The 144,179-nt window shown below is 39.7% G+C and overlaps 1 protein-coding gene across 1 annotated transcript; it reads left to right on the forward strand.

The window, feature by feature from the left end:
* Positions 1 to 24,163: 24,163 nt before the first annotated feature.
* STAC (SH3 and cysteine rich domain) lies at positions 24,164 to 96,341 on the forward strand. Its single transcript, XM_027891776.1, has 11 exons — positions 24,164 to 24,613; positions 46,820 to 47,096; positions 67,683 to 67,783; positions 69,967 to 70,048; positions 71,788 to 71,903; positions 76,281 to 76,362; positions 80,702 to 80,766; positions 81,674 to 81,762; positions 84,800 to 84,851; positions 84,977 to 85,114; positions 93,270 to 96,341. The coding sequence occupies exons 1-11, from the start codon at positions 24,497 to 24,499 to the stop codon at positions 93,366 to 93,368; spliced, it is 1,218 nt and encodes a 405-aa protein (XP_027747577.1). The 5' UTR covers positions 24,164 to 24,496; the 3' UTR covers positions 93,369 to 96,341.
* The last annotated feature ends 47,838 nt before the right edge of the window (positions 96,342 to 144,179 follow it).

A 144,179-nucleotide genomic window follows, 5' to 3' on the forward strand; every position in this document is an offset into this window, starting at 1 on the left:
GCTAGGATATTTGGCCATTTCCAAAAATAACCTCTTGTAAATGTCCCTGAGTTTTTAAATGAATCATTTCGAACTATGAATCAGTGAGATGTGCTACTAGGGGAAAACAATAGCCCCAGTCACGGTTAAATTTATGACTAAAAAGCTATAAACCCAAGGCTTTTAGAAACAGAATTCTAATTTGGTGAAATACTCCAAACTCAAAATGGAGAGTGAGGACAAGAGCTGCCTCTGAGCAGCTTCTCATCAAGCTGTTGTCTGTGGTTTGGGGTGTGGAGCTGCAAAGTTATCCTGGGCTGTTCTTAGGAAATGCAAATCTTCAGCCTTCTCTCCCACATGGTGTTTAGCAGAGCAAAGATGAGAGACTCACCTCTCCTGGTAAGCATTCAGATCTTGATTATTTCCTCGCAGAAGCAACCAGTCCTGACACTGATGGCCACAGCTTGGGTATGTTTTTCAGGCATGGTCTTGTGTCTTCTTCTAGCATTGCTTGCCATATCCGTAGCATGTAATTTGCCATAAGTAAGGCCAATGAGAAATTGCCTCTCCAAAACAAGATTCTTTTGTGCTACCTCCACGAGTTGGTAACAACCTAGTAGTGTCAGTTTTATTGAGATTGTTGACCGCTTCAAATGGACAAGTAAAATAAAATAGATTTCTTGGCTACAGAAATTGCCATGAATTATGTCATGGAAGCTCTATAGGCTCCAAAGCTGTGGCAGACCATGTGAATTTCTGCTATGCATCGCTGTCCTCCAGTTTCATCAGTGACTTGCAGGTAAAGACAGGGAAGGTAATCCTATTTAATTATGGGTTTATACGTGTATGTGTTTTTCTCAGGAAAAACATATTATGGTGTACTTGCCATACAGCATACAGCCAAGACATGAAGTTTTATAATCCTTTTCCTCCACCCTTCTTTAGGACACAAAAAAAAAAAAAAAAAAAGCTTATATTTGTTGTCTATTTTATCTCTCTAATGGTTTTGCATCCCCTCCCAGCCACAGTGGAGCTATCTACCCTGTTCCTAATTCTTTTATTAACCAGCTATATTTTTGTTCATTTTTACACACAAGTTGTTTTCCAGTCTTTTCCAGCACCGAAATTCTGTAGAAGCAGTAGACTTTCTTTAAATGTCCCTAAACAACATCATCACATTTTTTAAGTGTACAGAATGCTAAGTGTGAACGCTTGTCTGTAAGCTTATTTTATAAATACGTAACTGTGAATGGAGGAATGTCTTTTTCTTTCATGATTACACATTTTTCATATATGATTTCATATTATGTTTAGAGGAGGCCCACTGTGTTAATGACTGGTAGTGGGTGCTAGTAAATTCTAGGGAATGTACAATCAGAAAAGGCCAAAGCTTTTAATAAACTTCATATAAATGTGTGGTTACTGAAATACATATGATTTAGTTGAATGTGCAACTACTGCTTGATTGAATGGCATATCTGATTTTATCTGCCTTTAAGTAAATGTTAAGAAATCTGGAAAGTAACTTAAGAAATTAGGTTAGGATCACTGAACTGTTTTAGACAAAACTGGATGGAATGTTAGATTAAGCAAAAGTTTTCAGTCACATTGTTTACTAGCTGGAAAATCAATTTTTGAATGACCTAAGCAATCTCCCAGTGGGGAAACTAAGTTCAGAAAAACTTTCCTCAGGAAAATTGAGGACCTTATAATATTCTTTTTCATATTTCATGCAGCATTTTCAAAGTGAAAATATTTTCTCTTTTCAAAACCACATTTTTGATCATGATAAAGAAAATTAAAATTTAAGAAAGAGATACCCAGCGCCAACAGAAAAGCATAGCTTTAAATTCTAAAAAAAGGTTTTTACATTTTCTTTAATCTAGTGATGAACTGGAGAAGAAAATAGTGTAGTTCAGAGCATTTTGTCCATGCTAGGGTTTTATTTGTTGTTGGCTGGTTTATAGTTTCAGTCACTTCCTCCAAACAATCAATTATTTCTGCAGTTCCATCTTTCCAAGTGCTGTGATGAAAAATAGCTTAATATTTTTGATATTTTCATTAATTATTCCCACAACTCTGGACTTCTGCGTTCATACATAACTTGTAAAACAGCAGAAGGAAAGCTGACTGTCTTGCTTTTATGCATGGAACTAGAAGGATGAGTCTGGGAAACTCATGGGATGGCCTATTTTTATTAGGTTGAGAGAACTTGTCAAAGCTGCAAGACCTTTAGAGGAGTATTCAAAAGGCCTCATATTGCTCTGACTGATTCCTGAGCTTCCCACCTATTACGACTCTGCCGACCTTTGATGAACATCTTTCATTTAAGCAAAATTAATCTCCTCCCCTCTACCTCTCCTAAAAGGAATTAGCTGTAGTGAAGAATATAAATTGTTAGGTTAACTTTGGGGTTTTTTTGCAGGGAGTTCAGAATAATTATTCCGTGTGTTTTATCACACTCCTCAGGAACAGAAATGCCATTTTAGAAAAGTGTTCTTGATTCTGACATTATTTTAAAAATTGTTATAACAAGAAGTCTGTTTCTAAAATCTTCTTTTTGTGTTTTTTTGTCCTACTAGATATACTATTTTGCCCACCTGAAAGAAAAGGGAGAGAAAAATCAACAGCAGGAGTTTGTCATACAGTTTCCTTGTCAACCTATTTAGAAATTAGCTGTTAGCTTAAAAACAAACAAAGCAAAACCAAAAAAAAGCCAACAAAAAATACCCCCAACCAACCAAAACCAACATGCATTCATGCTAGCACAAAAAATATGCAAAAACACTATCAGGGACTTTGCTGTTTATATCCTTATGGCTGTGAACCTGTAGAAGTGAAAAGCATTTTAACATTTCATGGTAGTGACTGTGTCTACATAGTCCTGTAAAGACATCCCCAGCTCCACATGAATGGAGCACTGTCCATGTTCCTTGTGAAACCTTGGGCTGTACCACTCTGTGCCTTACTGGGCAACCCTGGGGCTGCAGTGACACCAGGATTTCGGCTAGAACCGTGCCTTTTGCAAGCACCTTTCCTGCTGCCCTCACCATAGAACAAACGTGTCCCACCCACATGTAGCTCCTGAACTTGTTTTGCAGCTACTGCCCCTCAGAGGCAATCTACCCTGAAGAGCTCACTGCTTGCACCATGCTCTTGAAGAGCACACTTCTGAAGGCCTATTTTTTTCTATGTACACTGCCTTTGCACAGAGGTCAGGTTTTCTCAGAGATCAAAATCTTGGTGTGTGATCCCAGGGTTACATAGGCCACCCCCGTGCCTTTTTGCAGGTGTGCCCATGCACTTTATATTATCTTCGGCCTGTTCAGCCTCTTTGCATGGCCATGACTGCTGTCATCTCAGTCTTGCCTCTCTGACTTCTCATCCTCATCAGCAGACCCCAAACCAGATAGCCTTTATAGTTTCAAATAGTTTTGCTTCTGGCAAAGAGCTACAGAACCATGATGGTCTTCCCTGAAATGTGAGCAGTTCCTCTTTGTTTAAACTGACAGATTGTTTTTGGTTTTCCTTGTAGGGTTTAATGACATGTTATGATTTAATTGTTTGAAAACAATGGTTTTAAAGTGCCTGTATCTCTAGTCTGCTTTTGTCAGTGGTTGTTGGGCTGTTTATCTTTTTGAATCTAATCTGAGCACAAGCTAGATGGTCCTCGTATTTTGGGCCAGATTCTGCAAATTGGTTTAACTCACAGAAAGTATTTAGGCACGAGGATAAGAGGATGGATTTTCAAAGAGCTCAAGAATTTGGGCTGCGTAGATGTTTAAAATTCCACCACCAATGCTGCAGCAGCAATGTCACGGTTTGGTGTGACAAGGAAAGGAGCAGTCCAGCTCCAGGGTTCGTTGCTCTTCAGTGAGATGGTTAAGCAAAGAAGCAACCGGCTAGCCTCAGCTCACACACACTCGCTTACTCACACAGCTCAACAGTGAGAGGCAAGGAGACAAGATAAGTGTGGACCAAAGGACAGCACAAGGCTGAACTGACTTTATTAACAAAATGGAGGGTTCTTATATGGTCTAGGAGGGGAGGTTTGGGAACAGGGTAGGAGCATGCAAATCCTCTCACACGCATTGGGTGCAGGGACATGAATAAACATAGGAGGGAGGAACTGGGTGGTAACAAAGGTGTGGCCAAAGGCAAAAGCCCGCCAAACACACTGATTGGTTGGTACCTCCTGGTATCTCAGCCAATGGGGTAAATGTTGCTGCCCGGGAAGGCAGAAAAGTCCATGAAGAAGGGAACTCAAAATGGAGGACAAATCTACATATAGATTCATCTCTCAACATAAACTTGCACTGCACAGTCTCAAGTGGCGGTTTCTTTTCCTCTCAAGTTCTTCTCTCCGAGCTCCCCAATGTATCTAGCTCTCCACTCCTGGTACGACACCACATCACTGCATTCCACTGATCCTGTAGAAACTGTGTTAACCCCAACACAGCAAGATGTTGAGAGTTCTTCAGTTTTCAAAACAACACACAAACAAAAAATAAGTTATTTGTCTTGGTAAGGGAAGAAAGAATTTGAAAAATCATCCTATATTTGCAGATACTAGTTCCTGGGAATGGTACTGCAGATACTCTTTGATTGATTGTCCAATATATTCAGTCAAAATTCAGTTTTCTTCCTATCATGAATAGAGAATTGCAAGTCTTGTATATTCTGCTAACAGAGAAAATTTATATGTCTTTGTTGGCAAATTTTATGTTTTTTATTTTTTAGAATCTGAGTAAAACTTCTTTTGCAACCCCAAAAAAATTATTCAGGCCACTTCTAGATTAATTGGAGGGCATTGTGTCTGGTTAGCTTTGTTTGATGGGTTTTTTCAATTTCTTATTGTTACAGTGGTTTGTGATGTATTTTCCTTGTAAGCAAAGACATAATCATCATACCAGCTTTTTTCCAGGACTTGTAATTCTACTATAAAGCTACCATGTCATAAAGGTGTCAGTGTCTATTGGTAATGAGCAGCAATCAGTACTGATTGCTGGAAAATTGTGTAGTAAGATCACCTTCTTCTTCTTCCTATCTTTTTATTTTTTCTTCAAAGTCCCCTTCTCTCTCCAAATATTCTGCTTGGGCTGAACAGTTGCTGGGGCTCAGTGAATACCAGAAATAGTGAGGCTGGCCTGCAAGGATCTCTAATTGATCCCTGGGAGGGCAAGGCTTTAGCATAAGCTACCTCCAAGGTAGAGGGTTAGGTTTACACTTGAGTTCATTGGCCAAAAGGGTCCTGATGGTGGGCTACACGATTAAGGAAAAGCTGTGCAAGTATTGATGCAGCCTGGAAAGGATGACTCACTTCTTTCCAAGAATGATGTGCCACAGTCTAATATTGTTTGCAGCATTTCCTGAGAGACCCCTTGATCTCAGATTTAATTTATAGACTTGTGGGTATTATGCCAACCTTGAAATAAAAATTGAGAGAATGGTTCTTCAATTCCACTTACAGAGGGGAAAGTTTCAGTTTTGTGTTGAGGAAATGTATTCTATCCACAAAGTGGTAGCATTAAGAAAAAGTCTCCAACAAGCAACTAAAATGTCCTGTATGCATCTGGGAAGGAATGATAACTGAGGGAATGGAGAGAAAATGTAGGCAATTGAATCAGAAGACTGTAAGACCAGAACTGAGCACCACATTTTGTCCCTTTATGTTAATTTAAGGAGATAATCTTGAAATCCCTGATTCCTTTCCATCTTTCCCCCATTCCCCTTAAGGAGAATCAGTTCTCACATGTCCTGTTAGAGTCTTTGTCATGTTTCTTTGTAGTCTCTGACACATTCAGGACCTCTGCCTTTCATTCTTATAGCTGATATTAACAGCCATTTTTCAGGAATCTCTCTGTAGAGAGATCCTCTGTAGAGACATCCTCACAGAAACACTCCAAGAAGTCTGCTGCTCAGGAGAGAATTATCAAGTAGCAAAAACAGCACAGAAGGAAAGCATTTCAAAATGGAGTCAAAGCTGTAGTTAAACATTTGCCTCAAGCAAAAGTAAGTCAGTCAGGTAGACTAGAACTAAAACAATCACAGGGGTGCAGACACATGCTGAAAAGATGCGGCATTGCTATTGCATCATAAAATCTTCTACACTTCCAAGTGTAATGTAGAAGAAACTATGAGCTACTCAACACTACCATTCCCTACTCTCCCATGGCAGATTAACACCATGTGCTGGTCCAGGACTCCCCTGGTGTCATCCATGTGCACATACACAGAAAACCACTCAGAGTGAACCCAATGCTTACTGGATTTATCAAATATATGAAGATGATTCCACAGTGAATGCATCTGTATTTCTATCATAATTTAGTCTGACAGACATTTAGGTTATATACAGTTGTCCTGGGGCAAGCCTCTCTCACCCAGAGCATCCAGGCTCTGTATATGTGTGATGTGCATGTGGCTGATGCCTGCAGAAGAGTTGTCCAGACCTCTGGATTTTGGGGGAGTCCACTCAGACTTAGTGCTCCAAGGGAGAACAAAATCCCAGGGGAGTAGCTAAATATCTCACCTCTTCCTGAACTGAATGTGTGAGGGACAAGAGGTCACAGCAGGAAAATGCAGAAACGTAGTAACTTTATACTGGGAGAAAGAGGCTCACCATTTAATTAACCCACATTTGATATATTCAGTATCATTCTGATTTAAGAGAGATTTTTGAAGTCTTTACTTGGTTGGGTTTTTTTCATATTTTTAAGTTCCACTGCTGCCTTCCGTCCCCTATTTGTTTTTAACCAAAACTATTGCTATAAGAATTCTGTGCAGAGTGCCCAGCAAGGTAGGACAGTGAATCATGCTAAGCTTCAGCTGCAATTAGTAAGAGGGCTTTTCACAGCAACAGAAATCCTTGCATGTTTGTGCAGCTCCACTTAGGAGGCTGTGAACTGGATGGTGGCTTTTAAGACAGAGCCCTGGTGTCTAATTCCTCACAGGCAGTGGAAGGCCAATATTTTTATCTCCATTAGAAGTGCTGTCCTCTTTCTGATTGTGGACCTGTTGTGTGGGTGTTGAGAAGGGAAGAAAGTCCTGTTGCTTCTCCAGACTTCCTTAAGCATCCTGCTTTCCCTTTATGGGAGTAAGAGTGAAAGAGTAGTTTCTAAATGACCTAAAATTCAGTGACTGCTCTTGTCTGACCTGCTCAACTGGCTGCTTGCAGGGAGGAAAAGTGTGAAACTGAGAGATGTCAGAAGGGTGGATGAGGTGGTTTTTCTTTTTTTAGGTGGCAGTTCAAAAGCATAATAGCATTTGCTCATATATCTTTCTGAATGATCTTTAAAAATATCATCACCAGTTAGCCCTGGAGAAAAAGACTTGTACAGTTTTACTGAAATGTATATATACAATGTTTTAATTGTGCAGCAAAGGAGTGAAAAGTATATATAAAAGGAGATACTAGCATTTGAGAGCAATTGAGCTTATGCTGGGCATACTCAAAATATACAACAGTAGTAGTTGTTTCAAAGGTTTCCATTCTTAAATGTTCCAGCAGTACTTGAAATGACTCAAAATTCAGTGTAAATGTTATGTGCTGGCTGCTCTATGTTGATATTAGTCTGGCATATTTTCCAGCAGCAAAGTAAATAATTAGCACATGGGAAGTAGTTATTTTGTTGGTAAACAGCGTACAGTGCCAATTTGTCCAATGTAAAACTGTTGGATTTGTATATCTAGGCAGCACATATACTCCATGGGGTCATGGCCTCATAAATTCTAATAATACAGCTAGGGTAAGGGTGGTTTCAAGTGGCTGGAAATCTGGAACAATGCAGGAAGGGACGTGTTTCCATCTCACGCTCGCCAGTGATCAAATTAGCTGTAGGGGACATGCTGCCAGATTAATAACATTGAAAACAAAGGCTCAGATGAACAACAGGCATACCATAGTCTCATGCACTTTGTCATGAGAGTGGAGTTTCCTATCCATCCTAGTAAGGATAATTGACTGGAGGAAGAACTTGAGACAGGCATTACAAACTGAACATGATATACTGAATCTGTCTGTGTAAATTGGTGCAGACCAACTTGTCACATAAGAAAGAGTAGTTTAGTTTAGCAGCATCCTTAGAAAAATTTTCCTAGCAAACCCTGTAGTACAGCTGGATTTGGCTGAACAGCTGGTCTCTAAACTTCCTCCAGCCCCTTGAAAAGTGAGGATCTGGAATTTCATAAAGATATATGAATACCTGAGAGGAGGAGATGGAGCCAACTGCCTGGCAAGTTCACTCAGTGAGTGCAGTCAAGTGCACTCTGTGAATGCAAGGAAGGAAACCTGACTATTGAGAGTAGGATGATGAACCCTGTTAAATTAATTCACTGTGTTCCAGATAACATTAAGAGAGGTGTTTCAGCCCCTGAACGTCTTGCTACTTAATGCCAAAAGGATCAAAACACCAGCAAATTTGAAGAGCAGCCAGAGTCCAAAGAGTCACTCGAACTGAGTTGACATTTGCCCAAATATGAGACATAAGGACAGAGGAAGGGTATAATGGGATAGCAGTGAGGTTCAAAAGAAATACATCAATTAAGATATCTCCTTTCCTAATAGGACTAGTGGGGGTGAATTTCCTTTTTCTTGAAGATGTGGCTTTCCAGAATATGTGACACACTCTTAGCAGTTGGACTGGATGATCGTAGAAGTCCTATCCAACTTAGACAATTCTATGATTCTTAGGCTATGACTTTTTAGGGCTGTTTCTTTTTCCTTCCATCTGTCATGCAGGCATTAGATGCAAGTGTAGTTGCTGTGAGCTCAAAAGTGAAGATTCCTTTACCTTAAAAGTACTATTTCTCACTGCCCTTTGCCACTTTTTGAATCACTGCAACACACAAAACTGCTAACCTTAACTCTCCTCCTCCTAATTAGGTAACAGCATTAAAACTCTTTATTAATGCCACTCCTCCCAGGTGGCTGCAGATATATATACTTTCACAGAGTAATTGCTTTCTGGTCCTCATTTTAATTGGAGTCCATGGGGGGCCTGTGGAATTCCGCTGCCTTCATCTCCCACTGGCTCATTGTGCCCATGACACAAATTTAGACACAGGGAACTACTTTCTGGATCTGCATCTGAAATAAAAATCTCAGTGAGGGGAAAAAAAACCCAACAATATTGCTGAGATATGAGAGGAATTAGACTGGAAGAAAACTAAGTCTTTCACTTTGGTTCCTTGTTTTACTGGGAGAAAAAAACACAAACCAAACTAACAAAAAAGCTTTCCAGCGTTTCTGTTGTCTGGTTTGTAACTAGGTTAACCAGATCCTGAAGGAACTCAGACACCATTTAGGGCCAGGCTTAAATAACTCCTATATTTTGCAGAAATGACAGTTTCATGGGTCCTTAGAGTCTCAGACAAGGAGTGTAACCCAAATATGAAAGGAACTGCATCTCTCAATTCAGATTTTGACAACTTTAGCCTCAGAAAAAATGTTTTAGTTTTATAGAAACTTCCTAATTAGTTGTAAATGGACCCTTTTAAAGGAGCCAAAAGAGACCATTTGCCAGAAGAAAACATTTCAGTCAGATGAACTCCAACAAACCAACAGGTTGGAAGAAGAATATCTGTTCAAGCTTGATTACACAGAATATAGTTAGGAGCATTTTATGCTTAGAGAGAATGCTTGGTTTTATGCTTAGAGCTTTTAAGATATGTGCTTTAGCTAGATATTTCAAATTAAATGAATAGAAGTAAAATGATAATAGTATTATTTTTATATGCCTTCAGAGTTAATATATGCTGTGGTGGATGAACTAATTCATATGCATCCAAGCTATTGTTTCAAGTAGTAACTGCAGACACTTCTACTTTGTATAGAGTTCCAATTAATATTTTCTGAATTGTAGTCATAATCATAAGGACTGGAAACAGTAATTTTTTCAGAAAAGTGTGCAGATACAAAAACATGAAAAGAAATTCTGTCCCATTTCTACATTTTAAAATAAGTTGTATTCAATTATTTTTGTATTGAACCAGAAATAACTTCATAAAATTGCAGGTATATAATTGCCTCCTATGGAGCTTTTTTTCAACATCTCACAGTTTTGACAGTTTTCAATTAATTCCTCTAGAACTTAATATCCATCTTTAATTTTCCTTTTTTTTTTTTTTTTTTTTGGTTAATCTAGATACTGGAGCAGAGTTTCACTGGAACTAAAAGTTCCCCAGTGCTGTACACACACAGACAGACAAGGCTTTGCCCCAGAGTGTCAGTCTGTGGTAATTGTGGTCCTAATGTTTTGCGTTGTCTCAGACAAAAGGCTGATTACTGTTGCCAGCTCTGTGCACAGTTGGGTATTTCTAGAGAGGACAGTAGCTCCTCATCACATCTGTCTAATTAGGCTGATTAGTTCACAGCGATGAGACAACTGTATTGAGAGGTGTACCTGGCTCAGTGTCCTTATTTCTAACTGCTTTTGCTTTGTGTTAAATGAGCCTTTGCTGAGGCCCTTTGTGAGCCACTCTTCCAGCTAGAAGCAAAGATGCATGACCAATGTAATGCTGAAGAAGTAAAACCTGTCTTGCTGACATGCTGCGGGTAAGCTATTCCACAAATATACTGAGGTCTTAGTGTTATATTGTTGCTGCATTGAGAGAAGAAATGGCCATGGAGTTCACAGATTAGGGTTTGGACAGACCTTCACATAATAGTGATCAAACCATGGAGATTAGTGAAGGTTGATTGAACTCATTTTACATTTAAAGGTAGTTTGGCCATCCCAGATAGCTTCAAATCTGTATTGTAGAAGGTACATAAAAATAAAAGCACAACTTGTTTCAGAGGCTATCAGCCTACAGCAGATGTAGTTTAGGCCCCAGTTCTTGCAGCCCTTTTGTAACTCAGTGAACCCATTCAATTCTCCTCCAGGGACTGAGACATCTGCTTACGACCACTGACCTCAGAAATGCAGCATCCAGTGTTGCATAAAAACAGATTTTTATAGTAGAAGCAGCATGAAAACACAAGGACAGTGATGATGAGTTACACTGGAGCAGCAAGAAGTATAAGACAGAGTTGTGCCTGGAACAAGTTGTCTGGATTCTGGGTTAAAAGATCAAGAGGAAAACAGGGGAGAGAAGGAGGTTGCCTGGTGTGAAGCAAAATTCAGATGCTGGTTGGTCTTATACATCTGAAACTTAGAGATGTTTAGATGTGTGAAATTTATTTACTCCATAGTGGTGGCTCAGGGGCTAATTCTGTGCTGGCTGTAATTTTTGTAATCAAAATAATTATTTCAGTGCACCGTGCCTAGAAAAGCATTTGCAACATTCATATATATCCACATGTGTGTGTGTGCATATTTGTATATATGTAAAATTGAATTCTGAACTCTCTGTTAAATGAGCAGTTGCTCTATTCTGAAAGAAACCGTAACTTTTACATTACAGCCTTCAAATTATCCATTGAATTTGACAGTGTGACAGTAGTCACAGGAATGCTGCGATATTTAATATAAGCTGTGAATTTAATATGGGTTGTGAATTTAATATGGGCAAATGCTTGTTTTTTGTTGACCCTTGTAAGGAAAATGTCTCTAAGTGTCTGGAAACCTCAAACTATCAGGTGCTCTACTGGGTTCAATTTCTGTTACAGTTCAGTAATGGTTAATGTCAAGTGCATCGAAATCTGCAGAAATCATGTTCCTCTAAAACAGATAAACCACCTGACAGATTTACATCAAAATCACAGACACTTTTTGCAGTTTCATTTGATTGCATAGGAGAGTGTCTCATAATCTGATGTTCTGCTGTGCAAATTTAGAGTTGCTGCCATTAGCTTTGAAAGCACTGCAGTAAATCCACCAGCCATGTATCTGACCCAGCAAAACTAAACCTCACATTCCTTGTAAAGATCTGAGTTCTTAATATTCTGCTTTTTTACCTTTCTTTATTCATAAGGGATAAAATAAATAAAAATCAAATTGTTTCATTTTGAAAGACAAGGAAGATGTTCCAGCTGCAGCACTGTGCAACATTTAATCTATTTTCCATTTCAAATATGCATCGGTATGTATGACATTCACAAAGAACTTTGCATTCAGCATTAAAAGCTCACTTGAACACAGTATACTCAGCACATTCCCTATAGAAAGACCATTGCTTATGAGTAGTTGTCTAGAAAAAGTCTTACTTGAGACACAATAGATACAAAAGCAAAGCATTTCCACAAGCACACTCCTTCCTCCTTTCATGTATGCTCGTGGCTGGATCAAGCTGTAGTGACTCACGGGTTTGAAAGGCTTTGTCCACATCAGAAATGATAAACACTAGAGAGATTTGTCTGAAGAGATGAGGTAGATTGTGCACAACTATTGCAGTCAAAGGCCAAGGTAGAGTGTGGGTGGGAAAGGGTGGTTTGCACTTATCTAAGAGAGAGGGAGTTAGATGTTTCATGTTTCAATGAGTAATACAGGTATTAGTCTGCAGAGTTTATTACCTAATGTCTTCATGCCTACATGACTTAAGGCATTACAACTGTAAAGCTGGGCTTAGAAAAGGCTCAACAGTCTTTTATAAGATACTTTACATTGTTGAGTTAGAATTTCAAGGAGTAAAAAGCCACTTGTTTCTCTTCAGTTTGAATAACAGACCTTCATGCCAAAACAGCCAAGGAGTCTATGGTGGTGTTCATTTCTAATAAACAGTAAGCAGTTTTTCCTCTCACCTCCACCAATTATTCACTGGCCAAACCCCAGCTTTCTCCTAAACAAGTTCTGAAATCAAGTAGATTTCATTCCTGAGTCCCCATGGTGTGAACACAGGCACACAGGTTTTGTGTAGACGAATCACCCTAAAACTCTATGCTCTTTCCTTCCCCACTTGGGGAAGAAAGGAAGATCCTCTGGCCATAGCTCAAAGGAGCACGTTCACATACGTTCAGAACCTGTCCCCCAAGAAGCCTTACTGTTGATGGCTCTCTTCCAGGTCTGCAATGAGTCTTTAATAAAGGCCAAGGCACAAGCAACACTCTCGCTGAGCAGCACCTCCACCTTGGGAAAACTTATCCAGCTGGTTACAATACTACCTAAGCTGGCAACTATGCTTATTTACATCTGCCAATAAATCCCAATAGAGATTATAACGTTGTGGTATAATCTGAGTGAAAAAATATTAAGTTAAATTAGTTAAAGAGTCCTGAAAAACCATTTGTTAGATAAGGCGCCCAATATCAAAGCTACTCTTATGTGAGAATATATAAATCGTTTACATGTTCAGGACTGATAGTGGAATAAGAACTGATAACTAAGGTGACAAATTGAATCAGAAAATCCTTGTTTCCTGAATTAACATATAACATTTGAAGAAAATTAATAGGAACCCCTGAGGCTGAAATAGGGACATGGCTTTTAAACTGTGCTGAAATACATTGGAATAGTTACAGTTCTTTAGGAGATAGACTATACAGAAAAATACAGAAAATAGGAATGTGTGCGCTAAAAACAGGGACTGTCCTTTGTGAGTCGGAATGTCTGACAGCTAAGATGAAATGGTTCAGCTTTGTCGTTTAAAATAGTGACTGATATTTTGTCAAGATGTTCCCTCCTGGGTAGATTCTTACAAAATGAGAGCGATGATTCCATTAATTTGTGTCTCCTCTGTGGTCCCAGGTGATGTAGTTAATATAGTTTCTGTAATGTCAAGTTAATACTTGTTCCTCCTTTTGGGGAAAAACTTGCCCTCAGCTTGTATTATACCCTCTGGTAGCAGAGAAGTTGAAGGTTGGGAAAAGAGACTTTAGGCTTGATCAAAAGAACAGTTATAAGATGGACAAAATGAGATTTCCACATGTGCCTTCAGATGTAACTTGGGTTATGGCTCATCTGCTTTCCAGTGGGGGGCAACCCAGTACCTGGACATTTCACTGAATTTTCCCTCTTCTTCCATTCACATTTGTTTACACCTTTTGTGTGGAGAGCAGAGTCCCATAGCATCTCAGCTCAAGAGGATGACAAGTTATTTCAACTGTAAACAGTGGATTAAAGTTGCCAAATGCAAATGTGCTGTTGACTTGGATAGTGCTTCCCAAGAGACCTGGTCCTCAGTCCGAGGAACATCTAGGTGGAAGATGGAAAGAAGCCTTGTAATATTGCTCATCAGAATTTCTTGAATTAGATGAAAAAAGCGGGACACGAATGCAGAGAAAACGTATTTTCAGGAAGAAATTTCACCTAAAATTTAATTCCTGTTTTAAATATTAATCACAATTGATAAGCTTAACTAGTCAACAGAGAAGTTATTCATGTTCTTTCATGCCTTATGGAATTTATGAGTTGTCTTCTCAGAGTTAAAGTGAACACTGGTGTAAAACTTTCTTTCACAAAATAATTTTGTATGTTTCCAGTGATGCTTCTCTCAAAGTGACTAAAAGAAAAAATAATCAGGCTAATTTGGTACAGTGAGATGGTGCAAAAAAGCGCTGGAAAAAGATAAAAACTTGAAAGTAATAAATCCAAAGATTATATTTTTTCTAATTTTTTATTCCACTTGGAAAAAATCCCAAAACAGTATCGTCAAAACACAATTAGAACTGATGCTTATGTCTCCACCTAACATTTCAATGAGTGAAAACTTCAGGGAACTTTGGCTGTATTCCAGGGTTTTTTTCAGTTCTGTGCTCTTTTAGGAATTTTAATTTTTTCTTAGATAATTAGATCTCTGACATTAGATGCACATAATTAACAGGGAAAATGGCTTGCATGCTGACTATAATAGCACTGTCTGATCTGTTTGCCAGATAACTGCTATGACCTGGATTTTTGGAATCACTTTATGCCCACAGATAGCAGCCTAACTGGTTTGCAGGGATGAAATTCTGTGACTTTTTACTGATTTCAGTGGTCCCAGGATTTTGCATGCATCCTCAAAATTTCCCTTTAAGATAATCCACTTTCAAAATATTTATTCTTTTGATAGTTGAATGTGAATAATTCTACCTTGTCAGTGGAATAACAGGACCAAATCTTCATGTGCAAAGCTGTATTGTTCAGAGAAACATTTCTTAGAATTGGCACAGAAGCTTTTACTGTAATTTTCAAAATGTGCCTCTCAAGGTCGGAGAGAGATGTGTTACCTTTAAACTAAAATATTAGCTTTATCTGTCTGTAGTTAACCAAAGTTCAGTACTTGGGTGTCGTTCATGTCTTTTGGAAAATTGTCCCCAAGTCTTTTTTAATCGCCTGTTTACCAGCTGCTAAGCAAACACCACCTGACAGTAAAGGACCAGAAACAATTGTTTGCAGCTGCTTGCTACCATGACGTTATGCTACTCACAACTAACTTTTTGCATTTAGATCTCAGATAATATTTTGGTTCACTAAAATAAAGCTTTCAATCCTGATTTTTTAAGGAGTAAGAAATATGTACATGAGGTAACTGAAGCTAGAACCATATTACTTCTTATTTTGTTTCTGAGTATAGGGTCCAGAAGTAATTTTTAGGTGCCTAATCATAATACAAAAATAACATAATAAAATAATAATAATTTTTTAAAAAAGGAAAATAGAAATAAACTGTTTTGGACTGAAATGGTGTTAGTATTTTCAGATAAGTGCTTGATTTTTGTCCAAGTTTTTGGTCCAGGTCAAAGGAAGGCAGCTTTCACATCTGTGGCATCAGAGAAAGGTCCATTAAGCATTTCTGAAAAATCTCATGATGATCTGAGAACAGTGTATTACTTTTCATGGAGTAAAGGCTTTTAAGACATATTGCAAGCATCCTTATGATTTCACTGGGTGCAATGGATTAAAAACAAAGAACTGAAAGAAGCCAAAACCTTTACCAACTATCCACAGTTAAACCATTTCATCCACAGCTCTCCACATTCTTTCCTTTTCTGTGTGGAAGGTAAAAAGAGATTTTCTACACAGAGCTCACATTACACAGTCACTCAGATACACAGCAGACATTTTTATCTAAATCGGAACATTCTCTATACTACTACTTTTGATGCATGAAGTCCTTACTGCAGTGATTTTCCTCCTGTCTTTTCTGAGAGTTACTCCCTATCCTTGTCTGTCATTCAACATGGCTATGATACGTGAAGCCATTACTGTTCTACATATGCCACATATGAAGGTGTGTGTACGTGCAGGTATACATAACTACTGTTTAGATTCCACCTTTTTATTTCAGTGTCTTTGCTTTGGCTTTAAGTGTTGAAAACTACTATGTGACCCTACCACTGTGCCTTTAAAAAAAAAAAAAAAAAAGTTTTATTCTTCTTCCTCCAGTTTCCAGTAATCAGTGAAGAACAGCATTACATTTATCACAACGCAATGATAGGAGAGGAGCAGCAAAGGGAAAACTTCAATGGTAAAATTTTTGAGCACAGTCAAATACTGCATGCATTAGATTTACAGTGCCACTGGGACTGAGTAGACACATATTCACTGTTTAAAATGATTGTTTATTTTACTGTAATGCCTAAGACCAGACAAAATCCCAACCTCCTAAAAGCTGTACAAACTCAAAATAGAAAAACAATACCTACCTTGAAGAGCTCACAATTTGCATACAAATTTTCTTTGTTTGCAGGAGTTTATATCAGAGGGCTGATCACACCCCTTTGTGAAGACAATGTCCTCTGTATCCCAGATTGATTACTAGTGGTTTTCTTTTCATATTTTCCTGTGAATCAGTCTTTTTCTGACAGAAGTTTTCTTTTCCTAATATCTCATCTCTTGAATGTTGAATGATTGTGTGGACTGAAGAGTCTGATGGATTTCCTTGTGTTTGGCCTTCCAGATGAATGCTCTAGTTGGAAAGAATCCATTGTTTTAGGAGAAGATGGCTATACCTTCTGCTATAAACTTCTGCTGTCTTTAATTGTTGGTCTGTTGAGTTTACATATGGCCAACAACCTGTGCTCGGTTCCATTAGTTTTGTTTTCAGCTAAATTTCAACCATTGTGATGCTCATTGCTCAGTAGTCTTTTCTTTCCTCATGGGCCACTTAAAGAGGTTAATAAGATACAGAGCTATTATGGACTACAAAATGAAAACAGAATTTTGAAATTATAGAGAGATATATTATCTAAATCATCATTCATGTAACTTTAAGTATCTCAGTTATTTTATCAATATCAATGGGTTTGCATAAATCTACAACATACTTCACTACTCTGCTTATTCAAAGTCTGAAATCATAGAGCTCAGTTGTTAGGTATGTGAATTTGAGATAACCCTTTCCATGGAAACAGCAGGAGAGATCCAGCTCTTATTGGGTCTGGTGTGCAATCCCATTCTTCCTGAACACTTCAGGCAGTCTGAGACATCAGAATGACAATTATTGAGTGGTATTACAGCAGGTGGTATGACTAACAAACGTAAGAAACCCTTGAGTGATTTTTTTTCCTGATTCCAATGAAGAACATAAATAGTTATGAATGTGGAAGGTAAAGGCACTCATACTTTGGACAATTTCTCCCTCATTCTGCTTTTATTTCTCCTCTTTTCTGACATTTGTACTTCTAAAATCTTGACTATCTTTGCTAGTGAAATAATTTGTTCTTGCAGCTGAGCTTGACTCCTTTGAATAATAGAAGGATGTGATATGTAACTATCAAAAGAAGCAGTGACTCCAGGATGCTCTGGATTGAGATTTCAAATGGATGTAAGTGATCAAATTCTCTCCTACTGCTTTAAGTGGTGAGATAAAACAACTGTATGCAATGGAGCACATAAAAAGTAGGTGTTATTTCTCTGAGGAAATAGGTTTTCAAAGTTATCAACTCCAATGCTTAGTGGTTTAAACACTGCTTGTAGAATTAATAGTAAGAACTCACTTTTTTGTGTAAATTGACCTAAATACTATAAAAATGGTATATTTCATAGGCTCATGGGACAGTGATAGTCGTCTTTACCAAGAAGACAAATTTATCTTCGTATTATCATTTTGCACTGAACCCTAAGACTTTTTATTGCTTTAAATAAAGCAATACAAATCATTATAGATAACTTCTTGAAGTGTTTTTACAGTTTATTTTTTGCTCAATTAAACCTTTATTTCCATTTCTATTTTGAATTGGTAACTGTGTAGAGAGCTAACAATCCAGATACCATCAGTATCTTTCAAATTTTGCATCTTATCAATATTTAAGGAACAAAGCCAATATATTTGATCTGCAAGATATTCACTTTCTCATCAGATTTATAACAGGCTGAATATTTACTTTCTTTATTCTTGTTTGAGAGCAGTGATAGATCATTATATTAAGTTACATAATTGGGGGCAACCCTCATCATACACATTTCTATTCCAGTTGACACATGCACTAATCTGATAGAGCGAAATCTTATCTTGATAATAATAATTTCTGCTATTTCTACAAAGCCTTTCATCCTAGAGCGTCCAAAGGCATTCAAAAGTTTTGTTGTACACTAATGAATTTTACCAAACTCTGCAGAAAAGCCCCCTTTCCTGACCAAGGTCATTAGTACACTAAGAAATCCTTTTGTCTTCCAACGCAAAATATGTTAGTGTAACAGTTGCAGGTTTGCAGTTGACAGTGAGGTTCATTTTGCATTCAGCATGCATGTTTGTACCAAAATATTACAGTGACAAGCATGCTGTAACTACCTAAGACAGGAAATACTGTGCATGCACAGCCTTTTAAAAATTAGTGCATACTTATAGGATATCTGCAGCAAAAAACCCCACAACACCTATATATATATACATATATATATTTATATATACATATCTGCTTGTGTTCACCACCAGCTATGGTGGGAATGTTTGCCAGATCTTATTTTGGATTCTATTTACAGTCTAAGCAAAACATTTCTCTCAATGCATTTTCACTGACATTAGTTAAGAAATAGCTCATGATGACGGTATTCAATACCAGAGTAAATGGAAAAAACAGGAACCTGAAACAAATCCAATAAAGCTCTGCAAGCTGTAATAACAGCTCACGAAAAGCTAACAACCAGACAAAGGAATTTAAGGGGCAATTCAGGTCAAGGAAGGTCTAGGGAAGAAAGAAGTGATTGAAGCCCCCTTCTATCAAAAACCTTTCAGAAAAAGAAAAAAAAAAAGAAATAAGCCCAACATCCAGCGTTTTCTAGCCTGTGGGGGACTCTTCCCACCAAATCCTGGAAAATGGTGAGGATAGACCTGATTAAGATGGTATGATTATATGAGACCCTTCTGAGTGGTACTAAGAGCCACAAGGAAGACTCTTAACAACTATCCAAGGAAACAGAAATGAGTAAAGCAGAGTCTAGAAAGAGTAGAGGAGATTATGTTAATTATCATAACTATATTATCTCTTTAAATATTTGCTGATCCCTGAAAGGATTTAGTGCATGGCTAAATCACCACTCCAGCAATCCATTGAACTAATTCTGGTCATTCCTGTTACAGTTATATTGGACCAAATCAGTAGTTGGCTATTAAAAGGCAGGAATTTCTAGGAGCATCTGTGAGCAGCAGGAAATGGTGCTTCTGGTTCTATGGGCCTCTTCTTTTTATATCGCATTCCTATAAAAAGTGAGAAGGAATCTTATTGCCAGCAGAGATGTAAAATCAGGTCAGGACTGTCACTGGTTATTTAAAGGTATTGCAATGCTTTTTGTAAGACTGAACATATTACATGCTCTATCTTGGCTAAATTCCATGTTTTATAATTACATCCTCTTCTCCCCTTCCCAAACATTTCTTGCTGTCACAAGAGGATGCAGCATTCTTCTTTTTTCTAGTCTAGATGTCTGTGTAGCAGTGTTTCAATCTCATCATGATCTCTCTGAAAGACAGATTCAAGTTGCCCAAGATGCAGCGTGATCTCTGCATCACTCCCTGTGGCATTGCTGTCGATGGAAGGAAAGACAGTTTTGCAATTAATACTCAGAGATTCCGGTTTTTTCCCCACTTAAGTACAAGCACAAATCTGATGGTTTGGCTCCCTCCATGGTTACTCATTTGCTACACTCCCTGAAGCAGTGGGAGGCCTAATACTTTAACTCTAAAAAGTACTTCAAGATAATTTTAGTCAAAATGCAAACCACCAGTATTCCCTTAGTACTGAGAATGCTTTCAAAGCTTGTGCTTCCAACTTGACGCTTGATGAGCTGATGACTGTAGCCCTTAGATGGCATTTAGATAAGCAGAATCCACAGGGGTTTGTTAGTGTGTTAACTGCTCAATGGACTGCCAAGATTGTACTGAAAGCAAACAAGGGATGTGTGACTATAAACAAAAAAACCCAACCACCTGATACTATTTTAATATAATTTTCTCTGTTGGTACAATGTTTGCTGGAGAGAAGAGCTCACATGCGTGTCACTTGGAAACACAGAAGAGTACTCCACTAGAGCAATAATCCTTATAGTCTAGTAGCAAGCTGTGAGTGAAGCAGATATTTGAGAGAAAACCCCAATTAAAACATCCACCAGTACATCTGGCAAAATGCACCATACCAAAAGTGAAAGTCCCATCACAGATGACACTAAGTACATATCCTACTGCCAGTTTGCACAATGGCAAAATCTAATCAACAAAGAAATTCTCACCTGGAACACTCACAAATTGGGCTGAGAGACTTGGGGTGAGGGTGATCAAGTTTCACTGCAAGTGGCAGAACTGCAACCTTTTCTCCATGTCTAATAGTTTTCTATGGCTCTCAGTCTTCATCCTCTTGGAAGTTGGACTCTTGGTAGACTTAATCCCTCTTTCCTTCAGGATTCTGCTTTGAAGGCAACCAGGCTGCAGCAACCAGACTGATTCCTCACCACTTTGTACATTTCTAGAGAGTGGTACAATAGTAATTTAAACCAATGTCATCTCACAGCAGTATCACCTCTATATGTGCCCCTATACCCTCTTTGCTCAAGAGCATGCTCACATGAACCAAGCAGTGAATGGTGATACCTATATGTCTTCCTTTTTCCTTTTGGCTTGTTATTTTTGCTGTAGTAAATATGTGGGAGCCTAAACAGGAGTAACATATTTTATAAGTACTGATTTCATATCCTTCCTTTAGTGAAATCCAGCCCTATGCATGTACATCTTTGGCAGAAAGGTGATCAAATATTTCAGAGGAATGCCAAAAAAAAAAAAAAAAAAAAGGTAAGTAAAAAACATGGCATGGGTCAGATCCCCTACATCAGCTTAATCTTGCCACTGTGGAGCTCTACAGCAGTACAGCAAGTGGGTATTTATATATTTCTGTTGTCAGGAGCATCTGGGATGCTCTAATGATGCTGGCTTCAGCCAGAGTTCAGGAACTACTGCTGGAACCCCAGCAGAGAGGGCTGCTCTATACCACACACCATCACCTTTGTGTGTGGGACCAGAGAATGGGAGGGAACGAGGGTGAACAAGGCGTGGAACCTGTGCAGTCAGCATCAGATCACCCGGCAGTGGAGTGCTTGGCAGTGACTCCAAGCAACATGCAAGTGCCTTTACAGAGTGAAACAATTTCAGCTGGGGGCTGAGAATTGGCATTCATGTTTTATTCATCTAAACTGCTTTTCCCCACTCCAGAAATCTACACTCATCTCTACACTACATAAGCTGTTCAATTTCCTCTTGTTTAGCCCTGTGCTGGAGTGCTCACAGTTCCCCCTAGTACCTTCACTTAGAGACTGATCAGCAGTAATCACAAGTCCAACTTCTCAGGAGTGAAGCGTGGGAGAGAGATGTAGGTTCATCTAATTTGATCAGTCTGTTTTGTTATACTGAATATTTGATCTTCAACAGCCAGCTCCTGTGGAAGGAAATAAAAATATGAGAAATTCAGTTTCTTTTTCTTTTTGCTTTTTTGGTAAAATTTTAGGTTTGAGTCATCTTTCCCAGGCTAATTGTCGAGCAACTGACAGATCCGTCGTGGTTGACAAGTGAGTAATTGGGAGAAGAGAGGGAGTGCAGCAGGTGTCAGTACTAATTTGGTAAAACAACTTAAAAAAATGAGTAAAGAGTGGCATTATAGTCACACAGTCATGACGTTACAAGCTCTTCGTACACAATGTGTGCAGGATTTTACAACACTTTGAGCATTAACTGTTCACCGGCCACTCCACGTTCCATTTCAAAGGTAACCCACAAGTTCACCGTAAGAAGATGTTTTTGAGCTTCTTAATGGGAAAGACAGGTTCAAAACACTGCTGGGGGACCAAACAGAATGCAGTTTCATGATTCTCATCTGTCAGATTGCTGGGAACACAGAACAGTCCTTACAGGGGGCAGACCCCATGTCCTGGCCATGGCTTGGCTCTTCTAGGCTGGACCATCAGGGAACAATACCCCTGACAGAGGTGGAGCATTCAGTTGTTGTTGCCCTGCCAAGATCTCCATTGCCCACAGCTGCCCTAATTCTGCCAAACTATGACTCTGACCAATCCCTGCAAATTGTTAAGGAGATGATTTTATAGCAAAGCCCAAATCTCACTGGCTGAGTGGAAGAAATGAGCTTTGTTCCAGGAGAATTCCTCTGACTCTGAGGAGAACACTCTAAGACTTCTGTATTTTAGAAAGCAAACCCTTGGAAATATATTCTTTTACTTACCTGCCAAATCTGCCCCTCTGAGCTCTGTATTTCCTTGCTTCAATCTCAGTTGTCACTGCCACTGCCTCAATAAGCAAGTAGTGTTCTCATTTTGATCCCTGTAACGCTGTTAGTGACTCCAGGCCAAATAATAGGTTCTGCTGGCAGACCCCTAGGACACTCTTTTGCTCTGAAGTAGCTGTACAAATAGCATTGCAGAATTTCATCTTTATTGTTTGCTAAAGAATTTGGTATCTTATATGCTCTGTTTCAGAAACATAAAGATTTTTCCACATCTAAGTATCAGTCCTGAAAATTTACTGGGTATTCAAAGAAAAGCTGAATTATTTTTTTTCCTGGCTTCTGCATAGTTATTAAGAATACAGAGGCTGCAGGGCAATTTCTGCTCTGGCTTTCATCTGTATAGCCCCTACTATCTTGCAAACTTGCCTTCACTTTCACACACATTATTTGAGTTGGAGGGGATCTACAAGACAGGTCAAAGTAGCAGTTGTTTTTCTAAGGGATGGTTCTGGATGGGAATCTGGTATCCTTCCCAGAGCTACAAGGCACTAAAGCTCATTTCTGACTCAGATCTCAGCAAATGACCTCACAACACCTGTATAGATTAACGAAGCAATTATCTTTTATTTCCCACTTTCCAGGATAAGAGTATTGCTATTAGAAACATATTTGTGTTGATTTTTTCTGTTTTCTTTAAAGGAAGGAGTCATCTCCACCAACCATATGGAATGTCTCCTGCTCAGCAAAGCATATTTAGTGGAAAGCAGATCCTCTCAACCTTTCACAATACAGACCTCAATTCAGCAAGGAAGAGAGCTGACAGGCACCTTTGCAGCAGATTTAAATCAGAGGCAAAACCTCACGCAACGTAAGCAATCTGAGCCAGCCAGCAAAGTCACGCTGACCTTCTGCTGGTAGTACCACAGACCTAACCATGACTTCGGGTGCTGCATCCTCGGGAATTACAGCACTGGGGGAAGCCTACAGGCTCTTCCCAATGGCTGCCTTTGCTCTGTTGCTGCCTGATGGAGTATTATCACTATGACAACCTACAGGTATAGGATGCGTGAGATAGTGGGAGCTCCAGATGACCCAGATTGCATGTGCGTGGCTCAGAGCTGGGCTTCCCTGCCTGGGAGAGGAGCAAGGAACACGTGCATCCACAGGCAACTCTGTCCTGACTCTGTCCTGTCGTTTGCTAGCAAGTTTGGGATGTAAGGCAAGGTTAGAGCTTTAGAGGCAATGGTTAGCTAGAATTTTAAATAAGCTTCCCTGGGACAAGGAAAAGGAAGATTCATTTTCGTCCTCTGTTTCTAGACCCCTTCTTCAGGGCATCTTTTTCTTCAGGAAAAGGTTTGTAAGAATATAACAGTCCCCTTCAACTCTGTCTTCTCCAGCCTGTTAAAAGGTAAAATGCTTCAAAACCTCATATACACTGCCTGCTTGTGTGTGTGTGTTTGTGTGTGTTTGTGTGTCTGTGTGTGTGTGTGCATGCACGCATTACTTTCTTTCACTACTATGACAGCACATGCTCCTCCAAAGCTATTCACAGCATTAGAAATACAACTCCTCCCTCCAGTGCCCCGTGTGTGTGTGTATGTGTGTGTGTGTGTGCGTGGCTTGGGCTTTCTGCTTCAATTCACTCCCTTCTGATTGTGGGGCTGACGGTCACGACTCTGCTCCACACCTCCAGGCTTCCTACGGAGGGGAGGAGTATCGGGGAAAAGCAGGCACACAACTGACCTACAGAGCCATCGATAACTTACTCCCTCACAGCAGAATTACATAGGAAAGGGGAGGGAGGAAGGAGGGGGAGGAGGAGGAAAAAAAAAAAGAAAATCCAGAGAATTCTAGTCTTGCAAATATAGTGAAACCGAGCAGTCGGAGTTCATTTGCTCTAGAAGAGCTAAGAAGGAAGAGGGCGTTAAATGAAAAACAGCAAGAACAGTCTGTAGCTTTTTTTCCTTACAGTGACAGTGTTTGAGAGGTAAAATGATTCCTCCGAGCAGCATGACTGAAGACAGCGTGGACAGTGGGGAGAAAGAGAATGAAGTGGAGAGCCCAGAGCAACCCCCCTCTCCAGCATCCACTACCAGCCAGGAATCAAAGGTACTCAGAGTATGAGATTTTTTTTTCCCCCATTCTTTCTTTGTTTTGAAAAGAGATGTGTTGCTTTGATTTTTTTATTTGGAGCCAGCCCTGCCCAGCGGTAGAGTGCTAAGAGCCACCTCTGACTGCGATGCCTGCTCTGACACTCCTACTTCTGAATTCCCCCTGTCACCTCAGGAGTCTGAACTGGGAAAATACCTGCCTTTTCAGATGTTTGGGTTTGGGGACTTCTGCTTGTGTTTCCTACTCCATATTTCAGATGTTTGGGTTTGGGGACTTCTGCTTGTGTTTCCTACTCCATATTACAGTAAGGTCCTGGAGTAATGATGGGGCTCAGGGAGGTGATCACTGCCGATGGATGTTGTTAGCTATTTTCACACCAAGCATCAGATCTCTTACAGGGTTTGGTTGGAAAAATTGATTTTTCTTAAAGGTTCAGAGAAGAGAATTCTGTATGGGGGCTTGGGGTGTTTCACCTGACTTACCTTCTCTGGCAGACTCATCAATGAACTTTCACTGTTTAATAAGGCAGCAGTTGAAACAGGATGTGACAGTTTTATCACAATGAACCTTATATGCACTACCCAGAAAAGGATTTTTTTTTCCACAGCCTTTCTTTGGTTTATGAATTTTTTTACTGTGGTTCAATTTACCTTACTGAAAACCAACTTTCAGTTCAAATGGCATAGCCTCTGAATTTTTAATTGAGTTTTATATTGTAAGTTTTTCTGACTGCCAGCATATTACTTGGAAGAGAGAGAGGTAAAGGATAAAGTAGTAACATTACATAATGAAAGTTCTTTGCAGCTTACTTGGATGATGTGCTTTTACTGATCCTCTATTACTGACTTACAATTGATACCATGGTAGCACCTCACAGATCTTTCTGTGAACTTCACAGTGATGCTGTGTGCTATGTACACATGTAAAAATAGGGAGGTCCTTGTCACTAGCAGCTTATAGGTGGGTAGAGCCTTAGAAGGTACTGTGAGAGCAAAACAGCTGCTTCACAGGGAAGGTTTGTGCTGGTCAGAATTTAAAAGCAGTGACTGACTGGGTCTAACATAGAAAGATTGGTACATTATTCTGTAATTATAGCTAGATTTCTGGAGAGTGAATCAAAATTATCTGTCTGTGTGGGTAGAGTTCTGACGTGGGCTTTGGATTTTTTTTGAATATATTTATTTAGATGCTATTCTTCAAGGAAAGAACTGAGGTATTCCCTATGTAACACAACCTCTTCAGTAGAAAAGAGCTCTTCCAGTAGCAATAGCATACAATATTCACTATACAATTCAGCACTACTGGGACAATGTCAGAGTCTTCCTGGTTAATGGGAAATGAAAATTAAATGGGTAATTGGTTTAACCACAGGCTCCAAAAGGATATGGTTGATGGGTACATAAATCCCACCCCCTGAGATCACTTCTCTGGAATTGCTGAATTGTTATTTGGACAGTGGGAAGTTCAGCCCCCAGTGAGGTCCCAAAAGTAACTGCAGCTTTCAGAGCACTGCCAGCACCAGCTCCCCAAGTGCGCTGGGCTGTGCACAGAGTCTGGTGGGCTGTGCGCTCTGTGTGTTACCAGCTATAGTCCTCTCTCAGTGCCTGAATGGTTAAGGAGCTCCATGTGCCACTTGATAACAATGATGCCAGAGGGACTTGCCCACTAGATCACAGAATTTTGTTCCCAAAACAAACTGACTGGCGTGGATCCAAAACTGAGAGAAAGTGAAGAGCTGCACTGAGGTTTCCTTCTTGCTTTTTGCACACCTATGTGTTTCCAAGGATGACAACAGGATTAAGGCACATCTGGCCAGTGAACAAATAGGCTACAAAATAGTTTATACTCAAACATAATTATTATTATTATTATTATTTTCAGTCTTGTAAGCATTTGAAGTGGTACACTGGAATAGACAAAAGCTATGACCGTGCAGTTGATGCCATTACTTGCATACAGATACTTTTAGTAAGCAAATAATCTGTGTATTCACATTTTAGAGCTGCAGATATGATCAGATAACATGCTGTATTGTCATTTTAGTAGATGGAGTCAAAAGAATCTTCTGATTACTGAGGTAATAAGGTTTCTTCTTTTGGTCCAACTAAAGAGCAGGATAGAAAAATTCTGTGATTTTATTTTTTATTTTTTAAGAGAATTTATATACTTCAAAAACTAGAGACTGATAGAGGCATAAGTCAGTGCTTTTATTCTGTGGTGTCCCCTGCTGAGGGAGCTATCCTGTCGTTCACAGAAAACTAAGCTTTTTTCAGGTACTCTCTGCTACCTAGGTTAACAAGTTCAGGCCTGCTGCATTTATTGCAGAACAGTTTGTGCAGTATTTAATTACCCCACAATGACTTGTTTCTGTAGCACAACACTATTATGCCTCCAAATATGGGAACAGAAACAACATGGATAATAACAACCTTCAAAATGCATTTTGAAAACACTTCAGCAGAAAAGCAATTTTGAAAAAATGATGTAGAACTAATAGCAGCAAGCTTGCTTCCAGTCCAATGTAATCACAGACAACTGTGGCAGATAGTCTCTTGTAGTACCAAACTCCCGAAAAGAGTTTCATCTAGCACCCTCTAGACTGTACTCAGAAGATGACAGGAAGGAGATACCCCAATTTCTGACTGGTGTGAGTTTGAGACACAGAACTTCTGGCTACTATCAAGTAGCTGAAATTTGGAAGGGTGACTCTCATATGTTAGTCACACACCTCTGTCATAGAAAAGCAGCTCACTCTTAAACACGTACTAAAGCCTCTCACCACCTTCTCCTATGGATTAAGAAATTGTTGCAGGTGAGCACACCTGCTGCTGACTGTGCTCTCCTGCATATCCTCCTCCTGATGAGCACTGTAACACCTGAACAACTGCTTAGAATGGGGAAATTCAAATATACTTTCCTGGGTCATAAGAGCAAACCCATTTGCATATTCTAAGTACATGTTTACCTTATAGTATAGACACTGCTACATAACATGACTGAGTCTTTTGGACTGTGTGCCCTCAGGTACTTTACATATAATACCTCCAGTGTACTCGCTCACTGTTCAAAAAGGTGTCTGAAGACTAGCAGACATGCTGTACTGAGCCATCCTGTAGCACTATATATGCTGTTACTGTGCTAAAAACCCTACAGCTTGAATAGCTAAGGATGTTTCAAAACTAATATTTAATTTATTAAATTAATTTATTGACTCTTAAAAACATTTACTTCACACTTAAGTGTGACTTGAGTGGATACTTAAAGCTTAGTAGGAGAATAAATTTAGGGGGTACTATTCAAATACATATAATTGCTAATTTTATTACATTCATATGTTTGTAGTTATGGCTCCCACCTGTTTGGGTCCTTTACAGCTTGTTTCCAATAAGGTAAATTATCAGTTTGCCAAAGACCTTTGTAGATTTATAGCTCAGCAAGGGAGGCAGTCATTAGCTTCTAATTCCTGATGGAAACTTTCTTCATTGTGGTACCAGTTAAAGACACACCGAACACTTGTTCAACCACTCACTTAGCAATATAAGCAGAAATCTAGTGGCACCAATCAGAGATCATATTTCTGATGTCCCTTATGTAAATCTATCTTGGAACTTGGTAAAGAAAACTAAAATTTGTGTCTAAATCTAAAATATGTGTCTAAAGAAGAGTCCTACACATGGGATTATTTCTTTATGTTTTAACAGAGTTGGCACATAACTGTTAACTTTACCCTTCTTTTATTTAATTGACATTACTATATGAAGAGGAAAAAGCCCATATGTTGGTTTCTTTAGGTGTGAGTCAAGTCTTTATTGCTCCACTGTGAATAGTGGCTGGGGTTATTCATAGCCAATAGAGTATATCTGAAAATTCCCTTACCATTTCTAAGTTTTAGGGGAGGCCTGAGCACCTACTATGTTTGAACTACGACCAGTAGGGTTTATTAGCACTGCTGATCTTCAAGATATTAATGCTCCATGTCAAGTATGTTAAACATTTTTCAGGTTTTCTCATATACCTCGAAAGGGCTATCAAGTCCTGCCCCTGCCATTGCAGGCAATCTGTCATGTTAAAAGTTACTTTTTTATGGATAGCAGTAGATTTCTGTGAAAACCAATTTTTTTGCATAGCTTTGCCCATGTCCATCTATTTTATTTTATAAAATCCCACCATAATTGTGAGGTACTGCAGTCATGCATCTTTGCAGTGATTCAGAATTTTTCTCTGAACCACAAACTCATGGGCTTGATAAATTGTTTACAGCAAGGTGGGTTAGGTAAGCTGAATAGCTAAAAAATCAGGGGAAAAAAGATAAATTGGATTTCCAAACAAATATGGCATCTAGACTAGGTGTTTCACAAAATAAATGAGTTAGTCTCTGACCCTTCCATACACTGACTATCTAGTGGTTGATGTTCAGGAAAATGCAGACCATTGTCTTCAAATTTAGGTATAACAACTCAAGATATGTAGCACGATTGTTCAAATATGAGATAATCTGGTAAGCAGCACATAAAATGGAAGTTGCTGAAGAGTAGAAAGCCAACAAAAGCATTAAGCATTAACGCTCAAGATGTAGACTTCATTTATGAATATTCCTGCATCAATCAAGAAGCTTGAACTTACATTTCTGTCCTGCTGGACCAATAGAGCAATACTGTTTCCATGAGGTTTCAAAACCTGATGTTAACATTAGATATTTAACTAATGCAAACACCTTGAAACTCTTTGGATTTTAACAGGATTGTGTGGGATTTAAATCACGTAGGATTTGTGCTGTGCTGTTAAGCAGAGATCTTCTCCACTTAAAGAGTTAATACTTTATGAGGCTCCATAGATGGTTACTAATCAATTAATATTTTAAAAGGGCAGGGACTACGGTGTAGAGTTAGTGTTTCACCCTCCACACCAGTGATAAATATCCAGTACGTAAACTACTGCTGTAGTCTTCAAAGGAATACCAAACAGCTTAAAAACATCCTGTGAAAGGGGAAGAGAAAACCAGTTCTCATTCTTAATCTTACTTCCATGCCCCTGTGTGAAATGGTGAGTACATGCCATGAAGGTAAGACTAAGGGAAAGAAATTAGACTAAGTATTTTTATGTGCTTTGATTAAGTGTTGTAACAAAGTATATACAGGAAGATTTTATTAAAGCAGGAAAGTAATACTCTACCCTATCAATAATTTCTTCTACAGACTTATTCTTGTGCTTACATTTATTTTGACTTTTCTCTTTTCTTACTCTTGTTCTGATTAAAACATTCTGGTATTGTTTTCACTTTGATATATATGTCAGATCAGTTCCTGGGCACATCAAGATATCTAAGGCTAAATAGAAATGTGACCAGTTCATTCTCTTCTATCCACACTTTCAACAGTGTCAAAATGAAGAAATCATCTGTTATCTTTCAGCAACTAAAGATGACTTGACTGAACTCTGGTGTGGTAAAAAAATGGATTTACTAAAAAGTACAAATTTTCACTGAAGAAAAACAAGTTGTTATAACAGCTGGAAGAGAGTCCAGTCATACCATCCCTGTCTCTTATGCTGTATTCTTTTTCATAAAGTAATTCTGTTGAATTCAGGTTTTACCACTACTTTTAAAAAACTCTTCCAACATCTATATGCTCTAATGGCTAAGAGATGCTCTCTACCCTTCACTTTCTTGTGATTTCAGTGGAAGTTTCGTTTTTGGCAGCTTGTTTAGTATTGTAATTTTGATAATGTTTCTTAAGCTTAGACATCTCTTTTCCATTTTTGGTGCCTGTTTCCATAATGTAAGAATAGACTTTTATGTTTATTACCAGCCTTTTATTTTCTGTGCTAAGTAATCCTGACTGACATAAGATAAACTCTCCATTCTTCACTTCATTCTACTAGCAGATCCATGAATCTGCTTTAGTATCGAATAATCTTTCTTGAAAAAGAGCGACTGAATTTTTTCATGGTATTTTATATGAGATCTCATACAGTATCACTACTGCTTTACTAACTTACCCAGAAACCTTGGTTCTGGTGTTTGTGTCTCCTTGTCAGCCCTTGGTGAAACAGAGGTCTCCATTTTATTATTCTGTAATTTCCTGTGGATCCAGGACACATTTGTCTGTCCTCACCTAGAGTGCTTTGAGTCAGGTCTCAGGCACACAAGCTTGCATTTCCACAGCTGAACTTCATCACATTTCCCTAACTCCATCCCTCAAGGTCCAGGCCTCTTCATACATGGCAGTGCCTCCCACAGAAAACTGTTAAAGAAGTTTTCTTGTCTGACCATCCAGAAGCCACTCTGGCTGTTACTCTCGCTCCACCTGAGCTGGGGCAGAGGCCCCTTTACAGCTGTACACACCACACTCACGCAGTCAGACTGGCTTTCCTTACCGGCTCGACCTCAGGTTTCCCATAGCAGAGTCTCAGGTGTCTTGATCCTTAAATCAGTTTAATCATGGTACAATAACAAAATAACATCTAGAGCTGGGTGCCTCCGAGGAGGGACCACAAAGAAAGGAAACTCTGGGATTTTATACCCTCACAGTCTAAGGGTGTAAAAGTGTGGAGTGCTCGGCTCCTGCTGCATCTCTGAGTGTCTGGTTGCCTGGCTAGACCAGAGGTCCTTGTGCCCTTTTTTGTGCAAAGCATCTGCAGTTCATAGCCTCTTGCCCGGTGTCCCACCACCCAGAGCTCAATATGTAGCTGCACACCCTGCACACCAAGCTGTCTGCACTAAATGTATGTCAAAAATGCCTTGTGACATGCACAGTCTTGGCATCAAATCCAGTAATAAAAGTAAAGAGAACAATATTGACCCTAATACTAGGTCAGTGTTGTTCTTTGATGAACTCCACCAACAACCAACCCTCAACCTTTCCTTTCAGTAGTAACTATTTCCTGTTGAACTTTCCATAAAATTTGTTTAGAACTTTCCTTCTTTTCTGTCTTGGCTAATAAATTCCCTTTCAGTAACATATTCAATAATTTTAACAAAATCCAAATAGATACAATCTACCTTTGACCCTAAAACATTTTCTGTGTCTAGCAAATTGTTCATCATTACAACTGCTCCAAGAGGATTTAACTTTTTTTAGTTTTGTTTTGGTTTTGTCAGATTCTCTTGAGGTCAGATCTACACATCTGTATTTGCTGGGATCATATTTCCTGCTTGATGACAGAGACCTCTATTTCACTTTGTGTCATTTCTGTCTTGATAAAGCTTGTTAAGAAAATTTGTTTCTAGACTTTCAAAGTAAAATTTTATAGTAGAGTTTACTGCTTTTTTTCCTCCCTTTTACCTCAACAGACACATTAATCTGATTTTTTAATGTAATACCCGAAATTTCTGCAACTGCTTTCCTTTTATTCCTATTATTTTTCCCCAGGTTCATGGTTCTGTACAGAAAGTAAGCTGAAGTATTTGCTGAATTTCTGAATCAGCCTTTTATCCCATCCTTACTGTACCACAGCCTTTTTCTTTCCCTAGCCTGAATCAATCCATTGACATTTCCTTAAATACTTTTTGGAAGGACTCATTCAGCTTTTCTTGCAATTAATGTCCTTAGACCTAATAATAGTGCTTGAAAGATCCAATTTTATTTGCATACCACTTTTTTTTCTTTTTTTTTCCTTCTCTTGTTCCCCTCCCCACCATTCAGTGTGGACTCTGCTTATTCCAAATTTCCTTTTTGAAGTAACTATTTTCATGCAGTTACCAGGAACACACATTCACAGAATCTTTCAATTTATCTTTGTTTCACAGTTTTAGTGTTAGTATTACCAGCTTTGAAGAAGTTATATGGCTCTTACACATCCAAGCGTGTTCAAGTCTCTGACTGTTTCTGATCAGTCATGTTTATCAATGAAGTTTGTCTCTAACTGATACCTTAAGTCTACAAAGGCCAAGGCTGCTCCATAACAAGTGGCCATCTGGGTTCATCAGCACTCAGTACTTGCTGAGAACCAGCACTTGTTATCAGGCTCAATGACCTGTTTACACAGCTCTGCTGCTTTCCAGACCACTGCTAAAACATTCATACCTTCATAAAGATAATAGTCCTTCTGTGTCACACTCCAAAGCATTATGTGGTCTAAAATATATCCCCAGGTATCTGAGGGTGCCAAAGGCTTGAAATTTCTTCAAGGGAACGGAACACATCAAAGGCTATGTTTTGAAATCCAAAATATGACTTGGAGGTTCTTTTTTCTCATGCACCTTATTTAATTTAAATGAAAGTAAATCATAAACACGTGATAGAAAACTATAATTCCTTTTATGACAAGCATTTCTCCTATCGCCTATCCAGTCCACTGCTGTATACTCCTGATGGGTAGAAGATTGCATATTTGATAAATTTGTGCTCATGTTTGCCAGGTAGAGGACTAGTCTGTCAGATGTGAGCGCAAGTTGAGTATTCTTAACACAGTACTCAGTCCTGCATGACTTCCAATTGCATAGGCAAGTAGTCATTCTATCTTAAATGAGCACTGTCTGTCTCAGGTAAGTGCAAACTTTGCATGTTCATTAACAAAGAGGACCAACTGTGAAAATGAGAAGTCTATGTGTGAATGACTGAACTAATTTGACTTTATTTTCCTTCCACATATGCCTCTACTTGAGGAAACGCCCTTGGTTCAGTAGATCAAATGATGCAATAAATGCTTCCTGCCAGGGAGTTTAACTTAGGGACCCTGCAAAACATATCTACAATAGATCTCTTAAAAGCAGACTTCTTGTATCTTTGACATCAGCAGTTAAAGATGACATATGGCTTGCATATCTTCTTATTTATTAAAGCAAAATTTAGTTTCATGTCTGTAGTCTCACATAAATGTGCTAGAGGCTCATGTAGTTTTCTCATTAATAGTTCAGCATTTCTTAGCTGACTTGTTTTTAAGTGATGAGAGTAGTTTGCTAAGCACTGTCAAATGGTAGTCTTACAGTTTTAGGGGCTGCAGTGGTGTTAAAAATACCACAGCATGAATAATTGCGACAGAGGTATTTCCCAGCCACAGGAGGCTGCAAGTTCAGTATGAAATTGCAGTCCTCTATATGAGTAACAGTGAAAACTTCAATGTTTTTCTTTTCTGTAGACATAATATGCTCCATTTCTGAGTGCCATTTAAAAGCTTGATTAAAATGCCACACATGCTATGCTTTATTAATAAAGATCATTTTAACAGTCTAGTGTTCTGAATAGAAAGGGAAAATACAGCTGACCTATAGCAACTGATGATTAGGCTTAACTAAGAAAGGAGCAAAATACTATAAACTGGTATTCACAAAGCTAATAAAATCTGCAGTTAGAATAATTTTTTTTTAGCTTATTCATCAGAGTAAGACAAAGAAATGTCTGCTTTGGAGGCACACCTCAGGTGAGAGAATGAATTCAGCCTGACAGGATGTTATAGCAAATACTGTTGAATATTATCTTAGAAACAGACTTGCATCAGACTTGCATCACCATCATCCCAGTATCTAAATCTAACTTCTTTTAACTTCTTTTTTTTTTTTTTTTACAAGAATTTCTCGTACATAGTGAAGGAAGACAGCAGCTTTTGTTGGCCAAGGGTCCGTTTTCTGGCATGATGCAAAAAAGTCACTTCCTAAAACATCACTAATAGAGGTGTACTGTTCACCTTTATTTACCGGTGTTTTCCCTGCCAGTTTAAATGCTGTGGTAGTGATTCTCAAAATCAAAATATCTTGGGGTTGAAATGAGAGGCTAAAAACCTTGTCCCAGCCTCAATTGCCTTTGTACATACTCAGTGATAAATGGTCTTGGACTAGGCATCTCTATCCTCACAAGTAAACAAAACATTCTAGGTAAAATTCAACATGGTAACCTTCTCAGACTGTCCCTGACTTCTGCACAGCTAAACTGAGAATCCAGTTGTTAAAATGTTTCAGGTTTATATGGGTCTTTAAAATGCACCTACTCTTAAATTATCAACGAGTATCAGTCAACCCAAAGATCCAGCATATACAATTTTTGTTGTACGTCTTAGTGTACTTACTTATATTATTTATAAGTGAGATTAGTTCATTTCTTATGTATGTTCACAAATCCTCTTTTAGTTTAAATCATGTAATTAAGGAGTTATTTAAAAATAAAACATAAGGTGACTTTTAATAACCTGCCAGACATTTCTGGTAATGAGCTTTCCAGTGAAATGTGTGCTTGTTGAATGCTTTTTTTCACTGATTTTTCAGTGTCAAAGCATCTGTTTTCGAGGAATTGATTGTGTAAACTTTTGTCAGGGAGATTTCCTTGGTTGCAGGTGAAATTTACAGTCAAAAGAGGGAAAAAATGCATCCTAGGTTACATCATACAGCCCCGCCTGTGATTAGAGAGCAACTGTAGGCAGATAAGTTAGTTGTTCAGATTCCTTGTGTTATAAAATGGAACACAGACTTAAGCCTGTTTTATCAAACATTTATTTAGAGGAAAAGCCTACTTTATGTGGTCTAAATTAGCTTCTCTGGGAGAAATATCTTTCCATTGACCATAGTAGGCAGCTACAGCTGAGCTAAAAGCTCAAATTTAAGTCAGGTGATCACTACTTTGATTCTGTCAAGGTGAGGTCTTGAATCTTGCCTACAAAGACTGGTCAGCATCTGTTCCCCTGGCTGGCTAGTCCATCTGATTTTCCCCTCTTCTGCCCTCAGCTCTCTCAAAGACATTCTGAGAAGCTGCAGTTGTTTTTTATACCAAGGTGGAACAAAATCATTCTAACTTTGAAAATTTTTGCTAAGTGGAATTGCTGTTTTCCAACCGGTCCTATAATGGAAAGTTATGCACCTATGACAAAAAGAGAGTGAAATGTGAGACTATCCAGGCTTCAAAATGTGAAGTGCTGCTATTAAACTGCAGCCACAAGATGAATCATGTACCAGTTTCATGAAGTATGGGCACATAGGAGTCTTTGGCAGGTTCACAGCAGTTAGACCTGTCTCCTGTAGTTAGTCATAATGACAAATGGACTTCATCCTCCTCACCGTTAAAGATCCAGGCAAACAGTTAACTTTTTTGCTAGCTTACCCACTCGCTCTCTGCCTTTCAATGTTGCTCTCTTTCTTTCCTCTCTGTTCCTCTTCTCGCACAAATGCTTTAATCCATGACCAGGCTCTCTGATACAATGAGTCTTTGCAGGAAAGATTTTCATGTTTCCAAGCTTAGCCAAGTTTAAAGATTCCTGTTAAGAAAATGGATGGTGATTCTTCTGTTAGGGGGAGGGACCTTTTATAAACACTGTGCGGATGCTGCTGCTCATGCCATAAGTACACTTGAAAAAAAGCAAACCCCACAGTTTGCACTTTCCCTTTCACCTATACCCAAGCCATACCTGCTTTATTAACAAATAAATTACTTAAGTTTCACTTAATTTCCTCACACTGTCTGGTTTTACATAGTCTGTTCCTTGCGTGTGAATGCCTATTTATCTCTTGATATAACCTTATAGTGTCTTTATATGTATATGCAGAAAACTATACATAAATTTAAAACCTAGGCAGTGAAGTAATAGAAAACATTCTTTATGGAAAGGTAACAAAGCAGACTTCCTAGTCTCCCCATCTTGTCCTCTCCTTTCTGGGTAGATAGCTGAAGGCCAATGCAACTCAGAAGATTCCTTTTCAACTGCACTGCCTATGGAGGGGTTTTTAGCTCCTGCCTCCCCCAGCAGCTTAAGCTCCCACAGACTTCCCCAGGCTGCAATTCTGTGTTTCAACAGCACTGGCTTTTTTAGCAGTTCCTGCCTGGCATCCAAGAAAAATGCTCTGAACATCTTCCTTAGAGATTATCAAAGCTAAAATGAATGCCAACAGCTGTAATAGATCTACTTGAATCCTGCTAGAATGTAGACAAATTAAAAGCTTTTTACAAAGGTAAAAAACAAAACAAAACAAAACAAAACAACCAAAAACCAACAGTCAAACCTTATACTACAAATCTTAACAAAGTGGTTTTCCTCTGAGGAGAATGCAGCTATAAGTAGATGCTGGCCATTAGAACTAACTGCTCAGTCTGGTAAAAAAAAATCAGTTCTTTTTTAAATAAGATGAGAAAGCTAGCCTACTTTTTTTCTGGCACTATAGGAAATACACTGTAATAAATACAATATTCCCACAGTAGCAATTGAGGTAATGTCATTTGGTCTTTAGTACCAGCTGCCCTCTCCTTTCCTTAAGTTAACATCCCTCCAGTACAGTCACACTCATTGTGACTGCTTCATATAAAAAAACCCCAACTGATGGGAGAAAATTGATACATATCTCAGAAGTTAACACTGTGTTTGCTCTTTAGTACAGCAGTACACAGCAGCTCTGTGTCTGCTATAACATTTCACATGCCTTCTAGGCCAGCACTACTTGGCTGATATCAAGACTTGCACCTACTCTGACAGTGGAACAGACTAGACAAAGTGAAGCTCTTCATGGAAATCCCCCCTCTTACACAGGATTCATATTCATATTCTTTACAACTCTCTCTGTTCTAACTTGACTTTCCTTTCCTCTTCCTTCTATTTCTCTGCTTTCCTGTCTGCCTGAATCTCTCATGCAGCCCCATGCAATATGCTGTTCCTGTTGAAATCACTGATATTATTTTTGTCAGACAAGGCTTCACAGTTTCACTGGTTCAAGATCCCTGACTTTCCTACCAAATCAGTAACTCCTATTAAATCTTTTGGTAACTTATGTCAATGCCAACAGCTCTTTTCTCTCTCAACACCAAAATTATGAAGCTTCATTTATTAGGTGAGCATAACATCATGACAGTATTATAGGCTTTTTTTCAAAATCATTATTACTATTATTAGATGTTCACGTACAGGATTTCATTAGCAACAGTTTAACTTCTCAGAGAGAATTCTCAGAGAGAATTCTGAGGAACTTAAATTCTTAACATTCAGAAAAAAATTGTAGTTCTTCTATTTGTGGTATTATGTATAAACTATCTTTTTACACAGAACCAACTTTCTCAGTATCAAACCATATTTTTGCAGTTCAAACAGTCATTATAATCCTGAAATTTTATAGTGGTAATTTGAGAAGGAAAATTGTGCAGCTGGTGAGCGTAAAAATAAAATGTTTTTATTTTGCAGGGTTGATCTTGGAACAATAGCTGGCTAAAGATATGTTTAGAGGCTTGGAGGTTTAGGAAAAATATAAAAGAAATGGACTACCAGAGGCAAAAGGGGTCAAAGAAATATGATAAATCTCATGCGTAACAATTCTTGTTAATTAATATCTCCAAATATATGTACTTACATTTTCAAGTTCTAGAAGCAATGTTTAGTCTTTCAAACACCTCCATAAAGTGCCAAGTAACTGTGTGCCATATGTATGACAATATCATCATCAAGTGAAACAGATTTTCCGTGTGGAGAGTTGGCCTATCCTTTATGAAGGACATTGAATGAGTTTTTGCTGGGCATGACTAACTTGTAATAATAAGAAGACAAAAGACAGACTGAGATAGAAACTTTCTGTACTACTAACAAATTCCTTGGAAATTGTATTACAAGGATGATTTTCCCAAAAATTTTTGGAAATACTTTTTGAAACTTAGAAAGCTACTAGGGTAGATGTGTTGAAAAGGATAAATGTATGTCATAACTTATACTTTGAGAAGAGATTTAACGGAAAATGTACCAGATCTGGACTGGATCTGGAAATAAACTGGATGCGCAACAAATAACTGGATGCACAACAGATAACTGGATGCACAACAAATAACAAAGAAGACGTTATCAAGGTAGGAAAAAATTTTAATTGGCACAGCATTTGTTTTGTACCTGGCAGATGCTATAGGACTTTAGAACTGGAAATACGACATGAAGGATACTCTGTGGATACCCAGGTGAAGCCTTGAGAAGCCCAGAGGATTTAACTGGCCTTGCTCTACCTGTGCTGTCAGCTCTTCCCCCAGATCAAGGGCTTCATGCCAGAGTGGTGCCAGGGCAGCGATGTGCATCAGGACCATATGGGTCCTGTTAGACTTGAGGTGTCAGAACAGAGGACTGTACATGCCCTGGCCTCCAGAGTAGCTGGCAAGAAGCAGCGTTCACATGGTGGGACAGTGTTAGCCTTCAGGAAGGATAAAAGGAAGATGGAAGGCAGCAAATTTGCTCCCAGATTGCAAAAATATGCACAAGAAGAGGAAGGGAACCATGAAAAAGAAAAACTGGAAGGGAACCAACAAATGCTTCTTATTTTCTGTAAGGCATAAGCTTGTATGCCATCTCCCACTAAGAATTATTTGAAATGGAAACATGGAAACAAGCTGTAAAATTCGGATCTAAATCTCTGTTTGTGGACAGGCAGCAAAAAAGAGAGTGCAGAAACCTGTGGAATCAAGTAAGACAAAATACTGGGGTGGGAGGGAGGGGCTCTTCTTTTAAGCCAATCGGCCATACAACACCCAAATTCTGGCATTATGTTCTCATTTTCTCTTTGATTGAAAAGTAAAGTAATATCATCTCAAAGCACAGTAGCTAAGCAAGAATTGGACAGAATTAATTCACACAAAGTATGAGTTGAAACAAGTGTCTAGGAAAGACAAAAGAAGCAGAAGCATATGTGTCCCCTGGATCTATCTATATTTGGTTGTAGAGGAGCAGAGATTGACAAAGATGGCTTAAAAACAAGAGGAGGGAATTGAAAAGTTGAATAAAGTTAGCCACATAACAGAATATCAAATGTGGCCAGGTGCTTTTTCATACTGTATTCAGAAATCCTTTGTTTTTAATGCACAGTGTAAAATATTTTAAAAAATTAATTTGAAAACAGACAAACAAAAAAACCCATCAACCCAGCCAAACTTTGAGCTTCACTCTGAAAACATGCTCTCTGAAGTCAGCAGGAGTTAGCAGTAAGCAAAGACCTTAGGATTTGGCCCAATGACAACAACTTTGTTTTAGAGCTGAGCACTTCCATGTTTTCATTGTAAAGCAATTTTAACAGTGTAAGTTTTGAACACAGAAGTAAGAGTGGAAACACTGTCAGAATATTAACTGTAACAACTCCCAAGAGATCTCAGTCTTCCTTTTTGTTTTAAGATGATACAATTGTGATAATACAGTATGTGGGTGGGTTGTGAGGTTCATGTTAATTTGCCCTTAGTATCAGACTCCTTGCCAGATGTATTTTCATATTTGCTTCAAAGACTTAATACCATTTAAAGTATTAAAAAACAGCTAAGAAAAAAAAAAAGGAAAAAAGGAAAAAAATAAGGATAGAAAAACAAATGGGTAAAATAAATTAGTAGAAACTATTGCTATAGGTAGCCCAGCATTTTTAAGCAGAACACTGTTGTGTTTGGTTTTTTTTTTAAAGGTCAAATGTTTCATATTAAGCCATAAGATCAACAGGGGAGATGCACACTTCATAGATGGACAGACATGAGATACAGTCAAGGATAATTAATCTTACAATCACATTCTCTCTAGATTATTCATGAGAAGTAAAAGAAGCAAAACTCAGGTCCTATTATCATTCTCAAAGACTCTTGTAAGTATGCACCAATGTAGCTTCTTTCACCTCATTAGGACTTCCTGGACTTATATCACTAGTAGAGTATTTCAACTATTTACTATTTAGAAAGAAGAATGTAGAAAAGGAATCAGCTTTGCTTACAAAATTTATCATGGGTGCTTTGGCAATAAACAATACCAATCCCTTAAGTATTAAAAATATCCTTTCATCTTATTAATGCTATAAGACATAGTACTTCTCTCATCAGCAGGCAAATACACATATTGTTTATGAAATTGCATACTGCCTCTAGGTATGTTATAATCTTATTTTTGCCCATTAAAATGCCAAGGCAGTGGATTTTCAAATCAAATCCAGTAAAAAACCCCACTCTTGTCTGTCCTCACAAATCACTTACTTTCGTATTCCTCAATTTTAAGAAGAAAATCATTAGCCTTCATGTTCACAAGAAGTAAGCACTCCTATCTGAGCTTGTTCCTTGTCTGCTGTGAATCAGCAGGGCTAGCTGAAGCCCAGCAATGCCGCCAGGCCAGCTTACACCCTGGTAACATCCAGTCCTTCAACAAAGCAAGTAAACAACTGAAGTATATTCTGAGAGTTACTAATACAAATTGAATGTTCCTTGACCCAGAAAATGCACTGTACTCAGTAGAGGAGATACCACTCATCAAGACTTTTTTTCTCTTCCTTATTTGAAAGGCTTTTGGTCTGCATCCATTTTGCTAACATCCCACATACCTGACATGCTCTCTAGCAAATCTACACAACGTCATCTGAGCTTTATGTGTTGAAGTCCTTCTTTTACAGCAATGTGAGAGTCAAATAATCATAGAATCATAGAATAGATTGGGTTGGAAAAGACCTCCAAGATCATCAAGTCCAACCCCTGATCCAACTCCAATTACTATAGCATGGCACTAAGGGCCACATCCAATCTCTGCTTAAAAACCTCCAGGGATGGTGAATCCACCACCTCTCTGGGTAGGCCGTTCCAATGCCTGATTACCCTCTCTCTAAAGAATTTCTTCCTAACATCTAACCTAAACCTCCCCTGGCAGAGCTTGAGCCCATGTCCCCTTGTCCTATTGTTGGTTGCCTGGGAGAAGAGACCAACCCCTACCTGGCTATAACCTCCCTTCAGGTAGTTGAAGAGAGTGATGAGGTCAACTCTAAGCCTTCTCTTCTCCAGGCTAAACAACCCCAGCTCCCTCAGCCTCTCCTCGTAGGACTTGTGCTCAAGTCCCTTTACCAGCCTCGTTGCTCTTCTCTGGACCCGCTCCAGCACCTCAATGTCCTTCCTGAACTGAGGGGCCCAGAGCTGAACACAATACTCAAGGTGTGGCCTCACCAACGCAGAGTACAGGGGAAGGATCACTGCCCTGCTCCTGCTGGCCACACTGTTCTTGATGCAGGCCAGGATGCCATTGGCCTTCTTGGCCACCTGGGCCCACTGCTGGCTCATGTTCAGCCTCCTGTCGATCAGCACCCCCAGGTCCCTTTCTTCCTGGCTGCTCTCCAGCCACTCTGTGCCCAGCCTGTAGCGCTGCAGGGGGTTGTTGTGGCCAAAGTGCAAATTTGCTTTAAGAAACTGCAGTGAAGAAGTGGTTCCTTACAGAAGGTGGATGTTTATCTCATAGCAGAGTGAAATCTGCTGACAGAGCATTTTTAGTCTGCATACTAAACAAAATAGCTATGTTTTATAAGAATTTCAGGATTCAAACTGGCTTGATGGTTCATTCCAACTCTGCTAATACCCTGTATTACTTTTTATGGATCTAATGATATTGTAAAGAAATGTAATGATAGTGTAAAGAAAGTGATAGAGAAGAGCACACAATATTTTTTGTTTCTTGCTAGCACAGCAACCATATAGCAGACAACTGTTGTCTGAAAACGAGGGCTTGGTTGTATATTAGGTCAGTAAAGTTCAGTTGATGTGTTCATTTCTCCTGGAAGATAGTTAACAGTAGAAATGTATAAAAATAATCTCCCCATTGGCTCCACTCTGCACAGGAGCCTCTGCTGCTGGCAGGGTTGTTAGCAGTGACTGAGAAGGCAACAAGACCAGGCATGTTGGGAAATAAGCTGATGTGGGCAGATTCCACAAGGGTTGCCCTGAATGCTAAAGCTCATGGCCCAAGCAAACAAAATAATATAATATAAAGTAATGCAATATACACTTTGACCCCCTAGTAACCACCATTCACTGAGATCACTAAGGATTGAGCTTCAGGAAGGGGAATGAAGCATTTGTGTGTAGGATGTGGTGGAAGTGATGCTTTCTCCGAGTTTTGAATGGTGAGAAGGTGAGATGAAGAAATTGTGTTGAGAAATGGTGAAGGAATAAGGGAAACCCATCATAGTGTTTTAGTTCATTTTGGGAGTGTGTTTTCAAAGTAAATCTCCCAGTTTGAGATTGCTGCTACTCACCTCACTTTGGTCCGTGTGCTCTAGGCACAGGCTGCATCACCTGAGGGTTTGCTTGTGCTCCAGGTGAGCACCTAATGCATGCCAGTACTGATGGGCTGGTATGGTTCAGAGCAAAGCACTCTGTGTCCCGAAATGCATACAATGGGCATGCTGGGTCCTCAACAGTCCCTGTTTCTTTCTCCAATCTGCTTCTACGGAGCCACACTGACTGCTAATGTAAACAAGCTGGAGGATAAAGGGAAAATGAGTTTCTAGATATCAGAGAGCAGTTAGGAGTCTGAAAAAAAGTACTCTGCAGGGTGGACAAATATCTTTGTAACTACAAAGCTAGGAATTATAAAACAGCTCAAATCACTGATATCTTTCCAACTTCAGTGGGAATTACTTAAATGAAAATTGTAGAGAAGCGTTGGATGCTTCTGTTACATAAAATGAAGTCTCAGTGAGCTCAAGTGCAATGTCCATTCACAGCAAAAGCGGTGGCACCTAGCTAATACTAGGAGTGAGTTTGAATAGCTGTTCTTTTGCTGCCTTCTGTTTTCTGCTTATAACAGCTAAAGCGTTGTAGTATAGGGGCATTAGGAACAGAGGAGGTGCTGATAAGCTGTGGTTTGTCAGAGCTTCCTGATTCCTTGAAGCTTGAACATTCAGGGACTCAGAAAAAAATTGAGATTTTGCTGCGAGATACAGAAAAAAAAAAGCTTAATCAAGCGCTGAGGTTGAGCCGTTGCACTTATCTCTATCTCGCCTGTGGGGTTAGTATGTGCAGTCACCGAGCGTCTGTGTGACTGATAAAAAGCTTTTAACCAGAGACAAACTTTTTTTCCTTTACTCAAATTTCAAACCACAGGAACATCCTGGATTTAATAGCAAGGGTTCATGTTTCTGAACTCTCAAAGTTGTGAAGTCTTCTGATGTTACCCCAAGTCTAGAAAAAGTCCTGTGCTTCTGGGAATTTTATTTTTATTTAAATGAAAGCTAATTTGTAGCCTTGCTTGCAGAGGGGAAAATGGGAAAGGATTAGGAGATTTATTTCAAATACATTTCTTAGAGCTGTTTTGTGCTTGGTTTAAGGTTTTATTTAATTCTCAGTCCATGATTTTTCACTGAAGTGTTGAAGTAAGTAGAGTGTAGAACAACCCTAGCTGCAGGTTTTTTCAAAAGTTTAGTAGTGATTCTTCTTAAGATTTGACTTTGAACTCATTCACTCCACAGAAAGAAAATAAAAATATTAAAATTTGCATACTCTCTACTGAGAGTATTGCTCTCTACTGAAAGATTTGATTCCTGCCTCAGGTGAACACTATAGCAGCTCTATTAGAAGCCAGTGGCATTACAAGTGCTTTAAATCAGTTTACAGTAGACAAAAATCAGGCATATATTACATGCCCATATTTAATTACTTTTGAAATCTTGCAATAAAAGAACAGCAAATTTCAAAATAAGGAGATGGTGATGTTTAAGTAAGGGAAGCAATGTCCACTTGGCTGTGGCCTAATAATCACTTAAGCTTTTATGGTTTTATAGTTTATTCTAACTGTATAACAACCTGCACTTGCCCTTGCTTCAGCCAACTTTTCCTGAGTAAACAATCACATACCAGTACCCTATTTCAAATTCTCTCATGGGCCTAATATGAGAAAGGAAAATTGGATCTAATTTTAAAACCTGATGCCAATTTTCTATTGCCCTGTATACTCTCACTTATACATGAGGGTTATAAAACACACTGATCTGAGGGGTACTTTTTAACAGTACTGATGAAAGTGTATAATTAGGTGTTGAAAATGCTAAACATTGCCAATATTCTGCATTCTTGCATAGTCCTTCTGTACACATATAACCTATTTGGGATATAATAGTCCCAGACTTCCACTGGTGTTTTAGATAGGCAATGTAAGCCAAACATGTATATGTCTTCCAGTCTGAATGCAAATGAGAATAAAATCTGTATTTGGCTAATGACAAGGATGCTTATCTTGTCTGGGAATTATTTAAGCACATGAACACAAGACAGTACTCAGGGAATCTCAGAGAGGACTATTAGCTTGTGCAGAGATATCTGCCAAATCTGTGAAGGTAACTTGGTCAACTCATTCTTGACTATGTGTCCTCTGAACATTCTGGATGGGGATGCATATGGAGTATGCACAGTTTCATGCTCACCTTAGTGTGTTTGTATCTGTTTGGGTATGCATAGACTGAATACAGGACTATGCTTCTTTGGAAAATTGTTGACTTTTCTGCCTGGGGGAGGAAAGGCCATTGCTACATCCCTTGACTGGCAAATGGCTGTGCACAACAGAATGGAATAAGGATAGTAAATGCAGAGCTTCTTCAAATATACTGCTTACATTGTCCAAACTAGCAGGATAGTTGTTTCAATATAAAACCAATACTGTATTGCACAGCTTAGTTTTCTTTCTCTGGCAGAAGCAGTGTTTTGAAATTTAATTAGCTTCATGTGGCACTGTAGAAATGGATGGCAAATCAATAATGGATGCCATCTCAGTCACCTTGTGGTGTTGTAATTCTCTGTTTTTTGCTACACTAATTAGGTCTGACTTCAGTGAGAAGTGTTTCAGGAGCAAGGGGGTGAATTACTGCTGAGTTCCTGGCTGTCACTGGGGAGATGAAGTAATCTCAGAACAGAATAACCTCAGTGATTTCAAGAGCTGGTAACTCAACATCCAAGAAGAAGAGGGAAGATCTCATATTCTGATAGTGCAGTTGTACAGTGATTTTTGGGCTTAGTAAGTCCATGGCTTAGGCTTCAGCTGAAAAAGCTTCAGAAACCATAAACTGCATTTGCCTCATCATTGGCATCTAATGACTTAATTGCTCTTATTTTCACATTCCCCTAGAGACTGAGAGTTCCTTGCAAATAGGTATTTCCTTCGTTTGAATCCAGGGCTCCTCCTCTGAAACCTGAGTGAGTTGGGGGCGAGAGTGATACATGTGAGAGCGTCCCCAGGCTCTGACTCCTCCCTACTCCGAAAGCCACTGTGGAGGAACAGTTCAGCAAGCAGAATGCAGTTTGGTTCCCTGCAGCAAACACAAACACTATTAACTGGAGACAATGGCAGCTCCTTCTCCATTCATTTGACTCAGGGAGTTTATTGAGACACACTAGGGAAAAAAGCTGGTCTCTCCCTCTCCAGGAACAAGCTGCTTCTGAAGGTGGAAGAGAGGCATCCCCCGCAAGCTGTCTTGCCTCTCCTCTCCAACAGCATACTTTCAGCTGCGTCATAAAGAAAATGGGTAGATCAGGAATAAAATTTAGGGAGAGCAAGTGCTCTGAGGCCAGTAAGTCAGTGTGACAGACCAGTGCCATGCTTTTTTGGGAAAGCATGTGAACTCCTTCCCTTTATATTAGTGTGAATTACAGTCCCCAATCATCATTGCTTCTAACATAAACAGTTTCTAATATAAACCATTCCTGCTGCTCACCACAGACAGCCTGAGAGGCATGGAAAATTTCAGTTGTTACATCACAGTCACCCAGAGAATAGCAGCAGTGGTTGAAATTATTTTGCAGTGGTTAGAATAATGTTGAGTGAAATGTGATACAGGGTTATTGCACTTTGGAGAAGGTAAATATGAAGTAGATGCAGAGCTTCTTTTCCTTTTACCTGGCCCCTAATTTGTGGACCCGCAAATTTGCGTGGCTGATATCCTGATAGCTTCTGTGCCTCACCTAGTGCCCTTATGAGCCTCATATAAAATTGGGAAATGGAGGGGAGGCTTGAAGGATGAAAGGATTGCTGATATGGCACAAGACAGCAGTCAAAACTGCATATAAACTCTTTTTCTGCCAAATTCAAGAAATTTAAATATATTAAATATATTTACTGAGTTCACTCGTCTTGCACTGCCATTTAACAGCTCTTCCTGTAATGGCTTTATAGGCTGCTTAAATACTATTAGAGGATTAATAATACTTTAAGTTCCCTCATGCTGGAATATAAAGGATATATTCTCCAATGCATACAACTTTCAGCAGCACCTCTATACTGTCATATCTGAAAGTGAAGATCAATAAAAGCATTCATTAGGGTTATCAAGTTTATTGTCAGAAAGCATCTGTAGTGTAGTTTGTTTTCTGGTTGGGATCTGCTTTCTTTGCTCAAAAACTACCATTTAAATTCTAAAGTCAGCTTTATTGTTCAGGTGGTTCAAGGTCTACCAGTGGCTTCAAGGTTCACTTGGCAACAGCACACCCCAAAACCAGGAGCCTTGCATTGGTTTTTAAGTAGAAAAAGTAGTAATTATAACTGGCTTATTTATTGCAGCTGCAGAAACTGAAGCGATCACTCTCCTTCAAGACGAAAAGCTTGCGGAGTAAAAGTGCAGACAATTTCTTCCAGAGGACTAATAGCGATGTGAAACTGCAGGTAGACTTGATGCCTGAGGTGAGCACAAGCACTGGACAGCTCCCCAACTCAGAAAGCCAGGCATCTTCTCCCACCAGAACCCAGCAGCTGCCAGAAAACAACAAGACTCACATCTTCCAGGAGCACATCTTCAAAAAACCCACCTTCTGCGATGTCTGCAACCATATGATTGTTGGTAAGAAAAAGTATTTTAAATCTGTGTGGGTGTCCATGCTAGAACTTGCAGGATGACCTTTCTATAACTTCTGTGAACCTAGATGTTAACTTGAGAATATTCATGCATAGAGACTTATGTCACATCTGCCACAGGTTAGCACGAGTTCTATATTTGTTGACAGATGTCTTGCCTAGTAGATGCATACTGTTGTCACAAATTGCAGGTGAGGAATTCAACTGCAGTCAAATTCCTCTGTCATTCAGGTTATACTGAGTACCAAGCACAAGTTCTCTTGTATGATGCACTAGAAGAAGTAGAAATCCATCTTGCAAATTTGTGTCTGGTATCCTCACTCTTTTCCACAGCAGTAATTCTAACTCTCCTGCTCCTTGTGTCTGCTGCATTGCTCCCAGTTCCATTTCACTGTGGTGACCATATCTACCTCCTCCAGCTGTCTCACTGTCACCTAATTGACAAGAAGTAGCATCTGCTGGGTGAGAGGCTCTGATCTACTTGTGTGTGTGTGTGTGTGTTGGCTATCTAGGACACATGTTTTGGGAGACCAGGTCAACAGAACAACTATAACAGTTAAACTTACACTGCAGACTTTCTTGGTATCCTTCTGCCTGATCCCTGTTGTGCACAAAACCCCACACTAACTTTATACCTCTGAAAGATAGGCCAGTCTGCTCTCTGAAACTGTCCATGAGAATGTAAGTTCCTGGAAGGGACTGACTGACTGACACAGAGGAGCTAATTTTATTATTCTCTCTAGTATGCAGAGAAAAACTCCATAAGGTAATGTATAAGGTAATTTTCAGTGCAGTGTGAATACCTAAAAAGCCGTCTTCATTCAGTTCATCTGTGGGGCTGTGCAAGGACAGATCAGGAAAGAAATGCAAGTGGCTGAAGATGTAGAACATGAACGGTTGCCACTGTAAGAAGCTGCAGGAGTTGCTAATCAGAAATCTGATCCTAGAAATTCACATCCTTGTGGCTAGGGCGTTGTGCATGATTTGGTTTTCTTGCCTATGTATCATATAGTTGTCCCAGAACAGTAGATCAGGAATTAATTCAGCGGCAGTTTACCCATGTGAAAGTGAGGGACACGATTTCCAAGTTTTAAGGCAGGACAAGAAGTTAAAAATTGGTATAGCTTCATGTAGAGGTAGTATAGGTCTTTGAGTACAAAATATTGTCAGTAATTTGTCTAGCTTACTGTAAGAAATTTGTGCCCCTTGGCATGGAAGTCACTGCCTTTCAGCTAACAGTATGGTAAGTTCTTGAAAGATGCTGATGGGATTGCTCAACATTTTTCAGATGAGGGTGCTCAGTGTTCCCCACTTGAATGAGGAACTCATGTTCTTTGGAAAAGGCAGCTGTCTAAAGAACATTAAATCTGATGCAAGACAATCCTGCCTCCATAAATTAAATCACATCCTCTCTGCACCACCGCTGTACTGAATCCAAGGAAACTGAGGAATTTTAACCCTAAATTTTTGGTGTTATTTTCCAGTCTTTTAAATTTTTTTCTACTTGAAGTGGTAAAATAAATGAAAGAGAGGAGGAGTAAAGCATCAGTATCAGGGAAGTTCACAGTCCAGAGACTGAAAAGAAGTCTGGAAGATTAGTTACTTGAAATAACTTTTTAAATGGAAACAGGCCCAGAACTTGTCTCCTGTTGTAATGTGGATGGATGTTCTACCAAAGCTTGGTTTCACAAATATATACTGCAAATATAAGTTCTTTGCATTTCTGGCAGCTTCTTGTGAAGTTGTGTGGAGATTAGTATCATCACAAATCTGCACAACTCAGCAATAGTGTTTCAAAATACTTGTGCTCAAGATGGATTATTACTGGCAGCAAACTTTGCAGGGAGTAAATCCAGTTCATAAACACCCATGGCCTTCTCCTTTGCTGGGCAATCTGTGTCCGCCTGGAATAGGAAAGTCCTGAAGCATAGTTCCAGGCTTCAAAACATCAGCTTTAACCCCACCTGCCTTCTGGACTTTTTCTTCTATCCTTTGAGCGTTTTGGATTTTTGTTCTGTGTCTCAGCCACTTCATTAGCTAGAGAAGCCTTTTATAATTGCTGAAGAAGCTAACGCGACCTATTTTGTCTAGTGGTAGTCTGAGTCAGGTGAATTGTTCTGACCTCCTCCAGCTCATCTTTTCTTGGAGGTAAGGCAGGAAAGATGCTAAGTGTTTTACCTTATAATACCCTAAAGTCTAGATGCCCTAATTCTCGTAGACAAACAACTTCTCTATTCCTGTAATCTTTTCTCTTTGATCCTTACTGCAGTCATGCCTGGTTTTGCTGTATTGCATTTTAAACAGCATGGGAGATCTAGATGTTACTGTTTGCAGTTCAATTAATCTGTATATGTTATGCAACTGTTGCTTATGGGAATGGTGAAGCAAAGCAGGCAGCTTTTCAGGAAACCCTTTCAAAGCAGGCTCCCAAAGGCAGACTGAAAAAACTTCACTTCTGTTCAGGGACTCTGAATTTGCATTTTTCATGGGCACTGACATTTAAGAGTAATGAGCCTATGGCTTTAAATTCCTTATTGGTGAGAATAAAGGCAAAGACGGACACATGTTTTGAAGACTGGAGGAAAGAGTCCAGGAAAATCCTGTTTTGACTTTAGATGGTTTTAATTTTGCCACCAAGAATGATTCCAGGTTAACCTTAAATGGCTCTCTGATCTATGAACCAAGCAGCTCTGGTACAGGGCAGCACGATGAACTGTGCATAGCATGAGCTTGTAGTGCACGCTTCAATCTCACTTGTGTGGCAGAATCTGTCTGTAGCTTCAGAGTGAACAGGACACTTGGAGCAGAGGCAGCAGGCTCCCTGTGCTGCTCTTTTCACGGTGAAATTGAAGCTTGCGAAGCTTTATCTTCCTAAAAAAAAATATGTTGATCATCTCTCCTTGACTGTTGGGCAGCATGAGCAAAATATTGCCTTTGGGATGCAGCCCGTGTGCCTGTTTGTTCATTTGGCAGAAGTACAGTTAGAAGATAAAGACCAAATAGATGTAATTGGTTTCAACATTCAGAGGACAATGTTTACTACTATCATTATAACGCAAACTTACTCTTTCAAATGTTTTTTATGCACCCCGGGGAGTGCAGTGCAACGTATTCAAAAGAAACCCTGTTTATTGATTTGATTTGGAAAAAGAAAAAACCAGTATTAATAATGTGCTTTATACCTCACGTTGAAGGCAGGAGTCAAAGTGTAACTGCTGTCTGTACTAGACTGGGAATCAATTTCCACCTCAATAAACAGAAGAAAAATTTGATAGAGAAGCAATAATTTTCTCTCAAATGAAATAAAGGAGGAAACTTCAGATTCAAGGGAGGTTTGAGGAGTGCACAGAGGATCCATTTTAGGATAATGGTGGCTTCTTACAGTGTCAAATACTCCAATAAAATCATCAGTTCTAATTAATAATTCAACAGTAATAGTTTATGTAATTTCAGAGCAAATCAATAGTGTCTTGGAGCAGATCTGTACTCATTTCTCACACCCACAGTTTTGCTGCTGTGAGTGCCTAGTGTTCATTAGTTTAGGACTGAGGTTTCAGCTCCATGGTAGATTACATATTTTCCTAAACATATCCACGCTTGAATATCCTCTCACATTATTTTTCTTAGAAAAATATTAATTTGCTGTTCTTAGTAGTAGTATTTATTACTATGTTAGTATCTAACCTCAGCAAGGAAAAATTTTGAAAATCAAAGTATCTTATTGAATGTATAACTAGATCATCATTTAGAAGGCATTGGGTTTTGGGGTTTTTTTATTTTACATCACAGTGAAAAGAAAATCAAGTGAGAATACGGCTGAGTTGATTCATGTTATCTGCCATTTTCTGTGTTTAGCAAGAATGTGGTAAGCTTTGGCAATGGCAAATAAAGGGAGGCAAAACTGCCTAGCACTAGCAAAGATGGATATTGTAAAATTAATGTTGCATCAGATTACAGTCTAAAACTATGCTGATCAGAAGTAAGTTCTTGCTTTTCTTCAGTCTCTGATGTGTCATCAATCATCTCTGTGATACTTCACTCCTGAAAAAAATATGATGTCAGTACTCTACAGTTGAAAAACATTGTGTATTTTCTTAAAAAAAACCTCCATCTGTAGACTTCTCAACATTTTACTCATTTGCAGATCATTTCCTGTGCTGATTCACATGGAAAAAATGTTATTTTCCACACATTCCAAGCATATGACATGAAATTAATGTATTCCCATCTAAGTCAAATATAAGTAATGCAGAAAAAAAGTAAGGCATTTTGCTTTTGAAAATAGATTACTTTAAAGTCAATCCTTTAAAGCTGTGTTTTAAAGAAATAGCTGCTCGTTTATCACAACATCATTGAATGTTTATTTGTGTTTCCTAAGTGTACCTAGCTATTTCATTTCATTCTTAACCTTAGCTCTGGCACAGGATTTTAACCAAACACCTGTTTTATTAACACCTGTCAGAGTATGTTTGCCTGGAAAAACATGCTAGGTGGCCACAAACTTTCTGAAAGACCAGACAAAACTATGGTCTGCAGTGTCCAATAATTGTCAAAGCCACGTCCTTCTGGATCATGCCATCACTGGCTTAGGTAACTGAGATATATGCACTTACAGATGTTCTCAGGAAAACCAATTTTCTGGTTTGGATACAGATTCTCCAGACCTTTGCAGCTTTGGAGGTAAATAGCTCAGTAGCTGTCTCCTCAAGTAACTAACCAGGTTAGTTAGAGAAACCTGTAGAAAATAAACAAGTAAGTAAAAAAATAAACCCAAAATATAACTCTAGCATAGACTTTCAGTCTATTAATCAATAGACTTAAACAGTGAAATTGTGCTATCCCTTTAGCATTGACTCACTCCTACCACTGTCTGTTCTGGTTTAGCCAGTCATTCTGGAATTTCAAACAGCCAAAGCAGTACCATGAATTACTGTTTCTCAGCACACCTTTTAAAAGCAGCCTGTATTTCTTTATTTCACTGTGCAGTTGTGGCTACTAGAACTTTTAACTACTTTAACCCCCAAAGCTGTACTGTAACATCCTCCGTAAAGTTAAGCTCAAGGTTGATAAATTGGCCCAGTTTTTCAAATGCTGAAATAAAGGAAAGAAAAAGGTCTGGATTGGAGCCTTGGTCCCCCTTTTTTATTAGCTGCTGCATCTGAACCTTTCCTCTAAGACTATCAGTAAGTGCTACTAATAAGTACTGGAAAAACTCCATGGTTTGAGGAAGTGTTTATATAACTGTAATTTATGTGGATGTTTATTAAATATAGCAAAATTTCACAGGAACTATGACACAGTACTTTCTGCCTCCAGTCTGATCAGCTCCCTCATAAAGAATATGCTTGACAAAAATAATGTTATTCATTTAGTCTTCACTCTGCTCTCCACTCTCCCCAGTCTCTCTAGCATGTTCCAACCCAGATGACCTTGGGGAAAGAGATCTGTGTTGCCACTGCATCATTATGGGAGTTTTCCCCTCTAGAGCATGGTAAAGAGCTGCCAGTGAGGAGGAGATACCTCTGGAGCACCTTGTGACAGCAGCTTCATGTCCATCTCTCCAACAGGCTTGTGCAGTCACAGCTGAGCCTTCCCACATCTATTTTGCAGATGATACCCTGTTACTATTATGGTATAAAATTGTAAGTCTGAATGTTCTTTATTATTAAGAGTTTCTCTATGAAGAGAAGTTTTCAAAAGCAGCTGAATCCAGCCTCCTTTTGTTTTGATTGTCATGAAATCATGCCCAAACAATCTAAAAGCCTTCTACCCTGGCTGAGTAGGTGAGGGGAGAGCAGTGAATGTTTTCTGTCTTGACTTCATCAAGGCTTTTGACACTGTCTTCTAAAACATTCTCATAGGCAAACTCAGGAAGTGTGGGTTAGATGAGTGGATGCTGACATGGATTGAGAGCTGGCTGAATAGCAGGTCTCAGAGGGTTGTGATCAGTGACACAGGGTCTATTTGGAGGCACATAGCTAGCAGTGTTCTCCAGAGATGGGTACTGGCTCCAGTCTTGTGCAACTTATTCACCAATGACCTGGATGAAGGGACAGAATGCATCCTCAGCAAGATAGCTGACAATACAGACCTGGGAGGAGTGGCTGATACCCCAGAGTGCTGTGCTGCCATCCAGAGACCTGGACAGGCTGGAGACTTGTGCGGAGGGGAGGCTCACGAAATTGAACAAAGACAAGTGCAGGGAAAGAATAACTCCATGCACCAGTACAGACTGGGGGCTGATCTGCTGCAAAGCAGTTCTATGGAGAAGGACCTGGGAGTCCTGGGGGACAACAAACTGTCTGTGAGCCAAAAGTGTGCCTTTGTGGCCAAGAAGGCCAAGGACATCCTGGGGTGCATTAGGAAGAGCACTGCCAGCAGGCTGAGGGATATGATCCTACCTCTCTATTCAGACCTGATGAGGCCTCACCTGGAGTACCATGTCCAGTTCTGGGCCACTCAGAACAAGAGAGACATGGAGCTCCTGGAGCGGTCCCAGCAGAGGGCAAAAAGGTGATTGAGGGACTGTAGCATTTCCTTTGCAAGGAAAGGCAGAGAGAGCTGGGCCTGATAAGCCTGGAGAAGAGATGACAGAGGACATAACATCAGTCTGTGGGAGTATCTGGGGTGGAGTTTTCAAGAAGATGAAGCCAGACCCAGTGAAAGGACAAGGGCCAATGGGCATAAACTGAAATACGAAAAGATCTGTGTGCAGATGAGAGAGAACTTCTTTACTGTGAGGTTGACAGCACTGGAAAAGTTGCCCAGAGAAGATGTGGCGTTTCCTTTTATGAAGATACTCAAAGCCCATCTGGCCATAATCCTGTGCAACCTGCTCTAGGTGAACCTACTTTACCAGGGGATTGGACTAGATTATTTCCAGATGTTCCTGCCAGTCCCAATCATTCTGTAATTCTTTGAAAAAGGGCTGTTGTGTAAACTTTTCAATGACAGGTACCAGGTGCCATCACATATGTTACTAAGCTATCCATAGTCTCTGTCTCTCCCTCCTCCTTTCCTTCACTAAATTTACTCCTGGATTTAAGAGACTTAGGTTCTTACTCCAGTTGATGATGACAAATGGCTCTGGGCACCTAAATTTTCTAGAACTTTTGAGAATTAATGTAAAAATTGTTTAAGACATCACATTACATTTTGTTAACAAACATCTTCAAAAAATTGGTGCAAAATAGTAATTTTACCCTATTAGCTTGAAATTGAACTTGGCTTCTCCTATAATATCTTTCCTGAGTTTAAAAGTCTCCCTAAGTGTAGACCTTCCCACTTCTGAGGGGAGCCCTGTAAGAAGGTAGCAAAAGCCTTCTGGAAATATGAATTTAAGTTCTATGTTAACCAAACTGTACAGTGTGCAGTTAACCATTAGTTATAGACTAGTCAGGTACAGGTAATGTCATCTGGACTCTCCAAAATTTCCAAACAGATGAACAGATGGAAAGAGGTAGAAACATATATGGTATACATAGTATAGGTGTGCTCCATCTACTGATACTACTATTTTTGATAAACATGACAAAAAGTATCCAATTCATACAGCCCCACATTTGTAGACAACCTACAGAGTGCCACACATTATTCTTGCATTAAATTATTATTTTTCTTCATTAACAAAGAGTTAAACATACTTTAAAGCAAATATTGAAAAGTAAATGTCTCATTTGTTTACCCTCTGGGAGGGCTTCCTCCTCTGAGATGAGGCAAGAATGTTATCAGTAAATTGGATAATCAGGAACTGCTTAGCTGAGAAAAGAGGATGGAAATATATTTGAAATTCCAATTTGTCCTTGAACAGCATCAAACATGTTTCACACTTGTTACTAGATAATTTTCAAGCTTACTGTAATTTTGGGGAAATTGCTATTAATATGATACTGCAATTAATCCTCAGTCAAAAGAGACTTTAGAAATGTTGAACAACATTTACTGTTTAATTAGATGAGAAACAATAAAAAATTTCCAGCATATCTACAATCAGTATTTTAATGTGAGGTTAGCCATGATGATTTTTAACCAAAAACTACATGAAAACCCACAAAATACCCTAGTCAGTAGCAGTCATCACTCCTGAAAACAGCCCTAGTGAAGAACATAAGGGTAAGCTTAAGGGTTTTTTAAAGGCCTCTAGATGAAGCAAGGGGTTTTTTAGGTCCTTCTATATACTTTTCCTGAGCTCATATGGGACATCAGGTGTTTACAGAAAAGCACATTAAATGCATCTTCTTTAAAGCTGACCTTCTTGTAAAAACATTGTTTTTCTATTTAGAGTCTTTGTCTACCAGAGTGCCACTGTTATGTGCATAATTATGGTGCCGCATAGTGAACAAAAGCATTAACTGGAAGCAAAATTATTAGAAGCTTCACCTTACCGTGAGTTGCAGAAGCCTTCAAATGAGGCAATTAGCAGAAATGCTTTTGCAAGAAATGGAGCACTGCCATCACATAGAGTAAAATGCCTACCCACAGTTGCTTGTTGCTGTCCTTAATATAGAAGGATGTTTCAGAGAGCAGTGATCCTGGTGGCTCACATGGAGCAATCGCGTGTTTTTGTGCTTTGGTGATAGGAATGTAACTGCAACTTCACCAATTACCTTCTCTAAACGGACGAATTTTTAGTTTTCCAGGTATGAGCAATCTATAACTGTTTTGCTCTTCGACATAAGTTTATCTTATATGCTGAAGGATGCTGTAGACACCTGGATCCTGACTTCTAATTTTGAAGACATGCTAAGTTGAAAATTACATGCAGTTGAAAATTGTGATTACATTGCAGTTTCCTTTATAACATGGAGAGAGTGATCTTGAATATTTTGAAATATTTTGTTTTGAGCACTAGATAATTTCCTGTTTAATAGAAGGGATGGAAGCAAGGAAGAAAGCAGAGGGGAAAAGAAAAAAAAAAAAAGAAAAGAAAAAAAGTAGTAGCTATGTCTTCCCTCCACTCACTGCAACAATTTCATTTTCACAGCCAGGAGAGGAAGGGGCATAAGGCTGGTATAATCACTGAGCCAATATGAACTACAACGTCATAGTCAGTATGTTTCTGTTTGGCTTCCTGGAAATCACAAAATAGGCTATAGGTTTAATGCACACAGGACCATCCCTCCAAATAAGGATTGGGTGTATTGATGAGGGGACTTTTATTTGCAGTGCTAATATTGCCTTTTTTTCTAGCTGCACCTCTCAGAAGTGTAGCAATCTTTCATATCCCAAGATCTGTGCCCTGTGCCATATCAAACTCTCCAGGTCTTTTTTTTTTTTGGGGGGGGGGAAGCATGGGGAAGAATTCTTAACGTTGCTGATTGCTTAGAGAGCTCTGTCATCAGTGAGCTTGACTAGACTGCTTAAGGGTGTTCTCCAAGGGCAACAAACTCTTTGTTAGCTGAAAAAACACTTAAGATGTTGACGAGATTTGAGTGTGTCTATTACAGATGCTCTTTCAAAATGCCCCATCTGAAAATTTAGACTGATTCTTAATCAAAGAATCAAAAATTATGTTAAAATCTTGCCAAGGGAGAGACAGCATAAATTCCAGTGTGGAGAGGATCTGGATACCAGGTTTTATTGAAGAAACAATGACGCTACAGATTTTATCCTATTTCATTTTTCTCACACTCCTTCCCTCCCTCCCTCCCCACCAGCATTTCATTCCCAAAGTCTCCTCTTCCCTGCAGAGGGGTCACTACTAGCCTGTGCAGCTTGGGCAGGAGGGCATTGTTCCTGCTGTGATGCTCCTTCCAGTCACTCATCTCAAGTGCCACTGGCCAGAGTCCTTGGCTTTGATGTCCACAGTTTCCTTATCTCCAGGGTCTTCCCCTGTTTCCCAGACCTTGCCCCAGGGCAGGATCTTCAACTTCTTTCTGGGCCCCTTTCTGCTTTCTGACACTACTTCTTCCTTTCAAGAACTCATATCTTGGCATTAGATCTTCTTTCTGGAAACCGTGTTCCCAGTTCCTAAAGTCTAAATAATATGTGTGCATAAAAACAGCACATGGCCAGCCTTTTAACTAGTGGGTTGTTCTCCTGTCTCTTTATTAATTGGAGGCTTGGGGATGCATCACTTGTGTTTAGTCAAAGTGTTATCTACATTTCCAAGCAGCCAATAGTGGTTGCAGCTTGCAAGTAGTAGTCTCCTGTCTGAGAGTTCGGGAGTTCAATTTCACACATTCACCCCTGCATTGACACACAGTTATCTGCTGCCTGTTTGTGTTCACAATTTCAGCTCTTTTTTGCCTATGACAGCTCCTAAATCTTAGTATCTGTTAGTAACATCCAGCTGCGTGCCAGTACCTTCTGATACATTGATCTGCTTTTTTTTTTCTCTTCTCTCCCCTCCAAATTGTGCCTTTACACATCCCACCAACAGCTCCTCTAGCATTGGAAGCCATTTTGCTAAAAGCAGGGTTGTCTCATGGATTTTGCTGGACTTTTTTGTATGTTATATTATTATGCACATTAAACAGCAGATAGATATAGCTGCCAAGCCTATTGCTACCCCTTATGGGTTTACTTATCTCTGGCAGTGGTAGCACATTTATGGTTGATGTTAATTAAGCTTTTTGGACAGCAAAAAACATAGTCGTGCTGGTGCAAACCACATGTGTAGATGAGAAAAGCTATGGCTTGAGCTGGCTTTGCTTGTTCCTACTAGAATCGAGGGTGAATTCAGATTATGCAAATACTTTCTAACCATGAACAGTTTATGTATGATGCATGGAATTATTTCTGTGGATAGACTAAATCTTAGAAAGCAATTTTTTTCATGGGTTTGATTTAAAGATTTAAATATTTAAAAATAAATATTTCAGCTTAATGTCTGTATTTTTTCACTCCCAGATTGATCCTGAGGCAGGTAATGTTATTTTTGCTTTGCTGAACTACATAAACTTCTGTACAATGATTTGCAGAAATTTTTATATTCATTTCAACAATAATTGATGCCCCATGGAAGTGTATCTCTAGGTGCTCTCTAAGCTGCTATGTGTCAAATAATAAATTCTCCCAGGCTGTAACACTGAGGGCTGAGATTGCCTCTTTGAGTAGATGACAGTAGTAAATAAAGTGATTTTACTGCCCAACCTCTGTGATTTCACTGAGGGCAAAAAAAAAATTAAAACAAACCAACAACCAAAAAGAAACATACCTACATTTGGTGGGAAAGGTTTAATTTGAATATTTTTCCACTGGTTGGACATTGGAAGGAATTTGTTCACAGAAACAGTGATTTGATACTGGAATGGGCTGACCAGAGAGGTGGTGAGTGGAGTCACCATGCCTGAAGGTGTTTAAGGAAAGACTGGTTGTGGCACTTAGTGCCATGGTCAAGTTGACAAAGGGGTGTTTGGTCTTGGGTTGAACTCAACGTTCTCAGAGGTTCTTTCCAACCTAACTGATTCTATGATTCCATATTTCCCATGTGGAAAAGGAACTGAAACACACTTTGTTATAAAATGAAATTGCAAAATTCTGAAAGGAAAAAAACACATTGTGACTTAATGTAGAAATAAATTTTCCAAAAACTGATCCCACCAAACTGTTATAACTACCCAGTTACTTATAGTGATGCCCTGAATTATTTCTAGTCCAAGCAAATCATGTTGTCAATTACACTGTAGCTTCTGATGAAAACCACCTCAGCTATGTGTGATCCAAGGGAAGAAATGGCTTTGGAGCAGAAACCTCTGTGTGTGGCCAGATCCTGGCCAGCCATTAGATTTAGGTGGAAGCTCCAGTTCCCATCTCCATCACTAGTTACTGGGAAATGGGCAAGAGAGGGAGGGAGAGGAATTGTGGTCATGGTAAGTCACACTTCAGCATCTCCTGTGCAAGGCCCATCGCCACAGGCACTGCCAGTCAGTCTGTGCTAACACAGACTGAGAACAACACTGAGGCATTGCCCTGATGAGGGAGTATTTTTGCTGCAGGAAGGAAGAGCCAAAACCCTCAGCAAGCTTGAAACAGCAAAAGCCAGAGAGCAGCTGCTATTTACAAATCAGGGGGTGCTTTTTTTTTCCGTAGAGTTTGTTTGTTTGTTTTAACTAAACCTTTTTTAGTTCTAATTGATTGTCCTGATCTTCTGGCAAATAGAAGCCTCTCATTTCAAGTTCACTGATGATGATGAAGCTACATAAGCAATAGGCAATGTTTAAAATCCATTAAGAGACCAGTGAGGTTATTCAATCCCTTTGTTTAGGACAGACTGTTCTTTTGTTTGTTGTGTAATTCTTTTTCCACATTTTCAGCAAGCTCATAGCCCTGCTCTTCATTTCGCATCACAATTTTTGTTCAGATATTCAGTTTGTATTTTCCAGCTCCTCTATAATGGTACAAGGCCCTTGAAAGACAAAAGTTTTGGTATATAAAAGTGGCCCTACAAAATTCAACTGCTTTTTCAAACCATTTCAAAACACAGAAGAAAAAGGTTGCACCTGGATGACTTTTCATTTCAACACATGTAAGAACACAAGTGCAAATAACCTAAGCCTGCCAACAGAGATCGTTTGAAATCTGACTTTCATCATCTTCATCTCAAGAAGAGTTTACTGATATTACTGAGACCAAATAATATTGGTCTGGTTTACTAATATTACTGACACCAAGCCACTGATCTCTGCTTGTCCTTTACTGGGACAACACACCAAGTTTAATTTCTCCGTGCTCCCTTGTCCTGTTCAGCTCTGCTACCATCATCAGTTCTGAAGCCGTTCAGCATCACCTCCTATAGGCAAGTCTATGCCCAAGTGTTCTGAGCTGTTTTCCTTCTCAGCAAAGCAGCCCAGTGCAAAGACCTACAAGCACAGGCTCATCAGTCTAGAAAATTGTCTAGAAAAGTAGGCATTGATGTATCAGTGCCAGTTTGTTCAGAGCAAAGAAGATTAGGTAAAATTGATTGTGTTTAGTGTCTAAAGAACTGGGACTTTTTCTTTCAGTAATAGCTGATAGTTTATTTACCATGGCGTTCCAGCATCTTTATTAACATTTAAACGATCAAAACCCTGAGATGATATTTTAAGAAGTACGGAGGTGGATATTTCCTTTCAGGGACAGACTTTTATAGCAAAGCTGCTGAATATGTGAAAAATGCTTTGCAAAGAAAAAACCTCTTGTGGCCAAATTTTTAAAAACTTTATTTTAGCAGGGACATTTTTCATCTCTATAACAGTCTTGCAGAAAAAACCTACCTATTACTGCCTCATTTTTTTCTCAGCATATCATTTCTAAAGAAAACTATGTCACTAGGAAGTCAGTTCTAATTTTATGCACTGTTTTGTTGCCTGCCTATATGCAAGGCAACTTTTCTTGCTATTTAAACATTGGATATAGTTATGGAGAAACTGGGGTAGGCACTCAAATGGACCCATACCCTCAGTGACATATGATCTAAAGTTCATTAATTTGAAAGGATAGGCACCATAATTGGATATCGTCCTATTCTACAGAACATAAATATGTAAGTTCCAGCTTCTCTCCATATCCCATTTGGTTTAGACTGACGTGAGGTGGAGTCAGGGAAACAGGACACTTCAGTCAGTCAAAGTGTCAGGTTCAGACCTGGAAGCTTGGTCCCAAATGCAGGGGTTCTTCCTCTAGTTCCAGCGTGTTGTTGGACATCCCTGTACAGTATACTCCCATCCCAAGAAACTATCGATTTAACCCACCCAAAACTCTGTACATTTTAAACTGGCACATTTAACTGTAAAAAAAAACCCAAGCCCACAACCTAGTTAAAAAAAAAAAAATCCATTACTAAAGAATAAAACCTTTGAAGTCAATCCCACGCTGCTATCATTTGTGAAAAATTGCCTAAGTAAGATTTTTGCCTAGTTTTCGCTTTGTTTTTTAAACTTTTTTGTTCTATACATCTGTTATTCATGCATAAAAGTGCCTTTGCCATAGTGTTCAAATGAATGAAGACTATCTAGTCAGGTCAAAAGAGAAGGGTACTCCTGAAGTTCAATTTCATCTTCTTACAAAAAGAAAATGAATACTTTTGGATAATCAAAATGACAATGCCAAGAACTGCCATTATATGTTTTCTGTGGTTCAGTTAGGAATGATATGCAGCAGACCACAAAATTATTATGTCCTCTTTTTGTTTGTTTGGTTGGTTTGGTTTTGGTTTGGTTTTTTTTTTAATAATCCATCTAGTCCTGTATTTAACAGTGAAAAGTGCAATAGTAGGCTTGTTAATAGTACTGGTAATTTTATGTGAGGTGAATATTTGTGTATAAGTCAATGTATCTGGCAACTCTGTGCCCATCAATTTGAGTTATCAGTTTGGCATCAGAGAGCAGTGACTTCCAGTGCTCAGCCATCCAGGGAGGCTGGGGAAATCTGGGTTCAGGCTTTGGTCTATAGCTCACCTGATGACTAGATGAGGATCTGTGCCTCTGTCCTCTCCACAATGTCATCTGGGGCAAGTGATGGGGTAGCATCAGTTAAGAAAAAGAAACAGAAGGGTGCCAGGTATTAGAACAGAGAAAAGAGATAGTTCTCAAGGTGGCAGGAGGCATTCAGGGAGGCTAAAGGAAGAAAAGTATTTCCCTGCTCATCCTTACAAACCTAATGATTTGGGGGAATTAAGCTCAAGATTTTTAACTGTAGAGATGTGGGTGTCCTGTGTAGAAAGTGCCATTCTCTGATCTACTCAAATCTACTTTCTCTCTTGATTGAGATAGAACAGGAGAAGGAGGAGGGCAAGCGTTTGTCCAGCAGCAGACACCCACAGGGGCAGGAAGTAGCCATAGAGGAATTTTTGAAAACAGTAATCTCTTTCAGCATCAGAGCTTTTACACAAAACCAATTAATTAAAAGTGGAGAAGGCGGCATGAGAGAAGGGTGCACAAAGGCTTAGAGAAGACCACAGGGGCACCAGTGCCATTTCAGGGATTTCTTCCTTCTAAGGTGACATTCTAAACCCTTCACTGCTACAAGACTGGCTCACCTTGCTTAAAATTCTCCATTTCCAATAGATTTTGGCATGGATGCAGGTTCCTGGTGACAACTGTAAATGCATTTGGGGAGAAAGGAGCAAGGCACTCATTATTTTTATCGTCCTCCCACAGCAGAAGTTGAAGTGTTATGGAAAAGACATAATTTTAAATTTATTTATTTGTGCAAGTTTTAAATAAAAATAATTTTTGACTGGCATGTTCCTCTCAGCTGAAATTATTAAAAAGCTGGGTCACAGCTGGATTAGCTGGAGGTGACAGTCTCTTTGTGTCCCTTTCCCTTCCTCTTTCTTTTATAGACCTGTATCTTTTTATGCTCTCTTTTTTTTTTTTTTGTTCTACACTTTAACATAAGTGCCTAGCATAGTTATCTTTATGCAGTCAGTGCAACATCATGTTGTTACCAATATATGCAGTTTTCTTTGAAATTTCTCAAGACTGTAGGGCTTGTTCTCCCTCTCTAGCTATTAATCCTATGTTGAGTCTTGGAACAAAGGGCAAAAATTAGCCACCAGTGCTTTGGCCATACCTGTGCTGGCCAAGAGGATAATACAGGTTCCCTTCAAATGTGCATGACAAGCAAATTCTCATTTGCATTCCTTAGAATAAATGTCACTTTCCTGAAATGCACAGTAGTTACTAAATTGCTTTTATAGGACATACAAAAAGTTGGAATCAAATTCTGCCCTGTTTCCTCTGCCTGTCTTTGCCTCCCAGATATTTCCATTCACCTATATTGAGGTGTTCTGTTTCCATTTAGGCTGCCTCCAAAAAAGGCTTAGATTTACAAAAGTGATGCAGTGTGTCCTTTTAGTTTTATTTAAGGTCATATTATCAGAACAGTTTAAGATTCAGTTTTCCCTGACTGTTCTGGAAAACCTAGCCACTGGTTTAGCTATTCAAATGGGAGCTGACCCAGTCATAGAGTATTTCTATCAAGGTGTTATTAAACATGACCTGCTTCTGAAAACACATTCTCAAAGTGTATCCTTCCAGTGCTAGGTGCCTGGATACATTAGTTGGTATGCAAGGAAAATGACTCATTTGTAAGTTTATTTAAGAGCTACTCAGGTATTCTGACATGAAATGTCCTCATTTGTTTTCCATGAAATATAGTTTCTTTTGTCAGTTTTGGCTTTTTTGTTTGCAAAAGGGGTACCAGCCTTTACAGACTATGAGATAATTGATATATTGAATATTAATGAATAGGACACAGAAGACATTTGTGCAAATGTTTTTGTATTTTTTCTCCTATATTACTTTCATGACTACATTTACAGTTATGTTCATGAAAACCATAAACCAGCTAAACATATCTAGTACTTTCCATTCTAAACCCTGTGTTTTAGAGTCTGCAATTTTTACAACTTAAACACCATCATCTGGACCAAAATAGTATTATTGAAACCTCTGACAGTTTTACTCCTTAGTCTCCCAAATGAGACTCCCCATGGGCAAGAGACAAAGACAGTGAGCCCATTGGAAAGCTCATGAGGCTAATAATCACTTTGTATTTGGAACAAGGCTAGTGTGGTACTCAGGAGATGTTTCTTATGGACACACACTGACCAAGGAAAATAAAATAGAAATATTGAATAGAGTTGCCTATTCATCAAGCATTGTCTGCCCTGTTCAGTGAATGAAGTAGTGTGCTTTGAATAAAAATAGTGACTATCACATCCCTAGATTGCAATCAAAAAGTGACTGAGCAGAACTTTGTTCTAGCCTGCTCCATATTTAACAACTGGCTTAGGTAACCTCAGTAAAGGTCTTTGGAGAAGGGGGTAGGAGGGATGATTACTTTTTGAAGGTAATAGCAAAGAATCCATCAAAGCTCTTAGTCTACTTCCCCTTTGAATGAAAACCATAGAAAAAGTATCTAGGTTGCTCCAAATTTATTTAATTGCTAAGCCTTCGCTTCCTGTATTTCTGAATTACCACAAACTAAAATTATTCCAGGTGGGCTAAGACATATCAGTGAGTACTATACCAGAAGCTTCCAGCTTTGCTTTAACATTGGCATAGAGGAATATCTGCTGCTTGGAATGAAAAATAGGCTACAATCAAGCTGTCAGCTTTTTAGGGGGGCAGGAATCAAACTAGAGGGTGATGGTCAGGCTTGCAGGTCATCAGAGCTTGTTCAACCGAAGTCCCTGAGGAGAGTTTTTTAGTGTCCTAGACTTCACTAAATGGAACACTGCACCTTCCAGACACTGCTGTAGCCACCTCAAATGTGAACTCTTTCCTTATGCTTCCCCTTCCCCATGCTTCAGTCTAGAGAAAGATTAAACCAGTGGGAATAAGCACACTGCAGAGAGGTTTTCAACTGGTACCCTATGGCAGTGCAGTAAAATAATACAAATTCTCCTTAAATAGTCTACCCTATTGTGTTGCTGTTGTTATTGCTATAATTATTACTATTACTATCTTTGTCAGTGTCGATTTTTTTTTTGCTTTTTTTAGTCTTAAATACCAGTTATTTTCAACTATTTAATGTATGTTCAGGCTAAATTCCTAACTTTCTTGTTCTCTCTGGGGGAATTTATTGGCAAATAATGTTTCAACATATTGCTATATCCTATGCCACTACTTTAGGGTATAATGAAATAACTCTCTTATGCTTGTGCATGACCGTAGAACTCTCACTGTACTCACTCAGCTTTAAATAACTTCCTTGCAAAATCCATGTTCTGCCTGCTTTTTCACTATTTCAAACTACCAGGATGCCTTCCAAAATCAGCCCCATTCAGGCTTCTGCAAAGCCAACAAGCTTGCTTAAATGGGATGCCAGTAATTGATGCAACAGATCAAACCCTGGTCTCGTCTGCACCTATACCAAATATGATCTCTTCTCCTTGATGTGAACTGTGATTGTGCCTCAGTTCTGAATCTCAGGAACTTTTGGGTCAGATACACTGCTAATATGTAGTTGTCTAATCCCTGGCGTGCAGTTTTGAAATAGCTGAGCCATTGTTCTCTTATGTGGTTTGATTTAGTGTAATGGGGATAAAACTGAAGAAGAAAGAATTATCATGTGGAAAAAAGAAGATGTGTCTTGTAAAAATGCCATTTTCAGAGCTTGAGATATGGTGGTTAAGTGTAAGTACAGCATAAATGACTCTTCTCTAAGCCCCTTAGTTATTCCTCAGTGGGAGGCAGAGAGATACATGAAAATTCTTTTCCAAGCTAGTCCCATAGCAAACCAAGTTAGAAATAAGAAGAAGCTGAAGATCAAAACTTTTGGTAGCTATAGGGAATTTCATTTTGATTTACAAAGACTTCTTGTAGACTTAGGTGGATGACCAAAATGCTTTTCCTCTCTTTGAAGTCACTACTTAGCTACCCACATGTAAAATATGGCAGGTTCTTTTGTAATGGTCTTACAGAGTTTCATGTGATCACAAATTTCTGTTCTGGAAAATGTTGGGGTTTGAATTTTGAAAGCACCACAGATACTTTACATTCATTTTGCACATCATTTGGGCAAACAATTTTATTGACAAGTGCGTAACTTCTGTGATCACATTGTTATAACGTGTAAGGACCAATATCCTCCTGGTAACGTTAACACTAAAATGGCTGGAAGAGCATAAGAGAGCCAGCAGAAAGAACTGTGAGACTGTCTGACTTTTCACAGCTGAATCTTATGAGTAACTTGGTAGAACAGGTAAGAGTTATGTTAGTATAGACCAGCGTGAGAGGAGAATTAGATCCAGTGTAACCATTGATGTGTTGCTAGGCAAGCACGATGTCATTTTTCTTTTTTCATTCTCCCCTATAAATATAATAAAAAATTGTGGAGGAAGTACTGTTTCCTCAATGCCAATTGTTGATCATCAGGAAGGGTGATTCAGCATTTCATCATCAGTAATATAAGCACAAAGCTGCTGGAGTCAATATTGGTTTGCGCATCTGAAATTGAGAAGAAACTATAACTGAAAACGTCCCCCCAGCGCACTGATCCAAGTGCAACCACACAGGAAAAAGAAACAAAACAAACAGGGATGTGTTCTAGTAAAGTCTGTCTAGTAAATTCTGCTTACTGAGAGAGGGCTGAAAGTGGTGAGGTAGGCAAGAAGCAGTAAGCAGTCACTGACCCCACTCCATGGAAGTACCTGGGGCACACCCTATTCAACCCCATTCACTCTCCATCTCTCCAGCAGTCTCAATGGGAAGGCAGGGAAGTTCCCTATCCTACAAGAAGCACACAAGTGAAACATCTGAGCCTGGCTCACCACAACCACCCACAGCTACTTCAGCCTGCCTTATCTGGCTTGGAAGTGCTTCAGGCACCTCTTCCCCTGAAAGTGGTCTTGTCAAACCTGGGATTTTGGCACCAACTTGATGAAACCTTCCCTGAAGTGCTTCTTTCAGACATAGTGTTTCACCGGATGAATCCAGCAGCATGTACACGGTGTTGACTACTCAAATAACCAAGAGCTACATGAGTACTTTCAGATGTAGGATCCTTCTGACTAATATTCCTATCATGTCTGACTAATGAAGGCTGGTTAAAATGTCAAGAGTTTTTTAGGGGATTTTTTACTACCTTGTTTCTTACTCACTCCCACAGTAGATGATAATGAACTGACGTGTTGTTTACTCATTTCATTTATCCAGTCCTATGGGGATAAAAGAGTTGCTGCAGCATGACTGCTTCTGCATGGTTGAGGAAGTGTTACGGTTGTATGAATAAGAGTGACTGTTCCTGCCTGGAAGCAAACAGACTTGGGTCTGTCATTTAAGAGTGGGTCCACACTGAAGATAATGCAGAAATACTGTTGGCCAAGTAGGGCAAGTCTGCTTTTGTAAGACAAAATTTCTCCTATAGCTCCCCTAGCTGTAACACAGAACTTTTCCACTGCCAGTGAAGGAGAGCAAGGTCAGACTCGTGGCATCCTCACTGCTCCACTCAGGGACACACAAGGAGCCCTTTCAGCACTCCCTGAGCACTGGCCCAGGATGGTGAGAGCAGCAATCCCTGAGCACAGAAGTCAATATTGGTTTGAGCATCTGTAATTGAAAAGAAACTGTAACCAAAAAAATTCTCATAGTGCACTAATCCAAGTGCAACCACGCAGGAAAAAGAAACCAAACAAAGAGGGTTGTGTTTGCCCATGGGTGGATGATGGCAAAGGAGCTGGTCTAGCCCTTGTTGCCCTCAGAGCTACTTCTCACCCGTGAAACCAGGCCTCCACTGATGGCCAGACTCTCCAGGACAGCTCTGGAGCCTGGGTGCTCCTTCACAGGAGCACAGCCTTGCACAGCTCTCATATCAAGCCTTTCAAATTAGCAAAGGTATTTTGCTTGATGTTCATAAGGCAGAGACATCGCTGATAAGACTATCATATAGCAGAGCATGATCCAATATATATGTCTAAAGGCAGTAATAGCCTGGGAAAGAGCCTGGGGGAGAAATGCCTAAAATGAAGTGGCTGTAAACAAAATGTGTGTATAAATGGGCATTTTAAAAAGCAGGTAAGGCAAAGAAAGCTGTCAATATTTGCTCCATGGCAACTGACCCCATCAGTTCTTTCAGGTCATTTGTTTAAATGCATGGAAACTATTGATTTCATCTAATTAAATCATTTCCATGCATTTCACAGGGACAAATGCTAAGCACGGATTGCGCTGTAAGGCTTGTAAGATGAGCATCCATCACAAGTGTGCAGACAGTATCGGACAGCAACGCTGCATGGGCAAACTGGTAAGTGAGCAGCTCAAGGCAGAAAGAGAAGTGGGAGGCACCAGCTTGTACTTTGTGTGTCTGCCCCCCAGCTGTCATTTAGCTGGTGCATTAACAGAACTGACAGCAGATCACTTTACTGAGGTGGGAAATGTAAAGTCAGGTAGTGCCCTTTTATCAATTTGGTCAATTGCTACTACTTGAGGACCCAAAGAAAACCAAAACACAAATCTGGTCTGTTTTTGTGGATGTGAAAATGCAGTTGCAGAATCCAAATTCAGATAAATAACAGAATTGATTACCTTGATTTAAACTGTGCTTGCTGAAGTGTAAATCTCTCAAGGAATACTATAAATTAATCAAAACATTTCAATTGAGTTTAACAAATGAAAAATCCTTCAAATTATTTTTATTGGTTTTTCCACTGTTAGGGCTTGAAGAAAAAATATAATTCATCTTAAAAAGTAAACCAAAGGATATTTCAGTATGACAACAAAGAGTTTGAAGCAATCTTGAAGCTGGGGGCTGGGAAGAGCAGAAGCCTGCCTCTGTATAGACATAACACCTTAGCTGTTAGACAGTTTTAACCCACATAATTGACTTTTATGGGAATATGGTTCTTCTGGTCACTTTTGGAAAAAAAGACCATTTGGAATATGAAAACTGAATACTTATATTCATGTTTCCGGTATTCTCAGATTTGTTGCAACTTGAAGGCACTTGGACAAATATGAGCTAAAACCAAATAGTTTTACTGTGTTAAATGACAGGAAAAATTCAAGTATTGACTTGAAAAGGGCTACAAAACCCACCTTTCACTGGAAGCATCTTTTCTCTCCAAGAGTGTTCAGTGAAAGCTATTGTTGTTTACATCCTTGAGGCAAGTCTTTATGTACTTAAACCATAATCATAGTTCTCGTGTGAGGCATTCTGGTACAGGAAGCTGGTCTGTGAAGAGCTGAATGACCTCACTGCAAGCCTCGGACAAGCCAAATATTGCATCAAGGTAACTGATTCACGCATTTCTTGATTCCAGCCTCAGCTCTTGTGGTCACTAGTTTACAGAAACAGAATAATAGACACCAAATTTACATCAGGAAGTTGTCAGCAAAATCATAGGAGTTTTGTGAGCTCATGCTGCATCTGAATCTAGCTTGGAGGTAAACCGAGGCTGAAGAATCTGGAACATATTCCTCTAGGAAACCAAGGTTATCAGTCCACTCGCTCCTGAGCCTATACTGCAGCTCTTTAGCTGAAGAACTAGTTGTATGTCTGGTTTTGATGTATACTGAACATAGGATATGGAAAATATGCATATTTCTGTGAATCTTTTCCACTTTTCGCTGTGACTAGAAGTTCTCATGGCCTGGAGACATTAGAAATCTAAGAGACCATTTATGAATCTCTAATGCCTTAAAAGGCATTTACAAAGATTCCAGCACCTTTATTTTGAGTACTAATCAAATGATTAGTACTGAGTTCAGATATTAAATAGTCAACAGGAAATGTTCAACCTTCTAAAAATGTTTTTTAGAGTTGTATAGGTAACCATTGTTTGCTGTATGGTGGTATTCTTTAATGGTACAGCTTGAATTTTTATAGTACATTTCTCAACAAGTGTACACTGAGGGGATATCTGCTGATAACTTAGAGAGCTTTTTGAACCTACAAGACAAAAAAAAAAAAAAAAAAAAAAAAAAAAAAAAAAGCAGTGAAAGCTGCAGACAGCAGCAAAATTAGGAAAAAAACGATAGAAAGGCTCTAAATTTCTTGGGTTTCACAAGCTTATATGTGGGAATATGAGGATTTGGAGGTAGGGTGGGGAAGGGTAGTCAGATGTATAACAAGTGCAAAACAATGTCAGTTCATGTTATATAAGAAGGTAGGGAGAAGGAAACTTCCTAGAACCTCTGATGATTCAGCACTTGTGCTGCAATTAATTAGTGCTGCTTTTGTGAAAGACAAAAGAAAAAGGGGAGCTAAAAATGAGCCCCTCCTTCCACAAAAATACAGGAAATTGGTTTTTTTCCAGGAGAAGAACCAAATAAACCCCTATCTCTAAACCCCACAGTGACTGAACAGCAGGAGGCGAATTTCCAGACTCACAACACTGTTACACCTTTAACCAAAATGATGAGGCTATTTCTATGACATCAGTCAAGGCAGCAATACCCTTCACTTGTTTTTGCTTTTTCTCCCTCCAGCCAAAGGGATTTCGACGGTACTACAGCTCACCACTACTCATTCATGAACAGTTTGGCTGCATCAAAGAAGTGATGCCGATTGGTAGGTTTTGATTGCTTTTCCATTCAGTCTTCCTTTGGCAGTGCTCTGCAACAGCAGCGGCAGATTTCCAACCAGGGTATTTACCCTCAGCAGCCTTCCAGCTCCTTTCAGTGACTGCATGTCCTTCTGCCATCTCAGGAAAGGACCACTTCAAAGATACAAAGCTGAAAGAGGAAAGGGTGTGTTTATTATGTGTTTCACTCAAAACCCCATATACATACTTCTTAGTAATTACTCTGTTTATAATAGTAACTACCTGAGATCAAGGCAGGAACTTAGAAGTGAAGAAACACTCGAATACAGAGGTGAAGGTCTGAGCTGGGAAGAAATAAAGAAAACACAGAGAGATCAAAACAGCAGGAGGCATTCAAATTACTGGTCTGGCTTTTGAAGGATGTCACTAGGTTACTGTCCTTTTTCATGCACACTTCTTACTTTCCTCATATTTTTCCTTATTGATCATGTCTACAGATTTTCAAAGTATTTAAAAGACCATTGTCTGCTCACTGTAATATCATATTCCTGAAAAAGAAAAAAACATTTTGAAATTGAGAAGTTAAATTTATTCAGGAAAATATTTTTCCCTGCTGCTACCCTAACCGGGCAAATCTGGAAGTGCAACAAAATGAAAACCAAACCTAGGCAGTCAGTTTAAAATAACTTGTCTGAGGACATTTGCATTGTTGTTTTCAGCAGTTAAAAAAAAAATGAGTTACAAGGATTTCATTAAAGCTTCTCTTTCCAAAAAGTATTCATTATTTTTATCAGAAGAAACATTTTGAACAAATTCTGGCTAACAAATAAGAAGTGCTTTGCTCTACTCAAAATCCATAATATCTTGTATTTTCTGAGTACTTTGGCTAAAATTCCCCTTCTACATAATGCTTCAAATGTACTGTATTTTACATGTCTACTACCTTGTATTTCAAGGGATGTTGAGACCTAATAATGCAGTATGTAAAACAGAGTCTGGACTGAGATTGCTTGTGCCCATTGAAGACATCCATTTTTTTCCATGGGAGATGGCTTTTGTGGCTAGCTATGAGGAAGAATGCGAGTGAGAACTGAACAGACATATGCCAGTGGGGTGATGGCCTTTCTGGTAACCCCTAGTCTGAGCTGAAAAAGCTAGAGCACATCCCCAAAATCAGATATCTACTCACGCCTGCCCCCAGAGTCCATAAAGCCCCAGTGGGGATGTCAGTACCTTTCAGGGAAGGTCCAGGCCATCCTGTTTATATGCAATATCCAAGGAGGAGCACTGTGAGGGTAGATGGATCAAAACAACAACCCACCCATATGGCAAGGATGCTCAGGTACAATGCAGACCTTTTTCCTTAGAGTGTCTACTGGTGAGAGCAACCCAAGAGGTCAGTGGTAGAAACAGACATGGACTAAAACCTCCTGGTATTTTGTCTTCCTTACCTCAGCATAGGCAGCAGCAGTGGTGGCAAGAGAAGGAGACTGGCAGGTGAAAAGAGACAAGACAGTGGCCAAGAACTGAAGAGCCTGTATGAGGGGAGAATAATCTTTATGGGAGTAGAGAGGCAGCAGAATATTGCTAGGAAAGAGCAGTTCCATTAAGTTTATCAGACACTTTTTATCAGGATAGTCTCTCAACTTGTGTCTGAGCATATACCCCAACATATCGGTACAGGCAGGTGTTCCTCCAAGTGAAGAGGAACATGACCAGAAATATCTTCAAGGTACTGATGCATGTTTTCCTCCTTTTGCTGCAGCCTGTGGAAATAAGGTTGACCCTGTGTATGAAACTCTCCGCTTTGGGACTTCTTTAGCCCAGAAAACCAAAAAGGGAAGTTCTGGGAGTGGATCTGAGTCTCCCAACAGAAACTCTGTAAGTATACCACATCTTTCTTCTATTACCTTTCTAGAGGAGCAACAGATATTCATTCACATGAGTTTGTATCAGAGCTCCCAAAACTTTCAGAGTTTCAATATTTCAAACTGAACTAAAAATACTGGAAAAAAAAATTAAAAAATCTTGTTCTCAGCTTCCAAATTGAGACCAGAAAATACATTATTTTTGCAAATTGAAGTTTTAAGTATCTCTTAGATGACTCTTTAGAGAAAGAGAAAAATGCTAATTAAATGAATAAACTATTTTTCTTGGACTGGAAAAGGAAATAGGATTCTTTTTGTTTTGCATATCCATGTAGATGTGTAACAGACATATTTAACTGTCATGTTGGAGTAAATGCATACTTCCTTTTGCTGGTGGTGGGCATTTACTCTTCAGACAAGCAATAGCGATGGGTTGAAGTCCTCAGAACATAGATTTAGACGTGCAAGATCCACAGCACAAGTTTTTCCCAGACAAAATTAAGCTACTGCTACTGCAACAAGACAGTGGACTGGCACCCTCACCCAGTCCAGAATAGAATCATGGGAGGGAAGCATTACAGATTTGGGTTCTCTCTCCAAAACCCAAATATAGGCAAGTGTGCTCAGGTTGTTGTATCCAGACAGAGAGCTTTTTTGCCTTTATGTTAATGTTTGTCATTCACACTCTCCCATCATAAAAGTCACTTTCTTCAGGGCTGTGGCAGAAGAAGTGGAGAAGGACAAGGGAAACATTAGTTCCCTTAGCCCTGCTTTTGCTGTATCCAAAAGTGATAGTTATCAATTTCTTCCACACAGAAATGGCTATTTCAACAGTGTTGGGATCCATGAGATCAGGAGCTCTTTTATGTTGCTGTAAGAACATTTCATACACTCTCATCCTCTCATAAACAGGCACTTAAACGTATGTGTGAGGTTCTCTTTCTTTCCAAAAAGATCCTCCCAACTCCACATCACTCAAAACAAACAAACAAACAAACAAACAAACCCCAAACAAACCATACCTGAATACACTGAAGGCTAAAGCTGATTGTCATGTCTAAAAATCAGACCCACATTACCTGACAATCTCTTCTGCACTCACCTAAGAATAAAAATCACCAGGCACAAAGACATGATAAGACTTCATCTCCAGGCCTTAAAACATACTCATATGTTTAATTCCAAGTTGTGCTAATATCTGTGTATGTTAGGTACAACATTTCCCTGCATTTAAATGTAGGCTCACTTATGTGGCTGAACTGTAAGGTGGTAAAAGTGGACTCTAAACATACCTCAATTCATGTAAGATGGGAAAGAAGACAAACAAATTTAAGCAAGAACTAAGTGAAGTCTGCAAGGGATGTATTAAGGGACATGTCCTCTATCTACTTCTGTTTAAGCCTCAAAAGAAATTTGGTAATTTCCGTTCATTTTTAAAACCCAAAGTGACTCTACCACCTGTCGCATTGTGATTACATTTCTTTCATTTATTTAATTTACTTTGAAACAGAAGTTCTACAAATGTAATTATTGCTTTCTAAATCAATAAGCATTATGTTAAATTATAAATGACAACTCAAGCATAGAAATCACGAATGCTGTGTCAGCTTACCCGAGGGAGCTGATCATAACTAGGTGGGGTGTGGGTGTAGAATGAGAAACGCAAGTTCGTTACAGGAATTTCCCCAGGGTATTGAAGCTGAGAAGAGAATATAACGTGTCAGCATACAGGAGACAGAGAACATTAGAGAATTGAATAAACAGACTTTGGAAACCATAAATTTTGCCAGTGCCAGCCTGTGAATTGAGACAAGGACAAAACCAGGGCAGACACAACCCTGAAACAAATCATGGGACAATGGAGCTTTAAACCTGATGGTGACCGGGGAATAGACACTGACTAGTGACCAGAACAGGGACAAGACAAAGGGCCCTTAGAAGCACATGTGTAGTTAATAGTGCACAGTGATTAGGATCTTTCACAAGTGATCCTCACTTCTGTGCTGCTCTGCTCCTCTCAGCTGTGAAGCTCACAGCAACAACAGGGCTCTGCAGCTGTGCCATGTCCCAGCCCTGAGAGCTGGAATGTGCTTCAGGGTTCTGCAGCATCACCAAATTAGGGATACCAGGGTTGTGGCGATACTTAGGATACTACTTTGCCTCACAGGTGATGTCCAAGCTGCCAAAGGCCAAGCTCTGAGTCAGTATAGCATACCTGCTGCTGCTGCTGAAGGTAGTTAAAAGCAAAGGTGATTAGCCAGGGATCTGTGCCTTGCCCCTACAGCCATCAAGATTCCAGACTGCATGGAATTCATGTCTCTGCAGAAAATAGAGATAACCATCTTCCTCTGAATTAGCCAAGGTATTTTTAACATGACTGAGCAGTGTGGATGTACGCACTGTGATTTTTCAGCCCGGATTCTGCATTTCCCATAAAAGAAAGGGGCCATATGCTCCAGATTTACTACCTACTGCTTGCATTAAAACTGTGCTTCTGCAACCCACATTTATACAGAAAGGCATTTGAGGTGATGTAAATGTGAATCCAGTTCTTGTTATTTTTTTGTACATCAGCTCCTATCAAAAGCAGCTTCGTAGCTCTACCATTTCTATTAGATTATTTGTCATATAACTCTTGACTGAAAAATAATTAAAAGTAATGAGGTTATTTCAGAAAGTTTTGGATGAGGCATATCCTGAAGAAACAGTAACTACACATCCCATATGCAGTAGTACCCAACAAAATATGAAGTTAATCAGCAGTTATGAAGATAGTCTATGAAGACTGAGGAATATGTTATAGCAAGGAGCTGAAAAATATCTGGGATTTACTATTTCAAGAAAGCCAGTCTTTCTTTTCTCCATCCAGCAACTAGAAATCCATAGATATGCTTTACACTGACTCTGTGCTAACATTGCTATAGCAGTACCTTCTCATCCTGGGATGACCCTTTTGTGCAAGACATAAGGTAAGGCTGACCTGCTGCAAAAGGCTGAATCTAAAAAAAAAAGGAGCAACAGAGCAGTAAAGTAGAAGGCTCTTAATACAGCAAGTGGAACAGGATAGCCACAAGACACCTGAGGCACAAGTCTACTTTCAACCTTTTTGTTCATTAGTTTCCTTGAATGGAGAAGTAGCTAGCAAAATACTAGATAGGAGAAATAAAGTAGTGAAATTACCTTCTAAAAAAAGCTTTGTTGTCAACACTAGTAAAAGCAAAAAAATCCAACATATAAAATCTATAATGCAATTCAGATTGGGCTCCCTGAATGAAAGCAGTGAATGTTCCTCATCCTGCTTTTTTTTCTGTGATGCAGGAAAAGGTCTCCAAAGCAATAGAGAGAGCTATGTGTATAGTACAAATGTCATGGAATAATGAAGTTAGATCCTTCATGTGTCTTAAAATACTGTTAACAAGAAATAAATAAAGCTTAGGAGCATGTCAGAATTTATAGTTATTCAGATTAGAGCAAGCACCTGACTCAAGTTCAATGTTTGGGTTTTTTATGGTTACCAAAGATGTAGAGAGTTCAGTAACTGAAGTTTTGTTAAGGTCAGATTCGGGTAGAGCTGTTTGGAGCAGCTCTTGGCTCCTGTTGGGCTGTACAAGGAGAAGCTGACTACCCAACCAAGGAATCTGGTGCCTTGTGCAGAGTATACTTCTGAGGCTTAAGATTATGTCATCCCACGTTTTTCTACACTCTAGAACACTGGGTCCCTAATCATGATTGACATTAATGTGGTACAAGTAAGAAATCATAGTAATTCTAACAACAACATTTGGGTTTCATTTTTCCCTAATCATACCAGCCAGATGACTGTTTAAAAAGAAAGTGAGGGCAGATATTGAAAGGCTGACTTCATCAGCTCCATGGCACCCCAGCTCTTTCTTTTACAGGATTTTAACAGAATTAAAACAACCCTTATATTACAGTTATTTTACTGGATAATATATTCAAGGCTAATATATTAATATTCAATAGTTTCAACTAATGTCCACTCTCCTTGGTAGGTAACCATTTAGTATACCTTCAGAATCTGCAAATTCCCTCAAGCTTTTTCTATTTGGTACAGAGAACCGCATTGCTTAACATAATCCTTTGTTCCTTAACTTTCACTTCATTTTATACTGCAGAAATCTTTTGTACTCCAGATTGCAAACTTGGTCTGGAGTATTTTTTTCCAGGCTTTTACTGCTCCCTGTGAAGTAGATATGTGTTGTGCATCACTAGACCCAATGTTTTCTGCGATCCCATTAGGCTGACTTGCTCTGCTCTGATAGCAGCCAAGTACTGCATTTCCCAAGGACTCTTTACTGTGATTTTATTTCACTTCATTGGTCACTTTTTCTGGCTCATCCTCTCTCATTTACTCTTTCTGTTCCTGCAGACAGCTGACCTAGTAGAAGTTCCGGAGGAAGGCAATAGCTCTGCAGGCACCCTTGACATAAGCAGGAAACGCAGCAACAGTGGTGAGTGCAACCAGACCAGGACAACATCTTCTGGTTTATAGGCCTTTGTACAAACTATTTCAGATGGGAGGCTGTGGCATGTCCATGTTTTAGCAGCATTCCGGTTTTCAAAGCAGGAGCTGAGTTGTGCAAGTATTTGGGGAATGTTTTTTGCCACTGAGATGAAATTCAAGTCCCAGTTTTCTCAGTTTGGTGTGTCCAGAGGTGAAACTGAACAAGGTTCAATCTCTGTCTACTATCTTTACTTCATGAACATGACTGTAGACTAACCACTTAATGTGCTTCAGTTCCACAGTGGCACAGTGGAATAAAAATAATATTTTCTTTCTTTTCCATATGTTTGCTTTTTCTGCATTATTTTGTATACCATAATCTCTTTGGGACAGAAAATGAATCATAAAATATCCATATGTCCATATGTTGTAAAATATGCAACACAATGAATTTTGATTATAATTGCAACTTCTCAGTACAACTATAGTGTGCCCCCAGTAATATTAATGGCCCAATACCTTTGTTTGATTTGAAGTGCAGAAGTGATGTTTTTACAGCCTTAGTATGATGACATTTAAAGACCATCACAGCAATCGAGAGCTTAGTAATGAAATCTGAGCCACCAAAAGTTGGGGTTTGTGATCCCGTTCTTGAATTGGGTCATGGTGAGGGAAGTCATAAACGCAAAGGGTTATTGCTAAGTAAAACCTCAGGCCCAAACCATCAGAGTAACTTCTGTAGCAGCACCTGAAGTCTGTTTTGCTGAATCTCACAATATGTACACTACAGAAAAAAATCATAGTGAGTACAGCTTTTTCTTCATAGCACCCCCAGTGCTACTTATGTGAAGCTACCAGTTGATGTAGGTGAAATGCCAGGTTCATCTGTCCATTCCTATATTATGCTATCTTTTTGTTCCTTTCCTCCCTTCTTGGTCCTATCACCTTTCCTCACTCTGTTCGGTTCTTTTTCCTCTCATTTCGTGAACATCTCCTCTATGTTATCTGATTTCTCCTGACAATTTTTCTAGGTTTTCTCTCTTACAACTTCAAGTTGACCCGACCTGTTTAAAGATATAGAATTCAGCATCCATCACATTGTTTAATCCTGCCCACCTGAGATTAAATTGACCCTGTCTGAGTTTTTTGATAACTTTTTATTTCTCTGTTAGTCAGTAGTTTCATTTCTGAAACCCAAAGAAAATTTTTTTCTCTGAGATCAGTATTCACTGAATGCACTGAAAGGCATTCAAGGAACTTACTTAAAGAGATTAGTTTAAAAACTCAGCATGTGTCAAACCTCCAAATAACTTCCGCGGCACATTAACGATTCCTTTGATCAGCACTGGCTTTTTTACAATCCATCCTTCAGAGGCTCAGGGTGTAAATTATGCATCAGTCACTCCAAAAATTTCCTCTTGGTAGATTTTTAATAAACTGCCTGCACTGTTTGCACAGGCTATGAAAATGGTAAAATCCTTTTCAGAGTATAAAAAATCCTGGGTTTTTTCTTTTTTTGTCTACTGCTGCTAGGGCAAACAAATATGAAAATATATGGATTTCTGTTGTGTGGAGATATGAACTACATACCTCTGTGGTTTTCAGATTCAAGTGCCTCTTAATAATATCCAGAAATCATGACCTAAACATAGATTAAAAATTTAACAGACTAAATTCAAAATGCTGTTACAGGATGATTCATGACTCCTTTTCCCTCAGTTGTCCACTGCCTCTTTATCAGGCAGTGCCACATTAATGTCTTGATGACTCAGGTCCATTCCAGTTGGGTTGTTTTGTGTTGGGTTTTTTTTGTCATCTCTCCCCCCCCCCCGCTAAAATACTCTCTTCTGTAAATAAGTAAATAAGTATTTAGAAAAGGTACCTTTGATACTCTTTGGTAAAGGGAAACGGCAGCAAAGACACAGCCTGCAGAAGGGTGAAAGGACCCAGTACATCTATGGCCACGTAATTGCTCCCGTAGACTCCTATGACAACAACTTCAAGGGCAGATTCTTTCATTTGGGACCTAGCATACATCCTATGAAGCAAAGCTTCCCAGTTTACAACTGTGAGATGGCATACCCTGATTTCTAGCCCTTCAGCCTCCTCTAAGCCAGTTACACTCTTTCACTGCCATGAATTGCCATCTGTAACAAAAGCCCCACAAGCCAAAATGTATTTTAGGTGACATGTATGAGCCTGTGATCTACAGGGATTTAAGCACTTTCCCCTTGAGTCAAATATGGGATGCCCCCCCTGCAAACACAGGTTTGGTGAGCACTTCTCAGCAAACACAAGGATACAGTTCAGTTCCTTCCCCACCTGCTGGGTCAGCTCCACAGTTCACAGGGCTGTACGTGAATAACTTGGCTTTATTTTCACCAAGCAGAAATTACTCCAATTACACCCAATTACAAAGCTGTGATACTTCTACTTTGTCTGGTAAATTACATTCTGCCAGTCCTGCTGCTAGCTACCCAACTCAGTATTCACCAGAACACCTTTAATTTGCCTCCCTAACTCCCTTTCCTTTGGATGTGATAAACAAAGCATAGTAATTTGAGAAGGATTTAAACGCTGCCAAATTGTAATGGAAGCAGTTTACATCCCTTCACACAGAGGTCAGACATACATGTACCCCTATATTAAAGATACAGGAAATTAGGTTTGTTTGTAAGGTTTTTCTCCGGTATTTGTGATAGTCTGCAGGCTCAGGAGTGCCTTTGCTGCAGGACTTGGTGAGAAGCATATTTGTTCTATTTGTTACAAGATAGAACAGACATTCTATCTTGGTTTTCAATGTTAAAGTACAACTCTCTACTGTCAAAGAACCCTACTACTTCCCACATAAAGCTTCTTCACAGAATCTCCGTTAGGTTGTCATTTATAATAATGGCCAGTCTTCGCGAACGAAGAACCGGGGAGGGCCTTTACACCTTCCAGCCTGCGCATTGGATTTTTTAGGTGAGACACAGTGTGCGCGGAACTGAGCCCACCCTTTAATCCTGAGGTTCATCTGCCGGGGCCAAGCAAACTTGGACGGTGGCAACGAGGTCCTCAGGACGTAGATGGATTGCCTTACAGGGCTAACGAGCTCCATCTGCCCGGGGAGGGGCCCTGACCGGGAATCGAACCCGGGCCTCGGCGGTGACAGCACCGCGTCCTTAACCACTAGACTGCCAGGGGCTCCCTATAGGTTGTCATTTACAGTGTAGAATAGTCACAGAAATAAGTGTTAATGGAAGAAAGGGTGAGCAACTGAAAGAGCAGAGGAGAAGAATTTGGTGGTTTGGTGTTCTGTGGAGCTTCTTTCCCCTGAATGCATATAATTGTATGACAGAGAAACAAAAAGAAAATGTGCTCAGTCAGCCTGATACTTATCACCACTTTGGTTATTTTTTCTGAATTGCTGGAGACTACAAAATCCAGCACCTGCCCGAAATACCTGCAGACATACATGGTGGGAGAAGACACTGATGGTTCTAGATGCTCAAAAACTCCAGCTAGTAAAGTCATATTCAGACTTTATCCAGAAGCAAGAAACTCCAGGCAGTTCTTAAAATATGAAGGGGGAATTCAGTCAACACGATAAAGCCACTGTGGTTTTTCTAGTGAGATAACTCAGCACAACTCATGAATCAGTTACAATAGAGAGTAACCAATTAGATATGAGATGGGTTAGGTGCTGTGACTCCTATCTTATTCTAAGAGATTCTGATTTAGAAACTTAGAAGAAAATTTTCACATATACAGGTGAAAATGTGCCTCAGTTTACTCTTCCTGGTCTGAAAACAAATCAGATACCTCCTGTAAAATTAGAGAGAGGCAGCATATCCAGTGCAGCCCAGGCATGGACTGCTGGAGAGAGGGATCAAAGAAGGCTATCAAACATTTAGAGATAGAGGACGAAGAGGGGAAAGAAGGAGTCTGGCATGCAAACCTACTTTAATATTGCTCATATATTGTCATCGGGTTTCGCAGGTGCTTTTAAATAGAAATACTGGTTATCTGATAATGGAAACACAGTATTCAATGTGAGAAAAAGGCTGCTGGACTTTAAATAGTAATGCACTTAGAGTACCTAGGTTCTGTTCCTAGTGATGTACTTGTGTATGATCATCTGATCAAAATTATTTATTTTTACAATTATAAATTATTGAGGGTATTGTGTCATATGCCAGCAGGATACGTGGTTTTGTTAGGAGTGTAGAAGGGTTCAGAGGAGAGCACAAGGAATTAAAGAAAATAAGGGAGAAAGCAAAGAGATCAAAAAAAATCTAGGTGATACTGTTGAGGTGCAAAGTCTGAAACTACTCCTAATATGCCACGTGTTTGCTTTATTTCAGTGTTTACATACTCTGAAAATGGCACAGAACACTTTGGAGAAGAACCAAAAAGTATACATTCCCCGGTATGAGCATAAATTTTGTGCAAATGCAATGGGAATGGGAAGTCACACAAAAGTTTTGTTTTTATAGCTGTCTGAGGACCTTGAGTAGGTCTGCTGGGGCACTGATATCTGACTGTCGTGTTCTAACACCATTTATGGGCCACTGGCCACAGATGGAAGCAATACACAGTACTGAATGGCTTTTTGGTTTACCCTTTTTGGTCATTTTTATGTTTTTCTGTTTATTGCAAGTTGATGTTGTGAATACAAAAGATCCAGTGTGGAGGCCATGTAATTACAATAGAACTTCTGTAACATAAAAAACCACAGATTTGATTTTGAAAATTATTTGATATTTATTTTAGCTGCCTTTTTTTTTTTCTTTTTCCACCAGATTAATAGTGGAAAAAGTGAGCAGAAAGAGTAGCTTATCTTCTCTGTGGAAAGCCCAGGACAGAAAGCTTTTACACATTAAAATCACTTCAAGAAAGTGATTTTTGTACCCCAGCTTTTGGATCCGTGCACTGTATGATTCTATCTCCATCCTTAATGAGAATGTATAATAGACACCTTATATAATGCCAATAATACACTACTGGGCTCATAAGAGCCATAGACTGCAGAGAGCAAAAGGCAAAGTTGTTTTTAAGATTTCACCCTGAAGGCCAGCTTGTGCAGATTTCTGCTTATGTTCTTTGGAAGCCTGGAGTTTGATCTTGGGGTATAAATAATCTTATTTCTAAATGAAGATTTTTACTGCCTTAATGGCCCGCAATGTACCTGGGCTATAGTCCTCCACCCTGTGAAACAAGTGAGATGGTTCTGGCTAATTTATTGTAAGATCCTGGTTCCTCCATGTCTAACAAAGTGAATCAAATTCCTGTACAGATCAGATATTTAAATTTTCTCTTTCTCTTTTTTCTTGAAGGGACCATTTTATAAAAGCACGTTACAAATGAACACCTATGTTGCCTTGTACAAATTTGTACCACAAGAAAATGAAGACTTGGAGATGAGGTAAACCCCAAAATATTTGTTAGTTGATTTGACCCATGCAAACTCATGGTCATACAGTTACATATGACTTTGGGGAAGGAAGGCTTTGCTCTGACGTTTTTAATAAACATTTTTTATAGAGGTATCCACTTGTAGATACAAAGATATTCTTACAGTTAAAAAAACTGTTCTGGCAAGGACTTAAAACACTTATGTCACTTCAGGAGCAAGATGACTTTCAGATGTAAAATGCTCTGGTTTCAGTTGCTTTTTTTTTCAATCAGAAGTTTTCAAATAGGAATTCATCACCAGCTCTCATGCTAATGCTGAACATTTTACCAGTCCTGTTTGATCCTCCCTCATATTCAGGTTATGTCTGAGAAAAGGGAATGATGTCCAGCTGCTGAATGGCAGTGTTTTCACACAAGAAAGACATATCCTGAGCTTAGCAAAATATTTTATTTTTATTTTTATTTTTAGTACTTAATTTCTCAGTTCTGCATCAGTTGCTAGCATTACAAGGTCTAATCCAAGCCCACTGAAGGGAAAGGACATCTTTTTTTTTTTTTTTTCAGTGAGATTAATTTGCTCATGCTACTCACATTTTGCATGGTCTTACTAGAGTTCTTGTCATGAAGCATGTCAACTCTCTTCAATGCATCCCCTATATCAAAATAATCATGTACATACCACAGGATTTAGGGAACTGGCAGATAAATGCCCCTGTCGTCAGCATCTCCTTCACTGAAAGCCTTTTTCCTGTTTCCAGCTCTGCCTTCTAATCTCTCTAGAACTAAAGTGTGGGATGTAAGGAAGAAATTACAAGCTTTCATATTATTCTGCTTTGCTGGCATTTCCTGCTTGTTAATTTAGGAATGTCAGCTCTTCAAGAAATAACCACAGTGTACGGTAACCTTTAGTGCAACTTGACAGCTATTCTGCTTGAGGGATTCCACTTTGCATCCTGCTCCTCTAGGAGCGTATTCTAACTTGCAAGTTTTTTTCCATTAAGCAGAACACACTCAGACAAGCCTGCACTGGACTACCATCCTCATCCAGACATGGAATGGAATGGAATGGAATGGAATGGAATGGAATGGAATAGAATAGAATAGAATAGAATAGAATAGAATAGAATAGAATAGAATAGAATAGAATAGAATAGAATAGAATAGAATAGAATAGAATAGAATAGAATAGAATAGAATAGAATAGAATAGAATAGAATAGAATAGAATAGAATAGAATAGAAGGAGCCTACATGACAGCCTATCTTACCACCTCCTGAAATCTTCATCACTGAGGTAGAGCAGATAACTTATTCAGGATTGTAATTTACAGAAGAAAAAGATGGGACCTCAGAGTGATTTCAACCAGTAGTAAGCATCAAGCAGGTCGCCCCCTCTTTCAGAGACTAGCAGACTAAATCTAGGCAGCAAAAGCAATATAGGTCCAGCAAGGATTTCTATTTTGAATCCTTTCTTGGAGTTTATAGCCATCTATATTAGTTCAGTGCGGAAAAAAAAAAATGGAAAGCAAAATCAGCAGGTCTTAAATGTAAAAATCTCAGTGCTCAGACCAGGGACATGGAAAGACTTTAGGTTCAGTTGCCATCTTTCTCTGACAGTCAAATACCTTTATATTTTCTAGGTTATCTTTCTAACAACCAGGCTGCAGAGTACTGGGTGGATGGGGCTCTCTAAATCTTAAAAGTGTTCTTCCTTGCAGTGTAAGAGCTTCAGTTATGTTACAGTCTATTCACTTTGAAGTCATGGGTTCCCTTAAAACCTCTTTGAGTGTTTTATGTTAAATATTAACTGTAATAGAGGTCTCATGTCCTTTCCCGTGGAAAAAAAAAAAAACCAAACTCACCACTGGTATACTAAGTTATTCATTTTCTCTAGCTTCCTTTCTCACCTCAGCAATATTTTATTCTTCCAAACACATTGAAAGAGGTTCTTGAGGAGGGCTTGAGGAAAATCTTCAAGCATCTTTTGGTGAAAGCTGAAAAACTCTTTCAGATTGCATGGTGTTAGATGACTAAATGTCCACTTCTCCAGTTATAGCAGCAATGATAACCCCTTGGGAGGTGGACCAAAGAGATCCACCACTGACCCCACCTCCAGCTGCATCCTGGACAGATCCACATTTTTTACGCATGCTCTGAAATAACCTGTTAAATTGGACCTGTTATCCATAATATGCTCCAGATGTGTTTGCAGGCTCTTGTGCTGATGCCTCAACAATACAGTGAGCCTAAGAGGGAATGCAAGGAAGGCTGAATAATTAGGGCTCAGCCATTAATTTTATTAAAATCAAAGAAGTTATCAAGCAGACAGAGTGTTCTGAGGTTAATCCATTTGGAAAAGAGCTGCCACTTACTCTCTACAACACATCGCTATAATAATTACATAATAATGGTGGAGTTCCATCAATGGGGGGAAAGAGGTCAAACAACCGTTCAGCTACGTGCACAAAATCAGCCCAGCACATTTTGCTATCACCGTTTCCAGTCAAATTATTCTTCTAGATCTGCTTTGGAACTAGCCAGCTGGATGCTGATACATAGCAATTACAACCCAGCACCACACATTAGAAAGGTAAATATATCCCATTCGAATCCAGAAGACATTCTTGGGCAGAATTATATCCCTGCTGACTAATTGCCTTTGTCAGCTAAATAGAACTCTTTTCCTGCTGCCTTCCTTCTGCAATCACAGCTTGAAAACACAGATGATGAAGTAGTGTGTCCCAACAAATGTCTTCAAGTAAAAAGATAATGCCTGTAAAAAATAGGGACAGTTTCTTATTAAACAGGAAGCAAAACTTCCTGTTCACAGTTGTTGTCTCAAAACAGATCTAGCCTCAATATACAGAGACTTTCATTCTACATTTACATGTATGACTGAAGAAAACCTTGCCACCTCATTAAGTCTACCTGCAATGAATGCTCAGAAAAAAATAACCATTAAAGAAACACCTTCTTATTAGAAGGGAATTATGAAATATTTTCATCATGGCGATTAAGAGTCAACTACTATTCCTCTTCTAATTACAGGCCAGGGGACATGATCACTCTTCTGGAAGACTCTAATGAAGACTGGTGGAAGGTATGTGCTAATTATTTTATATCTGTTTTCTTTCCACAGGGAAAAATGTCTTCTTTTCAATTGTGAACTTGCATTAAAGCTTCTGGTGTTAACTATTCTCTTCTATTAATACATTTTCTCCATAGGGAAGAATTGATGACAGAACTGGATTTTTTCCTGCTAACTTTGTTCAAAGAGTGGAACAAAATGAGAAGATTTACAGGTGTATCAGGACATTCATTGGCTGCAAGGAACAGGGACAGATAACTCTGAAAGAAAACCAGGTAAGATCCCCTGTGCTGGATCCTCAGCGGACCAGAGCATCCAGCAGTCTTATCAATGACTGGAGGAAAAATTGTGCAAGATGAGGACAGGCAGATTCTTTTCGCTGCAGTTTTACTGGAAGAGTTATTATTTGCATGGCAATTGTGTCTAGTAGCCAGTTAAGAGCAGTGTTTGCCTTGTGCAACACTCCGTACTGTGAGGGCTACTATGGGGAAATAAATTCTGGCTCAGCCTGACCCACCACACTAATATAGCCAAACTTTTCAGTCTCACAAACGTTCATAATGACCCTTTGTATATTATGCACTCTCTTACTACCCCTCAGAGCGACAGTTTAACAAACACACAGTCTTAGTGGAAGGCCTTGTGTGCCTGAAAATGTTCTGCTTTTCTCCCCATTATTAGAGCTGATCTAATAAAAGACAGGGGCTCCCTCCCCAAACTTTAACTTACCTAAAAATCTAAACACAGGTCATGGGTTTGGCTTCAGCAGGAACAGAATTAAGACAAGATCACACCAACTTGTGAATCTTAAATCTAACTCTTGTTCACCAGCTGCAAACTGTATTTAATCATTAATTTTTTTGTGTCACCACTTGCATACCCTCTCTACAGGCTATAATATATTCTAAACTATAAGTGCTGCTATGAGCTACACCACATACAGTGAGGTCTTGCGGGGTCCATTCACCCTGGTGTATTTTCAGCAGCTCCTTCTGTTTTGTGTCCTTCAGGCGCGTTCACTAGGCAAAGGCCACAACCCAAAATCTGCATTAAGCTCATGTAAATAGGAGGATGGCTGACTAAGGATGACACACAGCTTGAGTTCTTTGACACCTGGATGTAATAAAAAGCTAGATTTTTATCAATGCACCCTGTGAAACCTGATGTTCTTCCACCTGTTTGGATCTTTCTTTTCCTTTGGCAACTGATGTGTCCTCACCGGTAATTGTTTGCCTGTTTTTAATAAAGTAGAACATGAGTCAGAATCAGTGTGGACTTCAGGGCCATAGATTTTGCATGCAGAACTTCTGTACTACTTCACTGCACTGTCAGATAAGATTAACTTATATCTTTGCTGCTGCTGTCTTGGGCATAGCAAAACATACAGGTGCTAACAATCCTTGGGTTTACACAGGTTTTTAAGGAAGGTACAGCAATGCAGTGACCAGACTATATTTTGACTGCCCCTATATGCATAGTACTTTGGGCAGCCCTAAAGTTGCTAGAAAGAGAGAAGGTTCTTAAACTCTTTTTACCCAACACCTCTTTTGATGTGTATATATATATAAATTTATATATCTATATATCTCAGAACCCAAATATTACCATATCAGAACAAGGGCTTCTGCAGGCTTTGTGTTCTAGAATAAGCATTACAGAAGGGCAAAGCTTAGGGAAATGGTAGTGTTGGAATATGGCATGTCAACATGAGGAAATGGTCAAAATCTGGGTCCCTTCTCATTAGCGGGCACACCAGATCATCTCTGTTAGTGTGGCTGCTGCTGCAAGCAGCGAGAGCCCAGTTTCTTTCCTCAGTTGTCACAAAGCCACAGTTTCCAAGTAGGCAAGTCTGGCAGCTTCATCTAAACACAAGGACCTTCCTATTGTCCCTATTTCATAACAGGCTCACAAGGGAGCTTGAGGTCAGGGGTGCCTCATCATCTCCGGCATGGCAGGAGGTAAAGAAAGGGATGAATGCATCTTGTCTGCCTACTACCTCCTCATTTGTTGTAAACTTTTTCAGCTCTATTGCAAGCCCACACAAATTCTGAGGTTGAATGTGAATACTGTCAGGTGCTCTTTCCACATGAGAGAAGTTTCAGAGGAAGAAAGAAATAAATATTTGTTGTGAAACAGAGGGCAGAGATCAGACTGCACAAACACGTGATTGCAGGGACATGAGGGGAAAGGAGTGCAGCGAACTGATTGCTCCCCACTCTCACACAAGTTACGCGAAAGGGATACATTTAAGTAGCTTAAAGGCCATTTTGAGTAATTTCCAGATGGGATAGTCACAACGAGGCCATGGGCTCTCATCTACTTCCTACTGTCCCTCGACACAGTATAAGATTTTTGTCTTTTTTTTTTTTTAATGGAGCAATTCTGCCTTCACTTTGGAAAAACTCTTATTGTGAAAAACATTTTGTAATTGTTACTGGGAATTCATGACTTTAAAAATGTATGTTATATTTCCAAAGTCAAATTTCCTTTCTTCTTTTTAAGTAATTTATTTTATATTCTGTCCTTTATTTCTCCATATGAAACAGAGATAAAAGTGCAATAGGGAAAGGTATATAAAAAAAAGAAGTCATCTGAATGGGACTTGTGAGAAAACTTTGGAAGAATTTTTTTTGTTTGTTTTTGTTCTACTGGGAATTTCTGTGGGATGTCATTAGCCATTTTACCTGTCTCTGGGCAGAGTCCAGAGTGCTGTGAATGCAATGTATCTGCTACGTGCAAAGCACTGACTTCTTCCAGATTAGCAAAAAGGGGAGATTTATTCATTGCTACCAATTCCTGTCAAGTCTCACTTTACCTGGAAAAACTCATTAGCTGGTCTAATAAATTCTTGTGACTAGAGTACAGCAAATCGACCCAATTTTATTGTTAATTCATTGAGTCAATTTCCGTGTGGTCTGACAAGAGTCTAGAGCCATTCTGACAACAAAGGCAAGGAGGATATTTGACCAGAAAAAATTATCCAGTGAAAATAACATGGTTTTTCTTTATATTGCTTGTTACCATCCATGGTTTATACTGCAGGTCTCTATTCCCTTTGTGCCTTATATGAATGTTCCCAGATACACAGTCTATTCTTGTAAGGTTAAAGCAATATATTCACGTCAACAAAGACACATGACTACCTTAAGAAAAGCTATTTTAGGCAAGCAGAGATTTTTTCAAAGTTTGAGGCACAGTAAGTGAGACTTTCTCTACAATCACTTGGCAGTTTCCTGCCTTGGAAATAAAATTTTGAATTTCAGCTTCATACAAACCTTTCTGGCAAAGCCAATACTCAACAAAGGACTGAAGAAAAAACACAATTTTCTCACCCATCTTGAGCAATATGCACAAGCTAGTCTTCACAAAGGATCCCTTGAAAATTTCACTATGAAATATGAGAAAGAGTGTACTGCTTCAGAGACTCCAAGACAGATTTGTGAGTTCTAAAACCTATTCAGAAGATTGGGGCACCACAGGGCTCAATCAGGAATCTGTGGGAGGGAGGCAGACATAGCTCCTGACATCATTAAAGCAAGACTATTGACAGGGAAACCAAATCCAGCCAATTTCTGTGGCTTTCCACTGTTTTAGACTGTCTCACAAGCCCAATATCCAGTATATCATCAATACTTGGAAAAACACCTTGTAAAATGTTTTTAACATTTTGGTCATCCTCATTTGTAACGAAGTCACAATAATCCACTGTTTGAATGTCTGTTTTTACTTCTCTTATCCTACTTAAAGAAAGGAAATAATCTTTCAAAAAAACCTACTCACACCTTTTTCTGGCTGCCTCTGACATCTACAGTCACACTCATACAAACAACTTTAGAGTTGGGCTTTTTGTGATTAAATAACACAATTGATTTTTATTTGCACAAGTGATGATCTTGTGCAATAGAAATTACCCCAAACTGTAGCATTTGTACCAAGGCTGAGAATCAGAAGCTCTTTGCCTCATCCAGATGTGCACTGTGAGTTTATATAAAAGTCAGTGCAACAGATCCATTTTGTGATGGATATTTATTAATGTCACTGATGTAAACTAGCCCTACTGGTGAAAGCATCTCCTAACCAGTTTCTGCAGTGACACCAAACAGTCTACTACTCTTGTGATGGCTACGATCTCCAAACCAGACCTGTCAGCCTTGCTGTCCCCTTGGCACACAGTTCAGGGGACAAGCTTCCCTCTTACCCCAACACCCCAACACAGGAATTTCAGAAAGTGTTTTTATGTGCAGATATGATCCAGCCACCAGGAGAGCTTGGGAATGAGCTTAAACATATCCACAAGGCTAGGCTTAACAAGGCAGGATTGCAAGCTGGGTCTACAGACCTGGGAAAAAAGTCTGGATGCTTTCTTGCTACCTGGCTTTTCACCTCATTGTCTAGGAGGTACTTTATGTACCCATATTCTTGGATATTCTAAAAGAAGCTGAACTTCTAAGAGCAAGAGTCAGCTGCCTCTGAAAATCAGTTTCATCACAGTGACTTATGCCTTAGGATTAAATTACCTAAACTCAGCATTGAAATTGATGTTGCAGTTCTTCGTCAGCTCCCCAGCTGTAACTGCTGCACTTCACAGCTAGGCTAAAAGGGAACAGTGTCTTTTTCCAGCTACCTCTGATTTCCATTGACGTCAGTATTGCTGGGCAGAGATGGGTGTCCCCACTCATTCGGAGATACTGAGTGGCACACAAAATTTACAATAGTTCACACAAGGGACACAGGACATTATGCATCACGTTTAGTCCAGGTCTTCTTTAAAAACAAAGTCTACTGAAACATGTCATATGAAGTCTAATGAAATCTGTCATCATCATTTGCATTAGGACTGAATGGGTATGAAAACTGAACTGCTTATCATTTCTATCCACAAAGCTCACATAGGCAAGAACTTCAGTGCACTGGCAGCAGTAGATGTAGAAACTCACAGTGTCCCTGTGCTGTCATTCTTACAAAAAGACTTTAACTTACAGACCTCTTGACCTGGCACTGTTTGCAGACCGCAGGACAGCTCTTGAAACTGTACTGTCCTCATAACCAAGTTCCTACTTCACCAGAACCATTCTATGGCTGATAGATGGCTTAAGTATATGGAAGAAAGAAGAGAAGGCAGCTGTAGAAAATTAGGGCAAATTCAAAATTACCCCCAGGCAAAGAGAATTGGCCACTTGACCCCAAATTCAAAGAACAGGAAAGTACTAATGACCATGCAACTTAAAGGATCATTTCTTAATTGTTTATGTGCCACACCTGCTCAGGGCTTTTTTATCACCTGATAAAAAATTCTCAGGACAGATGTTGACAAGTTCAGACAACAGTCATGATCTGAACAGTTGTTTGGTTTGTTTTGAGTGTTTTAGGTATTTTTTAAACAAAATGAGATGAAAAAATGGGGAACTGACTTTATAATATTAGATCCCACTTTCAAATAGTTCCAAAGATCACTTACTGAGTGAGAAATAGGCCAAGCTGTTGTTTCTTACCCCATGGCTTTTTTCATTACTAATCTCTTGAGCCAGAGTGCAGAGGGGAAAAACCCAACAATTTGTCTCCATTTGTGTTCAAATTCACTGGAGAGTGGTTGTTCTGGCTCACTTTTCTTGTCAGGCCAACAGCTTTCCTCCCAGAACATATCAGCCTGAGTAGGTGCCATTTGAACTTTCCAATTTTATGCAGAAAACCATTATCACCTGATGGTAGCTGTGGTACCTTATGCCTTCATAACCATCATCTTTGCCACCTGTCATCAGCGCTAATCCTCAACAACAGCTGCTTCATCAGGTGGAGTCCAAAACTCTGGATGCTACCAGGAACTCATGTGAGGTTACGTTACCCACATAAGAAAGTCAAGAGCCAAATCCCCAGGCTACAACTTGAGGGTGAAATCCTTGGCAGCATTCATAAATAAGGATGAGAGCAGAAGTGGTCAAAGATGGTGTTGTGTTCACTCTTTTTTGATACTGCAGAATCTGGAGCGGCTCCAGGTCTTTGCAAAACTCCAGCAGCTGTCATAGGCCCAGGATACCTCCTGAGCTGCACAGGATTATGGAAGTGTGGCATGTTGTGTCCAAACTCACTCTGCCCCTGAAACTTCCCCTTCCTTAGAAAGTAGAGGGAAAAAACCTCTACTATCTGGGGTCTGACACATACAGGGCTTAATATCTCAGTGTGAGAGAATTTCAGCTGGAATTTGAGAGAATTCAGACCTATATATTAGTAGGTAGAGTGAGAGAACTTCTTACGTAAAGACATTGTACTCCTCATGCCCAGTGAAGATCTAAAGTTATTGCTGTAGCAGAGCACTCTCACTCAAGGAGTGCTCAAACCAGCAGAAGAACCAGGGAAAAGAAAAGAAAGAAAAAACAAACAAACAAATAAACAAAAATCACTGGGAAAAGAATTAATCTGCCATAATTTTTCACTCCAAAAATACAAAATAAAGAAAATCAGTGTTTGGAAAGATCAGTATTTTTGTCCACAAATCATTCTGCTGACAATACAAGACGGCAGGGAAAAGCACTCTGTTCTTGCAGTATGTTCTGCACAGCACAAGAGAGATTAAACAAAAAAATGCAGCATGGTTAGTGAACACCGTAGACCTTCTTGTGATGTGATTATTTTGAGTATTCTAGCAAAAAGTTAGATGTTTTGTAGACATCTTCAGTTAGGAGAAAAGCACAGTGATGGAGTGAGGTATTTCTTTTATCCAGCCAGGTCTAGTTATGGAGAAGCTGCAAAAGCTCTGAGCAGTAGGGATCAGCTGAGAGGGGCATCTTGCCACTGATGCTCTTTCCCACCCTTGGATAGTCTGCCATACTTGACCATCCTTAGTCTTGTGCTTCTTTGCCAGCTTTCTCTGTCATTGTTGCAGTTTTTATAGTCTTTCTCAGAGACAGAGAACAACACTTAGCAGTAATCAGAAACTCCTTTTTGTGTTCATGTGCTTTACACCTCTGCTTTGAATGGCAACGTGACTGCAAGGGAAGCAGATGCTGTGCTGGGGATTCATGACACAAATAAGCTTTGCTGTTTTGAAACAGAACCTAAAGTAAGCAGCATCAATTCTATACCTCTCCTACGCTTTCCATGTGATAATACAATAATACATTATTCTTTTTAATTGCATGTCAGCCCTGTTGGTGTGCTCAGTCGTTCTGCCCCAGGGATCTAATTCAGTTAGTGTTGAGTAGGTAGATTAAGAAAGAAAATTAATGAGTCCATTTATTTTCCAAAACTTTGTTTGCAGGTACAGAGATGCACCTCACTATTTCCAAATACTGGAGGTGGCAAATATGAAGCAGCTTCACCTCCTTCTTATGACCTTTCATTTCTCTCTGGCAGCATCAGTGATGTTAATAAATTTTACGTAACAACAGGACAACCTGGCCCAGAGTTCAGATGAGGTATTTAGGTGTCACCCCAGTAGTCATGCTGAAATGGATTTTACCCAGGAGCATTTCAGAGCTATTTTTATTAATTTCATACCCTTTGAATTATTGTAAATAAACACTGTAAATACTTACCAGACAGAGATGAGTGCTAGTCCAGATAGAAAGCTGGCACTGGCATCATGAGAAATCATTGAGTTGAGTGGTCTCACTAGGACCATCAGTTTTCCAGTTATATTTTAACCTTGTTTGACTAGTAGGAAATATATAGTTCTTTGGCACAGATGTTTGAAAACAATTCTTTATTTTGTGTGGCACTGTGCTCAAGTCCCCAAAGTACCTGTGCCATTAGGCTTTCAAATGGCTTGGCCATCACCAGATGTTTCAGGAAGGGCCTTAAGGTGGAAATTAAAACCTTTACCACAGTGTAATATTCGTGCTATTGTAAAGACCCTATGATTTCACAACAACTGCCTCCATTTGGAGTAGGTGTCATACAAACACACTCACAGAGCTGAATTTGGGTCACACATTTTGGTATCCAAAACAGGCATCTGTAACCACAAGGGCTGAATAAGTAACATTATCCACTGCTCATCTGAGAAGTACCTGGGCTTCTTAAACTTGCAAAAGGAGAATATGTTTGCATTCAGATCAGCTGCTACAAGTGACCCACCTTGGCATCATGTTTATTTTTCACCACCCGTTCCTCTCACACCACAGACAACTAAAGCATAAGCATTACAGTTGGCTGAAGTCATAAATCAAGTTTCAAAATCTTTTATCAACCACAAGTTCTTAATGATAAGAATGTCTCTCATTTATATGTGCACTTCAGGGAGACAGGGGAAAGTTAACTCTCTAAATATATGAGTCTGAGATTCTTATCAAAGCAGAGGGAGTCCAAAAGGGATTGTTCTACTTATAGAAGTAACTAGTGGGATGTCGAACCTACCTGATAAATACCCTGGAATAATTTGTCTCTTTGATCACAGCAAAGAGTTTAATATTTTCATACCTTCTTTGTATTCAGATTTGTGTGACTTCTGAAAAGGAACAGGATGGCTTTATCAAAGTATACAGCGGGAAGAAGAAAGGTTTTGTCCCCATAGACGTCTTAGAAAACATCTGATTTCAACAGCCCACTCACTGCAGTAGGAGCCCTTTGTTGGCAATGCCTGTCTGCCTCATCTCACACTGTGTCAACCCAGCTGGGCTGTCTTGCAGATGTTCAGGGAAATAGTGAGAAAACTGCAACAACAAGAAGAAAAAGACATTAGACTGCCACAGCAACACTAAGAAATAGAAAAGTTGAATGTTTGAAAGAAAATATAGTCAGAAACCACCACGGAAATGAGAGGTCCTTGGATACTAACAGAAATGAGGTAAGGGAAAAAAAAAAAAAAAAGCCCGGGCTTATTTCTGGTGCAAGATGGCTGCTACAACCCGGACGGAGACAGACAGCTTGTTCTGAAGGACTAAACTCGTGTCCTGTTCTTGTGTCTTAGAAAATTGTTGGACTACTTTCTTGTTTGAAGTGTGTATTTCGGGGGGAGGGGGGGAAATGCCATTCAAACCGTCCTCGTACTACAGTCCAATGCTTGTAGTAAAGTGTGGCTGTGGTTCTACCGTTTTGTCCCCAGTATCAACTAATGAGTTTAAGCGTTTAGTCCTGGTATTCAGTCTCACAACCAAGCAGTTTATAGACACCGCGTGAATGTCAGTTCAAGAAATGCACTGTGCCCTGGAAGATGGCAATTTTCTCTTTCTGTGCAATCTTCCCATATGAAGGAGTAGCAAATTTGTGTGTCCTTTGTTTTCTGTGTATATGAACAAAAGCTCTCAGCTTATGTTGGGTGTGGTGGCTGCTCTCATAGCTCTCAAAAATAGCCAGTCCTCCAATTCACAAGCCTGCTTGGAAGCATCCCTCTGTGTTTCCTTCATCTGGTGAGATGAGTAAAAGTCTGGGAGAGAGCCACAGGCTTGAAACATTTTATATTTTTCTGAGCTTCTTGCACTTAAAAAGATTTTATATATTAATCCTATTTATAAAAAAATAAAACAGTTAACTAACCCCTGGAAGACTGAAAGTGCTAGTAAAAGGACTGGCTGCATATAGGAGTGAAGTCTGTAATTATAGAAATGCAGAACTCGTGACAGAAGGGCACTGAGTATCTTAGTTGTGTTCACACACTAAAGCTGTCCATTTGCTAAAGAGAAGTTTTGCAGATTCGTCAGTAAATAGACTGACATGAATGTCTCCTTGGCATAAACCAACATGACCATCCCATGAATGTTCTCCATCCTAGTGAGACTGTGCAGACATCTCTGTTTTGTCCATGTAAGCCTCCATCTTCAAACAGGTGTTGGGCACATGAACCTTTGGGTATCTGGAGAGCAGTCTGTGGGACCTGTGGTACTTGACCAAATTCCACAAGCCAGTCAGTGCCAATCCTCTTGTAGAGCAGGGGTCCTATGATGTTTGAAGACAGGGAACCTAATTTCCAACTACTTAATTGGATGTAATTGCACCAAATACATTTAAGCAGCTTAGCATGTATTATGACGTAGAGATTAAGTCCTATCCTAAAGCTCCCTGCTGAATTCATGCCTTCTTTGACTAGCTTGAAACTGAATGCCTGTCTTTTCTGTGATTAATCCCAAATTGATGTCCTAAATCCTGATACTGTAAGCCAGGCTAGTATGGGCCTTTGCAAAGTTGACACTATTTCTAAAAAGGAAGTTACCAGTCCTTCTCCCATACACTGAGGCAGTTTGAATATGCGTTGCACAATCCAGGTCTCAGTAGCCAAGTTGCCCTGTTTGAATAGCTGGTCTTGCTCTGAGCCTTATAAAATCCAGGACAACTCTACACTAGGCCAGAAGTTCACAGAGCAGATCAGTCTTCAGCCTCTCACAGATATGTTTTGCAGCTCCTGTGTACCATTTAATTGCAGAGGAGGAAGTTGCAAGGCTGTCAACTGGGAACATGTGGCCCTTTGTAATGTAAGCACTCCATACTGATTATAAACAACCTCCTGGCTGATCAAAAGTATTTTATTCCATATATTCTGTCGAAATATCAGCAATTTTTTTTTTTCATTTCAAACAACATTTGCTCAGCTCATTTTCCTAAGTAACCAATAAACTCAGTGGGAGAGGATTCTGATAAGCCTTAAAAATCAAGAGGAAAAGCAGTAGAGATACATTTAATCCACTCTGATTTATAAGATTTTCTTTTATATTCACCCTTTGAAAGGAAAAACTCAAGAGTTTATTATAATTACAATATTTGCTACTTTTGATCAGGCCTGTCAAGTGGACAAAAGGAAATCTGTATTAATCTATACATATGTGCTATTGTTTACATGATTGCATCATACTGTGATTCCCTCCTATTTCAGTCTTCTATGACTTTGATTTATCCCTACAATGTGCATCATACTATTCAAAGAATTATATGAATAATACCTACAAATCACAATGGCCTTTAATCAGTGTCAGTTTGATTCCTTTTGATACTGAGCAATAAATAATAAAGTGACTGAGTAAAAACAAAACAAGCCTTATGTGGACTGCATTACATCTGAGAAACTATTGTTCCTGAACCAAAGCTTTCATGGTTATCTTTAATTTCAGGGGGTGGGGTGGGTTATTTTTCTGATTTTTTGGTTGGTTGGTTGGTTGGGGTTTTTTCCCTTTGTTTTGTCTTTTTACTGAGCTTTTGCTGCCATTTGATATGTAGATATAATTTATGCCTAATTTAGCAAGAAGCATATACCATACATGAGTCTTCTTTAAGCATGTGATTCACTGTCTATTTGCATGCTTAAAGCTGAAACACTTTGTTAAATTAAGGTCATTTTACTCAAATTTATTTTGGATGCCTTACTCTGAGTCTAGACGATTATCTCATCTTTTATTTTTTCCTACTACATGCAGTTGCAATAGGTATTGCTTTAGCAAGCAGTTAAAAATCAGATAGAAGATGGAGTGGACTTTATCTGACATATGCTCAGAAAAATTGAATTTTAGGAGATAAATGCTGTTCATATTTAATTTAATATTCTGCTTAATAAAGACTATGTGATGGTTGAAAGGAGAATAGACGTGTATGTTTCTTGTATTCTTTGTATCAGACTATATAAATTTTCAGGTGTCCACCTTCAAGAACATTCACTAAACCCATCAGCCATAGCTGCTGCTAAGCATTCCATTTAAAATCTACAGCACTTGCATTTGCCACAATTAGTAAACCACTTCTAAAGTAGTTCTTCTGCGATGCACGTAGCATGTGTAGACTCAGAGTGAAGTTTAGTTGTGGGGCATCTTGAACATTTGTTTCCAACAGATCAGAATGTCCTTTTGGCCATTCAGTCTCTCATCACAGCATAAAACTGGCTGCAGAATGTTTTCATAAGTGCTAGGAGCAGTTGCTCAATGTGAGTTGGGTACAAGCTGCATGAATGATGATCTCCTCCCAACAGTAAATAACACAACATCCCAGTTTGCCATCATCTTTTTCTGTACTTGTCCATTTTGACTCAGTGGCTTCCTCTGGAGATGGGTGCTGCAGCCAGCACACAGTCATCTGTGAATTCATGGCCCCAGGGAACTAACACAGTTATTCCTACAAACATTGTATATCTTTAGAATTGCTTACAGGCCTTTTTTCCAATTATTTGTTGAGATTCAATTGACTAAATATAGCATTCAGTGCCATCAGAGGAACCTGCACCAGGTCAGCAGGCAGTGACATGAGAGATTTGGAAGAGCTGTGACCTTTGAAAGAAGCCCCTGGAGACCATGTAAGTTGTCTAAAATGGAACTAGACAGATATCTTTGGAAAATGAACCCAGCTCATTTAGTTTAAATATGTGCAGACAAGTCTGATTTATTGAGCACTTAAATTACATCTTTCTTTCTATAAGGGATGAATAAATGCAGTATGGCATATCAATCTTATCCCATTTAAATACACAGCAAAAAGAATCCTTGATTGCCACAGGGACTAGAGTTCATTATCCTGCAAAAGGCTAGTCAGTGTTACTGTTCTCCCCAAAACCTATGATGTAATTTGCCTGATCTAACTGCAAATGTCTGCAATTAAATGAGTAAATTAATTAGCTTTCTTCTCTCCTTGGAAAAGAGTATAACAGGCACTTCAGTGCTATGGTTCAGCTGGCTGACTGAAGTCTTCTGCTTTTGCATGAGCTAGATTGTGCCTCACAAATGCCTGTTTCTACCCATCAACAGCCTGTTTCTACCCATCAACCCATGGGACAGATGTAGACCTTCACATACATAACATCTGTATCACAGCAGAAGAATTACTAGCCCCACTCTCTGGATAGGTTGGTGTAACATATATATATCTGTATCAGATACACCCGACTACCATGTATCTTGCAATTTTTACAGTGTCTGTGAAGTTACTGGGTATGGTATTTATTAGAAATGAGGAAAGAGGTGCATTTTTTCCTATTTCTCTTTGTATAGAATTTTCTTTACTGGCTGGTGGGTAGAACATTTGAAATATAAGGAGGGAGGACTGTGAATGATATTCCCATGTATATTCCTTCTGTACTTTGCTTTAATACAAATAGGATCAGACCAACAGAAGTATTTAATTTCATATTTGAGACATTTCATAATAAATGTAGTCCCGAATTATCATCCAGATTTTGCACACTACATTTTGTAAAGCAAGGAGAATAAACATTTCTCCCAGTGGGAATATATGTCATCACAACGTTGAGTTTTCCATGGCTAAAAAGAGCATCTGGATCTAAGAAGTACATGGGAGTTATTTTTAAAACCATTCTTTATATAGAAACCTGTTATGTGCTGGAGAATGAACACTTGGCAGGGTATGTAAAAAAGAGGCCCAGAAAAACTATAGTGGAACTGCTGCAGGTCAGCATGTATGTCCGACTCCTGAGTGGCCCAAGGACCTCTATGAAACACTTACCTAAATCAATGTCATTTGCTCAATCAAATAAGCTTAAATTAATTTCTTATTCACTTACATACAAGCAATTAAACATATACAAATATGTTTATTTGTTTATATGAAGACAAATATTCACTAACATCCACCCAATTGCAAGAGCACATCTTATCTTATTGTGCTCATAACCTAGTTAGGGTGGTAATTGGTGCCTAATAATGTACTGAGACAGGAGGCTAAATGGATGAAGAAGTCTAGAAGTTTTATCTGTGTTAGACAATGCATATAACATATAAAGCCAGAGTTTTAAGCAGTTGAACTGAAGATAATGCAATACACTGAGCACAGTCAAAGTGCTCACTGCTCTGAAATGCACGTCACTAATCAGGCAAAGATAGGACTGCATGCCACATACAAAGTGGCAGCCTGAAAGCACTGTCAGAACATCATGTAAATCATACTGCTTTGACCTGGGTGCCTCACAATAATGAGATATGGAAAATAAAGAACAACTTATCCTGAGAGACCTGAAAGAGAAGAAGCCAGGGGGCTTTAAAAAATGATAGTCAGTCCCACATGCACACCATCAGAAAGGCACATAAATTTACCTTCATTATAAGAAAGTAAATCAGCATCTGAGTAATTACTATGCTACCAGTGGTTTGCCAGCTGACAGGGTCAGGGACTGACAACACAAAACTGAGGGACTGCAAGACTTGTTTCAGCTTTACATCCCAAACAGGAAAAAAATGACAGATAGCTGTGGGTAAATTTCCATGTTTAAAAGAAGCAGTGTGCTGTGGCGCCAAAGCAAACCATTCAGTGTGTGCTGTCTGTTCCATGTAGCACTCTGCTCTTGGCAGGGCCAGCCTGGGTGGCCATGGCAGCAAGTCCCACATCATGCTCTCTTCTGAAGGCAGCACTGCAGGTGCATGGGCACAATTGCAAAGCAGACCTCTGGGGTCTTCCCAGACTGCCCACCCTATGCCAACAGGGCCCCTCTTCCTTCCAGGAGTCATGACGGTTTGGTTGCTGGCTGGCAACTGCTTGCCCTTGTGTCTGGCAGAAGAAAATAACCAAAATAATCCCTAGCAAACAGCGGCTGAACAAAGCAATCAGTGTGTTAGCAGCACTCCCCAAAACCTTAGAGTTGAGTCTGGCTGTCCTGCACACCCCTATGGTGTTACAAACTGTACTGTGAAAAGTGGTGGTTTTTTGTGCCTCCTCTGCTCCTGGTCCTTCTCTGATTAGACAGGCTGTAGCACCTTTCTCACCAGCTATCCTTGTTTTACACTCACTGAGTCCCACGCTGTGTCCTGCCGGGAAAAACCTTTCAGGCCCATCCAATGCAGTTGCTCTGTTAAATGTTTGCTGTCAAGCAGTTGCCCCAAAAAAGGCAAGGCTGGCATTGACCCTGGCTCAGCAGCCTTCCCACATGGACAACTCTGTAGTGTTTGGGAAAACCTCTTTCAAAGGTGTATGGGGCTGCTGTGAGCCATATCCCCACCAGCACTGGGGACGGAGAGGGTCCACTCTCATGTGATCAAGGATGGAAGGGGAAAACTACTTTATTTTGAGCCTTTGGAAGAAGTCTGGGTCTCTAAGGCCCTAGTATTACGAGTTGTACTAAACACAGGAGAACAACTTTTGGCTTAGGCCTATTCACATTGTTCATTACCCTGTGTCCCCATATTTTGGCTCAAGAAATGCCAAGTGAATGCAAATCTCTCCTGCTTTCTCCTTCACTCACTCCACATCCTAATCAGCTGCTGCCATGTGTCTTTACGCTCAGCTTTACGAAGGTCTCCCCTCTCTGGCTTTTCTCCTCCTGCCATACGCAATGTTTCCTGTATGTATTATCCAAGGTACAGTCAGAAATTCTCCCCTGCAGGATGTTGTTGCCAGACTTTTCTGTGTTGACAGTGTTCCCTGGTAAACAGCAGTTCCCTGCAGACACCCTTATTCATGCCATGGACACCAACATCCAAGTAGAAGGAAGAGAGGGAGGGCAAAGTTCTTCATTAGCGATGTTATGGAATGAGTTCAATGTAAAAACCCTGATCTCCAGCTGGACAGCATCCAGCCCCATTGGTGTACTTGTTCCTCTGTCAGAACCAAATGTGGACAGCACAGCCATTAAGTTTGCAATTCATCCTGCTGCAAGGAAGCACAGGTTCATGTGGGGTTTTTTTAAATCCTTAGTAGACTACTTAACCTGAAATCACTAGCACTAGATTGGTACTGGGATTGAGTGTGATAAGGCTCCTAATCAACCGCAGCAGACTTGCTTGCCACTCTACTATGCTTGCAGGCAGGGCTAAAGTACATCATCTTACTTTAGTAGACACAGGGGAGACTAAGCTGACAGTACATGTGGTATGTATTACTGAAATACAGCTATCCACATTGGCTTGGTTGACTAAGCCATTTGAAGTTCAGTCCCTCCAGGAATGAGGTATCAGCTGCACAGGGAAGAAGTAAACCCAAACCACTACGGTTACCCCATGAAAATAGTACCCAGATCCCATATGTTCAGTTTCTTGCTTTACCATGGACAAAGTAGTTAATCTAATGGAAATGGAGCTACAATGATAGCTAATACTATGATGGAACTGTTTAGAAAAGCCTATTGGAGCAGATGGATTATTTTTTTCACTATTTATACATTTTGCAGCATTTTATCATGTAAATAAAATGGTAAATACACACAAATAGTCCAAGACAAAAGTAATAGCTTACTCTTAAACTTCATCTTACACATGTAGCTTTTAAACTGCTGTAGTTTTTCTGTAAAGGTGTGTACAGTCCTGTGACTTCTTAAAGTTATGAAATACAGATTATTAGCACAAAGGGCAGGTAAACCTACTTTTCTGACGTCCTGAAACTAACTCACAGGTGCTTTATGGAAGGAACAGAAAATCAGTTTAATTCCTGTACATAAATGTTGATTGGACATTAAAGCATTTCCTACAGTTTTCCTTAGAAGAGCAAAAGCTCCCACATGCCCAGACTGGAAGAAACAGATTTCTTCCTGAAGACTGCAGCATCAAGACCATTGCTATCCTCCACATGGCTTGCAAGGCACTGTCCTTTGAAGACCCCAGAGACCCCACAAAGAACCTGTGCCAACCCTCCATCTGAGTACCAGGAGTGTGATGGGACATGCAAGCCTGCCTGCAGTGTTAACTGGGACAATTCCTGTATCCTGAACACTTTTATGGGTTTTACGCAAATAGCAGGTGGCAGGTGGGGCATGCCTGTATCTACAACACAGTTCATGCAGACATAATGAAGTCTTGTTTGTAAGCTAGGTCTCAGAGGCCCTGCAGCAGGGCTGGTGAATGCTGCCTGTACAGAAAGCACCACTCCCCAGTCTGAGGTCAGGCAGCATCTGCCCAGGGGTGGCCATATTGCGTTTATGGGTCATGATGCTCTAGCTTAGTTTCTCAAAAATCCCAGTGGCCTTTATGTTGGCCCATGTGACATTAGTAGAAGTTGTAAAAATGAAGTCTGTTTCTCTGGATAACGCACACCCTCTCAACACACAAACCCAATTACCATAATGCATCAGCTGAGAGATCAGATGCTGGAGCAGATACATAGTTCTTCATCTGACTGCACTGTAGCCATTCGTCAAAATTCAGCTACACAAAGTCTGCTAATTGAGAAGGAAGCTCCTTAATTTCTTGAGTTTTAAGAGCTCTTTAGGAAGTCTTCCTGGTTCAGCGCCCTAATTAAGCCCCTCATAGATTTAGCTCACTAGTCACATTTAATGCCAGCAATTAATGAAACAATCTGCTCTAGTCCATAGGCATAAAAGGAGTCTCTTGCCTGCAGTACTGTCTCTGTGACGGAGCTCCTCTGCCTGCCAGATCAGTGCAGCATTGGGTGGTGAAGGAAATAGGACTGGTCACTTTTTCTCTCATTCATGTAATGTTGTTCCACCTCCAGACTGAATCATATCATCCTGAGCCCCAAAGAGTCCTTTTTGCAGGCAGGCATCACAAGGTAGTGGTCATGGCATGTGTTAACTAAAAAATCAGTACGACCTTCAGAGTAATACCACTTTCATAGCCAAGTTTCAAAGATGTCGCCCTCTTATAAAGTAAGATTTCACACTCTTTTCAGCAACATCACCATAGCTTTAGTCTCAGACCAGTCAAGGAAAGACCTGACAAGTAGATGGAGGCAGCATCTAATGTAATGTTATAGTCTCTGAGTCTTTCCATGAGAAGATAAAGATTCAGCACTCACTGAGTGGAAATCCAAACACAAATGGGGTAAGCACCAGAGCTGACAGTGCTAATGAGATATATAACAGGTGATGTAATTATTATCTGAGAGCCTGAGTGGGATGAGACAGATGTTACTTTTAGGGTTCATTGCTTTATTAATGACACTTGCTAACCAGCTTATGTGATACCTACATAGGCATACCAGATTTAGACTAATATTACATGAACTGATTTGAGTGAAATCGAAACAGCATAGGTGATATCAAAGCCATACTCTAGGTTGCCCTGTAACAGTGGGAGTCCCAGCAGGAATTGAAAACAGGGACATAAATTACTCTTAAGTAAATATACCATTCCTGCTTCTTGAGAATCTATCTCTAATCTTTTACAGTGCCAGAAGTCCCTTATTACTTAAACAGGATCATCAGCTTTCCACAGAGCTGTGGAGGAATGGTGACTATCTACTCAACTGCAGGCTGCGGAATAAGCTAGTTAACCTTGGTTTGAGTTTACTGTAGGAAGGAGGGCCCAGCTAACATTCACCCAGCCAGATCCAAGCAGTACTGAGGAATGGAGACAGCTCTCGCCATAGTGGGAATGGCACAAGGAGACTTGGAGTTCATAAAAGCCACAGTTGCATGTTAAATTGCAGTCAAGCACTTGCAGTAATGCCCAGCATGACAGACCATCACTCAAACAGACAGGATGTGTTTGGAAACTTGATTTTGCCCTAGGGAAGATGAAGGGAAGCAAGAAGATTTTTTTTGGATCAGTTTAAACCCGTGTCCCTCCCAAGAGCAATATCACAACAACAGTTGTATTTTGTGTGATATTTGGCTCTGTGTTCACCCATGCTACTGAGGGCTGAGAGCAAGCGGACAAAGGTGATAAAATTCCTTAAACAAGGGACAAGGCAAATGAGTAAAGACTGTAAAGCACTTTGAATCTTGTACCTCTAGAGCCCAAAGTGTTACCACAAGACAGATGTTGGGCAGCAACTAGTGATCTGTAAATCACTGTAGACTACATTAGATTAACTCCAAGGGAATGCAGAAGTAGGTCTAAAATTGTGCGAACAAAGTGTGTTGTCTGGATTGTGCGGAGCAACATAAGAGCTTAAAGGGAAATGGTGTTAAGTGTCAGCAGGTACACAGGAAATGTGTTTTGTGCCACCAGTCCAACGTGACCAGAGAAAAGGACTTTTTCTTTGCAAGTTGTGTTCCCTCATTTAAATATTTTTCAGGTAATTAACACTGGGCACCAAAAGAACTGATGTTCCTTGAAGAAGAATCAAACATTTATTACCCTTCTTGTCTTCCTTCCTGAAATGATTGAGGTGAAAGGTAGGTTAGAAAAGATTCTTTTCTCAGTTGTCTTATTTCTCTTTTGTCTTTCACATTGGTTCCAGGAATGGGAAGTCATTAATCACCTATCAAGACGGTAGATAAGAGTTGTCTAGGGGTTAGGGAAGATTGTAGAAGATCATTTCAGCATGGTAATTAATTGAAATGAGTAAAATTTCAGACTCTTTATTCCAAAGTAAGTAGCAGGTGATGGGCAACAGATTTGGACTAGTATTAAGAAAAATTGAGTGAGGAATCTTAGTAGACAAAGATGGAAAGTAGAAAATTAGTTACAAGGTAAAAAGAAAAAACAGTAAAAGAATGGAGTAAAAGGTTTACAGTGATAATCCCAGTTTATTTATTGTTTTAAGTTATTCAGCAGGAAACCTCTGACTGCCATTCTTCCTAATTATGTTAGCCATGACAGTACTACTCAGATAAAGCAGTGAGAGAGAAACAGCAGTCACCTTTGAGGCTCCAGAAGAAGAATACTTCAAGCAGTGATTGCATTATGCACCTCTGTGACAAAGTTTTCTCTCCTAGTTAGTCTCTGGGGAGACACCAGGGATATTTCCTGGAATGCTGCAGCCACAGAGTTGCATGAGCTCTCATTTTATCTTTTGCTGGTTTTATGCATCCTATGCTTTTAGCACAGCTACCACCAATTCTACCATCCATCTCCTGACACAAGCCTTCCTTTGTGTGAAGGACTTACTGGGAGTCTTCTGGTGACCACTCACCTCTCTCTCAGTGTTTTGCTTTTTCTTATGGGACAGACAATATTACTGAGACATCCCCTGCTTATACGTCCTTTCTGAAGGAGGTGCCAAAAACTGGGGAAAAAACCTGCTTTGAAGAGCCAACACAACACAATAAAACCTGCCCACAACCTAAAAATACTGAAAAGATTCATGAGGCCTTTCCTTTGAAAAGTCTTACATTAAGAACAACTGGGGATGAAATGTTTTTTACTGTGTTCAGCAGTAAAAAGACTGCATTCATAAAAGTCTGGGAGATAAGATACAATCATTTAACAACAACCAGTTTTCACCTTGGTTACTTTCAGCTCTTTGTTAAGCTCAATATATTCCCTACTAAATGAATTTGATGTCTCATACCCATGCAAAAAATTTTCTGCTGGCGTATTCAGAGCTGGAATCTCAAAAAACCCCAACTTAAGTTTCCAAAAATTGCCATTTCTACAGGAAAAAGTCATTAGAAAAAAGTTTAATATATCCACATTTGGTGCTTCTTAGATGCTGTAAAGATGCAGTAGGGCTACAGGGTTATGTGTTGTCTATTTGCAGGGTCTGCTATTCTTGCCTGTTGAGACCACTTGTATTTTTAGCCAAAGTCTGGTGTAACACAGTGAAAACACACAAGGGAGCAGGCAGAATAGTTTGTCATTGAAGCAGCTGCCAAAAAAAAGCTTTGGTCTCAGAGGAAACTCCAAAAGGGAAAGGCTTCCTGGAGGAAAAATTAATTAAATTCACTGATATTTTCAGCTGGCTACAAATTGTTACTATCTAGAAGAAAGGAGGAAACAGGACTGCAATTGTGTTTCAGAGATAGTACTAAATTCAGAAGTAAAAATTTTTCTACTCTTACTGAGTAAATCACAGTCCTTAAACTGAGGCAGAAGCAACCAAGACTAAGTTTTCAGCTTCTCTGTGCCCAGAATGTCCATTTCCCAGTGAATCTTGGCAAGCAACTGCCAAAGGCAAGGGCCTCTTTTGTCCTGGAGTGGTGATTTCCAGATAAATTAGCAGCCTCCCAGTCATCACCCACACTTTCACCTTCATTTAAAAAAAAAAAAAAAGTAATTAAAAGAAAAATCCCCCAAACAAAACAAAAAACACAAAACCAAACCAAACCAAAGAAACAAAAAATATCTGAAAGGGTTACCTTCGAGTTGTGAGTTGTGATGGATAGCAAAGTAAAGAGACAACCAGCTGTTGGAGCTGACTACATGCACTGCACTGCACTACACACACTGCACTACATGTGTGAAGAATACAGTTATGACTTCTTATTTTCTGCTGAATAAAAGACCAATATTAATAAATATTCTATTCCTTCTATTCAAACTTGAGTATTTGGTGCAATAATTTTTTTTGCATAAATATCCGGTTCAGCTGCTAGGCTGGAGCGCACAGAGCCAGGTTAATCTAAAGCATCAATCTTGAGGAAATTGGAGAAGTTCATAAAAAGCTCTCAGTCATACTTGCAATGCAAAGATAAACACTGTTTCTGCATGACTTGGCTCAGTCATGAAAGTCTTGAAAGACTGATAATACTCAGAGCAGCTGTGACTGAAGTTCGCACACCGGGCTGTCATTTAGTGGACATTATACTAATTACAGTCCTGCTGGCTTCACAGAAGAATTGTTCTGCTGTCTGTTAAGAAGTTTTTAAGGCTGGTGTAATCACATGTAGTGAAAATAAATCTTAAAGAATTGAAAATAGACCTAAAAATAAAATGTTCAGGTAGGAACTTCATTAACATGGGGAACTTGAAACTAGCTCTGCCGTAACATGGCAGATTCCACTTTCTAAAAATTATGGGTTTTTTCAGATATGTTGGCTGGGACAATTCTCTTTGCACGCACTATTACTGCTCAGTATATGGGGCATGACTCATGATACATCACAACACAGAATGATAGCTAGAGAAAATTGGGCTTCTGAAAAGTGAGGTTAAAGGGGAAAAGCCACAGGAATAAATTATAAACTAGACAGATAGAGCTGGGGCACACAAATGAGATGTCTCAGAATAAGTTTCGGCCTGTCACCCAGACCCTCCAGTGGGCTGTGGACATGCTTTATCTTTCTAGCATCCAAAGGGAAGAGTCATATAATTATAAGTGAAGCATGAGGCCACCTGCTACCCAAATCAGGTATGCTTATGCTGGTACTTGAGGGTCAAAGACTTTTCTTTTTTTCCAGCATCCACTTGTTTTTAGTTGTGACGGTTTGGACCTGGCTCCCTGCCAAATGCCCGAAAGTTACGACAGCAGCCCCTTTCCCTCCTCCTTTCTTCCCTTTGGTTAAAGGAAAAGAAACTATAAAAATTAAAGAATCTAAAGTCAAGCTGCTTATGTAAAAATATATCTATATTTACGTAAATTACAGTTATATACAGTTAAGATGTTATATACACAGTAAAAGGGGGTCCACCCCCCGCAGGGATAGGGAAAGGGAAAAAAGGGGACAAAAGGGAACAAAAGGGACACCGAACAGGTATACTAGATCAAACTATACTAATAACTAACAAAACAGATCTCACCACGTCCCTTAGAACAGCAGGATCGGCCAGCACTCTTCAAACTTCCACGTGGTAGGATGGTGGACTCTGCAGGCCTCAGCCTTGGATAAGCGAGACCAACTCAGGGACCCACTGTTCCCAAACCTCGCCGGAAGAGCAGAGAGAGCGAGGTCTCTGATCTCCGACTTATTTATACTCTGGTTTACGTAAAAATTGTATGGAATACTGGGTACTTGGCTACTTCCTTGGTTACAAACTGGTCACCAGGAAGGCCTAGACTAAAACCATCACATTAGTTTTCTGATAAACAGTCCTAAACCATCAGCCAGTTCTGCCCACCTGTGTCCAGAAGGGACAGACACCTGCAGCAACTCCCCTGTGATTCAGATCTCAGAGCTGCAACCCTTTCCCACCCAGCAAGCCTCCCACTTTCCCAGGATGCCGCGCATCCAAACACAGCCAAACTCTTTCCCTTGGGAGGAAAGCTGCAGTGTAGCTTTGCTCCCTCAGTAGAGACATCTGTGGTACAAGTGTAAGTTAGTACCACATTTTTTTATGTTTGGGTTTTTTTGGTTGGTTGGTTTTATTGTTGTTGTTGGGTTTTTGGTTGTTTGTTTTGCGGTTTTGTGTGGGTTTTTTGGTTTTTTGGGTTTTTTTTGTTTTCTGACTTGAAAACTTGTCTTGCAGTTCTTCCTATGAATTTCATATTTGTCAGGTGGGGTCTTTTACAGCGTTATATGAGTTAAAGCCCTTTTTTTGTGCAAACTTTGCCTTGGTTTAATGCAAAAGACTTTGTGTTCCTTTCCAGTATCTCCATACCTACAAATGCACACACAGAGTGCATGAGCAGAGCACACCTTACCACCTCTGCTGTTTCCTTTTGGGAACAGAAGAGATGGCAAATTTGGTAATTAGAAAGAAAACAAAGAGAGGATGGAGAGAGATCAGAGAGCAAAGAGAAGGAACAGTCCTCTCAAATCTCTTGCTGCTGTACTGGTTCTGTAGATAAACACACAAACGTAAGTTAATTATCGGGCCTTTTTTATCCCAAATGGCTATCTCTCAGTAGTAAAGATGCAGAGACTGATCTTATAATTATGATGGTTTTAAATTAAATTAAAAGAAGACAATAACTTCATAATGGCTTTTCCAGAACACAGGTGTCCTTCTACTGAAGAAAAATAATCGGATGTTATTGTAAGAGTTGATAAACTTTCACACCCAAATTGCCACAACATTGAAAACTAAATCCAGGCAACTCATATCTTGTTTGTTATCATATATGCCTTTTTCTGGACATGCAACCTTCCCTTTTTTTGTGCCCTGTTTTCCATACTCAGAAATGCGAGGCTGAAACTCTTCTCAGAAATGTTAAGATATACTTGCCTAGGAAAGACATCTTAAATATCTGTGCTCCATCCTTACTTTTAAATGGTGGCCTTCATCCCCAGTAAGTTAAATCCCAGAGATGCCAGAGGGGTTTTATGTAAGTAAAAATTTTAACTTCAGGAACTCATGGCTCAAACTAAACAGATCTTAATCCTACTTCCAATGAAGTCAGCTGAAAGACTTTCATGGAGAATATGATCTGACCTCTCACTGCCTGTGTTCATCGTTAAAGAGAATTACAGAGCAGATTAAACAAGATTAATTAAGAATTTATTCTTTTTAAAGAAGGTGTGATGGAAGAGGGAGAGGATAAAGACATGGAGATTGATTGATGCATTTGGGAAAAAGCTTAGAATTTCAGGACAAGAAGAGATATAATAATGAAACATCATCATTAATAATTAGAATGTTTAAGGTGAATGCCTACATATGTACTCCTTAAAGAAAAAAATACTATCCAGTGAAGTTCGCGTGTATCCGCCTAAATAGATGTTACATCTGAGAAGGTGAGGGTGGTGCTGTACAGATTGTCAGTAGAGGAGAATGAGTTTCCAAGTCACTTCTGTTTGAGAAGAAACATTCTAGAGGAAAAGGATGCTAGCCCAAAGACACCCTCAAATTCCCATCTCAGTCTGTAGAGGAACTCTAGTATAACAATGTGAAACCAATCCTTTGCTAAACACATTCTCTGGTTCTCCAGAGATGTACTTGCTGATACTAAATGCAAGGAAAAAGTACAAACCAATAGAAATTAACATGGATGAAATTGCACCACATAAAAATTGATTCTAGATTTCTCCTTAGTGTCTTTAATTTTCATTATTTTATGTTCTACATGCAAAAACTTTGCACTGAAGATACCAGTGAGAGATCTGGAATTGTCAGAATGGGGAGAAAGGAGTTTTCAGATCAACAGAAATTGTATTAAGAATTGTCAGCGCTGATGCTGAAGTTCCAGCTCAGCACTGGGCAAATACAGTTCAGATCTTTTTGGAAAGCCATGGCAAAAGATATCCACAAAGAGGTGAATCACCTGTAATGATGACCTGTTCAAAACCTGCAGTGTGCTGTACCCACAGACTCAAGATCTCTCCCAGATGGCTGAACAGAGACATTTTTTATCTAAGACAGAGAAACTACAGATCTTCTGATCAGGACAGTCACATCCTGAAACTCACTGAAAAGAATATAAGCTCTACAGGTTTCCCACCCAGCACAAAAGAAGTTTTAGCAGGATGCTCCGGGGATTTTAAAAAGGATCCTAAGACATTTAAAAAACAAGTATGTGACCTGCTGTAAGGGACATGGTGTTATATCTGTGCAGGCAATACAGATAAGTTGAACACCAGCTACAGAACTAGTTGCAATTTAGGTTCTGAAAAACCTAGTGCTGGAAGAGGCATAAAAAATTATGCCAGGCACATCAAAAATTACATTCAGCCAGATAGTCATTCAGAAAGTCATTAAAACGGTGGTTTCTGACTAATTTGTTCACCTGGTGTTATTGCTTTCAGAGAGCAAGGCCAGTAACAAGTTCTTTATCCAAGAAAGACATAAAAAGCACCAAGGACTCAAAGATGAATGAAAAAAATTCAGACCCATGTTTTGAGGAGCAAGGTTAGCTGACTGGTTGGACAAGATGCCAGAAGAATGGCAGTCTCAGCTAGAGATGATTTGGAAAACACTCTTTATCCTGAACTGAATCTACTAGCCTCAAGAGAGCAGTAACACTGCAAGACCAAGAATAACCCCAGAAATATGGGAGACAGTATAAGGGTCACATCAGAACTTAACCTCTCTGAACTACTGTTGGAAATTATTGTTATTAATCTGAAACATAAAATGGGAATGAATCACTGAAAGTCTCAAAGAGGTGTTTCATTATAAGGATCTTTGCACTAAGTTATTTAGTATACTGCAAAGAAATGAAAAGGAACAATTCTTCTCTCCAGAAACAAGGAGTGGAAATTATTTTAAGCATTAAAAATGGCACTTATTTTTTCAAAAAGTGCTGCTCAAGTGTTTTCAGCATTAGACAGAGTTTTCAACTCTCTAATCACAGTTAATCTAAGCCTTGAATCTGGTTAATAGTCAGCCAGTCACTGGGAGGGGTAGGGAAGGAGGGGAAAGGTTTGATGTCACACAGGTGTCAGTGCAGAGCAACCCTAATGAAGCCAGAGAAATCACAATCATGCAAAACATGTCTCATGTAAAACACAGATATACTGTAAAATACACATATTCTAACTCTTGGGATTGCACCAATGCCAGCATGACTGGCACATGAGCAAGCAGCACTGAGAAGCAGCCCTGTGTGCCAAAAGACACCTACTCAGCCTGGTAATATGAAAAATTTTTCTTCCCCAAAACCCCCTCTCCTAGCCAGGGAGTGGCAGCAAGCACTTGCAAGACCAGCACTGAAGGGAAGAAAAAAATTGAAGGGAAGAAACTAATCCAACAGCAACTTGTCCTCTCCTGTATCCTGAGGCACTGGTTTTATGGAGGAAAAGATGGTGGGATCAGGCAGGTTCCCTTGGTGACTGGATCTGGCACACAGTGATTGGCCATATGAGTTTGTATGTCCCTGGTGTGAGCAGAAGACATGGTGGTGTGTGTCTGCTGGAAATGACACAGAAAATTCCTCATTAGTGCTTTGAAAGCAGCTTTTCTCCTGCTTTACATAACTGTGTAATCTTCTAATATGGTCCTAGGAGCTATCCTTATTTTTCCAGTACCCCATTTGACTTTATTGTTGATGTCATGGAAAAAAAGCAGTCAGTTGTTTACCAGAGCATTTGATTTCTTATCAGCAGATCTGGCTATGAATAATTATATCACATATTAATACCATTGTAAGCCAGCTAATGGGCTACAGATGCCTAACAAATAACAGGATGAGAGAAGAAAGGGCAGATTGGCAGGAGGTTGTTTGCCTTTGTGAGGGTTGAATTATAGTACTGGCCAGGCTTCAAAACTATGAATCATTAAGAACATGCACACAGCAGTTTTACATCAGTGAGGTCTATTGACTGTAGAGGAGCTAATATTGATCTACTAAACATATGGGAGTAGGGAAGCAGGTCCCACATAGTTAAAAACGTGTTTGAATGTCTGTCCTTTGGATTGTGTTGGTTCCCTGAAACACCCACACATTTCTGACATCATGACCAGACCTCTATCCAAAGTCTTTGAAAGGATAGATGTTTCCTTTCAGGTTCACAGTGACAGAAATCTTTGAAACATGACTGGAAACAAGATCATTGTGAGTGACCATGCTTATCATGTCTTGTATCTCCCTTATCACATTAACCCAGTTTGCAGTACCTACACTGATGTTTCAATTAATGGAGATGTTTCTAAATACATTTAAAAAATTATAATTACATAATTAACTTATCTTTCCGTAGTAGTCAGGATTTCTCTTCATTTGTGCAAATGGGGCAAAAATTTTGCCTCGCTAGTCTGCAGACATAACTGTTGTGAACTATGACACCAGCAAGGAGCCTCCTTGCTGAACAACAATCAGCACTTTGTTCTTCACTCCTGAAAGGAGGGAAGAATGAATGTTGCAGACAATGAAGCCGTGAGGACCTCAGGGAAGGGAAGTCAGACTATGCCTGCTTTTCTACCCATCCTGCTTTATTCACAGGACTTAGAGACCCTGGACTAACATCAATTGGACCATGATCATATAGGCTTCCAGCTGTGTGTTCTATCACATGTGTGCATACAAATGACAAATAAACATTTATCATGCTGGCAGGTAAACAATGAATTTGGGAACTTAAGTATAACATATGAATTTTCGTTATGTTCTTGGTTCATGCCACTGTGGTACGTGAATCTTTAATAGATATTTGCACTTCTCATCAAATCTTAACATTTGCCTAAATTTGTTCATAAGACCTCTCAGCAGCATGGTCTGCCATCCATTGTGACCTGCTGCTGACACCCTCTTACTTTATTATTCCAAATATCACATCCCTGTCACCGTGAGCCATAACACAAGGCTAAAACAAATGGAAGCTGAACATCGTCCTCCTCTTTCATTCTGACAAGCAGGTGCACATCCATGAACACTTAACTGTCTTGTCAGCCTTCAGTAATAATAATAATCAGCCCTTCACCCTGTTGAAATACAGAGAAGAATCTCTCTGCAGGGTAGGGTTACTTGAAACACAAGACATTCTTCAATTCAAATGCTGATTTTCCATCTCTCCGCTGTAAAGGAGTAGCGAGTGTGTGACATGCATCAGTTTCAAGGCAAAGTCTGTTTGCAACATGACCTCCAAACACTGTGTCCTATGCACCGGTAAACAAACTGAGCATGATGGAAATCTATCATTTCAGGTTTGGATATTGAAAATCAAGAATACGTGTGATTTAATTTTCAGCTGTTCACAAAGGGCACAGAGCTTTTTCATTTCTCCTGTTAATCCAACCCGCCTAGCTGAGAAACTGAGCCATGGCCCTTTGTGACCCTATTGTTTGCTTTTGTGTAAGAGAAAGAGAGGGAGACTAGAGGAAATTAAAAAAAGCAAGGGAGATAAAGTGATGTCTCAAATAACCACGACATTGAAAAAAATTCAAAACCAGCAACTTACCCCAAAGTTTCCCACTCTGGTTTCCCAGGCCCTCTCAGGAAGCCAAACTTTCTACTTTGCTGTGCAGCACAACACTGTTGGCCTCTTCTTCAGAGAAAGCACATAAGTTTTTAGACTCTGAAGAAAAAAGAAACGTTTGCTCTAAGATTAATCTTGTCATGCAAAGTCTCAGGGAAAGACTAATTTTGGGCTGATTGACCACTTCCCTTGAACAGACGTTTAGTATTGTAAAATTAGATCACTTTAAGTCACTCAGTCACAATTAAACTGTATGTCCAATTGCATCCCTATTTTCCCTAAAATGCTTTTGGAAACAAGTGAGATCAGTGAAAATAAAAGTTCATGCAGAATATATTAGATATTTACAGTCTGTGTGCAGTCAAGAAATTATTTCACCATAAAGAGGAGAGAAATGGAAACAGATTGGGCATGGCAGAAGTTTCCATTTGATATCAAGTGCATATAATACAATTATTTTATACATCTGAACAAAATGTGGTCTTTTTTACTGCAGTAGACTAGAATCTGCAGAAATGAGAAGAAATTCTGGCTAATGGAGCAAGGGATAAAAAAATAGATGGAAACCTTTATTTCCCTGCAATAAGACATGAATACTTCACTTAAGGAAACTGAGCAGCTTCCAAGAACTTGAAGTTATTTATACTTCCTATATATTTATTTATTTATTTATTTATATATAATATATATAAAATATATAGATTTTACTTGTACAATGATCAGATTCACACCTTTTGCTATATGATATATTGTTAAACGTAGTTTTAAACATAGTTTAAGCAGCTTGATTAAAAAGTAATCTTTGTTATAGTGTCAATTCATTTATTTTGCACAGGGCTTCTAGTATTCCTAATTATTGCTGTAATGCTCCTAAAACCTATTAACTGTCCTCCCTTTCAATTTCACATTCTTGAGCTCAGGCAAAATCATGGTAAAACTTTTGCATCAACTCTTCTCAAGCATTGTGGCTGTTGGATTTAAACCACTTCATTGCATTGAACATCCTCAGTTTAACAGGTCTTGCACCTGATGGACCTCAAGTGGATTCTACAGAGGAAGCCAAGCAAGTCCAATTGGAAAGGGATACTTGAAACTTACTCTGCCTGAGGCTGTGAGATACCTTCTGCCACAGTGCAGCCACTTGGCTTGCTGAAAGGGAAGAACTGATCAGGAATGGTGGGCAGAAATCAGAAGAGGCTAGATCTTTCCTCTTTTGCAACAGAAGGCAATGCAGCATTTCAATGACCACAGGGAAAAAACTAATTTTAAAAGGGATAACAGAATTTTGCCTGAAAGAAGAATTTGAGTGAATGAAGAATTTTAGTGGTCATGAAGAAGTGAAAGAAAACAAGGCAATATTCTTGCTCTGCTCCATCTGAGCTCTGGAGACCATGAGGCTACCCCAGTTTCAGAATTTCAGTCCTGTGTTTCTCACTATCAGTCCGTTTATTCAATGCTGTCTAAAGTAATACAGTCCAGAGAAATAATATATCCCCACTGCTCCTTTTCACACAGATCCTGCACTCTGCTTAGAGCTTGGGTTTCAAAGCTTCGTATTTATTCCCTGTACATAAAGCTAATTACCTCAGCTAGACAACAGACCACATTACTTGTGGAGTGACACTGGCAAACCCAGCAAATTAACTGAGGATCACATAACATCACAAATCCCATTTGAATGAAATCTTAAAGTGAAAACTCTGAAAAGAGTTGTCATTCTCTGGCCCTTCTCCACCTCCCAATAGAATTCTGTCCAAAAAGGGAGCTGCAGAATGGAGATTGCTATCAGTAAAATCAAATTTGCAAAAGAAAGGGCTACAATGCCAGCTTCTTGATGTGAGGCTTTGGTTACCTGCACTGTTCATTTGGGGGTTTTAATAGCAATAAGTATTGCTATAAGAATAGAGATTTGATCATAGGAAGTAAAATGAAAATAGGATCCAAATACAGTAAGCATTCATGTGGCATTATTCATAATAGAAGCAGAGATCCTGCTGCTATTTCAATTAATGACCATTAATGGCAAGAAAACCTGAAACTGATCCCCCAAGGAAAAGGATGTACAATGCTGTCTCTCCCTGCCCTCATTTTAAGACTCAAACTGGTTCACACTGTTAATGGGATAAATATTCAGCATTTTTCTCTCCTCTACCATCTGCCTCTCCTATTTTTACCTTGGTAGGCATCATTACCATAATACAGTCTCGTTATATTATGCATTGGACCCAGTTTTCAATATTTAATAGGAAATCCTGCCTTGTCCTGTTGAACCCAAAGGGACTATTTGTGGGGTGATTATTTACATAATTAAGGATTGTGCTACAAGCTGTGGAGTTGACTTAGCAATATGTACTGTGTATTTCATAATTTCTCTTAATATATTTATTAACCAAGTAAATATGTTGAAGCATAACAAAACTGTTATCATTTCACTGTCTTAAAGCAAGTGAGGGATACAGAAGGGAGGGAGAGAGAATCCTACACTTACAATAACCACAAGGCAGATCTCAGAAAAATGGAAGGAAGGAAATGAAAGAAGATACCAGGCAAATGGGATACTGAGGAGAATAGACCTAAAGGGACACAAAAAGATTGTATGAAAGATGGCAAAAGGACAACGATGATATTCAACAATTTTGCATAACTTCTAATACCATTTCACAAAATCCACTGTCATAGTTAGTTCAAATTGCTTTGGATGTGAACCTGGACAGAAATTTGATCAATCAGTTATCAATTCAGGGTGGCAATAGCATGTAGCAACATGTATTCAAGAGATCAAAGAGACAGAATCATTAAGGTCAGAAAAGACCCCTAAGATCACCAAGTCCAACCACTAACCCAGCTCTGCTAAGTCCACCACGAAAACATGTCCCTAAGAGCCACGTTTAGACATTTTTGAACACTTTCAAGGATTGTGATTCTATCGTTTCCCTGGGCAGCTTGTTCCAGTGCCTGACCACCCTTTCAGTGAAGAAATTTTTCACAACATCCTTCTCAGCCTGGTGCAACTTGAGCCATTTCCTCGAGTTCCGTGTTCTGTTGTCCTCGTGATTGTTACTTGGAAGAAGAGACAGACCCTCACCTCACTACAATTCTTTCAAGTATTTTCAGAGAGCAGTAAGGTCCCACCTGAGCCTACTTTTGTCCAGGCTAAACAACCTCAGCCCATCAGCTGCGACTCATCACACTTTTTCTCCTTCCCCAGCTTTGTCAACCATCTCTGGGCCCACTCCAGCACCTCAGTGTCTTTCTTGTACTGAGGGGCCGAGAACTGGACACAGGATTCAAGGTGTGGCCTCACCAGTGCCAAGTACAGGGGAATAATGACTGCCCTGGTCCTGCTGTCCTTTTCTGCTGTACAGCTTCCCAGCCACAATGATGTATACAGTCAGACTCTGCCCATATCTGAGGTTTTGGGAGCCAGGACATGGTGGCAGCTTACTACAGAAATTAATTTAGAAGACTGATTGAAAAAAACTGAATGGTAATGGCAGATTTAGAAGAAAGGGAAAAGGGTAGGAACAGAGCAAATACTACTTAAGGAAAAATACACACACTGGTCAGAATGAAAGCACATGGATTTAGAGCTGTTGCAGTATGTTTATCAGAGGGTATTTTAGTTCTGATAGCATGACAGCATTACACTTTATTTAGTTCTGTAATTGGAAAAATTAGGATTGAAGTGCAAAAAAATATTTTAGTACACATTTTAGCAGAATAACCTTCGCAAAGGGTAAATGCTCTAACATGGAGAGTAGCAAGGAAACAGGTTTCTTAACCAGATTGTCTAACTACCTTTCCTGCCCTGGGTCTGTGCTCTGCTTTGCAGATCAATGTCACAGCTTTCTGCCACCTCTGCTGTGCCTTCCCCCTTCATCACCAGAGGTCATGAGGGTTGGGTTAGTGCAGGAAAGTTCACCCTTCTCTTTGTCCCAGTATATTCTTGTTGTACGATGGTGGACAGGGTGCGTAGATAAGAGCAGGAATGCCCCTTTTCCAGCCTCATTTACTGCCCATCAAACTGGAAGAAATACCCCTGGTTGGCTCCTTTCACACCTCCCCACTGGAGGGGCAAGGAAAGGAAACAAAGGAGAAATTAATTCCAGCTTGACTTCAGTGCACTTGTTAGGAGCGCTCCCTGCCTGCCAAATAAAAGCACCATGGTAACAGCAACAAGCAAATTAGTGAATTAGAAAACACTGGTCTTTGCAAATTGTAGCTGTAGCCACAAAGCTCCATACAAGGGAAAAACATACAAATTCAGAGTCATACGACACAGATCTCATACAACTGCAGAGCTCACTTGCCCAGTCAGAGAAGGATGCCAAATCACAGCTAAATGCAGGGGTCTGAAGGACTGATTTCAAATGGGGGACTGGCATTTTGTCCACTCTCATTTCGTGCTTTTCTTGCCATCAGACTCTTGCCACAGAAGATTTTTAGGGGAAGAATTAAGTCTTTAGTTCTGAATTTATAGTAAATATCATGGGACTGTTCCCCATTCCAAATCATGCCTGCTTTTACAAGTGTCAGCTTCTTGCTCCAATAGAAATACAAGCAAATTTCAGAAAAAAATCTGAATAATTTGAGCCTCATCTTAGGAAAGCAAGCACAAGTAACTTTAGGTACTCATGAAGTGCTTGCCTTTTCTGAGGGATTTTTTTGGCCTCCCAGCAGAGTCTATTGGGGAGATTCAGCAGAAGAATAAAGATCACTTTTCTGGATGCTTAAGGAGTATCTCTCAAATGGGAAGAAGAAAAGGAAAAGCAGAAACTTCAAAATGTTTGGAAAAGTACAAGAAATGGGCAGCCTACCAAACAGCAGAGCTGCCCCAAAAGAGGGAGAGATTGTTGATTAACAGCTAAGAGTTGTGATGAGGGATGAACAGCTGAGTTTTAGCTTTCTTGAACTGAAGCTGGGGATGACACATCAAGGGGAAATGCCAGGCGTACAGGATGAGATTTCATTTGGACACAAGCAGATGGGTCTGGAACAGAGAGATTGATCTGAGGCTTGTCCATATAAAGACAGTAATTAACTTTGTACTTACAGATGAGTCAGGTACATGAGAAAAGAGAAGGAAACCACAGGCGGACTGCTCTACAAGACTCAAAATGTGAGCTAATATTTTCCTTCCCTGTTTTCATGGCCTAGAAATAATGTGTTCATTTTCACGTCACTTGCTTGAGTGATTTCTTAAACACAGAAATCAGATTTTCCAAGCCTGAGCCTTCAGATGCATCCTGCAGTACTAAAATAGGGTACTGGGAAGAGCATGCATTTTCAGAAAAACAAGATGTATTTCAGTTTGGGGAATCTAAAGGGTTACTGGTATATATATACAAACAGTAAGTTATGTAGTAAATATTGCACAGGAGTGAGAAACATTTTATATGACAGTTTGAGAAAAATAAAGTAAGTCTTACTAGCAGAAGAGAAATCTGGAGACTGAAGCTACTGATCTTCCTTTTCACTGATCAGATGTGGAATTCAGGTTATTTCTAGAGCCTGACAAGAGGGCATCAGGCTAGTTTAGATGACAGAGTTTAATTTCAACAGAGGTCTTGTGTGTGGGATGTAGAAGTTCTTTGACTCCTGTAGGTGCTCAGGAAATGAGCATCCATCACAAGACAGCATCTGAAGTGCTCTGTAGTCAGCTCACCTTCACAGAAATGCAGTTGCTTCAGTGTAGTTCCCAATGGACAAAAAAGTTGTGGGATGACCCTTTCGTACTAGCAGTAGGACACCCTGACCACTACTTGAGCCAAAACCAACAATCTATTTGGTGATGCTTCAGCACCTCACACTTGCCTCACTCACTGGTCAAAATTAGTCCTGCAGAGGACCTTCTTGGAGGGCTGGGAAATAAGACTGTTTTCACAGTGGTGCTTGGAAATGCAGTCCAGTTACAATACCTCTAAAAATCTTTGTTCTGTCAGAAACAGACACATCCATGCTGACCCCCATCATCTCAATAAGTATCTGTCTGCCTCACGCTTTTGCCAAAGCCCCAGTGTCCATGAAAATGTAGTAGCCCTCAGCTGACTTTGCCAGCTGCAGTCCTCAGTAACCACCAGCTGGTCACCACCAATGAATAATCTCATTGCTGTAAACTTCTGCACATCCCCTTTTGGTGCCTCTTCTACCAGCAGCATCTTCAGGTGAAGGCAACACTGGTGCCTAGACCCCTGTACAGATGTGCACAACACACATGCACTGGTTGCTCTCCAGGAAGCACCACAGCAGCCAAAATGGCTAAGGGGACACTATATGACGGATGAGGGTGTAGGTGCATACCTGTATGACAGCTTGAAAGAGAGATTCTGGTGCATGTGAATTTTCCATCGCAGGCCTGTATCTTCTGAATAAATATCAGGTTTACTAGATCCAAATTCAGCATATACTGCTAATTTAGTATGCCATTAAGCACATTTTGCAGTATTCTTTATTAGACCTCTCTTGGCTAAGTGTAACTACTTTCACTCAAGTACTAGAATTTTCCTCAGCTTCTTTGTCTACCCTTTTCTCTTTAGGTCATTTGATGTTTGACAGCTCAATGTACAGCAGGAACATTGGAGGCTAAGAGATAACTCTGTGCTGCAGTCAGAAGGTCCATACTGCATAAAAATGTATTCTCCTCATTATTACCTACTTGACAAAGATTTAAGAGGGTTTTGCAGCTAAGAGTCACATATAAAAAGACTACAGATCATTTTCAAAAGACAAATTACAAAAAGTCTGGCTAATTTATGGTGAGATATACTCACCTACATTAAGGAGTGGATGAAAGTACATCTGCAGGGTACACCACCACATCACAGAAAGGGAATTGGAAATATAACAGAGCAGCTGGATGAAAATTCTAGGAATTACATATGCTTCCACCAGAAAATGGGAATTTGTTGATCGGGAAACAGTAAAATCCCCAATATTTCTTTGTTTTTCTGTTTGTTTTACAATTAGCAAAAGGAAAGGCACACATTGTGTCTGCGGGTGTGTGAAAAGGAAAATCTGCTGCTGTTGAGCTGATAAAGAGCACTGCTGGACTAGCAGTTCATTTCCCCATTGCTCTCACTTTCCCCGTGGATACTGAGCCCCAGCTGGATCAAATATCCCTGGAGCCACATCAGCCTTCTCAGAGGCACTGAGCACCCACTGCACTGCATCTCCCCAGCCAGGCAAGGGAGAAAATGTGTCATTGGAGGCACAGCACATCTGCCACTGCTGCCAGGAGTGAAACACAACCTTCTGTCCTGCTCTCCTCCTCTATCCTCACCTTAATATCCTGGTGCTGGGCCAAAGTGCTTGTAATTTCATGGCAGACATAACCCCACATGGCACAGCCTGGGAATCAGTGCTTGGCCAGAGAGCAGGAGTACAGCAGGGAGGAGGCCCAGAGAGCTGAAGGTCCTATGAGGATAGATCAAGTAGATGGATAAACTACTGGCAGATCATAATGCACAAAGCATAAAAGCACTCAGAGAGAAAGCCAATTTTACCTTCTTGTATGTTGATATAGATTACGGGAACCCACAATTATCTCCTATTTAATGTGTGACTGCTCTGTAGGACCAGCCATCAGAGCCTTTTATGCTCCCTGGTTCATCTGTATAATCTAAAGATGCTAGTAGTGAACTTTGATGACCTAAGAGGTCAAAAAGATGTTAACCCACAATGAAGTAAATCACCTTGTATTTTACAGGAAAACTAAAATTGGTGAATGGTCAGATGATAGATGCGAGTAAGGATTATTGACAAGCTTTTTAATTCAAGTTGATAGGAATGACATCTAAGTCAGTAAGCTGCTCTGTGGGCCTCATGCATTTAGATAAGAGATGCCAAACATCTCTTGATGTTTCATTCAAACAGCATTCAAACAGCTTGAATGCTGCATTAAACCAAACTTGCCTTTGCAGGGAGCTGTGCAAGGGCTATATTACTTTAGCCCATGCTTGCTTTGCTTTTAGTGTTTGGTTATGAACTGAAAATGTGTGCTTTCCTCTTTGCCACTTTGAAACACCCAGACAAAAATTACTACTATAAACAATACTATAAATAAATGCAGAAGAAAATAAGCATGTTATTAGGAAATTCCCCCTCTTGCCTAAATGGCAACGATTCCACACTAGAAGTAATTCCCATGAACAGTGTTTCCAGTGTCTCTTTACCTCAGTGACTGGCCTGTGGAGCACAAACTTACTGCTTCTCCTCTTCAGATGCACTGTTCTCCTCCACATAGGCCCTTTCATAAACCTTGCATGACATTTTGATCTTTGAGACAAATACACCCGTGTCAGATATGCTTGATGTTGGCAAACACTTTGTAGGTAGAGGGACATATCCTCTAAGAGTGTGTTCACACAGCCTTATTACCACAGGGACCAAACTGAAGAGGGTAAACCCTTGTGACGAGGGGCACTTGCAGCCAGGCTGTGATGTGATGCCATCCCATCAACCTAGATACCTGAAGAAGCTGGGCCACTTGGGGAACCTACAAAACATGCAGTAAAAGGGCAGAAGATCTGAGAAGTCAGGATTAACAATGATTCAATTGTTTGTTTCAGCACATGCAAGGAAATCCACAAACCCCCTTATTCACAGCAATCCCAGTGCCTATACGAACAACACATTTACCTCCTAGACCTTAGCTAACCCATATTCACCTCAAGGCAGAAAAAGGAACTTTTTTAGATTAGTTGCCTGATCCCATATGCCAGCTTTCCCTGTTGTCCTGGCTGGCCAGACCCTGTACAGAAGAGGGGCATCAGACAGCTGTCTGAGATGACAACACTTCTCTCCCTCCCTGCTTTGCCAGGCTGGTGACCTTTCCCGGCTGCAGCTAACAAACTGGAAAGAGAACATCTGTTGGGGGACTGGTGGTGAGAGTGGGGCTGATGCAGCACAGCTGCGAGGCCACCAAACAACAGGGAGGATGAGCATGACGAGCAGGAGGGGCTGTCAGAGGGCAGCTGAGCAGATGGCACAGCCATCAGATCCAGGAGTGGTACAGCAGGCTGGTGTGCAGGTGCCATTGCGCATAGATTTGTGCAAGAGTTTCACTTGCCTGGGACTTCATATTGTTCTTCTGTTCGTGTCTAACTCAAAAAAAGGAAAACACATGAAGAAAGAAACAGACAGGGAAAGAAGAGCATCTCTAATGCAAAGCTGTCACTGAGTAACTTGTGAGACTTCATCCCAAAACAGAGGATCCATTTCAGCTCCCTCTCAAGCCACAGGAAAGGCACTCATGCTCTGATCCCTTTCTCCTTGCTCAGTAAGCTACAGCTTTACAGCTGGTTCCAACTATTTCCATTCTTCAGCTTTTAGAAAATTTTCTATCATCTTGAAGTAAAGTCATCAAGAAAAATGTGTTTTCAAACCTTCTTAAAGTGTTACCTCACAACCCTGTGGCCTTAGGACAAACATCTATAGGGTCCACTAAGCTTATTTGTCTTTCTCATGTGGCCTGTGTACTTCTGCCTAAGAATGCACTCCTATCCTGCTCTTTCCCCTTTCCAAATAGGTTCAAGTAGACAAAAACAGAGTAGTTGTTTTTTCGGTGGGAAGAAAGCACATTTTTTCTGTGAGCCACCAAAACAAATGAAGTTGTACAAAAAGTTCCAACATCTCTAAATTTACCAAGTGTCTGAGCATTGCTTATGCATTGCTCAGGGGATGGATAGGGTGCTGAGAGCAAACCAAACGTCAATGCCACTCTGAATACCATCAGCTGAATAAACTACTCATGTCATCAGAATCAGTAGGCAGCTGCATTAATGACAGCAGCTTACCTTGCTTAAATTAGTGCCAAGCTTTAGTCAAGCAAGGGCAGTAAGGGAGACTACAGCCTGTAACTGCTCCAGCTTGGAGCCAGAGCTGGATTCAATGGCCTTACAGTGCAATGAATCAGCTTGATGGTAATCTCCTAACTTCATCCCAGCTTCAGTATACCCATGCCCAGATCAAAATTAAAATTATATCATCCGGAGCTGATCTTGACAGGACTATTTCACATGGGCAAAAGACCACATTAAGACAGCTGTATTTGCTCCATTATTGCAGCATACAATAAGTGTTTTGTAGAAAACAGGCTTGAGTACTCACTGGAACAGAAGGAAATCTGGAATTTTCTCCACACCAACATTACTGTTTCTTCTTTTGTATCAACATAGAATTTGCGAACAGAAAGTAGAAACACACACACAAAACAAACAAACAAACAAACAAAAAACAAACATACAAAGAACCACCAAGATTGAGACTTTGGAATAAGATGAAATGCATACCATAAGATTCACTTATGAGAGGAATAAAGAATACAAACACTATCAAAGCAGTGCTCTCCATTGCCCAGATGACAGAGAAGTTTTGGGGAGTTTTAAAATTATGTCAGTGAGTGTGAGTGTCATGTTCTGTTTGTTAGAAGCCTTCAAGTCTCATCAGGAAACAGTTCATTAGGAATTCCTCTGCAGCTAGTACAAAATGTCTGCTACAAATGACTCAGATATTCTTTAACCTTATTGAAAAGCTCCAATGCAAGCGTAGTGTGCCTAGAGTTGCAGTGGCAGACATGATAATAGTTATTAAAGTGTATGTATGATCAGCTTCATTACAAGTATTGTAATGTTAGTAATTAACTGGAGTGCTATTAGTAATGCAGTGCTAGGTTTGAGTTCAAGATTTCTAGAGAGCAATTTATCCTGCTTTTTAATAGACATCTAGGATACCGCCAACAAAACAGTATACCCGCTAAAAACATTGTTGTAAGTTAAATGGTGGTTGGTTTTAATTTTCTTTTTCTTGGCACCACCATCAAATTCTCTCATTCAAGAGAATTTTAAGATCTGGCAAACCAGATCTTAACGTGGTTTGTTATACAGTGGAAGGAAGTGAACAGCGTCTAGCAGGCAGTTAAATAGTCCACATTCCCAAACACAGGGGCATCAGGCACATACACTGTACATCAGGAAGTCTGCTTTGCCAGCTCATCCTTTCATCCTCTTTTCATTCAGCTGTTAAGGGAAATCCAAGTCTCACCATCTAACAATCTTGTACCCACCTCCACAGAGTAGCTTTATTCCCTTCTTTTACTCCACTGGAATCTCCCAGATGCCTCTGCTACTGATAAGCAATCTCCACAACTGGAACAACTGCAAACTTGTGCACCTTTGACCTTCCTGGATAGTACAGAAGAACAGATATCTGTTTCTTATTTGTCCTTGAAGAGTGAAAGAGGTAGGCAGTAACTTTTCACAGGATATGAATGGTTTAATGCTTCTCCAGATTAACTTCTGCCTTATATCACTTTTGTTTTTTTGTTTTCGTCTTTGGTTTTGTTTTTTTTTTCCCAGTCAAAAATCAGTAGAAGGACTCACATGCAGATATCTTCATGTGTTAGAGCTTACAAAATCAGATCCTGTCATCATTCATTTTATCTTTCTGTTTCAATCGGAAAATACAAGCAATAACTAGCAATAGATAAGGGTAGAATGGATTGCTGTTCCTTGTAAACAGCATTTTTACAATGTATTTGGAATTCTGGCTGCTACAATTTCATTAAGGTTTGTAAATACCTGTGTTTCCAGTGGAGGTTCATCTCATCCAGCACCAGAAAATTAAATGCATGCTTACTACTCAAAGATACAGGTCATAGAGGCAAATATCTTATTTACTCTAGCTAGTGGTCTGACAGTCAGGAGCCACAGCATCAAATTTGGGACTAACGCTTTTCACATACCTCAAACACCCAGTGCTCATTTCCTCCCTGTAAACAGGCAATAACAACATAGCCTGAGCAGCTTTCATGCACCCCAGAGTTCAACGAGCCCCTGGAACAGACCGGTGCCTACGCAATGAGGTATCAGACATCTATATTTTTTCTTTTTATGGAAGTGTATTCATCCTCCATTTCAAATTATCTCTAAGATATGAACATTGCTTATTTTACTTTCATCGCTCCACATAAGCCAATTAGATTGATAGAACGGGGGTGTATCAAACATCATTCCTGTAACCTCTGTGGGCACCACTGGGTAAGTTTTGTTCCTAGATGTAAATATTACAACACCCAGCACTGGAAAATTCAGGAAATAGAATAAAACTCCTGTGACCAGCAGGTAGATGAGAACTATTTAGACCAAGACATGCCGAGAAAATTGGATACAGGTGAAGCTCCGGGTAATGTTAAATATGGATGGGATAACTTGAAAGAGAAAAGATAAGATGATGTGTCACAATTTTAAAAAATGCACTAAGCTGAAAAGTCCAGTACAATCAGAGACCTGCTGCATTACCTTGTGAAACATACCTTGACAGTCTTTTGACATATTTCAGGCAAGACCTATTCATCTGAAAGGGTGACTCCAAAAAGAGGAGAAAAGAGAAAAAAAAAAAAAAAACCTACCTGGAGAGCTTTTTTTAGTGCTTGTATTTCAGAATGATGACAGCTAATTATAGCAACTGCTCTCATTATGGGTGACCTCTGTTCACACTGTGTGGTACCTTGTTACTGGAGCAAGCCAGGGAAATGAATTCAATCAGTTCAGTGCAAGTCCTCGAAACTTCAAAGCATGGCAGAATCTGGCCCCCAGTTAGCTGTCCTGTCCCCCAAAATCTCCACTAGAAAGGACTTACTGCTGTAATGGAAAATCTCTGTGTGGACTCTGTGAGCCTAGAAAGCTACGAAAGAAACCCTAACAAAAGGGAAGGGGTAAATCAACACAACTCAGGTCATACCTCATGTTACTGTCAGGAATATGCTCATGACTGGTTTTCTGATAGCTCACTAATGCTCAGAGGAATGTCTGTATTCCTGACTTGTTTTTGTCTCCATGACTAAATTCATGTCACAGACTCGTCACAGTTAGCTGGCTACTCATAGACATCAAAGGAGACGTGAAGCTTTGAAGGGACAGGCTGAGACATCACTGTGAAAGGTGGGCAAGAGATATTTCTCTTGCATATTTGCTAAATGGTCACAGGAATAAAATTAAACCAAGTTATCTCTTTTCTGGACAGAAAAGGAGGAAAATTGTTCCTACCTTTCACTGAGCTAAGGAATCAGAACCTTTCTATCAAGACACTGTTGGATCACTCAAGCACTTCATAAGAAAAAAATCCTTTTAAACTCCAAAATATAATTTTTCTTTGAGAAATATTGAAAAGGTTATTCAGACAACGTGATGTTTCTTTCTTGATTTTTTTTCCCATATAGAATGTTTTCATCTCTGCTACAATTTTGCTACAGTCCAGTTTGGCCTCCATTTTCATTCCATATGAATCTCCATTGATCTCCAGGCTTTACTTTCTCTTTCTAAGTCAAATTAATTGAATCATGTTGCAGACCTGTAATTTTTCTTCAATATGGCATAAAGTTAAAGCAATTTGAATGTCATGTTACTGTACACCAAATTACTTTCTAGCAGAAAGTGGAGTTCAAAGGCTGTACAAATGCAGATTCCTTTCCTTTTTTTATACAATTTGTGAAAATGCTAAAAAGCTTAATGCAATGTTCAGTATGTGTATTCAGTGACAAAATACTCAAATACCAGAATGCACACATGAACTTCAAAAGTAGTTTCAAAGCTTTGATGGAACACTTAAAAGACTTTGCATGTCAGCAATGCAAAGGGTTAAAAACTACCAATTTTACCTAAAAGGGGAACAACTGTGCTTTTGTATTTATTGTGCTGCACAAGAAAGCAATGTCTTCTCTTCTAGAAAGGCTGGTACTAATACGTTCAGAAAATGTTAGCAATACTATCAACCCAAAAGGTTAAGAGAAGGATTTACTTAGCTGTAATGATTTATTGAACTGACAAGACAGTGTACAAATAGGGCTAGGAAATGCATGGGCAGAAAATCTTAGAAGGAAATCATTGTGTCAGGGCACTGAGCAGATAGATCCTTTCAGTAATGAAACAAGTATCCTAATTCATAAATCATGTTTGTCAGGAATAAATAAAAACAGAATCAGAGTTGGTACCTTCTGTCTTTAACACACGCTAAGCAAAAAGGTTCTCTCCCTGGAGCATAACAAAGAAAGAAGCATTACTACTCCAACAAGGCATGTCTGTGTGACATTTTCCACCTTTCCTATTATGTTTGTGTTGTATATTACCAATATTGGCTGCTGATGTCAAGGTCTCAGTTGTCACCTAAGAGCTCTGCTGTGACTTGGGTTTTAAGCAGCAAATTGTCAATGTCCCTCCAAGAGATGGACACTTCAGTAAAACCCGTCATTTATTTTAATGGCCCAGATGTCAGAGAGAAGTTTTGTCATGGCAGATGAAGCTGGTTTTTAATCCTCCCCCTCCACACTGAGACTGATGGGATTGCATGCTTACCCATCCAGCAAAGCTCTCCACATAAATTAGCCCAAGCAATTTCCCAGAAGGTAATAAACAAGTATCAACCTCTCACTAGATGGCATTACAGATGAGATATATCCAAGGACACGTTATTTTGGTTCAGCAAATTTTAATCTTGGGGCAAAAGAAATACTTGACACGATGCAAGAACTGACCAGAAATACTTGCCAGATCCACCCAGAATAACTGTAATTTGAGTGGCATATTTTTTAGTTATGGTATACTGCAGCATTGATACAGCTTAGATCTTGGACCAGTGCTAGATCTTCACCTGCCATTAAAAGTGAGCAGCTGACAAATGTCACTGCAAAAAAGAATCCTCTTTCCTCGGTTTTATGATTTAAAATTTAGACACCCATGTTAAGGCAGTGGTCTGGTCACCCTCCATAGCTGACAGTCATCTCCATACTGCATTTCATGCCACTTCTGTTTATGTATTTTTGCCAGAGTGTTCTTCAAAGGTGCATCCCTTTTGCTTTTAAAGAGGAAAAACACTCACCCACTCTGTTTGAGGGGATTTAATACAAAAATGCAATTGTGCACTTGAGCAACAGACACATTTTGTTTGCCCAAGACTGCTCACGCTCTGAAAGTCTTCTTCAAACAAGAAGTGCAAACAACTTTGTTGAAGCTATTTAAAGCAGAAGAACAAAGATACTAGGTCAGACCAAAAGTCTAGCTAACATAATATCCTGAATCTAAAATTGCCCTATGGAGATGGTCAGGGAAACACATTAAAAACAAACAAACAAACATAGTTTGATATTTCCCTGAATTGTCTAGCCACCATCTAGCATCATTTTATTCTCAGCACAATCTTACCTCTTCAGCTACCCTTTGTGTCATCAGAATTAAATCAGTGAAGTTTTCATAAAGCATGTGCAGATTTTCTGTATATCTAATTCATCAATAGTACAATTTCTTGTCTCTACATGCACTAGATCCTCAGTGCAGTTACATATTCATGTAGATTTAAATTGTGTGAGGATGTTTCCAAGAGTCCTTGTTTATGGAATATGATTTTATTCCTCTCCAAGTCCTGACACAAAGTAAAGGTTAAAAAGAGTACCTATGCATCAGACTACAGGGTGTATCTTCACCTCCATATATTCAGCATAACTACTTAGCATGAAAATGGGAAACCAGACCTGATGGAAAATGCTCAAAAATGCAAACATTCTGCAGCGGGCCTTGGTTTGGAGGAAATGTACTCAAAAATTAGGATGTTCACTGTGTGTCACTGTCTCAGATGGGCTCAGCTAATAGAGAGAAAGAAAAAAAAAGTAATTCAAAGTGAATCTCAGCTTCCAAATAGTAAAAACAATTGCATATCATGTGATCCATAAGTAACAGGGGAGAGACAGGGTTGTGCTATCAAGAATAACTCTTTTATGTGAACCTTCTCCCTTCATTGGACCTGACTTTCTAATAGGGATACACCCTTAAAAATATAACTCTATTTCATATTTTCATGTTGCTGTGAGACAATTGTGAGACAAGTCTAAGAGAACTGAGTCAATGTTTCCCTTAACTGAAGAAAAACTTCACAGTGACTCTTGTTAGCTTTGGAACAAGTCTAACAGAGGAGTCACAGAAAACGCTGCGAGCATGTACAGACGTTGACACAGTTTGAGCTAAATATGTAGAAAAAGGTCATGAGGTTTGCTGCATCACAGGTATAGCAACAAATTTCAGACTATGAACAATGAGAGCTACTAAGGACTGGCACTCTTACAAGCAAAAGTCATTAGACAGAAGAGAAACCATCTCCTCGTAGAGGTGTCCTTGGCCCAGACAGAAGATGTTTGCAAATCAAGGCAATGCTGCTTCAGCTTTATTTCTCCAGTACTAGAAAACCAGTTCACAGACCCCTAACGATGTTCCCACTGATGATTTACTGAGCTGTTGACAGGGAGTATCAAAGCGCACACACTACACTTGTCAGTGCAGAGCCATTACAGAGAGCCATATCTGTCACCCTCCTGCAAGGCACAGAGCCATGTCCAGCATTTGGGTGAGCAGATGAGGCAAGTGAGGCTTCTATTCCTTTCCCTCTCTACCTCACAAACTCCCAGTATTTAGTAAAGTCTGTGAAAACTGACCAGGACCAGTGCTAGGAAGCAGAAGTGCTTTTGGATGACAGTGTTCAGGGATACTCTCTATTAGTCCTGTCACTAATGTATGACTTCCATTCATTTCAGCCAAGAAATAATGAGCCAGAAAACTTTTTGACTATTCTAGAAAGCTTTGCTTTCTCCAGGGGCACCAACCACGCATTAGTTCATACCCCACATCACTGTTTCTCACTGGCCACTCTATTCCAAAGAAGGCAGGCCAATTGCAAGGGTGACTTAGCCTAGTTAAAAACTTTACTCGGACTTAAAGCTGTTAGAATACTATACATACCACTGGCATTTTAGAGCAAAGCAAGCTGATAGATTGGGAGAAAGAAAAACTTCACTGAAGTACCATAGTGTTGCTTTTCTACTTCGCTTACTTTTCCTGCAACTCTTTGTGTCCAGAGAACTCAAACTGCTTTTTGGATATTAACAAATTATCTTTATTCATCCTAAATAACGTATCTTTCCCAATTTTGCAGAGGCATGAAAACATCACAAGTTTATCTGATTTCCACTCCTGAAAGACCTAAGAACAAACTTGGACTATCCCAATTCTCAATCCCCTCTTTGGGCCACATGGAACTATTTTTCAAGCAGAGTACAACACAGGGTCAATCCCCTACATTACAACAGATCAAAATGAATCCTTCCCTGCATGTGAGGGGTAGGCTGGAAGATTGCTTTGTTCCTTCTTATCTACTTCACATAAAAGATGAAGGAAGGATAGAAATTGCTGTCTAACCTCAAGAAAATTGTTCCAGATACTCAGACTTAACTGTGCTCTGACGAAAGTAGAGACAAGAAACTCCCTACATCTAAGATATTTGCTGTATTTCCCCAGTTTTTCTCCTATCCATTTACATGTTACATACACAAACAGAGAGGGGGAAAAAGGGAACAAAACTGTTTAAAAAAACCCAAAAACCTCTTTTTATGACTTGAAAATTTTAGAATTCTGTTCATAATTCTCAACTTACAGTGGTTCCCAGTGTAGGCATGGTGGTTCATCCATTTTTAATCCTGTCTTGTGGACAAGTAGTGGCAGAACTTCCTAGCTTTCCATCAGTGCAGAGGGGGAATCAAAATAACAGCTGGCAGTTTGCATCTTATATGTGCTCTCCTTCAATTTTATGCTTGAACAGTTCTAAAAATATAATTTTTATGCACAGTTCCTCATAGAAAAACAATCAATTTCTTTATTTGCTTGCTCCCAAACTAATTGAAGAATTATTCTTTCAATTAAAAATCCAGTTCTCAAAAACGCAAAAAAGTACAGACTACAAAAACACTAAGATGTTTCCAAACCTCCCCTTTTGGCAAGTGGGTGGGGACCTTCTTCCTTCTGTAGAGTTTTATGGAGTCTTCACCACAGAAGAGTTATGTTGAATCAAGCTGGAAGATAATCATTGCCTATTTTTTCCTAGTATCTTTGTCATCCTTTAGCAAATGTAAAGTACTATGGGCATGTTTTTATGGCTTAAGTTAGGTAGTTCTCCACTAATATCTCCACATATAAAACCACACTCATAGAGATGAGATAAAACAACAAACCCACTAATCCAAAAAAATTCAAAGCTCAAACAAAACATAACAAAAAAACCCCATAAACCACAAAAAAAAAACCAAAAAAAAAAGCCAAAACCAACCAACCAAACCAAACAAAACAAAACAAAACAAAACAAAACAAAACAAAACAAAAAACCACCAAGCTAAAAGAGGTCTCTCAGAATGTAAAAAGCAAATATTTTGTACTATCTACATCTCTTTGTGAACAGGTCTAAGAAATAATAGTTTGTCCATTCCAAAGCTCACACAAATCTGGTATTATTGCAAAATACTAAGAAAACTATCATTTCCGTCAGAGATTCAGCTACCCTACTTACAACCAGATGCCTTTATACTTTCACGTGTGATTTCACTTCCCAACCTGCTGGGACTAGTCACTAATTGACTCTGCCTATTATTGAGCTTAATAGCCAATAGTGTGACTTTGCCTAATTAAATAGGGCAAGTGTTCAAAGGATACAAACCCTTCAAAAAACCTCACATCAGTAAGTACCTTGAGAGTTGTTTTTATAGATTGTCCTCAGAGACAAATCCTTTAAATATTCCTTTAATCGAATATATTTCAACCCCCATCTCCTCTCCATCTCCAGAAACCCTACTGTTCACCAGCTGTAACTGCAGCACCTCCCATCGTTTTACAGAGTTTCCTAGTGCCAGGTATAGGGGAGGTTGGGATTTAACCTTCACATCACCAGTGGCAAGCTGAGCTCCTGACATCCTGCACTGAAGCAACCTTGCTCATCAACATTACCGTGACTTTCACCTTCTTCCCACACATGGAATCCCAGCCCAGAGATTCGGAAAGTGTTGGGTTGTGTGGAAGGGGCAAGTTTCTACTACAAGAAAATGTTAAAAAAGTATTCATGTCAAGGTTAGGGGGACAGAGGAGCATTGGGTTTTGTGATTTTTTAAACCACCAACTGAAATGTGATATGATGCACAGGAGGCTGTAGTTTGGATGCCTTGCATTTTAATTTTCTGTCAGAGCCTGTGCTGTCTGGATCAAGCTACAGCTCCCAAGGTTCCCTACAGTATCTCTTGCTGGTCTAGAGGGACTTGAGATCATAGCAATTACACACCAGCTTTGGGAGACAGAGAACCACTGTGCTGCTGGAGAGGAGTTTGGAGCTATGACAGCTGTAATGTCGTGAAGAGTAGTATTCCAGAAACGCTTTGAGTTTAGGCTGAAACATTTCAGTCTGGAAAAAAGAAGTGCATGTGCATGATTTTAACTTTCAGTTGCTCCATTTTTTTGAGTAAATAAAAGGCACTGAAAGACATACATGGAACGTTTCAATCCATCAGGGAGAAAAATGTGCAACAAAAACCTATTTTTTAATAATTTGCTTTCAATAACTGCTGTTCTGTCAAAAAAAAAAAAAAAAAAAAAGGTGGGCTGTGTCTTTTCTCCTCCCCACTGCATCCCGTTGCATCAGAAAAATACAATTGCTGTCAGAGTTAGAGTGACACAACCATTACGCTTAAGAAGGCAAAAGAGGAAGGGACCTGATCCCTTCAGAGCTACTGCCATGCCTGATCAAACACCCAGTGCTCCCACGGCTAATCCCTGGGAACATTAATCCTGCCTGTGAAGTTTTACCCAGGGAGTTTGTCGAGAGGTGACAGTGCCCTTTCATTGCAGCTGGATGGATAGCACCATCACACTCTGCCCTCCATGCAGTCCACTGCCTCCATCCACCCCCCGGGAACCCCCAGGTTTATTTCAGGAGTACCACTCATCAGCATTCAAGGAAGAACCACACGCTGCCAACCTTAAGCAGTGCTGATACATGAGTGCAATTACCTTGTTTGGTGTTTACACGACAGATCAGTGGTACATCAAGTATTAAAACCCCAGCGTCCTGATTCCTTGGCTCCCAGCTGCCTGCAGTAACTCATTCCTAGTGCAGAGCACACCCTTCAAATGAGACAGTACTATTCCCCATAGTTTTCAGGACACAGAATGCAGTCAGATTACATTCAACATCAAGTTTCCATTCATAAATTGTTAAAATCACCTGGAGATCTTCTAAGGGGATATTGTATCAGTAACATGTCTATCTGTTATTATTGCACAGGTTTAAGGCAGTTTTACAAGCAACACATCGAATAACTAATTTTCATGCCAAACTCTGATTAAACTATCTGTTACTGACACTTTAGCAACAAGGCTTTCTGTGAAGCTATAAAAACAACCTGTTGGACGTTAGGTTTATCTGAGAAAATTCTGGAACTTCTGGTTTTGGAAAAATTATGTTGCCATCCTGAGGCTTAAGGACTCAAAAATAATATTTTCAAGAAATATTTCATTAAAATTGAGCTTATTTTAGACAATCTAATGGCCCTTCTGACCTTCCAATCTGTGAATCAAGATTGATACTAACCGAGAAAATCATTGGAAAGGAAGAGGAAATATTTCAAGTGAATGAAATTGTGCAGCAGTTTAGAAACCACTATCCTCAATTAAGATTTTGAACAGTGATGTTTTCATCTCACATTTTTCTAACTGGATAGGACACTAATGTTTCAAAACACTCCTAACCATTAATATCCACAGCAAAATTAAAACTGAACTGTCAGGAAATATCCAGGACACCCTAGGGAACACTGTGTTTGAAGCAAGTTGCTGTGCTCTCCCTGAGATTTCTGTGAGGGAACAGGAAAGTGACCCAGCTCAGATTTAACAGAGCAGAATCTTGCTGAATGCAGATATTACAAGTAGAGCAAATCATCCTTCTTTAGCAGGTTATGGCTTTTTGGCCATGGTTAGCATCGCTGGACCAGTCTTGAACCTCAGGAACTTTGCATGCATCACGCTGCTCCCAGGGCAGTGGGGGGCTGCATCTGGGGCTGCAGCACATTAAATTACCGAAGCTACTTTACTCTTCTCACTTGACCCATTTTTCCTCCCCTCTTGCCTCTTACTGTGTAGTCAGTACCTTTTCGCTCCCTACTACAGACTGCAGGGCTGTGCTAGCTCTTTCCTCACAGTTTTTTGGGGGATAACACATCATCACTGCCTTCCACAGGACAAACTTCTACTGCTGGGGCTGGAGAGCAAGAATGAGAGAAACTACAGAAATTATACACACACTAGAGTGGGCCTTGGACCTGCCCAGTGGTATAACTGCATTGGTTTGTTAAGAGTTGTGCCTGGCAGAGGCAGGAGCAGCCAAAAGGAAAACAATGACTGAAGATTTTTTCTAAACATCAGTAAAAAGGCATTGGCTTCTTAAACAAACATTTAAGGAGCTTTTGCTGCTCTGCAGCCCATGTGGTAAATACAATTTTGCTGTTTAATGCGCACACAGACCACTTGCTGAGAACAGCACCTCTTTTACTGGACGTGAATTAGGTCCTTTCAGAATTTTTCTTTGTAATGTTTTGTGTTCATTCGAATAATTAAAAAGGTTATAGCCTTTGTAATAATTATCTCAAATAGAGACATTAATGAATCATTCATCAAATGAAAGGGAACAAGTGTTATATAAAATGCTTTAGAAAAGTTGCCTTTGTTCTAGTAATTTAGCAGCTGGCAGCTGCCTCTTCTTCACTCACTGACACACATATGCACACGGGGATTAAAACAACAAGAGAAAAATTGGGCTTAAATCTACCACAGACAAAGACTAGAGGGTAAAATTTTCAAAAGAGTCTGTGTGGTTTACACACTTGCATCCTACCCAAGAGCACAACTTTTGAATTGCTGTGACACTTCTCTCACAAAACCATTCTGCAGAAATTAAGTTCCCCTATTGGCACTGCAGCTCCAAGGAATGAAGGCAATGGGGACATCCCACCCACAACCATATTATGCTGGCCCAAAAGTGTGGGCTTTTCTCAGAGACTATTCCCTTCAGAGATAGACCAGTGTGAGCAGAAAATAAAGCACTAACACTCCATGCCCACTGCCCCTTCTCCAGGCTGAATGTGAGAGCTCTCTCTGGCACATTTCAATCCAATACTGGAGCTGAAATGCTCCTTCTGCCAAAGGGTCAAACTTGCCCACTTGCACAGTCATATTTCATTGGTTCATACGTGTGCTTTATCATCCTTAGCTGCTTAAACAGAAGGCAGATGGCTGCCATTGTGCTGGGCTGGAGATTTTTCCATTTCTCTCCTTAGCATGATGGGTAGCATGTTATTGAATAAACAGACAAGACAGATCCTGGGAAAGGTCAGGATTCATTATGAGTAAGAGGAAACAACTTATCCCCCACATGCATATAATTGGGCCTGACTTCCATTAACACGAGGCAAGCAGGCAGTTTCCAACTGAGTACCTCGAGGGAGTGTTATAAAAATAGCTGCAGGCTTGATCAAGCTTTATCCAGACAGGAGTGAAGGCTAGCACAATAGCTAGCAGGGAACCACAGAGGACATTAGGAAGAAGAGCAAAGCAGACTGCAGGTGATTGCTTGCACCCCAGACAAGTGTTTTGCTTCATTCATTGTTAAGACCCCATTTATAGTTAAGACCTCCAACTTAGTCTGGAAGGAACAAAACATGGAATCTTTCCAATCGTTTTCACCGCATCTTTTGTGAAGGTCTGATACTAAAGCAGTACTGCTTTTTCTTGCTAATACTCACATGTTTTTGACATTATTATTTCCCTGCTGTTAGTTTTAAGCCAGACAGAGTCTAACTCAGTAGTCAATATCTCAGGAAGATCGGTTGGTCAGATACCTGTTAGCTTTAGGAAGACAAGGGCAGCAGCATGATTGATACTACAGCCAACCTTCCACTTTGTTTGGATAAAGGCAACTGTAACCAATGCTCCAAAGAGTTAACTGAAGTATTTTGATAACCCTGTAGAAGATAGGCAACAGCAGTGTTTCACCAGCATGTTTCTGCTTTGAACTGAGACAAAAGAGATAGAAACTCAGGTACAGTCTGCCCCAGAGAGTCTGCATTAATGTGCCCAAATCCAGCTCAGATCAGGCTAATTGCACCGTTGTAACTCCCAGGATAAACAGCTGCATCTGCTTAAGCTGTTTTAATTTAAGTTTGCTCAGCAGATGTTTCAAAACAGTGCAAGCACTCGGTGTAGTCAGCACAGCCTGGCTTTGTACCAACACATCAGAATCGGTCTTGCTGAGAGAATCATTTATGAGAGGACAGGGCAACTCAGTGTCAAAGGCCTGGACTTTTCCTGGCGTCCTCAAAAGCTTATCTGCCTCTCCACTGACTTAATTTTGACAAAGACAAAAGCAGAAAACTGGATTTTACTCTGCATAGCTCAGAGGGACTACAGCTACTGTGGTGTGATACTGTGGGAGTTGCAGGTACTCTGAGCTCACACACTTCCCTGGACATAGAAGTGACATCAATGAAAAGTGGACACACTAATTAATTGGCAAGACCGGTTTGATGAAATGGGTGATAAAATTATAGGAATGAAGAACGTCACTAGTATCACTAAAACTTGTAAGCTACTGTGGGTAAGGTCCTCCGAAATGATGGTGGCTATGACTAGTGTGGTTTGAACAGGGAGGAAACACCATTTGCTCCTGCCATTTTAGCAGAGAAAGGGATTAAAAGGCTGTTTATATCTATTCTGTAGTTTACTGTGTGTTGCTAATGCTTTCAAATGAACAGAAACAACCCTGAAATGCAGTGAAAGCCCTGACTCTTAGTTTAGCTACTACAGGGAAGATTCTCAACCTTGAGAAATCCAGGTGAGAGTTTCCTGCAGGTCTCTCATTAATAACAAAATTGGTAAGAAAAAAAAAAATATATATATACACACACATCTGTCTTACAAATATCTGAAAGAAATGCAACGTGGTATTTTGCCAATGACAATTGATTAGAGACATTGCTCTGCCCTCCAAAACACTTTGGTGGCTTTCCCAAGAGAGATGTGATTTATTTTTTTAAATCCATAATGACTCCCAAGTCACACAATAGGCAGTTCATGTAATTCATTAAGCTGCATTGCTGCTTGCCTTGCCAGCAGCAAGCAGAAAAACAGACTTGCCCTTGCACCATTTCTGCGCCTATTGATTGTATCATTAGGCAAGAAAATTGGTTACCTCACTTCAGACTCAGTGCTAAATTATAGTCACTAAGGTTTGTCATCACCTTAATAGGGTATCGACTGGCATGAAAAGAATATGTTGAAAATTCCTGTATCCCAGGAGAAGCGATCATGGAGGAGCATTCCCAGCTCAGATATACTCTCAAACATGACACACATTGTAATAAATTGTCATTTATACCAAGGTCAAAATTCAAGTCAATGTATGTGCTGCAAGTGCTCATTTTAACATATCAAGTAAGCTACCCACCACATGCAGATTTCCCTAACAGTTAAATTGCTCTGCCAGTGGGCAGCATACTGGCCTCCTTGTAGACAGAAGAGCGTACAATGTGTTCACAATGGCTGAACATCCTAGGAGACAGAGATATGGCAGATTTACAGGAGCCTCCATTGCAGGGATGGTTCTCTGGTCCTGCAGATCTGACTCCGGGGTTTTACCTCTGGCTCTGCCACTCCCTTTACTGAGGACTTTGGGCTCTGCTTACCTCTGCCCTGGTGAGAAACGGGGATTGTACTACTTCCACCCACCTGCAAAACAGTCCCAGTGAAGGGGAAAATTGGTCAAAGACACTAAGCCTTACCAGGTATGGGAGTAGCCTAACCTCAGGTCTGAGTCTTCCTACTTACAAAATGCATGCTTTGAGCTGGAAATACAGCCAGTGAATAATCTACTCCAACCTGCTCTAAGACCCACATTTCACCTTATAGCACAGGTACAATGGGACTTTTTTTGTTTCTTTTTTTTTTTTTCTTTCTAGGCAGGTCAGCTTAAGATCCTTTAGCAGCCCCGGAAGGATATAGTGAGTCTAGGCTGACAGCACATTCTGACTTCAGCCTCAGGGAAAGCATGTTATCACTGCTCTGCAAAATGTCCCAGCCTGCATTAAAGGAGCAAAGCCACAAGGCAAGCTTATTTAGGTCTTGAAAGCAGAAAGATGGGCAGATGGCTCTTGCTCTGGTCAGGAAGATACCTGGCATTCCAGAGGTAACATCTCTATCCTGCAATACCCCATGCAAACACAGTACCTATTTCTGCTGGGCTACTGGTGAGTGAAAAAGTAGATATAAGTCTCCTGAAAGAATCTCTCTGTTAAGAAAACATTCATCGATTTCAATCAGCTTCTGTGTTAGGCTCTTAATTACTATTAACTTCAGCTGGGGGTTGCAAAGCAACTTAGAAGCAAAAAGGCTGGCAAATACCTCACCTGCTCAGTTACTCCACCAAGTCCATGTTTAGGCTCAGGACAAGTTTGAGGCAGACATACAGGCTCTCACCTACTTAATCTAGAGAAAACAGATTGTCTGCTTTCTGGCTTTATTCTGTATCTAACAAATTATTATTCCTTCTCCAAATCCATGTAAATTTTTCACGGGGTTTTGCTATACGAGAGAGTTAGCCAGTGAGTTGTTTGTATTTTCCAAGAAGCATCATTAACAGTATGTGACACCCCTGCCCGCATCCCTGCCATTAAAGTCCACCTCAGAAGGCTGCACAAGCTGGTCATATGCCATCAATCCCACAGTGGAAAGAGAACAAGACATGGGAGAAAGAGATGGACATGAGGACTCTGCATAGCTGCAGTGCTAAGGCTGGAGGAAAACAACCCCTTTACCATTCTCTAGGATTTCAGCTTCGTTTTACCTAAGACAGAAGCAAAGCTGTGCATTTGCCTCTGCAATGAAAAAAATTGGTGGAAGACAAAGCGCAATCAGCTCCCACCATGGGATAGGCCACAGGTCCAAGGCAGGATAGTAAAACACTGAGACAGGAGAAGTTTCTCATACCCTGCAGCTTCCCTTCAAGCTCCAAACAGACATTAGGAGAAACCATAAAGAAAGGGACTTATCAAAACTATATAACCTCTGAGTAGTTTACTGCAAGATAAATACAGCTTTGGCTCTCTGAACCACAGTAACTGGATGATTTTAGTGTAGTTTCTCTGTAAAAATATTAAAAAAGCTTATCATTATCTCAGGCACTCAATTCAATGAAAGATTCACTCACGCACAAACAGAATTCTAAGCAGCTTCAAGAAAAATAGATAACTTAGAAGACCTGGCCTGTACCACAGGAATTAAAGAGTTTAAGGCATATTTATTAATGGAACATATGCTCCGATTAGAACAATCTAATGTTTATTGAATTGGTGTCTAAATAGCTTTATCAATATTGAGTCTATTTAATGGATATCTTTTATGATTTCTCTAGAGCAGAAACATTAGATTTCCAGGCAAGGACTCATGGATACTCTCAGAAAACAATTCTGCATGGCAAGCTGACATATATCAGACATCCTCGTTTTCCTGACATTTGAATTTCAAAGGAAATTCATTTTTTATGCTTCTCATTTTTGTTTGTTTCCGTATTCCCAAGAGACTGCAAAGCTCGGTGCTGTTTCTGGCAGGGCATCCTCACCCCAGAGCAGGGAGAGTTTCCTGCATGCTGTCTTGAAATGAAAATGCAAACAAGCACACCTGCACACACAATCTGCAAACTCTAACTTCTCTCTCAAAAATACAGCAGCAGAGAGTGATTGTAAGGAGAACAGTGTTGTTGCCTGGGGATCTGATTGTTCCTCAGGGCTCAGTAACGCCCGTATACCTGAGCACATAGTTTTGCAAGGAAGCCATCTCACTGACAGGTCCTTGCCACACTGGAGATGCACTAACTGGGCACCAGCATGAGGAATCTATTCCTGCTGGGATGTTGGCTAAGGCTCCCTATGTCCTTGAGTTGTTCTGCCACCCAAAACACAAGAGGTTTCCATGAGTCATTGCTTGCAATGAGGGAGCTCCTTCCCCAGCTCCAGCCACAGGACAACGCACATGAACACTACATCACTCTACTAACCACAAACCAGCAGCATCAGGGGGCAGCACTCTGGCCAGAATGAGCTGGTTTTCTTCTGAGGGGAACACACCTCTTTACACCCCTCTATAAGATGCTCTAGGATCCCACGTGTAGGATGGATGGTCTTCCAGCTGAGGCTATAAAACCTGAAAATGCACACTCTGCAAGTATGCTGAAGACCTCACAGCATTTTGCACTCAAGGTGCTATTTGCTGGAAGAGTCCTCAGAAAATAATCACAGTGAGCAGCTTTTTCAATAGCACCTTGGGATCCTGAGTCCCAGTTTCACAAAGTGACATGATTTGGTTTGTCTAGGCCACTCAGGTGCTTTAAAATTCTCCATCAACAGACCTTTTTTACTTCCAATTCTAGAAGGAAGCAGAAATTACAGCAGCATGGAGGTACCTGCACCTGGATAACAAGGGAGGTTATCCCTTGAGAGGGATGTAGGAGTCAAAAGTGCTTGCAAATAAAGTTGTGAGGAACTCTGTGCTGAGAGGGTATCTGGCTCAAAATTCATGTTACCAGGAGAAAATTAACAATGACAGTTTGCCTAAGAAAATTATCAGATTGATCAAACAGAATGGATGGAGAATTCCCAAGAGACTTGAGGAAAAGCACTGGCTTGGAATCAAATTGAAAGACACACGAAAATTTGCAGCAACTGGGAGAGAATTGGTAACAGCCACAGGCAAACCTCAATCCAGCATTGGCAGAAAGTTAGAAGGGTTAGTTGTAAGAAGTTTAGGCACTTATAGACATTACATAACATCTTGAAAGTATCTAGACCCATGGTTTAGCTGTTGTGTTGCTAATACTGATGTTCTCTGATTGTTGATTTACTAGGTGCCCATAAGTGCTTTGATCCTGATTTGTTTTAAACCCTGTGAGTCAAGCAGTTTTTCCCTGCAACATACCAGCATTTCTTCTGATTGTAGGGGACAACATAAGAGTAGGATCAGGATTATGGCTCCAAATCCCAAATCCTTTGCTCATTTCTGAAAACATGACTCACCCAGCAGTAATCATCCCTATCATCTGGAAGTTTAGAGCACCATTTCAATGCTTCATGGAGTGCCTTGGGAGAAAAGATGCCATATAAAAATATTTTATGTTTAACACTCTGGTGTTCCATCTCATAAAGGATAATCAGAGTCATATACAGGAGAAAGCACTACAACTTTATCTTATGAATCAACCTCATCAGAATTTAAGTGCTTACCTAGCAAACAGGACAGAGTAAAACCAGAAACCACCCAGATGATTTTTTGTAATGCTATATTTGATTTCCCTTCAAACCCAATTTGTTTTATTACTTTTTTTAAGAGCTGAAAGAAGTCAGAATAGATAGTTAGACTCAGATGCCTTTTCAAATGGGAGCAGATATACTCGGAGGTCAAATTTAAAGCCTACATAAACCTTAGGGGTTTCTGGAGCTTCAAGCAGAATCATATTTCCATTTATGCTCCATTCAAGGCAAGACAGATGCAGTCCCAAACCCAAATACGCCTGGATAATACAGACTGCTCTAAGTCAGGCATTTTCCAAACATGTGCAATCAGCTGATTCTCTAACAGAGACTATCTGGCAGCCTTTTTTTCCCCACAACAGTTTAATATAAAAGAGAATAAATGATCCTATCCTGAAGTTTTGAATTCTTGTCGACTTGTGGCTACGGCTGATAACCCTCATAAATACGTGTTGAGATTTTTTTCCTTCAGTAAGTTTGTTACACTCACTGCTTTTTAGGATTTGTTTGTTTTTTTTCCGCAAAGGGGAAAAATGTTAGCTTTAGAAAGGGGACTTATAAAGCTAACATTAAAAAAAAAAAAAAAAAAAAAAAAAAAAAAAAAAAAAAAAAAAAAAAAAAAAAAAAAAAAAAAAAAAAAAAAAAAAAAAAAAAAAAAAAAAAAAAAAAAAAAAAAAAAAAAAAAAAAAAAAAAAAAAAAGAGATAAATTTGTACACATAGGCTAGTGTATCAATTGAGTATCATTTCAAGATTTGAAATACAGTGAGAATCAGTAAAATTTAGTAGGGGTTCTATGTAGGAAACAAACTGAAACTGCAGGAGAATCCTAGCTGAAAACAACGTGTGTAGCACAGGGACAGGAAGAGGTGCTGAAAAAGCAGAGTCATCTCTGGTTTGTCTTCTGAAGCTTCTCAGTGTTCTCCAAGAATGTAACAAGGCTCCAGGTGATGGACAGCAACAAAATTTGTTTATTCCCAGGATTCTTTACTAAGCTAAGGCCTAAAGCTCCACAGTCTTGGATGCACTTGAATTTTAAAAAAAAAAAAAAAAAAAAAAAGTGTCTCCAAAAGGCTTCCCTCCAAAATTTATTCCTTGTAACCAGCTGAATGCAATGCACAGTCTATAAGGAAGGATATCAAATCCAGCTTTGAGTGGTAAACAAAAGTAGCAGACCACCTACCTGCTCACAGATGACATATGCACACAAATGCTCAACAAATTGCCAAGGTCACTCCAGACACAGGGTCATGGTCTGACACCTGGCAGCTACTAAAAAACTTTCTGGTGCTGCAATGACCTACTTTTAAATGAAATCTTCACAGCAGGTCTAGCAAATTCACCCTTATGCTCTTGGTCCAAATATCCAGACCAGGTACTCATCACCTATAGGACAAATACATATGTTCTTCATAGTTTTATAGACTTCTGGCCCTTTTTTTTGCCTCAAGATGTGCACAGCAAATTATATTTTATATGTAGCTTTTTTCTTCAAGCTATGCATGTAAACAGCTTCCGTAACTCTTTCAAGAACACCTTGAGAACATAATTTCTTATTAAAAGTACGTTCTAGACAAAAGATTTATTTTAACGCAAACCGCTTACCAACAACTCAAATCAGTCCATTTAGTGTCCATGACACCAAATCAGTGCAATTATGATTTTTTTCAGTACTCATATATCCTTTTACTTATGCCAATACTACACTGGAGTATCCCTCACCCGTGAACACACAGGCTCCCACCTCCCGAGGCAGCTTTTAATGTCCAACACAGGATTTCTCAGATCACACCCTGTTTAGGCATATCAAGATCTTTTGCCTTTTACCAAGAAACAGCCAGCAGTGCCAAGGAAACCAACAAGATGCTGTACAACTCACACCAGGGAAGAGAAAGAAAGCAGCGGTAGCCCAGAGAAAAGCCCCCTGCCAGTTCAGTGACCACCTCAGGCAGGTGGTCACCCCAAGCGCCTGGGGTATGAGCACTCCGCAGTGTCAGATGTCCACAGGACACTATCCTCCAGGCACTGCCAGCATGGGAAGGGCTCCAGCTTACTACAGCTGAGAAGAGAAAATATAAAGAAAATTAATGTCCATTCTACTTGTTACCTTCACAGAATTTTGTCCTCCCTTGCTTACTCCTTTTTTTTGAGACAAGCCTTACAGCTCATGGTCCACCTCAGGACACAAATCGCTGCCTCTGACATCTTCACTCCCTCAGCAGACCCCTTCTGGTGTAGGGTCTCCATCAGAAATGCTGAGGGTTCAGTGTCTTGAGTCCTGCTTTTGGGCACAAACTACAATTGGTAGCAAAGCCCAGGGAAGAGACACACAGAAAGAGCAAGAAGTATATTCACAGTTGTTTACAAACTAAATTATTTTCAGCTGCTGCAGAGCCAGCAACACTGTCATTTTGGTAGTTCAAGTCTCTGGGAATAAGAAAAATATAAAAAATTAATTTTTTTCATTGAAACTGAACAGTAAATTTAAACTCAAGAGCTGGAAAGTCTTGACCTACTCTAAGAAGAACATGATCTAGTAGATCCCCTAACTGATTTCTTTCCCAAGCATGATCACTTTAATTCCATCTGATTTTAAAATCCAAAAATTCTAACAATATATGTTGCTAAAAAGGATTGTCTACCAAAAAAAAAAAAAAAAAAAGGTAAGAGAGGTGTACAACACATATCCCGTCACATTCTGGCACCATTTTATGTATCAGAAACATTTAAAAATAATAATAATAATCTGCAGAGGGGCTGCCTCATAGCTGGACTTATTCGGAAATTCATTTCTCCCGAGCTTTGGAAGACGACACAGAGACCTCTTGTGACAGAACGATGTACTGCGAGCAGACACACCACATTACAGTGCTTTTTTGGTACCTTCCTAGTCTTTTCCCTCTTTCCACATTCATGGGCTCTTTAAATTAACATCCCCAC

The sequence above is a fragment of the Empidonax traillii genome, unplaced genomic scaffold, assembly GCF_003031625.1.
Source record: "Empidonax traillii isolate 1590-97213 ecotype Southwest subspecies unplaced genomic scaffold, ASM303162v1 scaffold14:size4059594, whole genome shotgun sequence".
NCBI lineage: Eukaryota > Metazoa > Chordata > Aves > Passeriformes > Tyrannidae > Empidonax > Empidonax traillii.

Coding starts and splice junctions, on each gene's coding strand:
- STAC (XM_027891776.1), top strand. CDS start 24,497: ATGATTCCTCCGAGCAGCATGACTGAAGACAGCGTGGACAGTGGGGAG. Junction 76,363..80,701: donor CAGGAAACGCAGCAACAGTG/GTGAGTGCAACC, acceptor GCTTTATTTCAG/TGTTTACATACTCTGAAAAT. Junction 85,115..93,269: donor TAACTCTGAAAGAAAACCAG/GTAAGATCCCCT, acceptor CTTTGTATTCAG/ATTTGTGTGACTTCTGAAAA.